Source organism: Glycine max, chromosome 6 (assembly GCF_000004515.6).
Source record: "Glycine max cultivar Williams 82 chromosome 6, Glycine_max_v4.0, whole genome shotgun sequence".
NCBI lineage: Eukaryota > Viridiplantae > Streptophyta > Magnoliopsida > Fabales > Fabaceae > Glycine > Glycine max.
In genome coordinates, this window is record NC_038242.2 from 9,352,433 (window position 1) to 9,492,186 (window position 139,754).

Below are 139,754 nucleotides of genomic sequence, written 5' to 3' on the forward strand. Positions count from 1 at the left end.
TCCAAAGACTCAGATTCAAGAAGAATATAATGAAACTGAGACACAATACACAGATACTGTAATTCGGTGACTACTAGCCTGAATATTAGTTGTTCAGTGACTACTGGCAACGACAAAAGCCTTATCCCACTAGGTAAGGTTGGCTACATGCACCAACAAGAAGCAAAAAAGAATGTGTTTGATCACTACAAATAAAACAAAAGAGATAATGTAATTTAAAGTGAGTGAAGATCTACTAATTCCAAGAGTAAGTCATACCACCATTTATTAACATTTTTATGGATGATGAATTTCATCAATTCAACTATTGGATTAAAAGTTCCCATTAAGTATATTAAGCCTGCAAAACTCCATAAAATATAAAAGCTAGCTTATAATTCATCTTTCAAATTTACTTTAGCATATAATATATTTTTGAAATATAAGTAAATGTTAACTATGAGATACTTACTCATGAATGTCCAAGTTATCTAAAATTTGGTATGATTAGTCATCAAAATAATATCACATGATTTAGTAATTAGATTTGTTAAATTTGTTTTCTAGAAAAGGTTATCAAATGATATCAGTGTCTAATGCTTCTACAAGAGGTGAATTCCTTCCCATGTAAGATAATCAATCCTGACCCTAATTACACCATATGAGAATTAGAATAAATCCATGAAACCAAAATATAATTATAATTGATCTTTGTGTTACATCACTTTGAAATGTGCTCTAGGCTCTTAAAAGTGGGGGAAGATCATGACCGGAACAGTTCTTGAGTGAAAAGTTGAAAATAAAAACATGAGAGTTTTGTATCCTGTGAAATTAGCTTGCATGTAGAGAAAGAGAAGAGAAAGTATGCAATTTGTTGGATTTTGCATCCTTTTATAATTCTTTATTCGTATTTTTTTGAAACTAATCTTTACTGTCAGTAAGAATTGGACTTTCCTTTTGCACTATGCTTATGTTGATCTACGCGTGGTATAGGTTAAGGGGAACAACAACAGGGGCTAACAATCGGATGGATTTGATCTCACTTGTCACTAGTGGTGTAAACAGTAGTGAGGCAAGTGCACCCGAGGAGGACATTCTTGGAGTTGTTGAAGGATGGCAGGATGATGAAACACACAACCCAGATGTACCAGCTGTCTCACATAAGAGGGGCATGACTCCCTTTGTCTTTGTTCCATTTGAAGAGGTACATTTTTTCTCACATTATTAGCCTTTTTCTATTAGCCTTCAGGCTCCAGCAACTAAATTGAGCAATTAACCTTTTAATCGGCCCCTGGTTTCAATAAAATTACATCTTGGTTTTTGTTTTTGTCTAATATTGTCTTAAACGTTGTATAGTAAAAAAATTCCCAAAATTCTAGGTTAGGTTATGCTATATTTTTAATAAAGGGATAAAGGTCATATATATAAAGTCCATTAACTCTTTAGTATTTTGGTCAATTTTGTACGTTGTGTTTTGAAATTACTAAAATTGAAGTTACGTTGCCCAACGTGTTTTAAAAAATTAAAATGTTGTAAGAGCATCCATTAGTTACTGGCATATATCTAGGTGACATTGGATGACATTAATCTTAGTCGTACATGTTTCTCATATTTTTTAAATTACTTTTATCTCTTGTTTATTGAGGAGCATGTTGACACTTTTAACACAAGTGATAATACAACAGGAAAGGCTAACAACTATTTATTTAAAAGAAGAGATTCTTTGTTTTAATGTTTCCCATTGTGGCTCTAATCACACCTCTTTCTGAAATCTGAATACTCCTTAAACTTTTGCCCTTCAGGTGGAGACATCTGTTCTGAATCTTCCGGTGGAGAAGATGGATTATTTTGTACCTGGTTGAATTATTATGATGCCTCAGAATAGAATTGGTCCATTGTAAATAATCCATAACTTAAGGTCGTAGTCGTAGAATTTGTAAATTTATTTATTTGTATGTTTATGTGTAAGTATGGCGTGATGAGATTGATTTGGTTCGAGTTGCGGAATTATCCCTTTATTCTGCTTTATGCATCTGGATAACGGGAATAATCGTAATTTTTGTTTTGCAAATCATGGATTCGTTTGTTGAGGACATGTAGTAATAAAACTATATAAGAATTGTGTAAGATGTGTATAACGTCTTTATATACGAATTGGGTGATAAATTAGAAATGTGAAGTCACCTCAATGCTGTTTGTCTGGGTTTGGGGAGACATGCTGCCAACCAAACATCTTGGATAGGAAACCATTCTATGGGTACGTGTAGCGCAAATGAAATACACGCGACAGTGAGACTGAAGAAGCTGAACATTCGTGTCATATGAAAACATTTACACCACAAATAACGAAAATTAAATTTCTCAAACAGATATGAAGCTAGCTATCTCAAGGCATTTTACATTCAAATCCAAATCACTCAAAAGGGGACTGAATGTATGCCTTCACATGCATTTGATGAAACAAAATTGGTCTTCTATGACTCTATTTGGATAATAAACAAAAAAAAATGTGCTTATTTTAGTAAAAAATGTTAAATAAACTCAATTGTTGTAATTTATAATGCTTAATATGAAAAGTTATTTGGATAAATGCTTGATCAGAAAATGTTTAAATAATTTATTAAGGCTGATATAATAGAGGGGCAATTCATCCATAATTTTTTTATTTATAGATTATAAATTCAGTTTATCAAAGAAGAGCTAAGTTCTCATCGCTCCAACCTTTTTATTTTTTTACAATGGAAAGGTGAAACAAGCATGCAAGCAAAGGCATCTCGTTAGCGGTTAGACAAAGGTCACGTGTCCAATTAGTTGAGATCTGACTGACGCAGACCAAGAATGGTAATGTAAAAGCTAAAAAGAGTCACAAATAATCTTCAAATAATGCTTTAAATAGTATTAAAATTAAATTAACCCTTGAATTGTTGGGCATAGAAATAGAAGTGTAATTAATTGATAGCGGTGGGTGCATTCGGGCATATTGGCCTTTTCTAAAGGCAGCGCTATCTGCTTCAGTCTTCACTTTTAATAAAGAAAAAAAAAAAGGAGAGAAAGAAAGATGCTTTAATGCTAAACGCCATTAACCTTGCTTACAAAGTAAGCATCCACAAATTTTCTTTCGATATATCACGGTTGTTAAGAAGAGAAATACAACGCACTCTTTATAAATATATATTTTTAATAAATTTTTCTATTGAATAAACTTTACGTAAGTTTTATCAAACACTCTGAGTTTATTCTTTATTTAATGAAACTTATATATAATTAATTAAATAATAAAATGTGTTAAAATAATGTTCCTGAATTTTCTTTATGGCCAACTGGAGTATTCGCGTATGATATTTAACAAGCATCAACAAATCAAATCTACTTTTCAGTATTCAAAAAAGAAAAGATTGTTTGGCACTCTTTTACGGTATGTATATTTCATCAAGAAAGAGAGAGAGAGAAAATGAGAGATATAATGAGAAAGAAAGAAAAAGATTTAAAGAGTAGCTTAATGTAAGAAAAAAGAGGTATAAGAGTATCTGAATTATTGCAATAATTTTATTTTCTTTTGTAACAATTATTCAAATAATTTTAGGAGATGGTTGAAAACTCCCTCAATATTTAAAAATATTACATAAAAAATCCCTTATAATATATTACCCTGTACACCTCCAACAAAAGAAAGTTACTATAATGGTTAAAGAAGCCAAGGAAACTCATCAAGGATAATTAATATGATGTACTCTAATAAGAATGATTCCAAAACCATTCTCTCTCGATAATAATTATAAAATTAATATTAAGAATAAGATATTGATTTTGATTGAAATATACAAAATTATATTATTCATATTACTTTTTATAAGTTCTCTTGTAATCTTTATAATAAATACTTGTTTAACAACCTCCTTCTTTATAATTTATAATGAAAACTTTCTATTTAAAATTGTTAAACCGTTGCTAAGCATATTCTTACTTTTTTCTATAATGAGTTAGTAGATGTTACAGGAGAATTTATAATTGTTTTTCTTACGTATATATGAGATAGGTTGGGAAGTCAAAATGGTTTATACAGAATACAGATTGACAGAGTCCAACGTTGCATTGCAGAGGTTTGGTGTTTGTCATGTCATAAGGCATGGGCGATAGGGTGGAAACGCTTGCCAGATTAGCCCAGTGGAAAATCGACAACTTCGGACTTTGTTCCTACAAAAAATCTGACCCCTTCAAGGTCGGAATCTGGAACTGGTGCGTACTGTGTGTGTGTGTGTTTGTGTTTGTGTATTTGAATTGAATGATCTTCATTCACTTTAAAAAACTTGAGCAGGTACTTTTCAATAGTGAGGAATAGGTACCTCTACATACATCTTTTTCCAGAACCTTCGCAGGTTTTGAAGGATAACCCACCCTTTGCTCGATTCATTCTTCGAGTCTCCAATGCCGGATCATCCCGCAGCTTTCATATTTCCCCTGGTAGGTACCGTACAATACTATACTATGCATCAACCTTCTTCTTTCTTATTAATTAATTGCCTCTTATCAAACCTTAGTTATTTGTTATCATCTTTTTATATTATGTTTTCTTTATGTAGCTCATGTGTTTGTTATGTTCATTTTATTTGTAAAACATGGGAGAAAAGGATTAACTTTTTTTAAGCACAGTGGTAAAGTTCTATTCCTTTTTTTTTTTTAAGTCAAATTATGTGTTTTTCCTGTGGGGGGGGGGGGGAATGGTTTGGTCATTGGTGAAGGATTGGCTATTGCATGAAATTAGGGAAATCACTTTCATTCACTGCTGTGTGATTGGCTGACTGCTATTGGGGAATGCATCCCAAAAATTGAAGGGTGAGTCAGAATTAGTGGTAAATGGGTAAATAGTCCTCTGGTTACTTCTAAGAAAGATAAATTGCTTAAGTTATTCGACAAATTATGATTTAGCCATCAGGGCCAGATTAGTTCAGTAAGGAAGGCTAATTATGATTTTACCATCAGTACCAACACCATTGACTTGGGACTTCAAAATTATGGTTACCAATTATCATAAGTTGCAGGATCTGCAGAATATAGTTACAAATTGATTTTACAAATTTGAGAAGTTTCAACCTAACTATGCAGGTTTTTTTTCACACATTTAACAAATCTACTGAAAATTTTACGCCAATCTTGCCTGGCCCCTTAATTCGAGTCAACCCGTATTTCCGAATCTGTTTATTTGATCAATAAGGCCTTTTTTTTTTCATTTACACCTGAAGTTCTGAGCCCGACGATAGGTCTTCCTTGTCTTCACCTCCTTGTTTGCCAAGAAGAAATAGGGATAATTGCATATTGCAATTTGCATTTTGCAACACAAATTGGAAAAAAAGGAGTTTGAAATTGCAATTACCTATAGGTATAGCAGTTTCAAGATTATATAGTGGAATGTTGACCCAGGTAGCAACTTCATTTCCTTTTGCTTGTAATTCTGCAGTTCAAGAAAAGCTGCTTAGGACACATGACGACTTTGTCTGGCCTGTGGATACAACTTTTGTTGGTCGCTTCATCATTGATGTTGAGTTTCTAGACCTAAAGATATGCCCTCCTAATGTGAGTTCCTATACATGATTTTATTTTATTATTATATTATATTGATGTGCTAAATGGTTATATATTTTCTCGAGCAATATACTAGTTTTCCTCTAACCATATAACTGTTTATCAGCACACTTTTTAACACATTCTTTTAAGCACACTCTTTCATTAAATCACTTTTTACTTTTTAATTTTTAACAAATTTTAATTAATAATTGATATTGTATTAAAAGAAATGTATTAGAAGGTTTGTTGTTAGCACTCCTCTATAAGTATAAACTATGGTGATTATTATTGCAGATGATACCAACCCATGAAGTTGGTTCGAGTTACTTGCTTAGCGTATTGCACTATCCATAGACTGAATCATCCCCAGACCTCTAAACTAGTTTCAGATTTTTGCTGCTTAACCTATGATCTTTTTCTTTTGAACTCAGGGTGGAGAAACTAGTCCTGTATGGCCATCTGATGGAAATTCTCAATCCATTGCATTTCAAAGTAGCATTCTTCGTTGCCTCTCTCGTATGCTTGATGAGGCTATACATGCTGACCTAACTATCATGACAGCCGATGGAAGCACGTTGAGAGCTCATAAGGCAGTTCTCTCAGCAAGTTCCCCAGTGTTCCAGAGCATGTTTCATCACAACCTGAAGGAAAAAGAGTCCTCCACGATCCATATAGAAGACATGTCACTCGAGTCCTGCACGGCTCTTCTAAGTTACTTGTATGGAGCAATCAAGCAAGAAGATTTCTGGAAACACCGGCTTGCATTGCTTGGAGCTGCTAATAAATATGACATTGGAAGTCTCAAAGACATCTGTGAGGAAAGCCTCCTGGAAGATCTCAGCACAGGAAATGTTCTTGAGATGCTAAATGAGGCTTGGCTTTATCAATTGCACAAGTTAAAGAAAGGATGTTTGGTGTTCTTATTTCAATTTGGTAAGATACATGATATTAAAGATGAAATAAATAATTTTTTCCAGCATGCAGATAGGGAGCTAATGCTGGAGATGTTTCAGGAGGTGCTTTCAATTTCGAACCCGATATAGGTTAACTCATGGATCCTGTATATGATATATCGATGTGTATAATAAAGTTTGTTGTTTCTACTTTTTTATTGTACAGTGTAACTTTTCATAATACTTAAGTGTCCTCTGCCTGAAGGCCTGGAGGTTAAAAGGGTAAATGAAAGTGCATTTGAGTGAGCATTTACTACAGGGTATAAGGAAAAAAAATTTATTCATGCTAACCCGAAAGTTAATTAATTACATTTAGTTACATCAATTTCTTTTAAAAATTAATTATTTTTTAAATTTGTTCATTGAAACTTGATATAAGAAATAAAAAGAAATTATTGAAATTAAAACCTCAATTAAATAAAGATATTTTAGAAATAATAACATTAAATGAAATAAAATTAGTTGAAATTTTCTTATATTTAAAATAATAAAAAATGTATTTTTTTTCTTTTTCTATATGAGACCAGAGAAAGTGTGAATTAGGATGAGTATTTATTATCTTAATTTTGGACGATTTCAGTTTTGTAAATATATTTTAATTAAAATTAAGTTAATGGAAATGTTTGAAAAATATTTATTATTATAAATAAATATTACAAATTTTTTTTGGACAAATTTAAAATATTTGTTTGACTACTGTATCAACCTATAAACTTGAGTTTTTTATTTAAGATTTAGAAGAAATGATAAACACTCTCTCACTCACAAAAGACTCTTTCAATAAAAAGATCTTGCTTTTAACAACAACAACAAAAAAAACATATTTTTTAGTTTTATTTTAAATTTTTTTAACACTCACATTGTTACTTTCAATTTTATGGCTTTCTCTCTCGTTTCTATTTACTATAAATCAATTTCTGTAAATTGTTTTATAAAATATTTTTTAAAACAAAAAGTAAAAACCTAATCAAATTAAAATTAAAGAGCACATCATACAAGATACTAAAATTAAAGAAACGTTCCTTTTATTTGTTCTCTTTTTCATTTTTCCTCAAATCAAACGCAATGTGCATTAGAGTAGAGTAACTTCCTCGGTGTAGAAAACCAATGAAAATGGAATAATACAACTGGTTTTTGTAGTTCAGAAAAACACTACAACAAAGATTTTGCCCTTTAATGCAAGGCAACAGAAAAAGAAATGGCATTTTCGTAAAGCCAGAGAGAACCCAAGATATGAAATTCTTGTGGGGATCAAATATATATGCAGTGCTCGCAATCGCTATTTTGTCACGTGACAGTTGTCACCATTTCCCACTATCTAGCTTCATGCGAATCTACCTATAGCTTTTAACGTTGCAGCATCTTTTTTTATCCTTTCTTTCATCTGTTGAATATTATTATTGTGTTGCTGCTGCATAGAATAGGTGCAGTATTGGTTCTTCTAAAAAAAAAGGGGGCAGTATTGGTGTGCATTTGGTGATCTAATTCATCATTCAATTAAACAACACCTTCGATCTAAAATTAAACCAACAATTGAGATCGATCTCAATTGGTATGTATTGTTAAAGAGTGCAACTATTTGGTATGTATTGTTTTGGGTATATAAATAGTAATGAAAATGCAAGAGTTAATTAGGGACTTGATGACTATGAGTGGGTGAAAATATGTAAAATGATTGGATGAAAATTTGGATAAGTAATTAATTTTCGTGTTACTTTTGTATAACTTTTTTCATACTAAGAAATATTTTCCATTTTAAAACCATCACACAGGTATTAAAAAAGGAAATTAATATTTGCACGCTAATCCCTAGCTAGCTAACTCCTCAAAAACTATCTTTCAAACTATTTATGCAGCGGATAATACATTTGTCCCATCATATATAACTTTTTTGGTTGAGTGAGATAATGATACTTAGTTTAAAAGAATATACTCATTAAAATTGTTATAAAAGCAAACGAGCTTATAATTCAAAACAACTAATTTTAAGGTTGGACATCTGATTATCAAGTCTACTTATTAGTCGTGTTGTACCACTAGTGTACAAAGAACAGTTATTATGACAACTCATTCTCATTTCTTCCCTCAACAATCAACGTGACATAATGCAATCCGTTTTTCTTTTTTTCCGAGTTCATAATGCAATGTTATTCCCCTACTATATAAAATAAGAAAAAAAAAGGGTTAAAATGTTAATAATTGATTAGTAATTATTGCCTCTTTTTTTTTTTTTTTTACAAAGGTCCTACTTTATTGATCCCTTTCTATATATTCATATTTCAAAATCCCATTCTTTCACCAATTAACTTTTATATATCAAGATTCATACAATATTAATTTATTCATCCATAATGAGTTTGATACTGTTTTTTTGTCTTGAAAGAAATAAGTTGAGGAAGATTTCATACAATATTAAGTTATAAGCTGAATTTCTTTTATGGTCCGTTTGGTTGCTTGGAAAAAAATGAAAGAAAAGAAAATTTTATTTTTAAAAGTTAAATTTTTTCTTCAATCAAACAAAAAAGTATTTTATAAATAATATTTATTTTTTCTCTCACTTTCTCCCTTGCCAAACGATAAAATGAATCACGGTTTTAGATACCTATGGCCTTGCTTTTTTCTGACGCAATTAATATAGAAAATATAAACATAGTGGCACTAAAAATGAAGTTACTTATCCAGGATAACTAACAACTTTTTCTGACTCTTTCGGTTACTAAAGCAGCCAAGCTACAACAACCATTTTTTCATAAAAATGCATTATGATTGATCACCTTCCTTTCTGTTAACAGGAAAGATAATTACTCTGCGAAAATCAACTACTAACAATAAAAATTTCATTTTATTTTAAGAATTTTTAAAAATATTGCATACGAAAAAAGATATATATATCTTATATATATATATATATATATATATATATATATATATCATTTAATTCCCTTGCAATTTGTATATAGATAGTTACTATTTTAATTCCATATAATTTATATGAATCACTTTCACTTGTAGCTACTCGCCTAACCTAGTCATTAGTCAATATAAATATAGAGACCACTATTACAATTCCAAAAACACACATATATATATATATATATTAAAGAGTCTGAAAGGAAGCTATAGTCTCCATACGATAGAAACGCACCCGCTTCCAAAAAGTTAAAACTGCAGGGAGGTGAAATGGTGATGAAAGTGTGGTGGTGTTTTTCCTTTGCTTTCATTTCAACGGTGTTTATTGGTACCACCGTCTATGGTGGCAATGTCACCTACGACGGAAGATCTTTAATCATTGATGGCCAACATAAAATTCTTTTCTCCGGTTCAATTCATTATCCTCGTAGCACACCTCAGGTACCCTTACTTTTTGTTCTTTTCTTTTCTTGATCTTATATAATTTATGTCTTTGCCATAAGTTCACACTTATTTGTTAATTATGATTTTCCTTTTTTTGGCTACTAAAGTTCATATTGTATATATGTTTCTGGGGTTGAGGACAAAAAGATGATAAATGTTAGAAACATATAAACAGACGAGGGAGTCATTTGGTTTTCGTTGTCTTTGTTAGGTAAGAAATATCAAACAGTGCTCCATTATTCGGAATACTCTTGCAGCAGCTATGGTTGTTCACGTTGTTTTTGTTTTACACTTTTTTACCCTCCTTATAGAATTTCAAATAATTTCATGGGTGGAGAGAGAAAAGAGGAGTAATAAAAAGTTATTAATGGCTATACAAAATTAACAAAAATTAACCTAATTTGTTATTTGACATCCCAACAAGTTATTCAACAGCCGTCAAGAGAGGAAAATAAAATAAAAATATAGATATAAATACGATAAGTTATATATAATGTGATAGAGTGAAAATAGAAAAAGAAAAACTATGGATATCAGTTACGTGTATAAATGATAGAGTGTGCAAATATCATTCTTCAAAAATAGATGTAAAAGAATCAAGATTGACATGATCTAGCAAGACAAGCTGTTTCTGTTTAGTGTTATAAATTATAAATAATACAAGCAACTTGCACGGTCTTCTAATTCTATTTTATGAACCATGGACATGAATTCTTCGTGCTTTGTTTAACTACGTAATCATTTTTTGTACTTTTAATGGCATCAGTTTATGTTATGTGTAGCAGTGTAGGTATCAGTTCACATGGGGATTAATTAGGGAGACCCTTGACTCCTTGAGAGATAGATCGTTCTCGCTTTAGTTTGTTCTTTTTAATGATATATAGTTTGACTATTATGTGTTTTGGGACTTACACAATTTCTTTAAGAAACTCCGATCTTTCACTCCATTCTTGAGGTTTGACTCGATCTCCTTTAGTTTTTTATTCAAGGATCGGATCTCATTGGAGTCAAGCCGGTAGGATTGGGCTTTTTTTTCACACTGAATCTAACTTAGTTGTCCTCTAGACTCCTTTGGAGTCAATTATATATACTTTTTGTTTAGTGGGCTAAAGCACTCGGGGCAAAACTCTCTAATTAGAGGAATTGAACCAAAGAGTAGTACTCTTCTAGACTCGAATGTAAGCACAATAAAATACACAAATTTGATTGATCTTCCTGCTAATATAACATTATTAATGACATTTATTTTATAAATATCTTTAAGTTAAAATTTGAGTATTATCCCTCATAAATATAAAAAATCCAACAAGATTTTGTGGAATAAACACTTCCTGAATTTCAATAATGATTAAGAATTTTAGTAAATTCATTTTTTTATCTCATATAAATCAAATCTATACACCTTACATGTCATAATAATTATCATGTAAAAAAACAATAAGTTTCAAAATAATTATTATTTTAATTTTTTAATATAATATTAATTATTTTTTCACTTTTATCTCTTATAATATAATAACAAACAATAAAATCTATAATTTATAAATAAATTAATGATAAAAATGTTAAATTTATAAAATTATTATTTTATTTTATCGATATTAAAATAACCTATGACTGGTATGGACATGTATTAAAGCAACTCACATATTATCGTCGAAGGTTAACTTTTAGAAAATCACAACTATGCAGCGAGTATTTCTTCAAACCTAACGAAATAAATATTCAAAGTTGAAGAATGTCTTAACTCTCACATAATGTTGAAAGGGAAACTAAGACGGGATATGATAGCTAGTTTGTGTGGCAATCAGTGCTTGGCTGATTGGCAATTGCACTGTCTTACAGTTGTGTGACACTTCTTGTGATACAGATTGCATTAATTAAAAATATTTTGCCTATAAAAAAATGATAGTTTGGGATAATGCCTAGCTGTTAGAGATAATAATATATACTTTTTATAATATTAAATAATTCACATATTTATTATGCTTGATGGATTGATAATAAGGTTCAAAACTTAGGTAAGTCACGTTACAAGGACTTGTGTTAGAGTTGTAGTTTTAAAATATAAAAAAAACGAATCATTTGTGTCCTCGATAAACAATTAAGCTTATGAAATTATTGGTTCATAGTAAAATTTTAGAACTTTCATGATCAAATAATCTAGAGTTAGATCATTATTAACTGTCTCTTTATTTTTAGGGGCAAAAACTTGAATTTAAGTTTTGGATAAGTGATTTTGTGTATTATCCGTGTTTTAAACTAAAAGAACTCTTGTGTGGAAAAGCATATTATATAGAGTTAAACTTAATAAAAAATACATGCTTAATTTTTTTTAGTTTGTTAATTCGTGACACCTAATTTGTAGCAAACTTTTATGGTAGTTTAGGATGGTGCCTACTGCTAAGATGTTAAAGATAATAATGATATATAACTTTTAAAATATTAAAATAATTCACATATTTATTATGCTTAATGGATCAGAGGAGGTTCAAAACTTAGGTAAATCACGTTACAAGAACTCGTGTTAGAAACGTAATTTTTTTTAAAAATGAAATCATTTGTGTCCTCTATAAACAATTTAAGTTTTTAAAATTATTGGTTCATAGCATAATGTTAGAAATTTTTATGATAAAATAATATAGAGTTAGATCATTATTAATTGTCTCATTATTTTTAGGGAAAAAGTTGAAATTAAGTTTAAGATAAGTGATCTTTGTGTATTATCCGTGCTTTAAACTAAAAGAACTTTTACGAGGAAAAGCATATTATATAGTGATATAATTAAAAAAAATACGTGCTTAAATTTTTAAGTTTGTTAATTCTTGACACCTAATGTGTAGCAAACTTGTATGCAGATTCTCAAATTCTCTTATTGGGTCCAATACTAATACCAACGAAATTATTATTATAAAAATGAGAATACTATGTAGAATCTCGTTATATTTTATATTTTATATTTTATTATATATTGATTATTATAAATATAAATTCATAAAATCAAATAATTAGCTTTTCTTGGAATTCACTAAAAAAAAAAATTCTTTTCTTGGGTCGACCATAGCTAGCTTATAATGTTGTTCTAACATACTCGTTAATTTTCACGTGAAAAAAATAATTGTTCATTAATTGAGCCATTATATTCATTCATGTATACTTTGTAACCAAATTTTACGAATTAGCTTTATTTATTGACACCCGGGGGGCAATCATTTAATGCAAGTTGAATTAAATTATCAAAGAGTATAGTACTAAACACACAAATGTGTTAAAAAGGTTAAACAATGACATTTGAGTACAAAACATCAAATAGTTAACAGCTCAAGTATGAATCTATTAGGAATGATGAGAACATAAACGACATTAATTATAACTTTTTTTAATGAACGGAATAAAAGTGTCTACATTTGAACATTAAAAAACATTATATTAATATTAATGTATAATACAGAAGCTCACATAGTAATTTAGTCAAATTTAAAACCAACTAGATTCAAATGAAGCCAGGAATGTTGGTATTGAGCAGTTGTGTGCTTGAAGGGGTAAGCAAGAGCAATATGAAGAAAGACACATCTCTAAATAGTGAATTGCAATTTGTTCTTAATTAACAGATGTGGCCTAATTTAATTGCCAAAGCTAAGGAAGGTGGATTAGATGTCATACAAACTTATGTATTTTGGAACCTTCACGAACCTCAACAAGGCCAGGTGATCAAACTCAAACTCGTCTACATTAATCTTCAAGTTGTCATTTCCCCTGTATTTTCTTTTTAAGCTCATTGCTTGCAAGCTGAATAATGTTGGTGATTTTTTTTACTTGGTTTGTAGTATGACTTTAGAGGAATGCGTAATATAGTGAGATTCATTAAGGAAATTCAAGCACAAGGTTTATATGTAACCCTCCGAATTGGACCATACATTGAGAGTGAATGCACTTATGGGTAAGTCCCCCTTTCCTGCTATTGTTACTTATGCTAACGAATTTTCCAACACAAAGGAATTGCTATCATGCTATGAATTAAAACATATTCATATTTTGCTTTCATTTAAGTTGCTTTTGGGAACTTTGATGATACTAAATAATATGATAATTGGTTACGTAATAGAAGAAACTGACTCGCGGTTTTTGTTGGTGCAGGGGTCTACCGTTATGGTTACATGATATTCCGGGTATTGTATTCAGATCTGACAATGAGCAATTCAAGGTATCAACTCTAGTTTTTGTGACCCTTCTATCGCTGTAATTTGAACTACGTAAGCGTGGTAGTTCATCTGTCTCTAGTTGCTTTATCCAACTTGCTCTAAAAATTATTAAGTATTTGGGTCATGTCTCCTTAGAACTTAACACAATTTACTCTCAGCTATACTTTTCACTCAAATTTGGTATTAACGGATTATTCATTAATGGCAGTTTCACATGCAAAAGTTCTCTGCAAAAATAGTCAACTTGATGAAATCAGCCAATCTTTTTGCTTCACAAGGAGGACCAATCATACTATCGCAGGTTTAAACTTCAAACCAACAACAAAGACTTGTCAATTATATATCACTCAGTTTTTTTTTATTTGTATTTATAAATTATAAATGTTTTATGGTCAATGTAGATTGAGAACGAATATGGGAACGTTGAAGGGGCGTTTCACGAGAAAGGATTGTCCTATATTCGTTGGGCTGCCCAAATGGCCGTGGGACTCCAAACTGGTGTGCCTTGGGTAATGTGCAAGCAAGATAATGCTCCTGATCCGGTGGTTAGTCTCTAAGAATTATTTTACTTTCCATGGATTAGTTATTATATTAGGGAAATACTTAATAGTACGAACAACTTCCGCACGAATGTGACGAAAACGGTTTATGATAAGTTGATAACTTATCATGTGAATTCCGTCAAATTTACCTTTAATTTCTCATTTTTTTGAACTTCAATTTATCCAATAAAATGTGAACACATCATTTCGTGCCTTGTTCATGCTTAATAATTTCGTAAGCAGCGCTCATTATATTATGACATCTCTAAATGAAGTCATGTAATCTGCAGATCAACACATGCAATGGCATGCAGTGCGGAAAAACTTTCAAGGGGCCTAACTCGCCTAACAAGCCTTCACTATGGACAGAGAATTGGACAAGTTTGTACGTTCTTGTGAAATTCTGCATTACAATTTACAAACCATTTTTCTTAAAAGTGTGGTAATCAAAGCGTTTCAGAAGACTAATGCCATTCCTTTCACCTTAAAAATTGTAGTTACCAAGTCTTTGGTGAAGTGCCGTACATAAGATCTGCTGAAGACATTGCATATAATGTTGCCTTGTTCATTGCAAAGAGAGGAAGCTATGTCAATTACTATATGGTATCATCACTGCCCACCACCTTTCTGTAACCGTTTCTCTTGTCTTTTCCTTCTCTTTATTCCCAGCATTTAAGACATTATTGTCTTTTAAGTATCATGATGGATTTGTTGCAGTACCATGGAGGAACCAATTTTGACAGAATAGCCTCTGCTTTCGTAATAACGGCATATTATGACGAAGCTCCACTGGATGAATATGGTACGTTCCTTTCCTTTCTCCATGTAAGTAAAATTGTAGATATTGAATCACTACGTGATTGACTATGCTAAGTTAAGCAGGTTTGGTTAGGGAACCAAAATGGGGCCATCTTAAGGAGCTTCATGCAGCAATCAAGTCATGTTCAAATTCTATACTTCATGGAACTCAAACTAGCTTCAGCTTGGGCACACAACAAAACGTAAGAAAACTAAACAGAACGTCTAGTTATTTTCCTCAATTGTTATCTTCTTTTTAACTGGCATAAAAAAGGGAATCGAGCACTAGGTGAATAACCGTGCAGTCCGTACTAGTATTTGAATCGCAAACTACAAATTTATAAAACACTCCAAAAGATGGATCTTCTAAACAAAATCCATCACTCTTTCTCAGGCTTATGTTTTCAAAAGGAGCTCAATAGAATGTGCTGCCTTCCTGGAAAATACTGAAGATCAGAGTGTCACAATCCAATTTCAAAATATTCCATATCAATTACCTCCCAATTCAATCAGTATTCTACCAGACTGCAAGAATGTAGCCTTCAACACAGCCAAGGTAAAAATCAAACGCTCAATATATATACTGTCATTTATTTTAAGACAACATCTACTGGGCAGTTTCTTCTTTTTGCTATCATCCTTTGATCATTATTCTTTGTATTAACGTTATATAAATAAAATGGTGCTAGTAAAAGGCAATTCATATTTTATGCACTTTGTAGGTAAGCATTCAAAATGCCAGAGCAATGAAATCGCAGTTAGAGTTCAATTCAGCTGAAACATGGAAAGTGTACAAAGAAGCCATCCCCAGCTTTGGCGATACTTCATTAAGAGCAAATACACTATTAGATCAAATCAGCACAACAAAAGATACATCTGACTATTTGTGGTACACATTCAGGTAAAATGGCAACATACATACTTATGCCAGCTGCATTTAAAGATGCTTGCTATACCATCATTACTCTTTACTGAGATTCTTGTTGACATCTTGTTCATGCAGGCTTTATGACAACTCTCCCAATGCTCAATCCATTCTTAGTGCATACAGCCACGGACATGTTTTGCATGCATTCGTCAATGGAAATTTAGTAGGCAAGCTCTAAACCTCAACCCTGAGGATCCCATGTTTTAGGATAGAAGGAAAACATCTTTTTTGGATAGAAGTAACTGTATCCATATGGTTATAGACATGATTATTACCCAAATATCTCTTTATAATGCACATTTTTTTCTTTTATCTTCAATGCATTAATACAAGTTGAGATGCTAACTTTAGGTTCTATACATGGAAGTCACAAAAATTTATCCTTTGTCATGGAGAACAAACTCAATCTTATAAACGGGATGAACAATATTTCTTTCCTTAGTGCAACAGTTGGATTGCCGGTAATTGTCTCAATTGTTATGACTTCTTTTTTATTCATCATCAAGTAAATGAAACCGCTTAAAAATAACATATTGAAATAATCTTCATGTATATTTATTTCTGCATGAAGAACTCGGGAGCATATCTAGAGCGCAGAGTTGCTGGTTTGCGTAGTCTGAAAGTTCAAGGCAGAGATTTCACTAATCAAGCATGGGGATACCAGGTGATTATCTCTAAATACTGAAATGCTGACTTAGTAGACTGCAATGAGACCTCAATTATTAATCATGTTTCTTCTATCATAAATTTTATTGACATAAATGTAGTTCTCAGGATTTAGTTAACATACATTGCTTTTCCTACAATGTTCACTCTTCTGAACAAATTTCTATTCAATCTACCCCTATATACTATCATTACCAACTGCTTAAAATTTCAAATTATAAGAAATGTGTGCTTGAACCATCAACTCTGATTGATAACCATTTAAAATAAACTTTGTATATTGCATGCTAATGTTGAATTTTTGCATGAAGATTGGGTTGTTAGGAGAAAAATTGCAAATCTACACAGCTAGTGGATCAAGTAAAGTTCAGTGGGAAAGTTTCCAAAGCTCCACTAAGCCACTCACATGGTATAAGGTATATATATTATCAATTATCATCTTTTAAATTTGTTGTTCCATTTTTTCCTCAACCGAACATGGATATTGAGGGAAATCCAACCAAACTTGTTGAAAGGCCTTTATGCTCGAGTTTGTCACTACCCTTTATTATGGATTGAAATCACTTTACCCTCACAACTGCTCACCATTTATATACAATATTGTTTTAACGGTGCACTAATATTTTACCTAAACTTATTGACAGACCACATTTGATGCACCAGTGGGCAACGATCCTGTAGTGCTTAACCTTGGTTCTATGGGAAAGGGATATACTTGGATTAATGGTCAAGGTATCGGTCGATATTGGGTATCTTTCCACACACCACAGGGAACTCCATCACAGAAATGGTATTTGCCTCTACCATATTCAATTAAATAGAAAAATAAACACACTTTTTATATAATTGTGTAGCCACTTTCATAATGGGAAACCATATTTGTGAAAAATAAAAGATAATTTCTTTTGCTAAACATTCTTTTAATTTTTTATTTTTCAAACAAAAGTAATAGATATTTTCTTCTGGCTTAGAAATTCAGATTTTACACTGCTTATTTACCCGACAATTGTTTCCTGTCTGCATGTCAAGCATTTATTTACTTACAATTGAACATTTTTATTCAGGTATCACATACCCCGCTCCCTCCTAAAATCTACTGGGAACCTACTAGTTCTACTAGAAGAAGAAACTGGGAACCCATTAGGGATCACTCTAGACACAGTTTACATCACATCGCAGTGAAAGATCACACATCATGAGTAAACAATAATGCTCTATCTTATTACGTGGATGCAGAGATCCCAGATGTATAGCTAAAGGAGAAATACGTTAGCATGGCCCTGTATCTCATTCTCCTTCCCCTAGATACATATTTAGACATCTCCAAAATTGTGAGGAATTTTCAATATCTTCATTGATTGTCCTTGTCAACAAGAATCCATTCTCTTGGCAGATGATACTTGTCATCATTAAACTGGTAATACAAATTACACAATATAAACAAGAACAAACAAATAGAACTTGAGGCTTTCTGTAACTTTTAGGCGTCCTAAACGATCATTTCCTTATAGTACAAAACTTTTTCAAACTAAAATAACAGACTTGTGTTTGAATACTTAATTCTTTATTTTCTTCATACCTTCAAATTCTGATTTACACTGCCAACGTACCTAATAATTTAATTACTCTCCTACATGCACATGAAGAATTTTTTCTTACAACAGAACATATTTATTCAAGTAACATACCCCAGTTCCTAAAACCTACTTGGAACCTTATAATAATATATAGCATTTGATCGTACAACAACGACAAACCTTATCTTACTAGGTGAGGTTTCATATATGGGTCACACAATGCCATTCAACACAGTTAAAAACTAAAGCTTCACGAATATTATTTAGCATGAAGTGCATGGGAGAAAGTCACTCAATTAGGATTCCAATTATGAAGGAGGAAAGACAGGATTTGACAGTAATATTTGAAGGAGTGTAAGTTATGAGGGGACAATAAATAAACACCAACAAAGTCTTATCCCACTAGGTGAAGTCGGCTACATGGATTACATAACGCCATTCCTAGATGTTGGGGTTTTACATAAGATTCCTATGTTAGTATTAGATCATCAGGCAAATATAATCAATTAGAAGTGCACAGGAGAAAGTTCATTTATCCAGGATTTCAATTATGAAAGTAGAAGCACTAGTGGCAACAGTACAATTCAAAGGAGCGCAAGTTATGAGCTAAAGGAAAAAAAGTAACACAAAGTAATAGTATATACACAAAGAAAGTTGCAATGAAGAACTCAACAAATCATATTAATTTTCAATACCAATGCCCGTGTGAATATTACCCCTTCACAAAGTAACTTCCGGCATAGCTCTTAAAAACTAACAAAAAAAATAGGTTGCTACCATTTAATACCATGCATGCAACAATTTATAGTAAAAGCATTAAGGGAAGTGTCAAAAACTCAAAATTACCATTTCACTTGAGGAAGTGCATATTTACACATCAATATTTCATTAAACAAAAAAAAAGAACATGTTCAAACAGATAATGTGATCATTACACATATAATAAGAACCAAATGAGCAAAAGATAAGTACTTTTATCAGCAGGAGCTAAAAAGTAAATAACAAATTAGGTGAAGTAATTATTTACAGGGAAAGTAAAACTCCAAGTCAAATAACATGGGGAAAAATACATCTTTCTTTTCTTTTTCTTTTCTAATGAAGAAGAAAGCTGTAAACTATTGGTTACAACTTACAATAGATTAATCAAAGCTAATAAAATGCAGAGAACAAAAATAAAAGCCAAATGAAGAGCAATCAACAGTGCGAGTAATAGAATAACCAGCGTGATATCACCATGTTCTACTTAATGAATTCTTGGCAACAGCATGTCACACCTACATCTTGTCCATTTATATCATGAGAACCACACCAACTGTAGATCTCAATCTAGTTGAAAAAAGAAAAGTTAGTAAATATCTGCCTGAAAGTTGCTCTAATCCGTAATTTATAATGTCAAGATCGAAAGATTGAAGTTGCTTTTCTTACCAACTTCTTCTTCGCTGCCTTCTATCTTTGCAGCATTGCGTTGTTTAACAGTCAACAAATGTGAAGGTAGGAGGGCTTTTTGTGAGGGTAATTCAGCTATGAACAATAGAGTCTGCGCCCAGCCAGCATATTTACCATATTTGGTTACAAACGCCTCTGCAACACGATCGCAGAGCTTGGGTGTCAACTGGGAACCTGCAAGCTCAGGTAAGAGATACTTGGTGGCAATCTTACCCAAGTTTAAAAAAGAAACATCCAAATTAACACTCAATCATAACATTCTACAATATGCAATAATCAATCAATCAGTAAAGAATAAATAACAACTTTTTGTAAGCTTACCCGCCACACGTGTGTGTCAACAGGAACAGCATGGTGCTGATCAAGCGAAAAGAGAGCAATGCAAGCAGCCACTTTAGGACCCACACCGGGTAACGTACAAAGTGCAGATATAACATCTCGAAGCTCCATCTTACGAAGAGAACGAAGCCATTCTTCGCCTCCACCGGGTTTTGATTTCAATGCATTAATCGTACCAATTATATATTTAGCCCTAGTAACAGACCAATCACAGTCACAATCACAAATTGAATAATCAAAACACACATCGTAGTAGTTATGTTTACCTCACCTGTAACCGAAACCGGCGTCTCTGAGTTGTTGCTCTGAGACGGAGGAAAGTTGTTCCAAAGAAGGGAAAGCGTGGAACTGAAACTCTCCAACGTCTCCCACGTGAGTTCCCAGGGAGGACACGTAATTCACCATTTTCGTGATTCTTCCGATGTTGTTATTAGAAGAGCACAGAAACTGAATCAAACACTCGAAAGGGTCTTGCCGGAGGACTCGGGCGCCGCTTAAGTGGTGCGCGAGCTCGGCGAACCTTGCGTCGGAAGCGGAAAACGTCTTCCATAAGTCGGCGAGCGAAACGGTGGCATTTAGGAAGTCAAGCAGGGCAGTTTCGGCGGTGTCGGAGTGGGAGGGGGAGTGGAGGCAGTAGGAAACGTCGCCGTTTTGGAGGTGCTTGAGGGAAATGAGGTGGGGCCCGACGACTCCGGTGTATTGTGAAGGGGCGGTGTTTTTCCAGAGGAAGGTTTGGCCCGTGGGGAAGGTGAGGGGTAAGGAGAGTTCGTGGCGGGTGAGGCTGAGAGGGGCCCAGGCCCGGGCTTTTGCGGTGTTGAGGGAGTGGCGGGCTTGGGTTTGTGGAGTTGGGGGTGTTGAGGGAGGAGGAGGTGGTGGGGTATGTTTCTGGGATCTTTTTCTCTTGTTCGTCATCGCCGGGAACTGGATGATGGTTCTCAAATGCAACGACTTCATTCATGTGGCCATATCAGGTCTGGAGGAAGGGACAGCGTAACGGGTCGGATCGGGGAATGATGAAACATTGTTTTTTTTATCAGTAGTTTAAATAAATAAATAAAAACCACTCTCCTTAGCTCATTTGTCAAGTAACTCTACGGATGATTCATTTATAATTCTCTCTCTTGTTTTCATCTATCCCACATCAAGGAATTTTTTATTATTATTTCTTTTTCTTTTCATTATTTTTATTTTCTACTTTTTTATTAACCAAGAAAAGGAAAAAACAAAATTATACAAGACAAAACATCATCATCAGTTTTAGCTTGACCAATCAATCACACATTAGTGAAAATTTAATTCTTTGCAAAAATATTAACACAAACATTTATTTTTTAGAAAATATAAATGATATGAATCTCATTGAATAATCAAAAGTAATTTAATAGATATAATCATCATCACAAATAAATGAATCAAAATGGACCCTTGTCAATATTTCACTTCAAAGAGAGGGATGTCATTGAATTTTTATTTTTTTTTACTAGAAGAAAATTATATCACTTAATTCATAATCAAAGGATAAATATATAATGAAATACAATCAAGGATTTAGATGCATAAACATAAAAATCTGATGCTCCAACTTTATTTTTATCTCGTGAGAATCAAAGATGATATTAAAATATTTATAATAATTCATCCATCCTAATTAACTTATAAATTATCTGAATTTACTACTGAGTTTAAAAAATTTACTTCTACATTTTGACAATAAAACTTGGAAATTTGATGAACAGCTGCACCGGTAGTTATAGTATCAACGACTAACTTGCAATCAACCTCAAATTTGATATTATGAATACCAAGATCAACTACCCAACATATTGCTTGATAAGCTTCAGCTTCTAAAGGATGTGGTATGCCTTGATGGGTGGAGTCCTCGCCTTGGTAATAAAATATTGACCTAATTAGTATTTTAGTTCCTGAATAATGATAGTGTTTTTTTTACATTGAGAAATGTACAACTTTTTTTTCTCATATCTTAAACTACATATTTTTTATTCTATTTAATGCACTATCTTTTATTTTTAATTCTAAGCTAAAGGTTATATTTTTCTTTAAAAATTATTAATAAGTAAAATAATATTATTACAAAAATTAAATTATTTGCCATAAATCTAAAATATAATGCAAACATTTTGTTGGTTAGTTTAAGTGAATCCATACTCAATCTTTTAATGTCTTAGGTTTGAAGTGATTGAGAAGAGAAACTTCATTATTAATTATCAACAAATATGATGAATTTTGCATTTATAATATGATAAAAAAATATTTATATATTTTAAAATATCAATTTATAATGAGTTTAACTATATGAAAATAAAAATTGATCTTATATAATATAGATGTTTTTTAATAATATTTTTTGTTTTCGTTTTTCGCAATAAGTACCAAAAGTAACAATGCTAGAGTTAAGTTGAGTTACAAAACCTCGCAAATTGATCCAAACGTATAAACTTTGAATATTGCTACATTTAATTGGATAAATAATTATTTTTGTCTCTAAATGTGTATTTTGCTGACAAATGCGTCCATGAAAAATAAAAATATAATTTTTAATCCCTGAAAGTGTAAAAAATACAACAAATATATTCGACCATTAACTTTCGCATGTCACCTTAATAAAATAGCATGTGTGATACAAATGGATGAATTTGTCTCTGAAATGATTGTCAACATGGTCATCTTTAATTGTCAACATAAATATATATTTGTCACATACTCTTTTCACAAACCCTTGTTTTCATGATTATCTTGTTCTCCCATCTCAAAATCGATCACCACTGGCGCCGTCAGTTGCATCGCCACTAATCACTACTTGTATAACTGTTAGTCGCCATCACTATCTTCCTCCAACTCTCAAGCCTCACTTCTCTCCTAGTCTCTCTTAAACTTGACCCTTAAACTCACTTGTGTGTTGTAGGTGAAGGGAATAGAAAAAAAAAGGATGAAAACAAAGAGGAGGAGACATATTTGTTATATAATATTTTATTAACTTTTCGTCTTATCACTCTCTAGGAATATGAATAAGGTAAATAGTCATTTTTTTCTATGAATGTGTAATTCGCTAACAAATTCATCCCTAAAAGATGAAAATATAATTATTGAAAATGTAAAAAGTGCAACAAATATATTTGATCGTTAACTTCCGTCCATCGCCGTTAATAAAATAACCAATATTCAAAGAAGTGAAATATGAGATATATTTATCTTTTATTTATAGTAGATTGTGATTAATTATTATAATTTGAAAAAATTGTAATGATTGATACATTGTTACGATATTTATTTTGGTAAATTGATACAATGTTTATTTTGGATAACTTTTATTGTGACAGATAAATTATGGTTGATAATCAATATTATTATCATTATTATTATATTTGTTTTAAATTATGTTTGCCAATATATTTTTTTAAGTGATTATTGTAATGTTATGTTTGTAACGATAAAAATGATAAAGATTTATCATAAAATTATATTTTATCCTTAAATGAAACAAAATTTTGGATTTAACAAATTAGTTTAACAAAGAATGATTGACATTTTGATCCAAATAATGTTGACATTTTGGTTCAATATAACGTATTGACATTTAAGTAAAAAAAATATTGACATTTTTTTCCAATAAAAATTGATTGACATATAGGTTCAAAAATGATATTTTTGTCAAATTTAATTAATATGGTTATGTTGATAATCATTTTAGTGATAAATTTATTCCTGTGTCTCACATAAATCATTATTAACTGTTATGGATGAAAGTCAATAAAATATATTTATCGTACTTTTTATCTTTTTGAATGATTAAATTTTATATTTTTATATTTGAGAGATCCTTTGAGTGATTAAATTTTATGTTCCGGACACATATTTATTAGTGAATTATCCATTAAACAACAAAATTGATTATTAGTAGAATAAGTAAAACATTAAAAAGCGACGGAGATACTAAAAGCAAACGCAAATACAGCATCTCCACCCATTCGTGCGCAGCACCGCCTAATAAGAAATGCACGTTAAGACCACGCGCGAAGGAAGTAAACCCCCCAGAATTCTACCCTACAGCTCCCATTCTGATTCCGGCAACAGCCACAAAAACGCACATCAACACTGTTTTGCCCCAAACGCCAACCATTTTTGCCTCACTCACCCATCACACATCACACATCCAGCTGAGAAAGAGAGAGAGAGATCGATCCTCAAATCAAACTCAAAAATATTTCTGCCAACAACAATCCCAACCCTTTGCGCCAATCAACGACCCCACACTCAAATTTCTCTCTCTCTCTCTCTCACACTCCCTTAAACCCACCCCTCTCCTCTTGCCATGCCAGCTTCTCCTTCAGGTAGTCTTTCACTTCCTCTCTAAAACCCTCACTCCCCCAATGCCAACCCTACGCTTGATTTCTCGTGTCGTCTCGTCACAAATATTCTCTCAATTTCTCTTTTCGTTTTTTTTCGCAGAGAACCGAACCAGATGGAGGAAGCGAAAGAGAGATTCGCAAATCAGCCGGCGCCACCAGAAGCACGAGGAGGAGGAGGACGACGACGAAGAAAACCCCAATGCGGCGGAGGAAGACCACGCCGAACGCGACTACGATTCGGAGGATCAGACGCACCACAACCACCCTAATTCGCAACCGCACGTGGAGGCCGAGGTTCTCTCTGACCACGGCGTTCAGATTTCGCAGTTCCCCGCGGTGATTAAGCGCTCCGTGAACCGCCCTCACTCCTCCGTCACCGCAATTGTTGCTCTGGAGCGAGCCCTCGAGTCCGGAGACAACAAGGCACAAAGCGCCCTCGATGCTCCGATTCTCGAGAACGTGTCTCACGGCCAGCTTCAAGCGCTATCGTCTGTTCCCTCTGATAACTTCGCTCTCGACTGTGATTCCTCTTTTGTCATCACTCCCCCTCCCATTTTGGAAGGTCGTGGCGTTGTTAAGCGCTTTGGAACTAAGGTTCTTGTAGTTCCAATGCATTCAGGTCAATTGAGTTTCGGTCTTGTGTTTGTTTGGCTTCATTTTTGTGGTTGAGGTTTGGACACTTTGAAATTGATGTTTGATTTTGGTTTGGGGTTTATGTGAGCAGATTGGTTTTCGCCTGCCACGGTGCACAGGTTGGAGAGGCAAGTGGTGCCACATTTCTTTTCAGGGAAATCGCCGGATCATACTCCGGAGAAGTACATGGAATGTAGGAACTGCATTGTTGCTTTGCACATGGAGGACCCTGGGATGAGGATTACGGTTTCTGATTGTCAGGGTTTGTTGGCTGGGGTTAATGTTGAAGATTTGACTCGGATTGTTAGGTTCCTTGATCATTGGGGAATTATTAATTACTGTGTTCGGATACCAAGTCATGAGTCTCCCAATGCTGTGTCTTGCCTGAGGGATGAGCTGAGTGGAGAGGTCCGTGTGCCGTCGGAGGCTTTGAAATCCATAGACAGTTTGATCAAATTTGACAAGCCCAACTGTAAGCTGAAAGCAGACGAAATTTATTCGTCATTGACTGCACATAGTGCCGATGTCTTAGATCTGGAGGATAGAATAAGAGAGCATCTATCGGAGAATCATTGCAATTATTGTTCTTGTCCTCTTCCTGTTGTATACTATCAGTCTCAAAAGGAGGTACACTGGTTTTTTTGTTTCTAATATAATACTATTATATCATGGTCCAATGGCTGTCTATTGCTTTCATCATATGGATAATGATGGTCTGGATGAAAGTATGAATATGAAGGGCTTCAGTTATTGAATAACATCATATGACCACCTTGCATGAGTATGGAGAGCTACCCTCATTTAGCATTCAATGCATATAGTTGTTGGAGACGATGAACTTCTTCAGTTGAAAGATTATTTATGGCACCGAAGTCTAGTTTCTCCATTTCTAGAAATATATATCCCCTCCACTGCCCTTAAAACTGATTACTATAATAAAAAATAAAAATCCCAAAAATGTGTTATGAATGCATGACAGTGCATGACTATTTCTTTAAATGTTGCATTTCACCTGACATTCTGAATAATTTCTCCCTTCACTCAGGCTCATTACACAAACAAAGCAAAAGATAAAACAAAAAACAAGTGAAATTTTGTTTGTCATCTGTGAATGCATCTACTGCTGTATTGCGAGGATGCCATGTATAGGGAAACATACTACACTGATGATTTGTTACTACCTCTTGAATCTGTTTGTTTGTTTGTCATGCTTGCTTAGTATTATGAAAGGGACCTCTAAGTAGTCAGTAGGCAAATTCTAAATTGGTTAGATTGTTGTCATTGTAATTATGTGGAAGTTTATTAATAAATTTACAGGGAAAATCACTGATGTAAACTATTTTTGGTGATAGGATAAATGCATCATGCAGACTTATTGGAATACTAGAGTTTTTATTGTCTTAGGAGTCTTATTAATTATTATGTTAGTAGTATATTGGGTTATCTGGTGGAGCTTGTACTAATTATACTACTACATTAGTACTTGACCTAGATTGGTAATATAAAAGTATTTGGTTGTTGTTCTTGAAATGCCTTCTACATTATGTGGTTTACATGTACCTCTATATTTGTTAAGTGTGCTTATTTGTAACAAGTTGATGCTTACTAGCCAAATATCAACTAGTGTTAAAATATTAATATTCACACTATTCAAATAAAGGGCCATTACCCAACTCCAATCAGACCTAAAATGGGATTATACATACATAAATAACAAACAACATAAAAAACTGCTTCACCAACTTTTTCCTAGGCTTCCTGTTCTGTTTTGGGTGAGATTTATTAAAAGATATATGTTGAGCTTTTATTGATATTTCATGTTTGTAGAAACAAAGATTTAAGGATGTTACTCAAGAAATATTTGTATCCCTTTACACTGGTTGGCAGCCAGCTTCAAGATTAATTGTTGGAGAATTCTATTTTCATTCTTTCTTTGGAATTCACTTCTGGATAGACGTAGTGTACTAGGGCCCTAAAAGAGATTAGGAGTTGGACAGACAAAATGTAAATAGACAATGAGAAAGAAAGACAATATAGTGGCCAGTGATGAGAAATATCATTTTGAATGTGTCAGAGAGAAATTATATCTAATCTATAACTACTTTAACTGCTTTGCCTCAACTTCTCTCATTCTTGTATCTTGGGACCCTTCATACACTATTACATTTGTTGCTGTTGTCTCTTGAAATTAAGTTGTATTGAGACTGGAATGGAGCATCTGTCTTTTAGCCATTAAAATGAGTGATCTGACAGCTGAGAAATGTTTACTGTTTTGAGTGTGTGACAGTCTGTGTGCTTGATTAAAGCTGACTATTTAAAGTTTTAAGCAAAACTAATGTTATATGTTAAGTGCTTCTTTACCTGATTTGCTGTACTAAATTTGTAAACCATGGGCCCATTATATGACCCTAGTCTCAACTAAGTAGGCTGCTGATTAATTTTGAACACCCCTTTCATCATGTGTAATTAGCATCTCTTGTTACAGGTTGATATTTTACTCTGCACTGATTGCTTTCATGACGGGAGATTTGTCATTGGTCATTCAAGTATAGATTTTGTAAGGGTGGATTCGACAAGGGATTATGGTGAACTAGATGGGGATAATTGGACTGATCAAGAAACTTTGCTGCTTCTTGAAGCAATGGAGATTTACAATGAGAATTGGAATGAAATAGCTGAGCATGTTGGTACCAAGTCAAAAGCACAATGCATTCTTCATTTTCTCCGTCTACCCATGGAAGATGGAAAATTTGAAAATATTAACGTTCCAAGTTTGTCTTTGTCATCCAATGCAATAAATAGAGATGATAGTGGAAGACTGCATTGCTACTCAAATGGAGTTACTGCAGGTATATCTTATGCTTTTAAATCAACTTGCTGTTATATGATTTTGATTTGGTATCTATGCTGTAACAGGACCTGTCTATCAAACCAGAGATTCTGACCACCGGCTTCCTTTTGCAAATTCTGGAAATCCTGTTATGGCTTTGGTGGGTGACTGCTAATGATATGCCTAAGTTATTTTAAAATCATGACATGCAATTGAAATTTAGAAACATGTGTCAGCCCAGGATGTGGTTATAGTACTGCACCTAACATTGTGTCAGCCCAGGATGTGGTTATAGTACTGCACCTAACATTGTGTCCTTAACTAATTTATTCATGTTTATTTATAAAAAAAATATAAAAAAAAAACTTGTTTCTACAAGTTACATTGCTTCTCTTTGACGGAGCCAGTTTATTGATTGCCACACTTTCCTAACAAAAGCATAAAAGGGTGATGTGCTGACCAAGAGATTGTATCTAGATACCGTATCAGTTTCACAACAAATTAAACTCTCTTTTATATATTCTGCAGTTCTTTTGATGAAATTCTTACACATTTGGTTTTCGTTGGTGCATTCCAAAGGTTGCCTTTTTAGCCTCTGCGGTTGGACCAAGAGTAGCTGCTTCTTGTGCCCATGCAGCGTTAGCAGTATTGTCAGAGGATAATTCTGGCAGCACGTCACAGTTGGAAGCACCAGGACATGATAATAGGTGAGTATGCCTGTCATAGCACTTGTAGTTTTATTTGATGAAGATTGAAGTGATTTCTCTGTGGTTGTTCCTCATTGTTTTTGTACATTCTATCTTCTGCTTGTGCTCCTTTTTTTAATTTGTTCTTTTATTTAAAAAAAAAACTTCGTACCCCATTGCCCAGAGGCTCTTCGCTATGCGAAGGTATGGGGGAGGGATGTTGTACGCAGCCTTACCTTTGCATATGCAAAGAGGCTGTTTCCGGATTCGAACCCATGACCAACAAGTCACCAAGGCACAACTTTACCGCTGCACCAGGGCTCGTAGCCTTACCCTTGTTCTTTTATTTATTAAAAAAAAATCTTATACAGTGGAACTGAACCTTACATGAAACTCCCACAAAAGAAAAAAAAAGAGAAGGAAAGAGAACATTAGTTTGTGTCTTTATCCTGTTCCTATAATAGAATGGATTGGGGGATAGAGTGGGAAAGTTAATCTCAACTTTAGCTGTCGTTTTTTTATAGTTGCTAGTTTATGAATTTTGTACTAAAAATTAATATTTTTCACATATGTAGGACAAATTCAGAAAGCATACATTATCGAGATGGTGGCCCTCATCAAGAAACAGCAGTTTCAAATCATAATGGTCAGTTTCTAATTGTATCAAATAATATTTTTATTATTTTTTTTTCTTCTTCATCTTCATATATGGTTGCTGCTTTTTTATGTTGCTGATATACAACCTTACCCCAGCCTCTAATAAAAAATGCTTGTTTTGATTTCAGAGGATAAGGCAAAGGTACATGGTTCATGGGGTATATATGAGGGTAGGACAACCCCACTCTCTGCTGAGAAAGTTAAAGATGCGGCTAAAGCTGGCCTTTCTGCTGCAGCCATGAAAGCAAAATTATTTTCCGATCACGAAGAACGAGAAATTCAGAGGTTATGTGCTAATATAGTTAATCATCAGGTATCACTGTTGTTTTTTGACATCAATTCCAGTTAATTAAACTAAAATATCAAATATAGTTTATTTCTTGTGTCCATTTCTATCTGGATGGTATGCATTTATTTGTAAAAACAAAGTTAAACATTTTTCTACAGAATAAAATAAATTAAGCAATTGGAGATTACTCAAAATCAGGTGCAGAGCTAGTATTTTGATGTGTTTAACTTGTGTTAGTGGCTTGCTGTTATTGACAGCTGAAAAGATTGGAATTGAAGCTGAAACAGTTTGCAGAAATTGAAACATTGTTGATGAAAGAATGTGAACAACTGGAGAGAACAAAACAAAGGATAGCTGCTGATCGGTCCCGCATGATGTCAGCACGTCTTGGAACTGTGGGAGCCACACCCACAATGAATGCATCGGGTGTTGGTACTTCAATGGCTAGTAATGGCAACAATAGGCAACAAATAATCTCTGCTTCTTCCTCACAACCCAGCATTTCAGGCTATGGCAACAACCAACCAGTTCATCCACATATGTCCTTTGCCCCACGACCTTCAATGTTTGGGTTGGGGCAAAGATTGCCCCTATCTATGATACAACAATCACAATCAGCTTCTTCAACTGCCATGTTCAATGCCCCTAGTAATGTGCAGCCCACTACCAATCATCCATTGTTGAGGCCTGTATCGGGAACTAACTCTGGTTTAGGTTAAATAGAGGAGTAGATTTAAGTTTTGGAACTTAAAAGCTGTAATCAGAAGTGAAGAGGAAGTTAGGTGGATGTGCCAAGAAAGTTATTTAGCCTGTAGAGCCTGTAATTGGTTGCAGTTGATTGTGAAACTGTTGCTTAAAGGAAATAAGTAGCATTTGATATTCCATAGTTCTTTCTTCTTTCTTTCTTGTGGTCTTTAGGTATCTTGTAAATAGATTAAGGCACAAATCTTGTTTGGTTAGATTGCACTAAAACTACTTGGATGAATAAGGACCACGCTATGGTGACTTTTGTCTTGGAGGCTGTATTCTGGATTTGGTTAGTATCCAGCGTTTAAAAATCGAAAAAATGTTTCACTTGGAATAAAATAATGAAGCTCCACGTAGGGGGACAAAATTTAGATGAAAGTAGCATAGTTCTATCGAAAAAATGGTTGCAAAACAACGAGTACAGAAACAGAATGCAACTTTTTTATAAGTTGTACCTTCGAAGTTAATGTGGATGAATTGACACAACTACTTAAAGGCCTTATTATTAAAAAAAATTCAAGACCATTTGCCAGTGTGGCGTAAGCTGAACTCCTTCCTTACTTGGGCAGTTTTTTAGAAACAACAAAAGGTACACACTTGTGCACATGGGGCACTACTCAAGCAAGTAAACACTACAAGCTCCCAAAATTACTATCGTCTTCAACCAATAATTGAGAATCAGCTATCATCTCTCGAAAATGACTTAAAAAAGCAAATTTGAAAGTTTGCGGTTTATGGATAAAATAAAACATATTCATGGTGGCAATTTTTTTCCATAAATAGTCAGCTGCAGTCATGGTCTCGTGGAAGAGGAGTACATCCCAACTATGTTGGCATCCACTACTTCTACCATTCTCAGCTGGCTAAGATTATATTAGTGAACCAAAAAGATGAAACAAGAAAATGGGGGACTGTACCAAAATTCATGGAAAAAGCTGATATCGACAAAATCTATAGCTAGGACAACCTAGTCTGTTGTACATATAGTCAACTATACAAAAGGGAGATGGAATCCCACCAAGTGAAAGAGTTAAGTGCGAGACCATGAATCCATGATTGACAAGTTTATCTGCGCACGAATTTACTCATGGTGACAATTGCTTCCTGCATCCCATAGAAAACTCAAATGGTCAAAAATATCCTTAGCTTCTTTTTTTTGGATCTAATTATTATTTCAGATTAGAGAATCTGAAATAGACAAAAAAATTAAGCACTTTTGAATTATATATTTAGGAATTATATATGCATAATTTAAGGATAAAGTCTATGGTACCTATTAACAAGAGAGATAAAGTTTAAAGATTAATCGGAATAAAAGTAAAGTTTAAAATGCCTATTTGTAAAAAGGATAAAGTTGAAGAGAGTGACAACATGTTTGGTTAAGATTTAGTTCTAACATAATTGATTATGGTAGGAGTGAAACAACAAATAGTTGTTTCAATTTTTTCATGGTGTCACCATGATTTTATGAACTAGAATCAATTTTTACTTTTTTTTATTGCAGAATCAACTCTCATTTGCTATCCAAACATACTATTGAATACTTTTTTCTTATGTTTTCTTAGAGTTTGAATCAGAGGAAAGATGTATGTTTGAATTACTTTTTTATCACTATGTTTTCTTAGAGTTTGAATTATGCTTTCCTAACGTTGAATTTTATTACTTATAATTAATTTAGTTATATGTAGTTATTTCTGTAAAAAAAACTTAATTTAGTTATATACTTACATTTTAAAGTTTATTAATCACAATTTTATAGTTTCATCTGTACATACAAAAAAATCTCACTTTTATCTGTCACTATGACAGCTTATTTAGTTTGACTACTTTTTATTTTTATTTTCAAAACTAAAAATATATTTGATTGAGTTTAAATTTTTTCTTTATTTTTTTTATAAAGTAGGCCCATATTTTTAGCAACCAGAAGACCCCCATTTGCATTTTGTCCCATTTCTTCGTGTTCTTCTCTCCTTCCCAACACGCGCCTTCTCCACAACAAGAAACAGATTCCCGCCAAAGAAGCACTTTTCAAATCGATGAATACAGATAGCAGCACTTCACAATTCCCTGTGTCGCAACTCAATTTCTCTCGCCAAATCAAGGCAAGGTATTCGTGTCCTTTTTCTTTCTTTATGCTGCTCTTAGTTATCAGATGAAATTTTAATTACTTTTTCCTCGATTGACTTTGAGGCACTGCCTCTTCCGCTGAGAATTGCTCTATATTTTTAATTTTCCCCTACCCTCTCCTAAGAGATGAAATGCAGTACACTACACTTCAATCTATTTTTATTTAAATGTTGATAAATTGATTACTTGTCAGGGAAATGAAACAGAGATAATCATTTCGAGATACGAAGATCATTTTATGGTGAGTGCACTGCTGTGGAGCTGTGATCTATGTTTTTCATGGTGACATCACTTAATTTTCTGACTACTTATCAGGTTATTGCCACTCAAATAGGAACCCTGGGGACAATAATGTATGCTAGGTCTGCATCTGACTTCTGTGCAATATCATTGATTTCATTTATATTTATATTTCTTGACAAATGAAATTTTGAGAGAACAAATAGTACTACTGAAGATAATTCCACTTCTAACACCTTATGCATAGCTTTATGAGATATTATTATTGCCTTTGTTAGCCATTCACTCAGTTTACCTTTGATTGGAAAAGCCATCCCCTAATGGGCAATGGACAATGGTAGCAATCTCTAGTTAGCTTTTATGTCACCTGTGGCTTCTAACCATGCCACCCCTAAAATTGGATCCACTCCTCCTAACTTGAATAAGTCAAAATTTCCTCTAATATCATTTAAAGATACCATTCACTTCAAATTTTGGCATCGCCCATGGGAAACATTTGATGTCTATCCCCTAAACTAACTCCAAATGGAGTGGTTGGGGATACATTTCATCCCAATTGCTTTATGAACTTCCAAGCAATGAAATTATGACTTGTCTCACTATCAATCATGATAAGTACAAGGGACTTACCCACTAGATGAAGCTTCATAGTTCTCAGTTGTGAAATTCTCCCTATAGAAAAGAGAGATAAGTCTAGTGTCTAACATATAAATTCAATCAGTCCCGCAAGCCACAGTGTTCACAATCAGCAATTCCCTTCAGTCCTTCATCCACCCAAGAAATATCTTAGTTTTTCCTCTGTTAGTGGTAAGAAGAGAGAGAAAGAGAAGAACAATTAAGAAATGGAGAAGATAGAAAGAGAAGGAGCTATTTTGTAAGGGTTTATTGAATCACAAACAATGATCAAAGGAGAGAATTATCTTCCCAACTCCCTTGGGATTCCCCTTCAACAAAGGGTTTTACCTTTTACAACCAAGTCTCTTGCTTGGTACCCCAAACTTTACAATCTGAATGAACCCCTCTCCTATTATTCAGGACCATGCTCTTGTTAAATTTAGCTGCCTAACTGATTCTGGAATTGTTCTAACTGATTTTCCTTGTCTGCTCTTTTCTACTTTGGATACACATACATCTTCCATGTTCTTTTCATTCTTCTGAATCCCATCAAACCCACCCACCATTTGTGTTCGTGAGTTGACCCAACTCATTGGACACCCCTACAACAAACAAACTAAACATGGAAAAGTTCTTATGAGAACTAGGACTTAGAGAATCCTTGATTTATTCGTCAGCTTAAAATTCTGGATCGTCATGCACTTTCAAAATAGCAATATGCTTCGACAAGAAAGGGTTGCTCACTCAGTTGCATATATGTCTTTACAATGCCAGAAAGGAAGAAGGGGTGTCAATTAATCCAACATTCAACGTTTCTGTTATATTTGGCAAACGGGATGAGGTATGCTTGACTATGTATGAAAATATTTGTTCTTCTTGATCTTTTATATGAAATTGTGCTTCTTGTTCACTGAATGCATTGATGCAGCCAATGTTAGTAGCATGTGCACGCCAGATGATTGAGCACATGAGGTAAGTATTCTTTTCTTAAGAGAAAATCTACTTTTTTGAGTTTTATTACTCATCTTCTGGAGTGTTCAACTTTTTCTCAAAATTAGTAAGGGTTTCAAATATCCCTTAAAAGAGATATTTTAAAAAAGTTGTTAATATATGACCCTTGTACATGTATAAATATAATTTGATAATTCGTTTTGGAAATCATGTTGAGTGTTGACTCTCTAATTCTTGATTTGCAGTTTGTCTGGCTCCTCCAGGCCATTGGTGCTCTCACTTGGTCTTAAAGACCATTCTGTGGTATGTTTTAGTGCTTTGCTCTTCCTCATGGGAAAGTAAAAGAAACAATAAATAAATAACCACACACATTTCAATGTTATATGCAGGAGACATTGAAAGGCATTGTTTCTGCTGTGATGGACAATAACATGTGGTAAGAAAGTGCTTATGAAATATCAAATTTTAGTATGTAGAACTGCCGTATAGCTCAACCTTGTGGAGTTGCAGTGATTTTTAATTAGTGTATGCTGACTATTTTTCTACTTTATTTTTTTCCAAAGTAAATTCAACAGTGTATTACTGACGTTTGCACTTCAGATTATAGTAAGCGATTGACATTTATTACTGCAAGATAATCATATTTTCAGCTGATAGGTGTGACGGGTTGAAGTATTCAATTATTCTTATTATGGTATGCAAACTTGGGTTAATATTGTTTCTAATGAGTCGTTAATTTACTGTAATTACATTCGACCACTCAAAGCAGTGATTGGATTTTAATGTCAAATTTTCAAATTATAATAATTTTGTAATATGAATGTTGCGAATACTAAATTTGTGGAGGAAAGTGAAGAGGATAGAGAATGTTTAAACAAAGAGCTAGTAGGAAAGTGGAGAGAAACAAAAAATTCAACTTAAATAGTTTGTTGCGTTAATATGAGTGAAAATGATTTATTTAATGAGAAAATTAATGTTCGATTTTTACCGTGTGTAAAATATTTCTATCGTGAAATTAATAAATAAAAAATTACATGTCATTGTTTAGTTGGATTTAATGGGAGGAATATAAAAATGTTGATTTAAGTTGTGTATTTTGTTGAATCAAAAGGAAGAAAACATAGGGAGTTAGTGAGAGAAATTCAAATATTATTGCTCAGCAAGTTTGCAAGATTTTTTTAATTAATTTAGCAAGTACTTATTAAAAATGATTCAATTATGGTTGAACCAATGAATTTTGAACTAGTATTTTAGTCGATTTAATGATCTGTCTGCTTTTTGAACTAGTATCTTGATTGATTTAATGATCTGTCTGATTTTAAAAGCAATATAAATAAGAAAAAAAATTAAAATTAAAAAAATACTTATAAAGAAAAATATATAAGAAAAATTTATTTTTGAATTGATATATGCTTAATTTTCTTTTAATAATAGATCATATGTTTTAGTTTTACACATAAAATTAATAATAAATATTTTCGTTAAATTTATTATTTATTAAATAATTATTTATTAAAATTTAAATATTTAAATAATCGTGTAAAAAGAATTTTGATCCCCTTCAATACACTTATGGAATGTTTCCACCTCCTTCAAAACCCACTTTTTCTTAATTGCGCTGCCACAAGTAAGGCATCAAGGGTTAGTCAAAGTAATGTAAGTAACAAAATTAATATTCACCCCAATTGTTTTACAGTGAAATTTGAGATTTTATTTTCTGATTCATGCATATTCTCTTTGAACTTAAATATAAGGAAAAAAAATATCTTGTTTAAAAGACTTAAATATAAATAAATTTAATTAATTTTATCCTATTTAATGATACTATTTCAAAACTTCATTCATTTAATTGTGATTCTATTTTTAATAATTCTTTATTCATATATCAAATTCTATGAAGGAACATCTTAAGAAAAAATATTTTTATTTAAGATTAATAAAATTAAATTATCTCAACTAACTTTGTTAGTGAAATTATATCAACATAATTTTGCTCGTTGTTGTGATATGTATCAGGGAATCAGTAACTCTAGTTGGGGTTGGGGATAATTAGGGGAGTAGATATAAGTTTTGGAACTTCAATGGTGCAATTTTGTATGGTCATAATGGTCATTGACTTCAGAAATGAAGAGGAAATTAGTTGAATTCGTCGTGTAAATTATTATAGAGCCAGTAATTGGTTGCAGTTGAATTTGCACTGTTGCTTGAAGGAAACAAGTGGCATTTAATGTTCCATTGTTCTATTTTCTTTCCAATGGACTTTAGATACCAAGAAAATTTATTTTCTTCAGAAATCCCTTTAAGTTAGATTAGCATTTACCACACAGGGTAACTTGTATCTTCAATACCTATGCTGCTGTGCAATCTGTTCTTATTAATTGGTCTGGTCATTTCTCTAGGGTGAAATTTTGTTTAGTGGATGTCCAAAGTTTGCCTAAAAACATAAAACTCCAGGTGAGGGATTAAAAACAGAAGAGAGGAACACAATTCATTTACTCAGACAAAATGGATGTAATACAACAAGTACAGACTGTAAGATCTTATCTTCAGTCATGCCTTCATTTACAACGTAGAAAATGACAAAACTACTTACTATTGGGGTTTTATTATTCAAAATTTTTCAAGACCAGTAAACTATGGGGTTTACACTGAAATGGTTCTTATAAATTTTGCTATAACATAATAACCATAAAACTTATATAGTAGTTATGTATGTAGTACGCACAACAAACACATGGGTGACAACTCGAGAGGAGAATTCTCAAGGTCCTAATATTACATTCACTTTTAGAATGACTTGAAAGAAAAACCCCTTTTGGTGATGCATTTAATTTATAGACCAGCTGGTACCCTATTGTGGTAGTGGGATATCAGCCAAATCTTCTCTGTAGGGAACTTGACTCAACTCTAATTGACCATTAGCCATAAACCCCTTTTCCATGTGGGTTTGCATTGCTGGTTCATTCTTTGTCTCAATATATGTCTTAACAGTGTCTTTTCTGAAGGTTAGGTAGATTACTGCAGCAACATATAGTGCCATTAGAGGAAACACTATGATCCCTATGAACACATTTGCCACCTTTGGTAGACTGCTATGAATTAGCCAACCCACGAAGGCGGTGGAGAGGTAGTACACGTTGATACCAATGATCCCCAAGCCTAGGATCCAAGAGATGACAATGATCTGCACCAAAATCATGTCACTTTTATTTTCAACCTTTAATTAAGAATATATCTAAGCTTGTTCTAAGATAATGGCTAGTGGCTACTATTATGTAATGCGATAAAAATACTTATATATAGATGAGGGAAAAATACAACTCACAATTATAGAATTCTTGTGAGGTCCCATCTTGGTACTGCTGCTGCTGAACTTAAGGAGTGGAATTAATGCGAATGGGAGCTCGAATGAAAGTATCATCTGAAACAAGTTACAATGTATTCTATCATGATTTGTAGAATATACAACACTTATTAGCAGGGCTAATGAAAACAAGAAAAAAAATGAAGACGACAAGTTCTAGAATATACAAACCGATGCGATGATGATAAGCCGACCAGCCCCTTGAGAACCACCAATGATGGAAACAATAAGACTAGGTGCTATGGCAATGCACCTAGTCACAAAATTTCTAATCCATCTTTTCATCCTCATGTCCAAGAAACCCTATAGCTCCAAACCAACAACTTGAATTCAGTAAATCCTTCATCCAAATATTAAGAAAAAGAGTGTTTAATGACATTCATAAATAACCTGCATGATGTATTGCCCTGCATAGGTTCCAGTGATAGCCGAACTTTGTCCTGAGGCGAGCAGTGCTATGGCATAAATGGTTGAGCTCGACCGTCCCAAAACATTCTACAAGCAATAAACCTAGGATTAAACTTAATATTTTGATTTTACTATGGCAACTTATGTAGTGAATTAAATTAAGAACCTTGAGAAGGAAGGAAGCAGAGTTAAGGGTAAGATCGCTGCATTGATCAGCATTTTCTGCAGAAAGATTGTCGGCAGAGCAAACAGTTCCAGCCACAGAAATCATTGCAACATTGATCAGAAATGCCACAAACAGTGCGAATCCACTTTCCATGAGAAAGTATCTACATGCATCCTGCGTATTCAAGCAAATACATCATCATATTGAGTTTATTTTATACTTTGTCACTCATTATAGCTTTCTTTATCTTCCGAGTGGCTTACATTGATGCCACGCACGGAACTGGGTACTTTTCTAGACAGCACCAGAGCAGAATGGAGGAAAAGATTGTGCCTGCATTTTCATCAACAGCAAAACTTCAGGCAGTGAATATTTTAAGAGATTATTATGTGAACTTAATTTACTTGGGTGCATTATGGTAATAAAATTATAACATGTTAACATTTTGCTAGTCAACAATATTTAGCAATTTAGCTTAAAAATTAATAATGTATCAGTACCTTAAAGAAAGACAGAAAAGTAATTAAGTTAAAGGGTGTGTCACATTTAAGTGATTTTTTAGGGGAGAAAATGAGAATAAATAAATAGACAGAAAAGTAACAAGTTAAAGAAGAGTACGGCATGACAAGTGCACCCAAAAGGGCAATAGCATCGCCTGTGGCTCCTTGACCACTGAGTTTAGGCACAAACATTCCTTTCAATACACCAGATGCAGGAGGTTTTACATAGCTCATTTCCCCAAAGAAACATCCAGCCATTACAAAAACTAGGATTGATATCAACAGCTCTAACTTCCTTACCTGTCCAAACAATAACATCCAAAAAAATTGTAAATAACTGATCTTAATTAAAGGCAAAGAGAAACAAATTTGAGTATAAGACAAATTTGGATTCTCCTTTGTTAATCTTTAATTGTTGCAAACTAACAAACATATCTTACCATAAAAAGAAAATTGAAAGGAGATAAATGATTCAAAGAAAATGAAAACATTATTATGAGATTAAAATATCTTAAATGAGATATATTATATGTTCATAATTCTTAATTATTACAAAAAGCTAAATTACCCCAAATCTCTGCAGACCAAGAAATAAGAGGGTGCTGCAGCCAGTTATTAGAACTCCTGCCCATACAGGGATGTGGAAGAGTATGTTCAAAGCAAAGGCCGTGCCAATCACTGTCACAATCAAGTTTAGATAAAATTAATGAGCATCAAAGTATATAGTCTGGTTCAACTTATATATATATATATATATATATATATATATAATTGTCAACTTTATGAAAAAGCTTTTAACAAAAAACGTAATTATTATTTTTTTAAAACAAGAAAGCAATTCCAAAGCTGCTAAGAATAGTATCTTGTTATTTACTTATGAATAATATTACTTTTAATCATAACTGTTAAGATATTCTTTTTCTTGTCTTTATCTCCTCAATTATCTTATACCTACCTCATTTTATTTTTTTTCCTCCTGGAAATCTCTCTCTTTATTTTAAAATTGCTATGAAAAGCTATTGTAGGACATTATTCTTATAAGATTTTGATTGAAAGGGAAAGAAAACAAGGTGATGGAACAATAGAAAAACAAATTAGAACCTTCAGGTATGTCTGCAGCTATGACAGCCAGCTCAGCTAATAACCATAAGCAGTACTTGACCAATAATGGGTATTCAGCTTTACATAATTCTGAAAGGTGTTTGCCTGAAAAATTCAAATCACAATAATTATGCCTCATTGAGAAAGTATATATCTCAATATCTCATAATCTTCACATATGTTTTATACAACTATCGACTTCTCTCATTTTTTCCACTCGTGTCAATGGCTCATATGTTTCCTCTAGTGAGGTTTTATTTTTAGATTGGTTACATATCACAAGTACAATCGCAATTATCAAACTAGGTGAGAACTTGCAAAACAGTATATATAAATTCAATTATAGTAATATATAATTAATTATCAATCTGTGCTATGGCCATTTAAGTTCTCAAAGAAGCACGCAATTACTCATGCTTTTTGTAGTGTTCATTTTCAATCTTACCAGTGGTTACGCCGAGATTCGCAGCCAATGATTGAATTATAAGCGCAAACACCAGTCCAATAAGTATTACCCACAGCAGCTGAATACAACACAACATAAAATTTGAATTTTATAGCTTATATATTTTATTTAAGCTAACAAAAACTTATATCAATACATCTTTAATTATGTGCATGTAGATGTTATGGTTTCTACATTCATATTTCCTGTAATTTGGTTTGTATTCTTAGTTCGTTGCTTAATTTTTATACCTCATATTTGTGGTCAGCTCCAGCTTGAAGATCAGTTTCCACTGCGTAAATGACAAATAACCAATAAGCACACAAATACACTTATATGTCATAAAGAAAGACACATATACATTATAGAGTGAGAGTTACTGTTTCCAGGATCAAGGTAAGCCAAGGAGACCAGAAAGCCAGGACCTACATATGACAGGAACTTTTTCCACCCAGGTTTCTGTGTCATGTTAATGCATCGATGTTAAAAATGTATATATCAAATGGATAAAGCTAATTAAAACTCACCCATACATAAGTGCACCAAAAAATGTGACTTGAGAACTTATATGTAAAAACAGACACAACTTAAATGCACTTCTTTAGATATTTTTTATTCTCTTATTAAAGTTAGAGTTTTATCTAATGTATGAAAACTTTTACCGCACATTTTTATTATGCAAAGCAAAAGTAAAATACATGAAGAACTGTCTCTCAGTTTTGTAAAAGAAAAAAAAATCTTAAAAATAAAGGCATAAATAAAGAGAAAGAAGGAGAAGGACCTGATGATTTGAGGAGGCATCATGATGAGATGGTGTAGAAAGGTTATTAGAAGGTGTGACATTGACGGCTGCTATGCGGCTGCTACCTCCATTAACCCCCTTTGGTTGATGCTGTGTCAGGCTAGCCATCCTTGATCCTTCTATCAGTGTTGTGTGTGCAGTGCAAAGGTGATTGAATGAATAAAAGTATGCTTATAAGTTTACATATTTATAGTCAAAAGAGATGATCCTTACTACTTCTTTGGCTTTCAAACAAGTCAGTGTTCCATCTTCATGCCTCTTACAAAGAGCCAGCTAACAGCCACGTCCCTGTCTTCAATGCAAGCATGAGTCAGAGGGCATTTTAATCTTCTTCACCTTAATTAATAGTTCTGTTCATTATTTAAAGAAAATAATCGTGAAAAAAGTAATGTAATGCTTAGAACACTTATTAATCTGTTATTCTTTTTTTCTTTTCGTGTAGAATCAGGTACTTAGATATTAGATTAAATATTTAATTAATCCAAGTTCAGATGGACAAAACCACAGTGAACAAACAAAATTTGCTATTCTTTTTTATTGGCCCATTAAACTGAATAAAAGAATTTGATAAAAAAAAAATTGAGCATTTAATTTTAATAAAAGGACCAAGATGAATTGAAACTATAAAAGAGAAAAATCAAATAGTAGTTGATTCAGCATCAGTCAAACTCCAGCGAAAAAGTATAATGCTAAAAACATTCTTCTTCTTGTGTAGCGGTTGATATGCTTAAAAGTAAAAAATAACAACTACAAAATTAATCATTACATGCTTATTACAAAAATTAAAAAGAAAAAAAAATAATTAACTTGCAAAATCAAGAGAAAACTTTTTATTCACTGCATAATACATAATAAAAGGTCAAATTTATTTTTATTAAATTTTTCTCTCTTTTGGCACATTTTTACTCCACACATGTCTCATTACTCTCTTTAGCACGTATCATCTTTTCACCTAATTGTTTTTTTTTCAAAATTATTGCATATCTTAATTATTATATTTTAAGATGATAAATAATAAAATTGAGGAATAACTTTTCTAGAATTATTTTTGGAGTAACTTGATGTTTTTTTTTATATTTGATATTTTGTTTTTTATGACATTATTTATGTTTTTTTTTATCGTTGATACCATTTATCTTATTTTATATTTCTTTTTCTTTTTTTTTTCTCTTGATTGTGAGAAAAATGTGGCGAGGGTAGAATTTTTTTAATTTAACAAAAATAGCTTGAATCATGTCTGAGAATGTTATATATATATATATATATATATATATATATATATATATATATATATATATATATATATATATATATATATATATATATAATGTCACCTGATATGTTATAATGACAACTTTTATTAAACAACACGATCTTATTTTTGAGCAACTCGTATAAATAACTGCATTGTAAATTCATGATTATTTCTTAGTCGAGGAATTTAATTCCTATATGAAAAAAATTTCAAATGGGAAAAGAGAAAATTATGTAACTTGATAAATTCGAGACTATATTTAGAATTTCTTATTAACTTTGTTAGGATTCTCATTATGCTTAAGTATACTAATAATAGAATATTCAGAAGAAGAAAAATATCACTAATAAAATTCACACATTAATTAAGTTCATATTGTATTTTTTTAGTAGTCCGCCAAACTCACTTGATTAAATCGCTTAAAATACAATATTAAATATAAATAAAAAATATAACTATTATTAAATATGAGCTCATACCTTCTTTAAAAAAAATATGAGCTCATATCAAATGAATGCATTACTCGTATCTCACATGAAATAAAGAGTAATTATCAATAATATTTTTAAATTATATTAAGTTAAATAGACTAAACAATGTTTTTAATATAAGAGGAAAACACAATGTAATATTCGTATCAACATGAGTGTAATGTACTCTAAAAAAAATGATCATTTTGATATTGAATGTATAAATTAGTAATAATTTAGTCCCTAAAAAATAAAAATTCTAATTTAGTCTGTAAATGTATAAAAATTGTAACAATTATATCTTGTTGTTAGTTTCATGAGACCGTTTTGTCATTAATTTGTAATGTTTAATGACTAATTTAATATTATATTATATTTTTTATGATAAATTTATGATTAAGTCATAATTTTTTGTTCTTTCAATAACTAAATTGTCATCGGTTTACAAATTTAGGAATTGAAATGGTCATTTACCCAATAAAAATATAATTTTTTGGAAATTTATGATGAAAGATGGATATGACTCAATGGGCGTAACTTAATTGGGAACAGATGCTAAGTTTACTAGAAGGTATGGACTCGATTTCTACATATACATTCTTGAAAAGAAATGAAGAGTTTTAAGTAACTTTGTTTCACATTAAGCCTTGAACCGAGGATTAATCCTATAATCGATCCAAAGGATGAAAACTATGATACCTCAAGATTCCACCAAGCCCTAATTGTAGTGGTTAAAAGAAAAAGATGGATATTACAATATTTACATACCTTTATATTGTAGTCCCTTTTATGCAATTTTATAAATTAATATAGAAATATTTTACCATTGTTTTTAAGTTGTGCACTGTAAACACTTATTTGTTATTTTTTTTATGGACAATTATTAATTATTAATTGTTAGTATTTTTTTAGTGGAAATGTTACGTACTATGTGGTATTTAACAGAATTTAATCTTGTCTTGTAAGGTAAGGAAAGTTGGTTCAGATAGAGCTTAGTTTGTGATAACATGAAGGTTGGTTTGGCGATGAGAGAAAGGAAGGGGAAGATATTGTGGGTTAGTCAACATAAATACCAATAATTCGAAGGTATAATACTTGAATAAATAACACCGTGTATATTAATTAAAACGAAAATCTTATCAACACAAGGTCATGTGGATAGTAAATGGTTTCTTTGACAAGCTAATAATGTTCTCTAACGATAATTTGCAGCCGTGTTGCATGCCCCCGGCTTGCATCATATTTTTATTTTAGATAATACGTCTTATGAAAGGCTTCACAAACTTGTCTCATGATTTCGCAGTTATTCCATTATTAAGTTTTATATGTAATTGTGTAAAAAAAAATTCAATATGTAATTAATTTTAAATTTAATATTTGATATATCTTTTTTATCAACAAATTATTAAAATATTAGTTTTGTTTGCAGAGATAATCGAATCTATGATATTTTTTTCTTCTTTTCTTTCTTAATCATTTAACTCATCTTATATTTTCATATTTGATATATTCTCAGTGTATATAAAATAATATTGTGCTATCAATAATGTATTATTGTATTATTTAATGAGTTTAATATCTCGTGTAGTTTTTTTTACGGAATATCTCGTGTAGTTGTTAATCATAGTAAATTCATTAAATATATTAATACCACCAGATTCAATGGTAATATAAAAACTTTATACATACAAGTTAGTACAATACATCAAATTAAAGATATTAATTAATATTATAATTTCATTGTGGGAGAAAGTAGGTGTTAAGTTACAACGATATGATATGTAGATATTTTCTACGTGTGGTATTATTATGAGTTTAAAGTTTAAACATGAAGTAATATAAATATAACGTACTATTATCTAATAATGTTTTGACACGAAATTAAAAATAGACTTATTTTAATAATTTGTTAATAATGTAGTAAGATAAAATATTAATTAAATACCCCCAGTCCTTTATATATGTATATATATATATATATATATATATATATATATATTGACAAAAGATTTTGCTTAAAAGAGATAAATTACAGAAGATGAAAATTGAGCAGCAATTAAAATGACCATCGACATAAAGAAGAATATAAGATAAAGTTACAGTGATTAGTATAAAACTTGATGTAATCCTTTAGGACGAATTAGGGGTCATGAGCAGTTGAGCGCTATAGAAAGTTTATTGATAGGCAACTGTTCTTATTAGTTGTCTTGAATTGGAAATTTGTTTATTAATTAGCAAAAATCAATTTGTCTTTTTCAAATCGGTAAGGAATTACTCCAATTGTGCATCAGATTGTTAATTGGTAGGGTCATAGACAATTTCAATATGTTATGTGGAACAATAGTTCTATGTCTTGAAGACTGAGTCCTTTTCATGAACAAAACAAAACGATAAATTGATTCTATTCCTTCCCCTATTGCAAAGTCGGTTTTATATAATATATTAATTAATTAGCATGACCTATGATTCATCATATTGTTTAATAAATTCACCCATTTGTCCGGAATAGATGAATTGATTAGCCTATATGAAAGCAAAAGAAGACAATAGGAATGAGAGGAATTAGTTAGGTTGAAAACTCTAACATGTACTGTTTAATTTGGCAATAAATTAATTTCTGGTTTAAAATAAAATTTATGAGTGGCCTGCAAAATGCATGTTTACTAGTTAGCAATATGGCCGCTAATTTGCAACTTGCAGCACATGACATGTTCTTTAACATTTTGCAGAGGACACGGTAGCACAACACAGAATATAGTGTGAAATGTTTGATATTTTCTGATCCTCTTGTGTGCATCGATAATATGTTGCATGATTCATTCAGATTTTTAAAAATATAATATATAAAAATGACGTCTCATTACAATTTTCATTTTAAATGATAGGTGTGAAAGGAATCCAAGCATTAAGTTATGGCGTGGCTATAGCAATATGGTTTCTTCTTCTGGAGCCATAAACAATGGTTAATGTTGCTGTAGCTACCATCATACACAGACATCAACAACATCAATATGTGCTATCTTCTGGCGCATGCTTGTTTGGTTGGACTTGTTTACTTTTACGAAGTTAGATTCGGCTACTACAAAAACAAAAACTGGTTATGGTTTGGTTGGATAATTGGTCCTGCCAAGTTGACTTCTTAATAAACAGATAAATGGATAAGGGAACAGTCATTGTCCCACCGTTTAAAACCATCTATTAAAATTGTTGTCGATTACAGACAATACAAAAAACAAATTTTGGAGTATAAATTGATACAAATTGTATTAACATAAGATAATAGGTGTTTTTATATGCATACAAGGACCTGTCACTGCTCTACAACATCTCCACAATTTCAGGAGATTCAAATAACACTAGCTTACACCCTTATTATATACATCAAATCACAACAGATTCATTTCAACAAGCACAGCAACCAAGGGCATGCCATTGTGTATGTAAACACTACAAAAAGGGAGATGAACATTCAATTTAACATTAAAACTAGTAATCAGTTTTTATCTTTTTGTTTATGTTTTGCTTATATCTTCTTTGAAACCCGATTCTATCTGATATGGCAAACGCTCTAGAGTAACATAAATATAAGCCTAATTCAATGTTATATAACTTGATTTTGATTGGTTTACATGGAGCTGGGATGAAAGTTAATCATATGTAAATTGGTTACATATTAAGCAAGAAACTAGCGTGCCTTTATAGAAAATCTTTTGCATCCCATCGAGGAAATATTAAAATGACAACATAAAGGAGCAGAGAATGTTTATCTTGAAGGCGTATATCAATGCAAACATTCAATAATCATAACTTGTGCATTTGTGCTAAGGCACGTGTTCTGACATTGTGGCAATTCGAGGATACGGTCCCTTCAATATTGTTCTTCACGAGGCAGGTTTGTATTCCAAACAGTAACATCAGTTGTATTTTGCTGAATTAGCTGGAAAACTACTGAAAATGGAGCATGAGAGCTTGCAACGACCAGAAACCAATAAAAACAAAAATTATGTTATTTGCAAAATGAGAAACAATGGCCAATGCATGGGGCAGATTCCTGATCTAGCCTATAGGCAGTGAAATTTGTGGATTTTAGAGAAAATATGAATGAGAAAAATTCAAAGATCTCATATTTTTATTCATAAATCATAATTGTGTTTTATTATTAAGCTTTAAGTTTAGAATTAGTAGAAAAAATGGGCCAGAGTAGGTAAACTATATAGTCAGATTCTTCACAGGTGCAACTCCTTATAGCCCAAAATTTCACTGTTTCTTCACTCTTTCGGACCAGCCTAAGAACAAAGGCCCAGTGGTGACTTGGGCCAACATTGGTTTGAGTTGGCCTGTTCCGAACCGAGTCCACTTCAAGTCACGTTTTTCATACCCAATTCTAGATTATTTCAGTTTTTCCTCCTAAAAGGTTTGCGTCCAAAGATCCCCCGTTGCGAGGATATTTGAGATATATGTCACTATTGGAAAAAACTAAAGTTTCACCTTGACAAGACATAGGATCAAAGTTTATCTTGTTCTTTGATGCATTATAGTATTATGTAATAAGTGGTGACACTCCTCCTCTCCAATAATTTTTTATTACATTAAAATTTAGATGAGTTGGGTCTAAAAAAATCACTATAATCACTTCTATCATACTTAAAAATTTATTTAGACTATCAAACTAGTGAAGATTTTTGTTATATTAAAAAATTTAGAAGGATATAATGAAATTTAAGATAAAGAAAGCATTCAAACCTCATAGCACTTAAAAAAAAATCATTTACAATATCTCGAAGATATGAGTGAGAGATGGAACATATAACTAATATTTATTTATTCAAGAGATTTTTTTAAAATTAACTTTATTTAGTCAAAATACTAATTTAAAGTTGAAATATTCAGTTGATCGGAATTACTATTATTATTAAATTAAAGAAATATCATATGATAGTTTTATAACACTAAAAGTAGTGTATCAAATATTAATATTATATTAACAATTTAAACTATAGTAGATAAAAGTTATACTAAGTACTAACAAAAACAATACTAACACTAGATTATTTTTTTCATCCATTAATAAATGAGAATTGTTTTATTATGTATTTTAATCAAAGTTCATTCTTTAATCATGACGTTGCACTTCCAAATGCAAAATCAAACACAAAATCTGATCATTTTAAAGTATCAGTTTTTTATAGAAGTTTTGTTTTGTTTTATTTGTCAATAAAAAAATGTAAAATTTTTAATTATTTTTTTATTGTATTGGTAATTATTTTCCTATATTTTACACGATAAATGTTTTTTATTTTTAATTCATTATTCATTAACTAATATCATAAAGAAAGGTATCTAAAGAGAAGTCAAACCGTATTATCATTTATCAGAAAGGTGAAACATGTATTTTTTTATAAAAAAAAACTGGTGATGCTCTTTCTATTTATTTAGAATTTATAATTCATATTTACACGACCTCGCATAACCTTTTTTTCATTGAGATTAAAAAAAAAAGGAAAGAAAAAAAAAGTAGAAGAAAAAGAAAAATCTTTGCAATTCCGATTCCGCAGACACGCCCACCCATGACCCAGTAAGTAACTGCTCTACTCGTTCAGAAAAGCCCAAACCCGGCCCATTCGGCATCGCTAACGGGCCGGGGCGATGACGCCACAGAAGACGACGTCGTCGAGGCCCGGAACGGCGAGAGCGACTTCGTCGACGACAAAGACCACCGACCTAGCGTCTCAAGCTCCGGCCTATAGTCCTCTTCAAATACTCGCTTCGGAACCTTCTTCCTCCGTTGCAGCCTCCTCAAAAACGGCGAAAAGAAACAACCAGACGACACGCTCTCGGCTTGGGCCAGAAGAGGCCGCTTGAACCGCCACCGATCAGACCGGTCCCTCGGAGTGGACCGGAAGGACCGGGACCGAGGCTCCGCCGGAGAAAGCAGGTAGGCACCCACCGGCGGCGGCGGCCTCAGCTTCAGCGACGGCGATTCCAGCTTCTGGTGGTGGAGCTTCTGTTGCACTATAGGGAGTCCTGGTTTTACCTCCCACTTAAAAGGAACTGCACCTGCCTTCTTAAATGAATCACCATCATCATCATCCACTCTTACTACACTCACTGCACCCATTCTTTTCAATGTTATTACTATTATTATTATTCTAATCTTTTTTCAAAACTAGGCAATGGTTTGTTTTGTGTGTGTGTTTCTTGTGAGAACTTTGGTGTATTTAAATGGTGATGTGATGAGCGGTGATTATGTCCTGTGCCGGCGAAATCAAAGGCATGGATTAGTGGGGACTCAGTGGGACTTACGTATTCATTTTGACATGAGTAACTGACTTTGCTCCTGTCTTGAGTGGCTCCATTGGAGAAAAGTGAGACACATACCATGTGACTAAGCCTTGTGTACTGGACTTTTTGGTGTCAATTTTTTAAAAATTGAAACGTATTTTGAGAATTCTGATCATGGCCCTACATTTTGTGCTACATTTCTTCTCAGGATTTGAAAATGACTAGTGACCTTTCCTGTTTCAACGGACGTAAATTTCTCCAATTTTTGGTTATTGCTTTTGTCTTTTGTTTGCTCTAAGTCCCACCCAGTGCAACAATTGAACGTTCAAGGTTATGATTCTCGTTCTAGCTGCCTCGGTGAGTGGTAGTCAATTACTAATTGAAAGTTTGTTATTATTGTTGTATAACCAACAGGGTTGAGAGTAGTAGAAAGGTTATTCTTCTACAACGCGATGAATCAAAGTTGAAATCCCCATTGTAGAATGAGGATTGCCTAAATTTAGTATAGGAGTGTGTCAAGATTATATTCCAAAAGAGGATAGTTGTAGGGGGGGAAATATCAAAATAGAAAAATAATAATAATTTGCGTAAAATAAGATTCAAATTAGTAGACAATAAGGGTGCATTTTCATTGAGACAACTCAGACAAGTTGGACCATGTATAATCATTTTGATGTAGGCACCACTCACATTTGAAAGGGAAAAGGAAGTTGTATTTGGCGCCAATTGAGACCAGCTGAGTAAGACAAGGTCAGGTGGTAGGCCAACGATGTCCTTAATTGTAGGTTATGAGTACTAGTCTACTAGAAGAGGTAGAGGCTTAATGACTCATAATAACATTAATAAATACTTTTCTTCATGTGGTAAAATAACATTGTACTAATGTATGTCGCTTTGAGCAATTACTGCTTCCAGAGCATAATAATATTCAGCGTGCTGACCCTGCAATTAATTAGTAGCTTCACAAGTTTCTTTGTTTCTTATTCAGTCAACTTATTTTGATGTCAATGTCCTTTAATGCTTTTCATTATTATTCCTCCTCTTTGGTTTGTCTCCTCTACGTGCCAAACAGCATTTTGTGTCCGTGTATGAATTGTGAAGGGTGAGACTTGGGAGGTTACAAGCAATTGTTAAGAGGACTTTAGTTTATACACCCTCTGTGCTGTCATGCATTGCTCCGTGTTTTTTTTCTCATGATCTGGATGAGTTCCGAATTTCAAATTATATACTATATAAATTGGGGGTGCATGTACTGTCACTACTGTGCACTCATGGCTGCAACATTATCTCTGATACTTGATATTTTCTGGTCATGGCTGCAACATTATCTTTGACTTGTGAAAGTGGAATGTGGCAAATATTTTAAACTCATAGTCATATACTATGTTTGTTGTCCTTCATTATGTGCAGAGGCAGGGAAGGAGCACCCAGATGTGTGTGTCACACATTATAACTGACTCCTCACCTTGAACTGCATGAGTTACTTGTCTGAATTCTATTAATTTGTCTTATTTATATTAACTACCTTGTGTTTGTGGGAGCACTCACTGAATTCTGTTATGTTTCCAAATTTGAAGTTTTTATTTTTATCATGGTTAACAACTTTGAACTTGTTAGTCATCTATATCTATATTAAAACTGTCCAGAAATTTGGACACATGTCATCATTTTATGCCAACTTTTTCATTTTGCATTTTGCAATTATTTATTAAAAATTGAGTTACTTGTTCATGACCTGCTTTGCACAGGTTACTTGTTCATGTATTGGAAAGGTTTTAAATTCAAGTAACCTATTACGAACCAGTTGGAGCATGTTTACTGCTAAAAAGGTTCTTTCTGAGTAGTCTCTGACTCTGAAAGTGAATATGAGATATGGCAATGCTCGCTCCTTAGGCATCTGGTTTGTTTCCTTAAGGAAGCAAACATGGGTATACTTTCAGGGATAAGCCATGAGCCCATGACTATTTTTAACGTGGCATTTATTTTAAATCCAACGGCAAAGTTGTCTATATCTCAATTGAATGAATATCCCATCGATCTTGTTTTTGCAAAGCAGTAGCTCTAGCAGGGGTTCATATAGTTTCACCACGGGAAGCTTTTCATGCTGCTTGTTGTCTGTTACAATTTCCATTCTCTCTTTTTTCAGTACGAGCTGTGATAAGTGATGGATCTATTTTGCATTCAATCTATTATTTTGAACTTGCAGAATCTTGAGCTGCTTTGGATGTTGTGAATAATAACATCAAGCAATACTTAAACCATGTAGCTGGAGATGCAGATCAGTCTTCAGTTTGTGCTAGTTAGGACGGCAAAATGCAGGTTCTATTAGTTTATGAAACTAAATTGTTGCTAGGCTATTTAGTTATTTACTTATTTTCGTAGACCTCATTGAGTTTTCAGAGTTCTCAACACTCTTTAACTTGCATCAACTTCTAGTGTAATGCAAAGTGTTTTGTGAAGGAAAAAAAAAAAGTTGATGAAAAAAGGTCACCAGATATTTGAACTACAGTAAAACTAAATGCAACAGGTATACAAAGAGCTCAAACAAGTAACGATACAAATGGTACATCGGGATTTTAATTAATTCCATTGCCATTAGTTAGAAAAACAATTATTATATAATAGAATTATTACTAATGGACATTTCCTGTCAATAACATGATAATAAAAAAGCATTACTAATGGACACGGTTACAGGAAAAGAAAAGGTTTAAAGAAATTATGAGAAAAAAGGTGACTAATAAACGTTAAAAAAGAACAGCAGTTATTCAATTGTAGAAAGAATAATTTCAACTAGGAACTTTGGAGTTCAGAGTATTGGAAGTTATTATTGAATTTTTTAAATAAAAGGAGTAGAATAGTATTGATAATGATATTGAGTAGTTTTTGCACCAAATATTTTTTAGCATCCTATAATCAGCTGTCATGATTATTCCTGTCACAAATTTTATATTCTCTATTAACTAGACGTGATAAGATGAACACATACTATTTTTTATTTACACCAAATTTAGATTAAAAACCAAACGAAATGAATTGCAGCTGAATTTAGATTAAAAAGTTGCATTGAATTCGTTCGGGATGAAACAACGGAATTGAGATGAAAGGAGTGCTTAACTGCTTTATATATGAGTGCAAAAACAGTAAAATTGTTCGTTCCGTTATATACTCTTCACTTAATCCGAAGAAGCGTCAATTTTGTACGCAGGAATGTCCTATGCCAGTTATCCCATTGCTTGTTACGAGGCCATTTACTTGAGTACAATTACCCAAGCTGGATGAATCCTTCAAAATCCACTTCTACATAAAGCAAGTTAAAAACGTAATCAAATCTGATTTTGTGATACCGAATTACACGTGATTCTTTTTCTTTACATTTATCCAATATCTAACATTCGTAAGCAAATGCTTCTGGCAAGCTGTTAAAAGCTTTAATCGTATTGCTGACCACATCAAGAAGTTGCAAGTATTCATCAGCACCGTCAACTAAGCACTGCAACCCCATAAGGAATAAGTGAGAATTGTACCCGAAATAGGCAAATGCATTTCAGTAATTTTTGAAGCTCCAACTAGTTAAAATACCAGAAGAAACAAATGGGTGTGTGTGTGTGTTGGGGGGGGTTAAGAGCACCTTATCAGCTTCACCCAGCTTCTTTGATATTCTTGCTTTCTGTTCATCAGATAAGTCATTTTCTTCAACAATGGCCTCAAATAACTAGAAAAAAATAAAGAAAATCTCAAAACAGTAATATAGTTGAAGTCTTAATGAAACAGGTCCAGTAAAACAAAATCAAGACCTGAGTAAGCATCTGAGAAGCTGGATATCCCTCTGCAATGAAATTGTTGACTTCCTTGTTTGCCAAATCAAAATTACCACTTTTGCAAGCTTTAAGAAGTGCCTCCACAACCTTTGCCGGAACAACCTGATAGATAATTTGAGATTTTAGAGTGTCAGGAGAAACAGGAATGGAGAAAAGGAAGAGGTCCTCTATTACAGAATTACCAGCAATGATGTTACAAAAAAACATAACCAACTGGATTGAAAATTAGTTAATGTTGAAAAAACAAGTGGCACACAGCTTGGATAGAAGACCCCACAAAGGAGGCCACTTGAAGGAATAGATGCAGCGTTAACTTCGGATGATTCACAAAATGGCAAATAGACTGCAATTTTGTGAACTTATATCAAGGCACCACACTATTAGGACCAGAAAAAAACTTCTGATCCATATAATTAAAAAAGACAGAGTGAAAATCACTTATGATAAGAATAAAGCCAAAACTGCAATTCAAAGTCTTTGTCCTTCAGCTAATAATTATGTCAATCCTCAAGTACAATGTGAATCATCAGACATGCAAACATCATACAGAATAAAGTTATAAAGAACTTTAAATCTATCATTGTTTTCTTTGAAAATAGAAATAGAGCAAGCCACAGGAAATTAGTGCCGCAACCTACCCCTGACACAGAAATCAGATTCTCTGAAGAAATTGAAGATCCAAATAAGCGAGCTGCAGACTGCAATGTTAACACCAAGTTAGTTAAAAAAATAAATAGGATATACATACAATCCCTTTATTTTCAGTATGGCTGCCATGATTTAGGAAATAAATAAACATTTCCTGGTCATAGTGTGATTTGTATTAAATTATAGCACACAAGATAATTCCATTTTATAATTTATGCTAATAAATTAGTTATGCATAAAAGGTGAGTAAAATCTAAATGGAAACTGACAGAAAGGCAAGTCCTATAAAAATATTTTTAAAGGATAGAACAGGTTGCAATTAAGTAGCCTCGACCACAACACACTATGCTCTACTAAGTTTCAACAGAAAGCATGATTCTTAAGGCAACAAAATCTTTGGTGTTACACAACTTCCATTTAAACTAGAGGCTCTCCACTCCTATCAGCGTGGTATTTGTGGACTCTCCACTGCATCTTTCATTGAATTTTATTCTTAAGCATAAACGATGAAAGCTTACATTCCTACAAACTACAATCAAACAACTTCCATTTAAAGTAGAGGCTCTCCTCTCCTATCAGCAAGGAACTTGTGACCTCACCACTGCATCATCTTTCAATATGCATAAAAAATGAAAGCATGAATTCCCAAAACATAACAGGAAATGTTTCTCACCTGCAAGTATGTGATTGCCCGGCGAAGATCTCCATGAGAAATAAAACTCAGGGTTGAAAGAGCCTGTGGAAGCAAAGGCACTTAAATAATCCATTATGATGTCAACAAAACCTCTACAGACAAAGGATTTAAACCATTAAGAATAACACTACATTGTATAACCACCAAGGTTCCCACCTCAGCATCAAGACAGAGTCCCTCTTCTTGGGAGATGTATAATATCCGGCTGCTCATGATTTCTTCTGATAATGGTTTGAACCTGAATTTTGCACACCTTGAAGCAAGTGGTTCTATAATCCTGTGAAAAAATTGACAACCATATAATGTATAAAATCAATGTGTCACCTTTCCTTGGAAAGCATTGACAAAAACAAAGGGAAAAAAGACTAAATTGATATAATATTCTCTGTCATTTTCTGCAAACATTGCATGAACCTTACAAAGTTACCACCACAGTTTTATCAATATACTACATTAACTTTACATGCCAAATTTGATGAAACTCGGGTTTATTATGCAGAGCAATTACTATTAGTTGAAAACAATAGCACCATTAAAGCAGCGTCACGTTGTGAAGCAGTTTTTTGTCATGGCAGCTTATGGAGCAAAACATGGTGACTATAATTCTCATTAGCTCCTAAAAGATACAAGTAAAACATTAAAAACAGTAAAATACCAAAAGTAAAAGCATGGAAAAGAAGGTACCTGCTAACATAGTTGCATATAAAAAAGAACCTTGTAACTTTAGAGTAAGTTTCCATTGTACGCCTCAGGGCATTCTGTACAGCAATTGTAGGTTGTTTGAAACCATAAAACTTTATGAGACAAGCAATGTTAGGAATGAAAAACATAGCAAACATGCCTGAGCATCTTCAGTCATTGAATCTGCCTCGTCTAGAACAATAATCTTAAATGGTGGACAAGGATAACCACTGAAATATCAAAACACCAAAAGGAAGAGGAAGTTATACAAATCTTATAGGCAGAAAAAGAAGAGGGGGGAGGAGGGGGGGGGGTCTCAAAAGAGGATTAGATTTCACACACTTTTTACACTGATTAGTACCAACAGCAACAGCAGCAAAATCTTTTATCTTTGTTCGAACAACATTAATCCCTCTATCGTCACTTGCATTCAACTCCAGCACCCTAGACTTATATAGCTCAGGACTGTAATATATGGTTATACAAATTATCAGCAACAGCATGGCAGTACAGGTAGGAGATGAATTAAAAGTGCTTGTATACACTTAGAAGCCCATGTGCCATTCTGCCTTTTAGCACACAAGGTTAGGTTATGGAAGAAAGCAGCAGCAATTTTCACAACATATGAATCCCAAGTCATAAAACAAACAATTGACATTTGATAAATTAAGTTTTCAAAATGATCCTCTAATGCATAACTATAGGTCTTTAATTCCTACCATTTGATCAAATAAATTTTGTGGTAAATTTATTACCATGAGTTGCTATCCAAGTGATGCACAAACTTCTATAGTCCATGGATCTCTCTTACTCAACATTTCAAGAATTCAAAGGTAAATTACACAACATATAACATTCAGAAACTTGGTCATATAACTTTTGTGACAATATTTGAGGCTTAGCATTCCTTAAAGCATATTTGCTTTCCTTTTTTTACTCACTAAATGGTTTCGTTATCTAATTGTACTGACAAAAGCTTTATAGAAATGTATTGAAGAGTGAAACAGACCATATATTAAAGTGAAAGTTTTAACAGATAGTTCATAGGGCTTCCATTATGTAAGTTGGAAATCCTGGATTCTTGGTTAGTTTTTATTCAGCAGCTTTGTGTATTTGCTTTGCAGAGCAGCCAAAGCTGGTATCTGTTAGAGCTGCTTAAGGTCTCAGAAGTCACACGACAGACTTCAGAAATTGACATGACAGCTAGAAACACACAAGCTCTCTGCTAATTGTGAAAATATACAAAAAAGGCATACCCAAAAAGCTGATGGGCGATAGCAAGGGCAGTAGTTGTTTTTCCCGTGCCAGGAGGACCATAGAAGAGCATGTGGGGGCACTGTAATACAAGATCGACATGATTCAATGAAGAAGAAGAAGACAAGGAGAAGGAGGAGGGATTTAGAAAGGGGAATTACACTTCCAGTTTCAAGGGTGTTTGTTAGTACTCGAACAACTTCATCTTGGTGGGCAACATCTTTCACTTGCTTTGGCCGGCTGGGTTAGAACAGACAAATTAGATTTGCAAAATATAAGATATAGAAGAAAAAAAATGAAAATTGAAAGCAAAAATATGTTACTATTTCTCGACCCATGGCTGAGAGCTCTGCAGGATTGGCGCCATCAATTCTCATGCACTATGAAAAAAAAGAAATAAAAAGTTTAAAACAGCATATATCAAGGCAGTAACATATCAGGCAATGATGCATAAAAATAGTAACATAAATAGCTACTAGGAGGATGCATATCATAATATATGAAGATGAGGAATGCTAATGCTAGATTCATAACAGTTAAAATCTTCATTTGGTGAGAACTTAAACCAGACCCAGTTCTAAGGAACCTGTTGCTAAGCCTACCCAATAGTAAACTTGTAAGTTGTTTGTAAACTGTAACCAAAATGGAAGCAGTAGAATATGGATACAGAAGATAGAGCAAATTGAATGTGACTTCTATTGATTCTTAAAATATCAAGAAAACATCTTATAAAATTTTGTGTAACTGATGTATTGAGAGTGCAATCATGCAAGCAGCAACCATAAACAGGTGGAGTCTAAAAATTCTAAACTATTTAAAGAAAAACAAGGTGCAAATAGCAGGAAGAAAGCAAGCATGAAGGAAACAGGAGTAGCCACAACAAACCCATGACCTTGCATTGCACATTCTGAAATAGATGTCCAAACAAACACACCAACATATAGAGGAACAACTGTGCAGAAACATCAGTGAGCACTGCATACCAACCTCAAACAAAAACAATTGGGTCAAAAAACTAAGCAGACCCTTGATTCAAGTCTTCTTGCAGCAAAACAAATGATGAAATTGTAGTAAAACCATGAAAGCAAAACAAATCAGTCCAAAACACTTCAGATTGAAAATAATCCCAGGACAAAACACCAGCACGAAAAACCCTTCCTTGTTCAGACAGACCAATGTATGAAATTTTTTTATACCCAAATCCAGCGCAAATAAATAGATATTACTGCATAATGTTATATTATTTATTAAGCAGGTCTTCATATTTCCTTTTCCTTCGTGTTTGTAGCTAGCTAACTTCAACTTCAATTCCACACCACTACCACACCAGTGAAAGAAAAGTTACTAATTAGTAATTAGTGTCAATGGTATCAATATATCACATACCCAAACAAGTATATAAAACATGCCACGACTATTTAACCTTGCAAAGTGCAAGCATTTACATCTTTCAGGCAAAATCATTACTTATACAGTTATACTCTTCATCAGTATCGCATGTTAAATGTGTGTAGGAATATTTGACAAAATTGTACGTCATGTGTCAATTCACAAAACAGCTATGAAAACAAGCACGAAGATAATGAATGAAAAGTAAGAAATAAATACTAATAATAGCATTCGAATCGGAAGATTAAGAGAATGAGAGAAGAAAGAAATACAGGTTGTATGACTGAAACGGAACTCTTCACTGGAACGACGAGAACAGCCGAACGAGCACGCAACGAATGAATGAGAACCAAGGAATCGCTATGGCAAATCCCGAATGAAGAGTCTGAAATCGAACGGCAGAAGAAATTGGGAATTTGGAAGAAGGGGGTTTAGGGTGGGTGAGGGTTTTCAGTTCTTATTTGAAATTAGGATCTGGAATGGGTTTGGGTAAAGAGCATGCCAAATTGCCAATACCATTTCCGAGAGTATTTTTCCCGCCGAAATTTCCATGTTATTTTACCAAAATGATTAAAATTTTTTTTTTTTAGTTTCTAAACTTTTTATAATTTTTTTTTTGAATTTTTTTATTCATGTTTTACTCACTTAATTTTTTTTGTTTTTAGTCCCTATTAAAGAACTAAAAGTGAGGATGAAAAAAAAAATAAGACACTAAAAATAAACACGAAAAAAAAGTTGAAAATTTAAAAATAAATAAAATATTTTTTGTTCATTTCTTTTGTCTGAATAAATTTAGATAAATTTTTTTAGCATTATCAAACTTTTAAGAGTTATATTAGCCTCTTGATTTAGTGTTTGGTAGAATTACTTTTAATAAAAAAAATGGGTTTGTCTATTACTTTTAATAAAAATAATTTAAATAATTAAATACAATTGGAATACACGTTTAAATCAACCTGGATCATATGTTTGTATTAAGAAACATGTTTTTTAATTTTAAAACAAACGGAGTCATGTACTTTTATTCAAATAATTTATTTTTTATGCTTTGTTTATTGTGTGTGAAAAATATATTTTGACCATTAATTGTCTAAAAATTGGAAATAATAAAGACCTTTTGCATTAGGGAATAGAAAACAAAAGGATAACAAAGTAAAGGCACAAGGCCTAAACACAAATCAAAAGAGTGTTTGTTTCAACATATAATATATCATTATTGGAAATTACATTTACAATAATATTTTTTTCATAATCATGTTTGGTTGACATTTATTAATTTTAGGGGAAAATATTTATTTTAATTAAAAACGAAAAAAGAAATGTGAAATAATAAAGAGGGAAGAGATAGTTAATTTAGAAAATAACTTTTCATAGAAATATAGGATACCAATCTTTCACCATGGAAATATAAGATAAATATGAAGATTTATATTCTTAGAAAATATTTTAAAAAAATCAGACTGATTGACTCAATTAGAATGAGTCACTAGGTCATGAATAAAAAAACAGATAACAAAGTAATATAATTTTTAGTTTCTACTTTAATGTATGACTCTAATTAACTGATAAATAGAATACGGAACTTTGAGAAAGTTGTTCTATATGTTTAATTGAGAAAAGCTATCTAAATTTAACATACACATTACACAGCCTTAGCATTTTTTCCCCCAAGAGAATATAATAAATGCTAGATTTTAAGATATTGACGTCATTGAGATTATAATTCCCTGATATAAGAGAAATGCCTATCCAGGACTAGTGGCTGCATCTTAAGCAAAGAAATATAAGTGAAATATACACAACATTACTATACGTAGATCTCAAAAACACAACCATCAACTTAGAGCTAGCTTCCTCAAATTTCAATAACAAAGACTTTTGCTAATAAGTCAACACAATTTGCAGCCACAGGAGTGGGATTGAACCACGGATCTGCAAAAGCTCAACAAAAATGCCTCTAATATGAAATGAAATACATGTTTATTTGACACAATATTGGTATTAGCATTTATCCCACAAAACTAAAGCAAGCATCCTAGCTCCCGTTGCTTTGCTTTTATAAAACAATCATGTACTTCTGGATCCCATCTATAATCTTAGATAGTTTACATCCAACATTCCAACTATCACAATCACTGCATTCAAAGTAAGTGTCCAACTCAACTTAACTTTTTTTTAAGATAACCGTACCAGGTACAAATATACAATTTATAATTAAAATTGGACACTCTTCACAATTGATTTGATGCTAGAACACTAAATAATATAAGTCTCTAGATTCAGATATTCATTTATATGAATCTTCAAAAATCTATATGCCATTTAGGCCATTTGTTCAATTGCCGTAATCATATTCAATCTATTGATTCATATCTGCATCTCTGGATTTTTTTTAGTTGCCTTCTTTTCTTAAAAAGATATTTATGAATGAAGTTTGGAGTGACAGCTCCAATAGCTAGAATTCTACACTAAAGAGCATTACACATGTTACCAAGCATATGTCAGAATTGCCTGAATGCGTCAAGGGATTGCATTGGTTATGCTGTGATGGCTGTCATAACCTACTTACCATAAGGGAGAATGATAGAAAGCTATTTTCGATCTACTACAAATTAACCTTAAAAGACTGATAAAAGCTATAAAGGAGTAAAGAGAATAAGATAAAACTTGAGATATTTCCTTGACTGTTTTACCCATAAGAGAGATACATTTATGTGCAGTTCCAATTGATCCTAATTAATGTATATTATTTATTTGAGTTAACATCTCGATATTTTAAAATAAAAATTATAAAATACATATTTAATTCCAATTAATAAAATCTTTAAATTATTTAATCTTTTTTCTCTTTGACCTCATTGGGCGCATTTTTGTTGAGAATAAATTTATATACTCACGATTCAAGTCACAAGTCAGAATGTAATTCATTTTAGTTTTAATAATAAAGTATTATTTTATTTTCATTGTCATATTTTATTATTTGATTAAATAGTTTTGATAATGTCTTTGATTAAAATTAAAAATTTATTATCATAATGAAAGTTATTATAATGAGAAACAATTTTTTCTAACTTTAATTTAAATTATTCTTGATTATAGGATTATTTTAAATATGACACCAATAATATGGATAGATTAATATATATGTGATAATATTTATTGAATAAATATTTATAGATTTCATTTATTAATTTGCATATATAGATGAGTCATATATGAATGTTATCATTGAACTGACTCAATTAAAATTTTCTAATGGTTAAATTTATCATAATCTGTCAATAGAAATTTATCAAAAAAAGGTTTAATAGTTTTCTTTGGCCCAAGATTGTCATAGTAATTAACTAGTTATTTGTTATGTTTTAATTTTGGACACTTAATGATTTAGAACACTTGTTAAATGAATATTAGACATGATTAAATACATGTAGAATTAATGATAAATCAAAAAGGAATCCATTAACTCTTGATAATGATTTTGGACTCTATGAATAAAATTATATTCTGATCAAGAAAATTAGATGAAAGAAGAAATAATTTTCTTAAGTAATTGTAAGTTAACTCGACAATACTTTAGAGTTAACCTAGAGCGTATGGAATAAATTATTATACTATTCTTCTAATGTTTATTGAAAATAAAACAGTACTTCATATTAGTTGGGTGTTAAGGAGTATTACTCGATGTCTATCTCGATTAGTATATTGATTAATATATTGTCGACTTAGTATTTAATATATATGATCACACTTAAACGAATGTTCTGATATCTATTAAAAAAATTATTTTAATATTTGATGATTAATTAAATTAGATAATTTAATATAGTCAAATGATTACTTAATTTCCTAAGTGAAATATCATTATATTATTTGTCAACACTAAAAATATAAAATAATATAAAAACTTCCTTAGTGGATCTTAGGTTTGAAAAAGTTGTTACACACAAACATATTTAACTAAGTTGACATTACAACAAACCTATGTTTATTGTGATTCCAACTAAGTTGACATTACAACAAATAACATCCAAGAGCAACAAATGCCAAATTCCTTAAATTATAAAAGAAAAAAGATACAAGAGGATCATGGGGGGACAAAAAAACAAATCCATGAGATAGCAAAAAATCAACTTAATTATGGGATAATTTTTCACAAATAAAAGTTATGTACTGTGATCTATAAGAGATTAATCTATCTAGGCACGTGTTTTCCTTACTAAAAATATGAAATTTGCATGAGAGGATTCATATTTTTAATATTTGTCTTTAATTTTTATAGATAAAAAATAAATAAACAAACTCTCTTAGTGTAAATTTGAAATGTACCCAAATTAATTGATATTTTTTTCAAGAGGTATCGATAGATTAGCATGTGCAAGCTGGATTTCAAAAGCAAACTTCCAAATCATGAACATGTCCTTAGTTTATTATTCGAGCATCTCTAAAAACAACAAAGGTTTAAACTTAGGCATCCTCTCAAGTATAAATTTAAGATGTGTCTCAATAAATTTGATCTTTTTTCAAACACAAGTTTCTGGTTTAACGATTGTTTGTTGTGTCATAATATTTTTCAAGTGCAAAAAATATCAATTGGTAAATACTCTCTTCTCTTGAAATGCGTGATTTTTTTATATTATCAATTAATAGTAAATATTAATAAACTTATTCTACATGTTTATTCGTTAATTAGATAACAATATAAAATTAAAATTATTTACGCTGTTGTTATATCGCATTTAAAGACGGATAACTTTTTGAAGCACACATTTAAAAGTTGCCGAATTAAATTAACAATTTTTTCGAGAGCATATGTTTGATTTTTTTCAAACACAATCCTCAAAATCATGAACATTGTCATCAATTTTCTTGTTTGCTTGTGGTTAAGTCACCAAAAATGCTGAGCAACAACTTTGTGCTGTGAACTTGTGATACACTAAAATTTTCATGTGCAAAAAATAAAACAATACAAATTGGGAATTTACACAATTAAACTAACATTTTTTTCAAGAGGCATCCAAGTTGATTTTCTCACACAATCCTCCAAATCATGAACATCAGTACTCGCATTTGAAAATTGTTTAACTAGTCTTATTGTTTCGAAATAATGAACATCCAATTTGAAATTTGTTGTACTCCCATCGTTACATTAACAAATTCAATAGCTGTCCGCGTTGTGATTTACTAACCTTTTTTACGTAGAAAAGATACTAGTTACTATTATGTTCAATATTTCCTTCCATTAAACAAGGGAAGTTTTAAATCTCCCAGCCTGTTGAAGCACAAATTTGAAATGTGCAGAATTGGAAATATTTTCAATTGCCATCCCATCGGGGATATTAACAACAATTGGCACGATCATGGTTGGGAATTGGGACTCGTTTAGCTCCGCAAGCAGCAAACGACAGATCCAAGTGACCGTTTGAATTCAAATTCAAACAATCAAAACCCAAAAGCTTCGAATTCCCTGCTGACGTGGTCGCAGCAGCCAATCAGATCCCTCAAGCGCAGGGGCGCTGTTAAAACCAATTTTGAAAACATAGGCAGCAGTGGGGCCCACACGTGCGTCCCCCGCTCCTTACCCAAGCCCAATCCTACGGCCCAGATATGCTCCCTTCCCCCATTTCAAACCTTTCCTTTTCCCCGCCTCATTATTTAATTATATATATTAAACTCAGTTTATTACACTCGCATTCATTTCTCTCTCTCCCAAAGAAGTGTCGAAAACAAAGAAGCAAACGAAACTAAAGCACTAAAGACAGTAACGCTGTCTTCCTTGCTTCGTTCTTGAATAAGAGAGAATTCAAAATGTCGACCCAGAATCGTCGTTCGTCGTTTTCGTCCTCAACGACGTCGTCCTTGGCCAAACGCCATGTATCCGCCTCAACGACGTCGTCGTCTTTGGCCGCTCCTGCAAACATGGCCAAGAAGCGTCCTCCTCTCTCCAACCTCACCAACACCGTTGCTCACCGCAACTCTTCCTCTTTGGTATTAATTCATTCACCCTTTTAATTGCGATTTCACAAAATGCATAACAAAGAAAAATCTCAAAATCAGTAACTAATTGTTCTTGCGAATTTTGCATTGCTAGGTTCCATGCGCAGCTAAATTTGCCAAGACCAAGAAAGAGGTTGTTCCGGCGTGTTCAGGGAACAAAAGACCAACATTGGCGAATGTTAAACCCACTAGCGCAGCTATTTTTCCGAAGGCTAATTCTTTCCCTGTAAGGGATGAAGCTCCTCCTCCGGTTGCCACCGTTACTGTTCCGGCTCCGGTGGTGGATGTTTCACCTAGTAAATCAGATGCAATGTCGGTTTCTATGGATGAGTCAATGTCTTCTTGTGACTCCTTCAAGAGCCCTGACATTGAATATGTGGACAACATCGATGTTGCAGCCGTTGATTCAATTGAGAGGAAAACATTCAGCAATCTCAACATCTCTGATTCTACAGAAGGTTTCTTTTTTTCCCCCACATTTGCTAGAAAATAATAATTATTTGGTCATATCTATAAAATAAATTAATGTCTTCTAATGTAGTGATATTGATTGATATGTTTGCAGGGAACATTTGTAGTAGAGACATACTTGTTGAGTTGGAGAAGGGAGAAAATTTTGTCAATGTTGATAATAATTACGCGGATCCTCAGCTCTGTGCAACCTTTGCTTGTGATATCTACAAGCACCTTCGTGCATCTGAGGTAAAGCTAAGCTACATTTGAACTATTAAAGTGTTATCTGTTGTTATAATTTTTTCATGACCAGAAAACATGCCAAACGTAGCTATTAGTATTAGTATAATTATTGTTTTAAGTAGTCTTATCGTTTCCAATTTTTGAAATCTTAGGCCAAGAAAAGGCCTTCCACAGACTTCATGGAGAGAATTCAGAAGGAGATAAACCCCAGCATGCGTGCTATATTGATTGACTGGCTTGTGGAGGTAACTAATGTTTGTTGATAGCTAACACATGTTAAATTCAGAAGTGTTAACATTATTATATTGCAAATGGGGACATCCAAGTAATATTTTATTGTTGGGAACATCATTGTTCAAATTATAGTTCAGTATTACACCTCATTGTGTGTATATGGCTATATGCTAATCTCAATTTCTAATTGCAGGTGGCTGAAGAGTATAGACTAGTACCTGATACATTGTATTTGACAGTAAACTACATTGATCGGTATCTTTCAGGGAATGTGATGAACAGACAGAGGTTACAATTACTTGGTGTTGCCTCCATGATGATTGCCTCGTAAGGAAGCTAACAAGCCCCTCTTGATTTTTCTAATTGATGGGTTTTTTACCATTTTTCTTTCTAGCATTGATTTATAAATGCATGAATGCAGTAACGATATTTGGTTTTATGTTCTTGTTGGCAGTAAATACGAGGAAATTTGTGCGCCTCAGGTGGAGGAATTTTGTTACATAACTGATAACACATACTTCAAAGAAGAGGTTTGGGTTGAATTCTCTTGCGGCTTCAAGTTATATTTGTTTATGTATGTATTTGAGGTGCACATATCTCAAGCAAAATCATTCGATGCAGGTTTTGCAGATGGAATCTGCTGTCTTGAATTTTCTCAAGTTTGAAATGACAGCCCCAACAGTAAAATGTTTCTTGAGGTAGTAGTTAACAAATAACTATGAGATTGACCGTCTGAAGTTCTTTGAAACAATTCTAATGCAAAACTTTTTTCTTTGTTGATACGCTTTACAGAAGATTTGTACGTGCAGCTCAAGGAGTCGATGAGGTATAATCCTCTCTTCAGTTGGATTTTTATGCATCTGTGTAATAGGAAATGTTCAAACAATGTTGGACCATTTTGTCCAAACACGTATATTGACCATTTTGTTGTTTGTTCTTGTACTGCATTTATTTATATTGTGACTGCACATAATTATTATTACTAAGAATTCCATTTCTGAAGTATTGCCCCATTTTTTCCGTGGTTTTTCAGGTCCCTTCCCTACAACTAGAGTGCTTGACAAACTATATTGCCGAATTGTCTCTCATGGAGTACAGTATGCTTGGTTATGCTCCATCACTTATAGCCGCTTCTGCAATTTTCCTGGCCAAATTCATACTTTTCCCTTCAAAGAAACCATGGGTATGTTGCTAATAACAAAGAATTATGTGGCACCAACTTGTTGGTATTTTATGTTTCGGTAAACTTGACTTGAGTATTTTTATTTTTTGCAACAGACTTCCACATTACAGCATTACACGTTGTACAAGCCTTCTGATCTGTGTGTTTGCGTGAGGGATCTTCACCGTCTTTGTTGTAACAGCCCCAATTCTAATTTGCCTGCAATTAGGGAGAAATACAGTCAGCACAAGGTAAACACTTGCCCTCATTGCCTCTTATACAAGAGGGGACTCTACCTTTACTCCTCCTCCCGTAATTGCCAATATTTGTTTCTCATATAATTTATTTGTGTTTCAGTACAAATATGTGGCCAAGAAGTACTGCCCTCCTTCAATACCCCCAGAATTTTTCCAGAATTGAGCAGAGATGACAGTCTAATTTTTGGTTGGGATAGGCTTAGATTGATATAACTTCTTGTCTCCAGAGAAGATGCTTCTCTTACACTGTACAATGTAGTAGCCAACCAACCCTTCCATCTCAATTAGAATTCTTGTATCTGCTTTTATTGACGTGCATACTCTTATGCCCACAAATTCACAAAAAAATAACGCTTCAAGAAGCAACTTGTATTATTAGCTAAGCTACTGCTTCAGTAGCATCATTAATGGCTAAAAGGAGCCAACGCCTAATTTTTTTTTCCAATTTATCTACTCCAGCAATAGTTTCTTGGTGTATTACCCTAGTATGCATTTTGGGTGGTTCTCCACTTATAATCATCACCAACCTTATTAACACAAATTATGAGGCAAACCTTGATTGGAAATTGGAAAATAATATTAAAAGCGCCTCTGTAATCATCACCAACCTTTATTTGACATGGGAGTGCTTTGTTAAAGTTTGGTCCAATTGATAAGAAAAGGCAAGCCTTGTATTTTATATGGATGTGGGTTCAAACTCAATCACTGATGTGTGGACTTTATTGGTAAGAAATTTGTAATTATCAAACTTACTTTCCTTTGCCCCAATGAGTTTCCTAAACTCTCTCCCATCAAACAAAGCATTTAATAACACGCCTTATCAAATTTTTGTACATAAAGTGAGTGGCATATGGTATTTTGGGCTGGTGCAATGGTAAGCATGGTATTCTGGGCTAGTGAATATGTTTGAATTATGTAATATAATTAGCAGCACTGCTTACCTTAAAACCCACCTAAGCAAATTCTACTTCTCCCTGAGTAATCCAAGATATGAATATATAATCTATAATTTAAGCCCGCTCAAGCCATGCAGTGCAATAAGGCTAAGGTAAAGGCTTACAAGAGCAGATGTTTATTGGCTTCCTAGATAATACAAAATAAATGATGCAAATTGCAAAGTCCCGTTACAGAGAACACTGAGCCTTGTTGGACACACTGACACGTGTGGCATTGAGCATTTCGTTGAGATAAAAACAATCATCAAAAGAGCAATAGGGTCCACCATTGGGCCTTTGAACACGGGTGGTTTGCCCTTCCACCCGACTCGTTTCCAAACAGCTTCCTCAACCCGGTTTCGTTCGGGTGGATCAAGTACAAATCAAAGTTTGCAGTGCACGGGTCATGCCGGTTCGACGAAAAAACAATCCAGTATGCATCCGGTGACCAGTTGCACATGGCGTCGTTCCGCGGTCAACCTCTTCACACTGTTTTCCTCATCGTCGACGTTGATGTACACGATACCAACCTGTGAAGCACCGGTAGCAAATGATTCCCCCATGGCAGTGTATATGACTTCGGGTCGAACTGGGTCCTAAACGGTCGAGAATGCCTCTTCGCAATGGAAACCTTTCGCAGGTTCAAACCGTCCCGGTTCACCACGAGACTTACGGCATGTCGTTGTACGCGAATCGATCCCCTGAGGGGGAGAAAGCTGGGAACTCACCGACGAACCGGAATAGCGATAGACCGGGGACGAGGCTCTTAACACTCTCGAGTAAAAGCTGAGGGCTACTGTGAAACCAACCGAGTCAGCTCGGTGAATCAATCCGGGTGGATACGTATATTAAATATTCTCCATCGGGGGTGACATTGGGCTTGCCTTTGATGGAAACTTGACTAGTACTAGTAGTGTCGCTGAGGAGAGGGATTTGGATTCTGTTTGCGGTAACGGATTCCAAAACCGATCTTTTTCTCCTTGTGGTGGTGGAAGTATAAACGACGTCATTTCTCTCGGTGACGTGAACGAGTTGGAGAGGAGGGGAGTGTGTGGGGGGAAGTTGGAGAGGAAGTGGCCGTTGAAATTTACGAAGTGGCCATCGGTGAGTCGAAGTTCTCGGTCAGGGGTGGGTGGTTGTTGAATTGGGAGGGAATAAATATCGAAGGCGTAATGAGCTCTGCCAACTGTGTTGAAGATGATGCTAGTGGTGGAAGTTGAAGCCTCCTTCTCCTCTGCTGCACTACAACGAAGGGTTACAGTAACATTACTACTATTACTACCCACAGAAAAGGTAAGTGGCCTCGTGTCTTCATATTGTTTGGATGTGAGCCATAGGGAGGGAAGGAAAGGAAGAGGATATAAATGTGGCTAGGCTAACCAATTAAAGTTTCTTCGTTGTACTTAATTAGCTCTTTTGTTAATTTATCATATTAATTTTATCAACTTATAATATGTGACAAACTATTAGCACATCCATTAAAATTAACACTCTTAATGCGAAGATTTTTTTTTAATCTAAACAGTGATATTGCAAGAACCCAATTAAAGTAAAACTTCTTCTTTTTTTGACAAAATTAAAGTAACCAAAATTCTATTTTAACGTGGTGGATAAGCTTAAAATTAGGAAGACTTCACACTTGGGTTTTCCTTTACACTAATCAATAGAGAATTAAAGCTATAGCAAAGCTATCAATGTGTCTCTTCCTGTATTAATTGAGGAAAGTTTGTTCGAATGTGATAGATGAGAGATGAAATATCAGCTTAGAAAGCCATTCGCAAGTCTTTTTTATTTTCCAAGGGAAGTCACCCATCCCAGCTGTTTTTGAGTAAAACATGAAACATGCACGGTATAACTAAGTTGTGCAAAAAGGAATCAAAAGTTTGAAGAAACAAAAACGAAATCAAGATGGGAAAAGAAATAAAAGCACAGTTTTCTGTAATTGAAACAAGCCTATTCACAAAAATCCCGTTACAGAATTCTCAACCAAGAGGAAAATTAAACCATGGAAATCCCATTATAACTTATCACAAAAATCTAATTTGCATGCAATACTGTATTTGAATAAGATGTTAGTTAATTCACATTTCTTTCATTCATTCAATCCATCATTATAACTGTTCGGTTAAGGAGATGGATCTAGTTCAGGGAAGATCCTGATCTAGATCCGAAAGGTCAGCGATTCACAGTGGCAGAGCATGGTGGTGCCGAGCGATTCACACAGTGACGTTGGAATGCCTATATACACTCCGACGCTGAAGTGTTAATTTTAGGTGAAGTGAAGGAAAATGAATCAAGTTACTCAGCACACCAGTAGTTGACGTGTTTTATACCATGCCTGTGGCGGGAAAAGCATTTATCCAGCTGTCATGCATCACATGGTATCCAATTGTCATTGCATGAGGTGCACACTTTTGAACAAGATACCTAGCAACATGGTCTTTCTCGTGATTATCAAGCAGATTATTATCCTAAACTCGATTTACCCATTCTTTCTCGGTGAGAGCTCATAATGGAAGTCGGTAATCTGGCTCTGGGCTAGCCGAGCCCGATTGGATGTTGCTAGATATACCTTCCGGAATAGTTGCCCCTAAGTCGGTTGTTTCTTTGTAGAAGCTACCAACTTAAGATACTTTACCTCAGTAACTCACTTTATCCGATGATAAAGGAAGTTGGAATCCGGCATTGAGTTAGCTGAGTCAAGTTGGATGTTGTCGGATATACCTTCCATAACAATAACTTTTGGCAATAAAGAAAGAAAGCTTAAATATGTTTTTTATATATGAAAAATAGGTTGTTTTCAGATTATTATCTTAAATTTACTTTTGATAAATTACATACCTAAATTATTTTTATATTTTAATGTAGTACCTGCTGTTAGTCTCATTCTGTCAATTAATGATGTGACAGACGAGTATCACATCATCAAATCTAATTATTAACACATCAATGTCACCACTTTTTATTATTTAAAAAAATTTAATTATCCTTTTTTTCCTTCTCCAACTGAAAACAATCCCATGCCACCACTGTCATCCAACCCCGCACCACCACTGTCATCCAACCCTCATGCCAAGGTAGCTACTCACCAGTGTCTTGATCGTCGAGAAATCACACACCGAAAAGTGAATGTGCACAGCAACCCGACTCGGTTGCAATAGGTTCGGGTTCACGCACTCCTTGTTGTTCATCGTGAACACCATCACCCTCTCCTCTCTGCAACACGCGCTAATGATCCCGTCCATGAAGCTTTGGATTCCCAACGCGGTAACCGTTGTTGTTGCTCCCGACTCTGGTTCCATAAACTGATCTAGATCCTCCACCAGGATTACCGACTTTGCCATCGTTTTCATCAACAAAAACTTCAGATCTAAAGGGGAAGAAGGAGAAAGGGAGGTCGAGGCTGAGTTCAACGCTAAGGGCAGAGTCGATGGCGCAGTCAGTGGTGGCAGCGTGGGATTGTTTTCTCTTAGAGAAGGGAAAGAAGGATAATTGAATTTTTTAAATAATTTAGATAATAAAAAATGATGTGACATATGTTAGTTATTAGGCTTGATAATGTGACACTCTGATTGTTAAGTCATCAATCAATAAAATGAGACGAACAACATATACTACGTTGAAACATAAAAATTTTCAAGGTACGTAATTAACCAAAAATGAATTTGAGATGATAATATAAAAATAACCTATTTTTTAAACATGAAAAACATATTTAAGCTACAAAATAAACTCTAGTTTAGAGAGCTGTCACTAGTTTCCTGCAATGGAAACCAATGCTGCTGGAGCAACTAGCAATAGTTTTTGGGGGATGGCTTACAGCAAAATGGCTTACAAAGGAAGGATAAGAGTCTTTTGATGAGTTTTTCGACATTGCTCCTCATTTGTTGTCTCACCCTTCTTCTTAACAGCATCTTCCTTATCAATTATCAATGGTATTGTGTTTATTAAATTTCAGTGAATCAATTATGATTTTTCACTTAAGAGCATGCATGGTCTACCTCTTATCACCCACTGGATTAGGTACCTTCTTTGGTAGTGTACATCTCTCTTTTACTTAGTCTCAAAAGTATCTTTGCCTTCCCTGTTTCTTGACATTTTCACGGCTGTATTTCATTCTTAGATTGTGTGGGCCGTTGGACTTGGGGTTTTTATTTATTTATATTTCTTAGGTTTCTTCTTAGTCGTTACCCTTGATGTTTGCATACTGTGATTAAGTCTCTTATTGGACATTTGAACTCACCCTTTTATTTATATATTGCCTTACATAATATTGTAAGTCAATCAAATTCTGAACCTATGTCCTCTGTCTCTGGAGACCTATTAAACACACATTTAGCGACGTAGTATCATAGAAAATGATTACAGAGCAGCACACTGAGGCTTAGCCTTAGACACACCGAAAGCAGTAGAAATGGGCATATTGTTGAGCCAATGACAATCATCAAAAGAGCAATAGGGTCCTCCCTTTGGCACATTCACCGGCGGCATATACTTGGGGGACCAAGCAGGTGTTCCATCCTCATACGAGTTATGAGTCAACCTCTTGATCCCGGAACCATCCAATCTAACGGTGAATATTTCACCATACGGCTGGTAGTGGTGCGGGTTCGAGATTGGCTCAGCCGAAATTCCCGCATAATCCGAAGTGAACGTTAAGCTCTTCCCATCGGGGCTGAAATACGGGTGGTTTGTTCTTCCACCCGACCCGCTTTGAATCAGTTTCCTCAACCCGGTTCCGTTCGGGTGGATCAGGTAGATCTCGAAGCTCCCACTACCCGGGTCATGCCGGTCCGACGCAAAAGCGATCCATTCTCCATCCGGTGACCAGTTGCACATGGTATCAGTCCACGGACCCTCCGTTAATCTTCGAAGCTCCTTCTTCTCACCATCAACTGCGTCCATTATGTAAAGGTTCTTATGCCCCGATCGACCCGACCGAAACACGATCCATTTACCGTCTGGCGAGGGTGACGGAAACGCGTTGTTTTTTCCGTCCAGGGTCAACCTCTTCACACTGTTTTCATGGTCAACGTCGATGGACACGATGTCAACCTGCGAGCTCTCCGGAGCAAATGTTTCTCCAATTGCGGTGTAGATGACACCGGGTCGAACCCGGTCCCAAGCGGTTGAAAACGCCATCGCGTTGGAAACCTTACGCAGGTTCGAACCGTCCCGGTTCACGACATAAACTCCGGGCATCTCGACGTACGCGATTCGGTCGCCGGAGGGGGAGAAAACCGGGAAAGAACCGACGAAGCGGAAGAGAGTTAGACCGGGGACGGGGCTCCGAACATTCTCGAGGAAAAACTGTGGGGTACTGTGAGCGTTGGGTTCTCCTCTGCATTTATGGTAACCGACCCGGGTTGAATCGGGCGAGATGAACGGGTTGAGGTGGTGAGAATTAGGCGAGACCAACCGAGTCAGCTCAGTGAATTCGTTACTAGCGAGGTCGAATAGCTCGATGTGACGAAAATTGGAGCCTGGCCTTCTGGTTGCGACGGCGATGAAGTTGTTGTTGCCGGGGGAAGTGGCGGGTGTGAACGCGTGGAGACCCGGTGGGGTGACTCGTTCGACGAAGACCGAGTCAACTGAAAAAGGAGCGTTGGAGGGGAGAATGGCTCGGTAAATACTCCACCAGTGGTCTTGGCCTCGACGGTGGAAGTAAAGAGTGCGATCATCGACCCAGGTGGGCCAGCCACCGTGCTCAACGATTTTGAATCGGTGAGTTCCGTCGTGAGTGAGGAAGACGTAGATGTCAGTGGTGAGATCTTCTACTTCACCGGCCCAACCGTGAGGCCCGTAGGAAGCGACAGCGGTCCAGAGACCAGAGGGAGAGAGGGATGGGCTGAAATCAGCGACACCGTAAGGGGTGAGTCTTTGGGTGAGGCCTGACTCGAGCTGAGTGGAGTAAACCGCGGTCCAACTGGCCCGTGGAACGCCCGGGTTCTCGTGGCTGGACACGTATAGTAAATATTGTCCATCGGGGGTGACGCTGGGCTTGTCTTTGATGGAAGCGTCGCTGAGGTGGTTGGATAAGAGAGGGATTTGGATTCTGTTTGAGACCATAGAAGAACTATAAATGGCGTCGTAGAATATGGTGGGGTAGCCGTTTCTCTCGGTGACGTAAACGAGTTGGAGAGGAGGGGAGTGTTTGGGTAGTTGAATAGCGGAACTATTGGAAAGGAAGTGGCCGTTGAAATTAACGGAGTGGCCATCGGTGAGTAGAAGTTCTTGGCTTGGGGAGAGAGGTTGTTGTTGTTGTTGCTGAACTGGGACTGGGAGGGAATAGATGTCGAAGGCGTAGGAGGCTCTGCCGAGTGTGGTGAAGATGATGCTGGCGGTGGAAGTGGAATCCTCCTCCGCTGCACAACCTAGGGCTAACACTAGCACTACTAGACACAGATCATTAAGTAAGTGGCGTGTCTTCATCCTTGCTGGGGCTGAGTGAGCAAGTGTTTCTCTGCAACTATCTGGAAAAATAGCAAGAAGAAGGGCATCGTCTGCTGAATGGTTATTAGACAACCAGGGCATCTTGGTGCTTTTTTCAAGATGATAGAAGTGGGCCCATCCTATATCCTTTTGCAATTTTTGCTCATCACAAAAAAATCGTATTATTTATTAATCCAGGATGCTCTAGTATGTTGTTAATTGTTAAGTATAGCAGTTGTGAGCATATTTCAAGGACGAGTCCTTTTCTTTTCTTCTATCAATCAAGATTTGTCTATTTATTGATGTTATTTGTTAAGCTACTATTTTTTCTCAATTAGTTTTCGTGTGCAGTGACGTCAGCTGAAGATATTTAATAAAGTAAGATGGAATAAATTAATAATTACTACGTAATACTATTAATTATTGACTTTTTATTTATTTATTTAGGATGGAGATTAATTACTTTATTATCTTATAAAGTGAAAAGAGAGAATCTTTCTTTCAAGTGTTTTTTCTCTAGTGCTGTTAAAAATAAGGAGAATCTAACACTCTCAGTAAGTACTTTAGGGTATTTGGTTCCTGTTAGATAAATAACATAATAAGAGTTACACATGTTAGGATAGAAGCTGTGTATTATAGTATCTAGGTAAATTCAGAAATTGATGGAGTGCGTGTTTAGATTATCGATGACAACTTTCATTTGTGTGGCAGTAACTTTGTCGGCAATTCAAACACACTTATAAAAATACTCACAAACTCACGTGTGAAATGTGCTACCAAAAACATTTTGATGGACAATACTCTCCGCGGGGTAGTATTCTAGGTTTTTTTTTACCGTATTACACCTTCTCTCTAAAATATGTTTGATATATGAGAATTAATTTCCAAATTATACCACTTTCATGCTTTTTACGGAAGTCGAGTTTTGGCACCCAAATTTTCCTTCTTCTTTTTTTTTTAATAAATAAATTTATATATTGTTAAAATTAAATATTATATTATATAAAATAATTTTTAATTGATTTTTAAATAAATTATTTATTTATTAAATTAATTTATGTAATATTATTTTATAATTTTTTTGGAGAGAGAAGATGTAGTACAGTAAAAAAAAAAAACCTAGTATTCTACATGCATTCAACGACAAATGCTTTCCAACAATTCACTATTATCCTCTCATTTCATGCCAATCTCCTCCTTCCGTTTCAATCCCGTCAATCTCCAGGAATTAATGTATTAGAATCAAGATTGATTAAAAAATTTAATTTCCTTGAATAAGTATGTATACTCTCAAGATGTATCAAATTAATAATAATTCAGCCAGTTTTCCCACTATGATATCGGAGCTGAAAGTGTGATTGTGTGAACTCAACACCAATGTGAAGCGAGGAGGTCTAACTCTGGCATTTTCTGTGTATATGCTCTTGATCCACATTTTATGGTACAAACATTTTCAGCTTCATTATCATGCTATTAAGCCTATTTCACCAAACAAAAAAAATGTTATTACGCCTTGTAGGTTGCTGGTCCTTGTTAATTAGTTGGGTTGTGATAGTACATGACTTCGGCTGTAAGATTTTAACTAGCTCAATAATAAGACTCTTACTATTTACACATCCCATTTTTGCTAAGTAAACCCTCAACTCCCCCCTTCAACCTCCCAACTACCCATTACACCCTTTTCCCTTAAATATTCACACCCCTTTTGCTTTCTGGAAATGTATTTCCACAATTAAATATACATATTCCAGAAATATATATTTGAAACTATAATTTATAATTTTGGAGATACACTTCTAAAATGGTGTATGTTTTTCCAAAATGATATTTCAATAATAATAAATCATACCTCAATCAAAGTATTTTAAAGTAGTTGGGGTTGAGGTCTAAATCATTAACATAGACTTGGATTAGAAAATGAATGAACTCACTTAAAGGGAAAAAAAACATCGTCAAAAGTTTTGCTTTACAATTAAGGTGTATAATAGATGAAGTTAGTCATGAACATACTTGAAACATAATGTCACATGAAGGAAAACACAAAATATTGTATGTTATTGATGAAAAAACAATATTATATGATGAATATATGATGAGAATGGTTTAAAATTAGGGTTTAAAGAATAATAAAGATAAAATAAAATAAGATTTTAGATAGAATTTAAAGAATTTCAATAATATGATAAAAATAAAACTAACAAACACACGTGTAAAATAAGTGTTTATCTTGTCAATGATTTTTTTTTTGTATGATCTTAATTGCTATATGATATTTTATTAAAAAAAACATATATCTATTTTAGAAGTATATCTTCCGAATTATAAATTATAATTTTGGAGATATATTTCTAGAATAGGTATATTTAATTCCAGAAATACATTTTCAGAAAGCAAAAGGGGTTTGCATTTTAAGGGGAAAATGATATAATGGGTAGTTGGGAGGTAGAAAGGGGGTATGGGGATGTACTTAGCCAAAAGGGGTGCAAATAGCAAGAGCCAATAATAATGACAACCGCAAGAGTCAAATGCAACTAGATTACTGACTAAAAACCAAAATGCAACTGTATCCTGCCCAAATGTTCAACTACATGCAGAGAGAAACTTCATTTTTTTAATAAAGGTAACGACAGTATCTGTTTTTAGTTAATATATTTTAATAAAATGTTAGAAAGATTACTCAGTAGCAATGCACCTGATTACAGTGCAAAGGATACACAGTTGCACACACACATAATTATATATAATTACATGCTAGGAATTTCAGTCTTACAAGATTATTCTTATTTATTTATCGTGACCAAACCAAAGATGTTGTTCTAATTTTTTTTTCCTCTATGAAAATGTTGAAAATTGAATTATTTACTTCCTCTTTTTCTGTTAAAAAAAGGAAAACATGTTTGTTTTGGACCTTTTTGGTATTACATAATCCGTTTTTGCGTTGAAAGTGCATTTGTATTTTGACGTTTGACTGGCATAACGATAGAGGAAAAACATTAGTAGTATTGGCCTTGCTTGCAAGAAAGCGCGTGGGCTAGCTAGCTTGTCGTGGAAACTTACTCCCTAAGTTTCAACTGTTCCACCATTTATATATCTCTTTCTCTCTCTCACTCTAAAGACACAAGCTGGGGAGTTCTTCCACGGAGATCATCATCTTCACTTCAATTCAGTTTACTCATCGTGTGATTTCATCCAAAGGTGAAAACTCATTTCACACTCTGCACCTCTTTGAATTGAATCCAAGTTTTGACTTTTGAGTTTTAGTTTAATTGAAGCATGAGTTGAATTTCTCTTCATTTATTATTTTCCTGGAATAATATGTGTGCAGTTAGCAACATGAGCTTCTTGAGGCCTTCTGCGTTGTACAACTTTCTGATCAGTTATCCTGCGCTGCGATGGCTGCCATGTCAGAGTTGGGGCTTCCTTCGATGGCCCGGCCTTGATGGGTTCTTCAGGCTTTTCGTGGTTGTGCTTCTGTGGTCTACACTATCCGAGCTTCGCTTCATACCCTCATCTTCTATGTACCCCACCCTTCGTGTTGGCGACCGAATTATTGTCGAAAAGGTGCACAATATTCTGCTTTTCTGTGTCTTTCCTTGGCTCGCGATCTACCTTTATGCTTGATGTCACGTAGGAATAGCATTTGGAATGAATGCTATCCTGGTTTTGGTTGTTCTTTGAAATTAGAACTAGAACAATTTGATGTGCCAACTGCCAAGTTGAATTTACAATTGCATCCAGATTCCCATCTAATAGGAAGATGCAAGATGGAATTATCTAAGGGGAATACCTTTGTTGCTACTTTTGTCTTTTGCTTCTCTGCCTCTTCCTTCCTTTATGTTACTGTCGCTATATTTCTAGAATTAAATCCAATATTGCTTCCCTTTATATCTTTTTTGGTTGTTTTAGCCCTAATTTAATGTATGAATTTTTTTAAATTACCCTTTATTTAAGTGTTAGTTTTCGTGTATATATTGATATCTATATCTATTATCGCAATCATTCCAATTTCCAAGGCACTGTATACCCTAAAATAAATTGTGCTCTTTAGCTTGCATATGGAGGAAATTCTCTTTTCTTATGAAGCCTGAGAGTAATTAATATACACTCTGATGGAACAAGTCATATGAAGTCGTGCTTTATCTGTGCATAGAGATGTTGAAATAATGAAATGTTCTCTTTCTGATTGGAATATAATAAACTGCAGCCAATGAGTTGATGCGAGAACCAGAAGAGCCAGATGTTTGCTCCATTAAGATTGTATGTTTTGAAGTGATACAACTATGGTCGAATATCTTAAAACAGTTAAATGGATTGTTTTTCCTTAGTTTGATGTTTAAAATGACTAGCACTTGTAATATTATTGAGGCTTTCAATGTTATTTTGGCAGTTGATACTATCATATTGAAAGGTAAAGCCTTCAAGATATTTTACATTAAGTGTCATAGTGAGTTGATCTTTTCATTATCCATTTGTTCAACATTTTAAGTTTGCACAGAGGTCTCTGGAATAAGTGATTGACCCCATCTTAGCTAGCCTTGTCCTTACTTGTTTTTCTTTCTAACCTCATTCTTGAGTTTTAATTAAGTAGTGCACAGGATAAAGAAAACTGCTTGAAATTGACTCAGTCACGTTTCATCAAATAGAGATGTTTTGAGCAACAAACTTTCTCAAAAATATTTTAGTCGCTAAACTTTAAGAAATTAGATCAATGGATATCTTCTGGTCTTATCTCTATTTTTCTACTTCTTTCCTCATTTTTTAATATTTGAATTTTAATTATCTTTTCTGGGAATTTTTACCAGGCTTCATATTACATCAGGAGTCCAGCTATACATGATATTGTAACATTTAAGGATCCAACACAGGTATGCTGCAATGGTATATATAGATACTTGCAGATCTCCAGTTCAGTTATTTGATTGGTTTTCTATGTAGTCCTCTGGGGAAAACACAGATGCTGTTTTTATCAAGAGAATTGTTGCAAAAGCAGGAGACACTGTTGAGGTATAAATGTCTCTAATACTCCCTTTCATTTGGCATTATATGTTATGTATCTACTCGGGAATTTGATAAAGCCAAAATTGCACACGAATATGTCCACAAGATTCAGGGGCATGAAATAATTCCTAAATATATGTTAGCTTCTTGGCAAGCATACCAAGTCTCACAAATAATATAAAATGAAAGTTCGGGTATTATATTTATAGGGACTCGCATAATAAAACAAAGATAATAATATAAAACGAGAACATGAATAAATTGAAAATTAAAGAGCAAAATAACAAGAAATTTTTTTGGTTAATTTTTACATAAAAGTGTTGGGGTTGACTTTACCAAATCATCCCCTCATGCACACAAAGGTTCAATTATTATCATCAACATAAAATTACTCAAACCCCAATTCCTTGGATAGAAAGAGCCTAAGGCCCTTAACTAAACTAACAATTCCTTGCCTAGCCTAGCCAAGTGACTTGTTTTAGGAACAAGAGTTAAAAGATGACTAACAAACCTTGTTCTACTCTAGCAACAAAACCCATTAGGTATTCTTCCCTATTTCTAGATTCAAATATATTTTCCAATCATATTCAAACCACAAAATCTTGCAATGGGTGATCAAGCCAAGGCAAGCATTAAGAGTAGAAGAGAATACTTAATGAAAAATAAATATAGATTAATAATTATAATGTCTACATAAAGATGGGTTCAGTTACATCAATCCCCAAAACAAAGAGTAAACCTAACTACATAACTACAACAAGAAGAAGATGTGCTTCCATTTTAATTGAGAAATCCCAATATAAGTGAGAGCTTCCTGGCCCCTCACACTGCCCTAGATAGTTTCCCAAACCAAAACTATCGAAATCCCTTTCAATTGGGCCTTTTATCCTTTGTTTCAGCCTCATTTAAGTCACATCAGCACTCACATGCCTAGTTTCAGCTTTCTTGCGCCCGGCCTCAAGTGGACAGCAAGCAAATGTGCTTTTCTAACACTCTCGGGCCAGTCTCAAATCTTTCAATCCCGGCCTCAGCTAGCAAAGAAGAAAATGATGGCTTTAGGCCTTCAAAATGTGCTTCCAAAGATGTGTGATTTGAACTTCCAAAGCTATTTTTCCAAAATCTTCAATTCTTCTTCTTTTCCTACAGTAAAACATCAAAAGCTAATAATACTTCTTAAAAGTTAAAGACACTATACTTTCTCCTAATTAATAGTAATGTTAGCATAAAAAGTGATTAAAACAAAGTTCTGAGTGATGACAAATGTAAGATAAACGCTAAAATATGTAAGCATATAAAGCATTTATCAATATAATATCTTTGAAACTGAGGCAATGTTTTTATCCTTATTCTTTGTTTTAGTGATTTAGTCAACCTTACAGACTAGTCACTGTTTCATGTGCTACGATGACAAGCACGGGTAATAAATTAATTCAAATGATTTGTTGTCATGTCCTGACAATGAGTAATAATTTGTTTGATGGCATAGGCAAATACCACATGCATCTGGTTTTTCTCACTTGAATTTTCCAATGCAGGTTAATCATGGGGCACTCTACATCAATGGTGTTGCTCAGCAGGAAGATTTCATAGCCGAGCCACCAGCATACGCAATGCAATTAACTGTGAGATTCTTGTTAATTGTTATTGTCCTTTTTCATTTTACTTGTCATTCAATAATTATGATGTGATCACGGATCACATTAATGAACATGATGGGGATAGAAATTGCCAATAGGGACTGCAACGAGTTAAGTTATTGGTTAATTATTCTAGCTCGACAAACAAAAATTTGATAAAAAAAGAAAATAATTGATCCATATGAGTCAAGCTCAAGCTTCATATTTTTTAAGCAAGGAAAGCTCAAGCTTTAAATTTGGTTCATTTAAACAAGGGAGCCAATCTTGAACATCTTTCTTTTAGGAGTCAAGCTTGAACTTCAAGTGTTTGGCTTGTCTGAATTCGTATACTGCCCTAGTTGCCAGGATAAATGGCTTTGCTTAATAGCCAACTGTGCTCCTTTCCCTTTGTGCACTATTCCAATAGATAATGTGGTATACACTGTTGTCAGCATGAAGGCTTTCCAGTTTAACTGAAAAAGCTCCATGATATCTGATTAAGGATGGTCGCCCCTTTACCTTCACCCTTTCTGTCCATCTCTTTTATGTTCTTCGAATTCAAATGAATTATTTAATTCTTTGCTTATTTGTTTATTGATTCATAATTTTCTATTCCTCATATTACTCGTGTCCTTGCAGCATGTGCCCAATGGTCATGTTTATGTGTTGGGGGATAATCGTAACAATAGTTATGACTCCCATGTGTGGTAAGTAACTACTGCTACCTACATGTTACTGAATAATGACTTCCATTTTTCTTTTCCCATTAATTTTAACCTTCTGGGAGAGGGGTGATTTTCTGAGTGTTTTGATGTATAATATGTTGATCTGTTTTCTAGATGAATTTTTACATCAGTGACTCTGTTTAGTTTTGAGGAACTACGAGTTTTTTATAAAGTGAAATAAGAGAATATGGTTTTATAGAAGCATTTTTTGTAATGTGAAGCATTAATCTCTATCCTGTGTGCTTATCTTAATTAAAACTTAGTATTATTATCTTTTACCTCTTGCTCATCTTTAACCTTACTGTCTCTGATGATGAATAGGGGACCGCTTCCTGTGAAGAACATAGTTGGAAGATATGTCACGTGCTATCATAGACCAAGAAACATTTGACAGAGATATCATTGAGATGTATTGAAGGAACTGGTGTTCTTTTACTATGGTCTGACCAGTGGGACGGCATACTAGGCCATGTCATGTGATTTCCATGAAGAGTTCCCTCCAGCTGTTCCATAAATGATGCACATCATTTAGCCATTCTTTATGGGATTGGATTCTCATATGCATGTAGTGAGGTTTCCCTCGTTCAGAGCATGAAATGAATCTACTGAAAAAATGTCATGTGATTTCTGAAGGGTTCACTGTTAGTTGAGTAACGATGCTTGCCCTTTGCCAATAAATATTCGTGTAGGTATCCAAGTTTCTTTAGCAGTATTGAAATAACATTGCTTTCATTGAGAGTTGAACTCAAGACCTCCCGCTTACTAAACGGGTGCTCTGAAAGCTTTGCTTCTTTGTTAAATTTTGTGTTCTTTTTTGTTGCATGAATTTGCTACCAAAAACTAGAGGGCAACTTTAAATGAAAAGTATTAGGGAGTTGACCACTCAAAAAATAAAAATTGAAGGGTTAAAAGTAGAAATCTTAAAAAAATTAGGGTAGTAAATCCATTTTTTTTATTATGACAATGCATAGATATTAAATCAATAATTTTATATTTAAATTATTTTTATGTCCAGGTGAGAATTTTCATAAAAGCAAATACTATTCTCGATCTCATGCATGATTCTGAGCTGTGAAAATCCGATAAGTTGCTAGAATGGATTTAACAAAAATAATAAATTAAATACTTGCCAAAATATTTTTTACAAGTAATTGATTCACAAAGTGTTCGGGTTGGAAAGTATTTATCCTAGGAATCTGACAGTTTTTGCAACATCAAGACTAAAAACTCACACACTCTGCTATTTCCATTGAATTCATTTGGAGCATAAAACAAAGACAAGGCCAATCTGTCAGCAACATTCTTTCTTAAATCTTGAGGAATGACTTACGAGTGAAGGTGGCTTTAACAGTTAACATGACAGGGTCACAAGACGCACAGCCATCCAACCTATGCAAGGTGCTATCTTAAAGACAGTACGTATATTGCTGGAAAATGCGAATAGAATACTAGTACGTATGTTTCTCGCAAAACTCTCATAATCCACGTGCTTAAGGTACCGTCCGTAACAGCGATAAACATAGTTGACTGCTGTCTCAATAATCTCATTTCTATTATATACTTCTTTGGTTAGTGGCAGTGTTCCTGTGGTTTTACATGCAACAACAAGTACTCCGTTTTTGTTTTTTTTTTTTTTTAATTCATACTATTTTTCAGCCAATAGTTAAAGACTATTCTTTCTCGATATTAAGAGTGAGAGCCCTCCATTAGTCTATTATTCCCTCCAAGCACTCACCCTTCCTCCGCTCATTGTTTGAATGGATGAAAACTGAAAGGAAAATACTTGAGAAGAGATTGCCGACAGAAAATGTGGAGAGGAAAAAAAAATTATGGTGGGACCATAAAAGTTTTCCTCCATTATGTGAAAGATACGGTATGAGAAGATCAGAAGAGTAAACAACCACTTTACTGCTTAAAAAAAAACCACTTTAGTCTTTGAAATTAGAATTAACATGTTAGTCTTAGAAACAAACCACATATCAAATAAGTTTCTAAAGTGTCAGTTAAGTTTTTAAACCTAATTATTTACTGTTATTTTAGTCATTAAACATATGCTAATAATATCATTTAAGTGATTATTTTTTTCAATTTTTTTTGGACAGTGTGATTGTTGATTTGCATTTTCAGGATTTTCTTTTTTTCTTTTTTAATTTCCTGTGATTCAAACACTAATGTGATAATGCTTTTCAGTTTTAAGAATTAGAGTGACTATTTACTCATAATAAAAGGGAGGAAAAGTTTTTTTTTTTTGTTTTTTTATAGATCATGTGTATCCTCCACAAGAAATCATTCTACTTTAAATATGCTTAGTTAGTTTTGTTTTATTTTTATTTTTTTAAAGGTGAAGAAGTATATTATTGCTACCAAAGTTAGCATGAGGCATGTCCAAGTTGGTAATAAGGAAATATCCAAATTACAAAGAGAAAAGAAGTACTCTGTCCCCCTAAAATAGAGAGGAAGGGGCAGAGCATGATATCAACTCCTAGTAAAAAAAAAAAGTCAAATACTCCTACCCCTTTGATCCGCCTATGACCCTACCCCACATAAATCTGATGTTATTTCTACAAGAGTCAAAATCCTATATATCCCAAATCAACAAAAATCAAGCAGCTTATTACTTGGAATAGAAGACATGCCTCTGTAGTAATGCACCATAGTGACATAGTGCAGGCCGAAATGAGTTAAAGTCTATAAATCTTCTCTGGTTTCTATATCTAACATGGACCACACCAGGGGAATAGATTGTATTAATATTGTTCTTATACATCACCATTGATTACATTGTTCCTCTGGAATGGCTAGCGTGATTTGTTAAATTTAGGTAATGAAATTGCAAAGTGTATCGCATAGTCATGGTGCAATATCATAGCATCGGACGATGGCCTCATTCTTGGTTACCTGTACATCTAAATTAGCACGCCTCCAGCGGAAGTGAAAACCATCGACATAGTAATAAAAGTCCATCAGCAAAAAATAATTGAAATTACTAGTAATTCAGAAGAAGAAAAAGTAGTAATGCAAGTTGGTTAATTAGAACCAGTGATGATTCACTTGGAAAAAATGACCCAATCACAACGAGTCAAACTAATTCTATATTATTTCCAGTCTAAGTTCAAATCAATTATCAGATGTAAATCTGAACAATTTCTTTTACCACTCACTTCATTAGTCATCATTGGAGCTGTGAAAGATGTTCATTGTTCAATGCCAAATGGAATAATACTAGATGTTCCGTCAGAGAATTATTCTACTGGGATTGGGGAGTTGGGTGGTCAATATTATTTTAAGAAGCACAACAATTATTACTTTTATCACCATTTTCATTTGTAAAGAAGTGTTAAAATAATCCTTTTAATTTTTCACAAATTATCGCTGTTATTTATTTTTCCAGTAAATTAACATGTTGTCTAGCATACTATAAAGGAGATTATATTTCTTTTTGTCTCTTATTTATAAAAATATATTTTATATGACTTTTATTTTCGTAAACAAACGATAAAAAGAAACAATTTTATGTAAAGGACAATAACTGTATGTCATACATTTTTATAAATAATGAATCAAAATGAGAATTTATTTGTGACGATTCAAAAATAAAAATTATTTTATTTATAAAGACTAAAACATATACTTATTCATAATATAAAAAAAGTGTTTTATCTTCGGTTATTGTGATAATTTTATATTTTCAAAAATATATTTTAAATAATTTTTTATAAACCCTCTTTAATAACCTTTTCTGTATATTAAACTTGACTAATTTAGTTGTTATTGGGTGTCTCTCTCTTACTTTCTTTACCTTTTTTTACACGAAAATTAAGAATTATCAATACCTGAATTAAAGAGAGAGAAGTTATCTTTTAGTAAGAAAGAATCCCCCTCTTTATTTTATAACTTATATAATCCCTTTTTAATTTCCTTTTCTGTTATCATTAATAAAGTCAGAAGAGAATAACTACATATTTTCATTAATATCATTCCATAATTACAACGAGTCACTCTTGAATTAAAATAATCTAACATCAAACACCAATTATTACATGTTATAATAAGATTATTATTTTTTATTATGAGTCTTTTCTAAAAATGATTTTTTTCTGACTCTATTTTTCCTTTCCGCCAAAGGATAAGTTCAAATTCCTTTTAGTTTGCATTGATAATAGTAAAATTTGAATTAATTTGATAGTCAATTTTAGTTAAGAATGATTACAATTTCTTTACTTTATTATTTTTTTTAATGAAATAATAAAGAAATTAATATCTTTACAGTTTTGATTAACAGAAGTTAAAAGAAGAAAATTTCAGATACTTTGGAGAAAAATTGATACAAAAATTGGAAAAAAAAACCTTGAAGAAAAATTGGAAGAATTGAATAGTATTCTTAGTGCGCAATCCAGGCTTAGCACGCACCCTCACTAAGCGGGAAAGCTTAGATTTAGCACGAAGAAGACCCACCACGAGAAAGCCTAAATGCACGCTTAGCGCGGAAGCCCGCGCTCAGCGCGAGATCGCGTGAAAATTAAGCTACCTTATGCCTATAAAAGGAGTAGGAAGCAAAGGAGAAAAATATATCGGGATACCAATCCCTAAATCACCCCGAAGACTCAGAGCTCTCTAATGAATACATCTTAAGCCTGAGTATTTCTAATAAAGGGAACCCTCTATTTATGTCCATTATTCTCTTATCCTCCTCTATCCATCCCTCTTCTTCTATCTACATCAACCTCTAAATTGTAAAGTCTCTCATGACAATGAGATGCTAAACCCCATTAGTTAGGGTCTGACAAGGTAATTTCTAATAGAACTCAAAGGAAATGATATCTTAATAAAATAATTGCTAGACATAAAGTGATTGCATTATGTCCATGCATCAAAGCAAACATCTAAAATTAGAACTTTGTTTTATCTATTGAGTCTTTGCAAAAACATTTGAGAGATAGATAAGATAGGCTTGTCATCGTGAGAATCAGGAGCAAGTATTCTAGTAGACGTGGAAAGGACAAATTGACCTAATTGATAGAAAAAAAATATAAAATAATACATCTTAAGAAAATAAGGCATGATAGGTCCCAACATTATCACATTATGAATTCACTCTTTTATCACTCTCTTTATCTTTTACTTTTCTTATCTTATCTATTTTATCTTCTAAGTTTCTTATCTTTTATTTTAATATTTTATCTCTTTAATTTTTATCTTATCTCCTAATCTTTTATTTTAAATTTCTTATCTTTTCTCTCTTACTTTCTTTAAATTTTACATTTAAATTTCTTCTCTTTTGCTAGTAAATTGGATTTGCATCAATCTAAGTATAAAGTTCATGTGAATTCGACACTCAGACTTTCGACTACTTAACAATTTGGTGTACTTACCAATGAGTTAACGCACATCAATTTTATTCCTCAGCTTAGTGGCTCCAACACTTTTATTTGAATTATGGAATATGGCGGGAGGCTCCACCCAATTCAACCCTAAATAATATCAATAATGTTAGTATAACATTATCAAATAAAAAAAAACCAATAATGACCAAACTTAATTGCATTGGCCTTATGCATCTTATAATTCTTTCTCCCTAATTTTACTTTTGACCAAAAAAATCTTCAATATTAATTAAGGTTAGTTTTCTCCGTCACAATAATATCACATGGTACTTAAAGAATAGACAAATGCAGAAATAAATTTCACATGACCTCTTCTTACCTTTTATGCTATTGACAAAGAAGGATAAAGTTCAAACTCTAAACATCACAAAATGGTGGGAACTAGTCCCTTACATATATATGAGTTTTTGATAATATACTACCAATAAAGTGCAAAATGCATGCAGAGAAAAAAAGAAAAAAGAAGAGTTTGATAATTGTAATTATCACTATGTTTGAAAAAAAAACCCAACACTTTTACATTGGTATAAACTATACAGAAATTAAGATGTATACACTATATTTTAGAGAGTTAATTTATTTAAATTTAAGATTATTTTTTATTCATTATATTTTTAAATGATTTTATTTTAATACATTAAATTTTAAAATTTTTACTTTAATCCTTTTTTAAATTTTTAAAATGTCTCATTTGATTCTTTTCTTCTAATTTTCGTCATAAAAATGTTATTGTTAATTTTAAAATTTTGAAATAATTAATTTGATAGAATGATTCTTAAAAATTGTCAATATCTTTATTTTATTTTAAAATAATAAAAAACTAAATGTCCCTCAAGTGCTTTGCTCCCTTCCTTCTCTCTCCCCCACTCTCACCTGGAGGCACAACCACCAACCCCCTTGACCGTGTTGCCGCACTTCAGCTACCCCAACCCCCTCGACCAAGCTTCGCCTTATGTGCAGCTACGACAACCACATCGTCCCTTGTCCGCACTATAGTTTCCTCTGCTACGCCAGCACAATGTACTCCGACATAGCAGAGGGACTTGTCTTGGGGACGTGGGATGATGTGGTCATTGTAGCTGCACATGAGACAAAGCTTGGTCGATGTCGATGCGAAGAGCTCATCCTAAGAGTCGATGTTGCGGGAGCACAACAAGGATTCTGGGGAGTTGGGGTAGGTGAGGTGCGGTGGCGCGGTTGAGGGGCTTGGTGGTTGCGCCTTCATGGTGAGAGTGAGGGAGAGAGAGAAGGAAGGGAGCAAGGCGCTTGAATGAGATTTGTTTTTTTTTAATAGTAGTGGGTTTTAGTCCCCATTATATTATAAAGATAAATAGTTACTTTCGTCTATGAATGAATTTGTCGTATTTTTTCACCTTTGAATATTAAAATTTGAATTTTTATCTTTCGGAAACGAATTTGTTAGCGTTGTACATATTTAAGGATAAAAATGACTATTCATCCTTAAATCAATTATTTCAAAATTTTAAAATTAATAAAATGTTTATGATTATGACGGAAACTGAAAAAAAAAAAACAAAATGATACATTTTAAAAACTTAAAAGATGATAATAAAAATTTTAAAATTTAATATATTAAAGTGAAATAATTATAAAATATAATAAATCAAAAGTGATATTAAATCCAAATTTAAAAAAACCAAATAATTAAAATGCTAAAACTTGCTATGAATACACTATATTCTAGAGAGTTATTTTATAATTATTTTATTTTATTTAAATTTAAAAATATACAAATAATTAAAATACTTAAACTTGCTAGTATAACCCACCTATATAATTTGACATATGATATGTTATCTTACAAAAGAACATCTTAGATGCTTTATAGTGCGTTTCGGCCCCGAGTATGCTTGATTGTTGAGGGCGGCTATATCTGTGTCCTTCCAAGTTTTGAAAGGTTTGTGATCCTATTTGAAGTTATATATCTACTACTCTGACTACTTATAAGTAGTATTATTTTTGTTCTTATATATTTTTACTCAGAATCAAATTAAAAGTATTAATTTTTTTATTATAAAACTCAAATTAATTACTTTTCTCAGTCCTAATAAATTGGGTAATATTTTTCTATAGTAATAACAATATTTAAAAATTTAAAGTTACTCTCATCAAAATTTAATTCCATTAAACTTTAAATTAGAAAAGACAGCATGCGTTGATTACACTTCATTGACGTGAGAAACCTGCGAACATAACTAAAGTAAAAACACTAATAATACAAATGGGATTTTTGTTCTTGTATGTAAAAAGTAAAAACAGTAAACCACCGAACTGCGTCTTATCAGTTTTTAATTATATATATAGCTGACTTAATTATAAATTTTATCACTCAATTTTTATTATTTTACAAAATTTAACATCCAATTCTTTTGCTTTTTTTTATAAATTTTGTCACTCAAATATTTAAATTTTGCACATTTTATCATGTTGACAAACTTTTTTTTTATTTTAAAATTGGGTGATTTTATAAAACTGCATACTAAATTATTCAGTTTCAAAAACTATTTATTAAAAATAAATAATTTTAACTTTTGGTGTCAATTATAATTACAATTGAAGTAAAACGATATACAAAAATCTAGAAAAATTATTTTTACTTCCTTTTGTTATCAATATAATAATAAAATATACAAAAATTAAAAATTGAATAATAAAATTTATAAAATATTAAAAGTTAGATGATAAAGTTGGTAAAAAAATAATAATAAAATTTGTGAAATTATTAAAGTTGGATGATAAAATTTATGGAAAAAAACAATTGATAAAATTTATAAAATAACAAAAATTTGATGATAAAACTTGTAATTAATAACTAAAAGTAGTGAAACCGATGTTCTTCCCCAAATCAATGGCTTTAGTTGGCAGAAATTTCATTGTAAAATGCTGTCTTTCGAATCGAACCGTTTTCCTTCTTTAATTGTAAAACGCAGAAACTTTATGATATTGGAGATAATTTGTTGGGCTTGGGAATACAAACTGACTTGTTGACAGGGTTCCACTTACATATATACCATCATAACTATAAGTCTTTCTTCATCTTTTGTAACCGCAATAATTAATAAAGCAAAACCAAAATTGACTTAGGCACTTTGCCCAGGTATGCTAGATTCTACGCATAACTTCTTACAAAAATGATTCTACACCATGAAAACAAGGCCAAAACTTCATTAATTTATTGCAGTTAATTGTTTCCCAGTCATTGCGCCTGAGAAGATTTGTTTCTCTTCTTTTCGTAACGACAGATCTTCTTTTAATTATTTAAATTATATTTTTTTAATCCTGCAATTTATATAAGATGTATGAGGATGATTGTTCGTAGTTTTTTTTTATCTGTAAAAATAAAAAATAAATATCAGGAATTTATCGTAATCATGCAACTTGTTTAACTACCTCTCCTCTACCCGTCGTTTAAAAACAAATGTAACAATTATATATAGCCCTTAAAAATAATTTCTCTTATGATAAAACATTGAAAAAAATAAAACTCGAGCATTTTTTTTCGTATTATTAATGGTAAATGTCAGGGGATCCAATTCCGTTGAAGAGTCGCGAAGAGAATGTGGCGAATGACCTTTATATCATTTTCTTGTTTATTATCAGGGACACCAAAATCTAAGAAAAATAATTAAGATGCAACTTGTCTTTTGGAATTAGTTTATTGGAGAGTCTCATGCCAAAAATGCTTTTAGTGTGACATTTTGGCTATTATTATAATTATTAATAATACAGGGAACCTAATTCTGTTTCAATACGGGTGGATGAGAGGAGGCACTGAATAGTAGATTTTTTTTTTGGTTCTAGGGTGCTCCTTTAAAGAGATAGATTAAGATTATGATATTGCACGAAATGAAACTCTGAGTATGAGTTCCCCTATATATATAATGTGGACCTATTAATTCAAGCGAGGCACAACAGCTACTCCAGCTCTTTTGCATTGCTTGTAGCAGAAGCTGCTGCTGCAGCTTATTAAAGAAAGAAAGCCTCCAAGACAAGGTAAAAAGTGAAAGTTTCAATTAGTTTGTTTCTAATTAGGTAATGGCTTGCACTAACTGTTCCATTGTCTTCTTTGCGTTAGGAAGAAGTTTTTGGTTGACAACATCTTTAATTTTAACATAAATAGATCATTAAAGATAAGCTTAATTATATTTTCAGTCTCACTATTTATTTGTTCCCAATGGTCATGTATATTTTGTTCAATTTTTGTTACACTATTCAGATTGTTTTTAAAAGAGTTTTAATCAGTCCTTTCCGTATAATTTTACCGTAACGTAATTAAGAGAAAATGAGAGAAAAATAATGTTACTAAAAATAGCATAAAAAATATATACTCCTATTCCTATTGATTTAGAAAGGAACAGGGTATATTAATCTAGCAGATGAAAATGAAAGCAAAACAGAGGAGTTGGGTTGGCTGTCATAAATGTTGAAGAATCTAAATGAATCATATAGATTCCATATTCATATTTGCCCACTGTCTTGGAAAAATCAGCCACGTTTAGCTGGGAAAGATGATTAAAAAATAGCGAGTCAATGAGCGACCAAAAAAATAAATTGTGAAGGAAACGAGAGTATTTGAGTGGGAAAATAAGTTAGTGACCAAAAAATTACCTGTGGGGTTAGAGTGGAGGGTTCGAGTCAAAGCAGTCTAAAACTGCAGAAGCTGCTAACACAGACATGATTGCGTGGTGTAGGGTCGTTGACATCCTATCATTCTTTCAACTTCATAACTCTCTTCTACATCCATTGCCAAAAGAATTATGATGTTGATATAACAATTTATACAATATTTTATATCACAACATTTTATGTTTTTTTTTTCTTTCAAATATATTATTTATTATGTTTATACTTATTTCTCTCTTATTTATGCAATTTATTACATTAATTTTGTACACATAACATTTTTCTTACAAAAATGCCAAAACCATTATTCTAGTAGTGTGATAAACTCCTTGAATCTCAATATCTCATCACTTTGCATCAAGTAAATGTTAATTCTAGCACCATCCTCACACTCCCATCAGTTATGTATCCCCCACACCATCTTTCTTGGTTGCATAAACATACACTCTTCAAATCAAATCTTCTGAATTGGAAGAGTGTCCTTCCGACTCCAACGCATAAGCACACACCCTCTTTGTCTCTCTTCCTCACTCTTAGACTCCCAAGATCACCATTTTTGCCTGAACCTCCTAACTCTAATTGGGAGGTGTATTGAACTCACTCAGATTGTGGGGGCATTGGAGTTAAACATAGTTTCTTACGTATCATTCCACTAGCTCACATATAATATAGCCAACCACCGACCCGTCTTTCTTTACCACAACTTCAAAACCTTTCATTTTATAAACTGTTTGTCAATTTGAGTCTTGAATATATACTCTGCAGTGTGCACAAAATTTGACATTTTGCACATCATTATTAGAATCTTAACATTTACTCCTTGGCTTGTTGTCCTTTGTCATAACAAAGATGGTTGAGAAGGATGGCGTTGGCAGCAAGTATCTTCAACAAACACTTAACGTCTCCATCGACATGCATCAACACGGAATCTCTAAGTGTTTCGACGACGATGGTCGCCCGAAAAGAACCGGTATTAAAAGCAAGCTTCATATTTTTTTTGGCCTTTATGTTGTGTTTATAATTCCTCTCATGTATGGTGTGTTTGACATGCACAGGGACGGTGTGGACTTCAAGTGCACACATAATAACTGCAGTGATTGGGTCTGGGGTGCTATCTCTGGCTTGGGCTATAGCTCAGCTTGGATGGATTGCTGGTCCTATTGTCATGGTTATCTTTTCTGCCATCACTTACTACACTTCCACTCTTCTCGCTGATTGTTACCGCACCGGTGATCCTGTAACTGGCAAGAGAAACTACACTTACATGGACGCTATTCAGTCTAACTTTGGTAAAATTCACCCACCTAACTCACTCAATTAAATTCTTTTTTTAGTGGTTGGGGAATACTGAAGGGAGAAGGGAAAGGGGACAACTAACATTTTTAACAAAATTAACATTTGCCCGATAATAAAAAAAAAAATTCTTTCTTGCAGAATTTTTAATCTTGGTTATGTGGTTGTGGTTGTTCAGGTGGAAATGGCTTTAAGGTCAAGCTGTGCGGGCTAGTTCAGTATGTTAACCTTTTCGGAGTGGCCATTGGTTACACTATAGCGGCTTCCACTAGCATGATGTAAGTTTCAGATTGTAGTGATATTGAAATGTCTAGTTAATTACTATCCAAGGAAAATAAATTAAATAGCATAATTGGGCTGTTTTTGGCTTGTGTATCAAACAGGGCAATTGAAAGATCTAATTGTTTCCACAAGAGTGGAGGGAAAGATCCGTGCCACATTAACAGCAACATGTACATGATTTCATTTGGTATAGTGGAAATTCTTTTCTCACAAATTCCGGGCTTCGATCAACTGTGGTGGCTCTCCATTGTAGCTGCTGTCATGTCCTTCACATACTCCACTATTGGGCTAGGCCTTGGTATTGGGAAAGTTATTGGTATGAATTGATTCTATTCACATATCCATCGTGATGATTTGTTCATCTTTAAACACTGGTCAGAAATCTGACTTGGATTGACCATGTAACAGAAAATGGAGGAGTTGGAGGAAGCCTAACCGGGATAACAATTGGTACCGTGACCCAAACTGATAAAGTTTGGAGAACCATGCAAGCTCTTGGTGACATAGCCTTTGCTTATTCATACTCCCTCATCCTTATAGAAATTCAGGTATAATTTATTTTGCTAAATTATATGAGACTCAGGTTTAATAACACTCCTGAAACTCTTGTTTTTAACTGTGTCAATGATACCGTGTGATGTATGTAGCCAACCTCACCTAGTTGAATAAGACTTTGTTGTTTTGTATGAGACTCAGACTTTACTTTATTTTATTAAAAAATGAAAAATAAATTGAGGTATGAAATAATGTAAAATGTGATGAAACAGGACACAGTGAAATCCCCTCCATCAGAGTCAAAAACAATGAAGAAGGCTAGTTTCATCAGTGTTGCAGTAACTAGCATTTTCTACATGCTTTGTGGTTGCTTTGGTTATGCTGCTTTTGGAGATGCAAGCCCTGGAAACCTTCTCACTGGTTTTGGCTTCTACAACCCATACTGGCTCCTTGACATAGCTAATGCTGCCATAGTGATCCACCTTGTTGGTTCATACCAAGTTTACTGCCAGCCCCTCTTCGCCTTCGTCGAGAAACACGCGGCGCAAATGTTCCCAGATAGTGATTTTCTGAACAAAGAAATTGAAATTCCAATCCCTGGTTTCCATCCCTACAGGCTCAACCTCTTCAGGTTGGTTTGGAGGACAATATATGTAATGTTGAGCACTGTAATATCAATGCTCCTCCCATTCTTCAATGACATAGGTGGACTTCTTGGAGCATTTGGATTTTGGCCCCTTACAGTGTATTTCCCAGTGGAGATGTACATTATTCAAAAGAGAATACCAAAGTGGAGCACAAAGTGGATCTGCCTCCAAATACTTAGCATGACTTGCCTTTTGATGACTATAGGAGCTGCAGCTGGCTCTATTGCTGGGATTGCCATTGATCTTCGAACTTACAAGCCATTCAAGACCAACTATTGATTAAACTATGATTGCCATTGATAGAGATTTCAGAAACCAAATTTCATTTCTTGGTCATATTCTTATGAAGCCAAGGATATATGGTGATCTTGTTTGTTTATGGCCTAGCAGCCCTGTGTGTTCCACTTCTTTCTACTGTGTATCTGTTACTCTCTAGCTCGTTCTGCAACCTAATTCAAAATGGAAGAAATGAAGTAAAAGCATATAAATCTAGTGTAATTATAATCATATTTTCATTTTTTCCCTTCTGTTTTACTTTTATTTAAGAATAAAATATGTTTTTTTTATACCAATATAGGTCTAGTTGGTAAGGAACAAATTCATGTTCCAAAATTATGAGTTTGGTTCCCACTATCCATGTAGGAATCTTATTAGGAGTCATTTGTGTTCTTTGAATGAAATCTGTCCTGAGGTAGTACATTCTCGACATTTAATTCACCTATTTTTTTTTTTATTTTTTTATAAAAAACTATATTTTTTATTTTTAATAAATATTCAATTTTTATATTTTCTGCCTAATAATTTTTTTAAAGTTAAAATTTAATAAAATAATAATTTTAATTTTAGTCTATTTTAATATTTAATAAATTAACAAATATTAATTTTAATTTCTAATAAATTTTGTATTAGTCCCTTTCAAGTAAAATTCACTCAGATTGTGGGGGCATTGGAGTTAAGTTTTGTTACATGTCATGTCATCACTATCTCATATATAACGAACACCCATCTTCTCTCTTTCCAAATTAATTGAATTAGATTACTTCATAAATTATTTTTAGTTAAATTATTTTTATTTTATGAAAGAAGTTTATTTTATTTTATTTTTCTTACTTTTTCTTTTATAAATTCTTATGAAAAAAATTATTCTAACAGGACCTAAATCCTATTTTATCTTAAGTTTAACAAATTAAATGATTAAAATATTATATATATATATATATATATATATATATATATATATATATATATATATATATATATATATATGATGACAATTTATGATATAATGTAAAAAAATCTGCCGTGAAGCAGTGAAAATGCAAAGTGGAACACTACCGCTAACCGCATCATTGATCATATAAAATAAAGAGAATGTGGTTCATTATTCTCGACCATCCATTGCACAGCGCTGATTCGCTGAACCGCTTTCACTACGTTATGATCAACTTGAAAGTGATGGATCATTAATCACTAATACAGTGATCTGAAACTAGGTAGGAGAGAGGAGTGATGGGTGATAACTGATACTGATTAGCTACTATGGTATAATCATACGTGCATTGCATTCCGGTCATGACTAGTGCCTTTATTTTCCATGCAGAATCCAACTTGTATGAACTAGTGTTTTAAAAGCAATAAAGTGGCTCATGTTAAGCAATTTTGTTATCTGACCATGGAGTTTGAACTTTGGGCCATATGTTCATTAAATTCTGTAGCCCCACCACCTGTTAAAGTTGAGTCTAGAGTAACCATTCAATTCAATTCAATTCAATGTGTAATTGCCTAACTAGAATGCATGTAAATAAATAACGCTGCCTATTTACAATTTTGCGCAAACATGTATATTCATTTCTTGAGAAAAATTTTCAGTACTCCTCTGTACTCTAATCCTTTTAAAGCAAAGCATTTAATATGTACTATTGAAAACATTTAATATGGTCATAACTTACTTTTAAAAACTCTAATAGAAATTGAATATCTTCCTATAAGAAAATGAACTGACAATTGAGCATTAATACATTATAAACCTATTGACATTATCTTTGACATTATCGTTGATTTTCACGGATAAAAAAGAAAAATAACAGTTGCCCCTACAAGCAGATCAATGTTCAGGAAGTCAATGCGCTTTTGTGTGTTACATACGCCAGCAGGTTTAGGTTTATTATTGTGTGATAGATATCACATAATATCATCCAAGAAGATACTACCTTACAAACCATTACTGTACACAAGTAAATTTTTAGCTACAAAGGTAAAAAACAGATTTTCTCTCATTTATAACAGAAATGGAAGATGTTTCATCTGAGTGAAAAAAAGTTATAAAAAAATCATCTAAGAGCATATTTAATGCTGGATTTTGGGGATAGATCTCAATCTGAAGATCTGATCTTCCTCAGATCCAACAATAAAGTATCCCTCAAGGTTTTCATGTTAGAGATCCAATTCTTGGGAAAGAATTCTGAAGATTCGCACATTTTTAAAAAGCTATTGCTCAAGCTGTCACAGTAAAACACAGGGAGGAAAATGAGAGAAAAAACAGTTGGAATGCATAAATGAAGGGGATGAAGAACAAAAAAACAAACCAACAAAAGATCCATGAAAAAAAAACACCAGATCTTCTTTGATCTTCTTTGCAACAGAAAGAATCACAGAACAAAAATAAATAAAAAAATATATCACAGAGAAAGTGAAGGGGGGAATATCGGGGAAGGAGGGAAGAAGAAGGGGGGCGCGGAGGAGGAGAAGGAGGGAAACAGGGGGCGGTGGAAGGGAAGGGGGGAAGAAGAAAAGTGGGGAAAATGAGGAGTGGGTGGTGGGTGGGTGAGATGATATGACAAGAGAGAGATTTGGTGAGGGAAAAAAAAAAAGAAAGCTGGCTACAAAATTAATTATATTTAATTTAATAAATATTTAAATAAAATATTTAAAAGTAAAATTCACTTATGATTTATTAAAAATTATGTAAGATTTTAAAATGAGGTTCATCAAAAAATGATCTAAAATTTTAATTTGAGATTTTCCACTAATTAAAGATTATAAGTTCAAAGAAAGTATATATAGTGGGAGCCACATTGATTTACCTTTAATCTTACCATCCACACGTATGCTTATATTGTTGAGAGACCAGTCCATTTTTCAAACAAGGTACTCAATGTTTTATTTTATGTTTTTTTCTTTAAGTTCTATTTGTGTGTGAGCTTAATTATGAAAAACTCCACATTTAAAAAGAAACATTAACATATAAGTGTTTCTATTTGATTTGATGGAAAAAAAATGGTCAAAGGTAACGACTAACAAGTGGAAAGAAAATATATTTAGTGGAAGTTACATTTGGTTTATCTTTAATTTTATCATCCACATGCATGTTCAGTTGAGAGACTTGTTTATTTTTCAAATAAGATACTTAAGATTTTATTTTATGTTTTCTTCGTTAAGCTCTATCTACATGAGCTTAATTATGAAAAACTCCACATTTAAAAAACAACATTAACATATAAGTGGTTCTATTTTATTTGATGGGAAAAAATGGTCAAAGGTAACAACTAACAAGTAGAAATGTAGAAATAATACTAGTAATTTATAAGTTTTTTTTCCCCTTCAGATGTGATCTTGTTTGATGTGTCATAAAGATACTGAACAAGAAACGGAGATATGTTTGATTTAAGAAAAGAAAACATCCCATTTTTATTTGTTGTGTTCACTGATAATTAAATAAACACCGTCTTTTTTCTTTTAAGAAAAAGATTGTCTTAATTTTTTGGGGCATCAGCACTGCGAGCACAATACATTAGCCGCTGAAGTCTGAAACAAATGGGTTTCACCGTTTCAAGTAGCATATGCAATTGCGAAAGACATCTTCACTTTCACTCCCTTTTCCGTAGGAATGGATCCTCTCAACTCTCAAGTAACACTAGCACTGGATTAAATTTTAGTCCTTCAAATTTTATTAATATAATATAATATATAATTTTATTATAAAGTAGAAGTTTAAAAAATTAACGGTAAAATCTCAATATTTAAGAATTTCAATTTCTTTTTTCACTTGAAAAGATATTTCCCCTTTCCTACCTTCATCATGGCTCCATCCTCTCCCCTCGCACAAAAAAGGGACTAACTCAAACTCCAAAATAAATTTAATTTATTCCTTTCTTTTATGAGTAATCAATAGGTATTTAGAATTTTTTGTTTGACATCTAATTAATCTCACTCCCACAAAGTAAGTCCATTTTGTGATAAAATGATACTATTGCGACTTCATATTCAAATCAGAGATCAAATCCTATACCCTGATTAGAAAACTTAAGTGTCAAACCACTTGTATCAACAACTTTTGATTAATTTGTTTTTTCCAATATATCTTTTTTTCTTAATTTTACTAATGTTTATTAGGATGATGAATAATTTTGCATCAAGAATGAAGTGAAACAAAAGGAAAGTATCTATTTTTTTTATTCATAAATAAAATTCAAGTATTAAAAAATTGACAACAATTCACACATTATTTAATCAACTAAGCTAGATTCTCTTGTTAAAAGAGTGTTTACTATTATATAAGTATGAAGTATGGTAACCTTATTACGAAAATAAATTACAGGTCCAAATGTTATAATCATTTTTGTTTATAATTACCATAAAAAATCATTATGAAAACTTGGAATAAATAGTGTAAAAATCATTTATGCTTTCATGTGAGTTCTACTTTGATGGTTAATAAGCAAAGCTTTCGGAAAGAATTCTACACTAAAACAAACAAGGTATGAAAATAAAGATATACTCCCTCTTAATTATCATTAATAAAGTCTTATCTCATTAAAAGTGGATTAAATGAATCCTTCTTTTTAATCAATGTCCCAAAAAGTTTGGCATTACCTTAATTTTCATTTTGATGGTGACGAGGTTACCCGCGTTTGGCCAAATCCCAAACGTACAAAACATTTTCAGCACCCCAATATTAAATATGAAACTATGAAAGTATAAAACATTGTTAGAAATGATGGTTATCAAGATATATCTTAACATATGACATCGCAATATTTTAATCAAGATATTTGATTACAAATATAAATACAAAAAACTATTATTTACCAAGACATATTACAGGCTTGATAATTCTCTGTATTAGTTGATATTCTCGTAAGAACTAGTATTAATCATAAAAAGAATAACCTCAATGATGTACTAACGCATCGGATTGATATAACTATTAACATTTCAATCAATTTGGGGGGGGGGGGGGGGGGGGGGGTTAACTTGCTAGAAATGAAATATAAATATGAAAGAAATCAAAATCACAAACAATCTCCTTGATTCAAATGAAAAAAATCAATCGAAACATTTCTATTCGTACAAAAGCCTAGTTACAAGTATAAAATTACCACTCATTCCCACAAAATATATTATGCGTGCAATTGTGCATATCTAATAAGATAAACCCTTGTCTGATCTTAGGGAATCATGAACATTTAAAATTTGTACATTGACCTGAATCAATCAACATAATTACTTACAAAGATATGTTATAACTCGGTAACTCACCGTAGAGCGTTCAACGTTATAGGGAAAAAGAATCTGCTGCCAAACGATGCCACGAAACATTTATGCAGTTATCTTCAACGGCACAAAAACAAATATGAGGCACCAGCTAGGCAAGCAAACAGGCCGATGCCGAAACCGTGCAAGTGCTAATAGATCTATTGATTTTGCAAAGGCATTAGCAGTGGGATCTAAGAAAGCTCTTCCGCATTGAATTTGGTGTAAGCTTCCTGTTTTTAAGGTCAGAAGAATAAATATAAGTGTAGTAGTTTAACCTTCATATAGTATAAAACCATTTACACCGTCAAGCAATTAAAGATCACATTGAAATGACTTAAAGTAATTATTACAAAGTTAACAATAATTTGTTATTGGATGACAATGATGATGTCTATACTCTATACATTCTAATTAAATTCTAAAAATAATTAGTGTCAACAAATTTGGTTGGATATGTATTAAAAAATTATGGATATGTTAATGTTTTCAGCATTTCTTGTTGGGCGTGGGAATTTTCCAAAATAAATATCTATTATCCGGCACTTGAATTCTATAGAGAAGTAAAAGGGAAGATATATATGTTCAGCTTAATGGTGTGATTAAAGCAAATCCAGCTAGCAGTAGCTCAATAAAATTAAGTAGACTTATATCTGGTAAAAGTAAAATATAATCGTGACATTTAACCAAAGGGATAAAAATGGGTTTATACTTTTATGTAAAGTAGTATATTATTTCTACATGACTATTAATAAGGTACCTTAAGAATGTCAAAAACCTTCTCCGCTGTGTATTTCTGTTCAAGAGTAGCACCTTTCTGTTGAACTTTATCTGGGTGAATACATAAATTTGCTTTTCTATACACTTTTTTTAACTGCAGAAGAGGTAATCATATCTGTCAGAGACACTGGCTGCCAACCACATTCTGGCCAAAGAACCTGCATATAAACTCAATGGTAAGACAGAGTCATGGAATAAAACAAATTGTAGTAAGATGGGATAAAAGGTAAAAGCTTAATTTATTAACTATCATATTATTTTACCACCAAAAGGAAATAAAAGACACGAGAAAAGTCCATCATCTTCCTGTTAAATAAGATCCTGGAGATGACTGAGGAGAGTTTTGGCAGAGCCTTCACTTAACCAAAGGCATATATACTACACAAATAGTGAAATAGCCCAATCAATGGTACCTTTAATTTCAAATAGTTATTTATATATATCGTGTGTCTGAGTTTAATTTCAAATAGACTAAGTTTCTATCCTCCTTACCAAAAGAAACTTACATAATGTTTGGTAAACAGGCTAGAATGAAAAAGAACACAAGTTCTGCTATGTTAGTTCATTTTTAAAAATACAAAAGAATTGAAAATGAGGTTAGAAAATAAGTACAATTTTGTTCCACCAATGGAATACTTTGAGCAATTCTATTTTATCTGCAATTCTGCAAGCCAAATGCTACTTTATAGGCAAATCTTAACCTTTATGTATGGACTTTCAGTCAACAACTCAAAATATTCCATTTGGACCACCATGTTGTCATGTTGGTTTACGCAAAATTACAAACAATTTAAACACAAAAAAAAGGCAGAACATTTGATATGACAAGAGTCGCAATACGCCATGATTTAAAAATAAAGTTCTAAATTATTTCATCTACATATAGTATACTATTTCTTTGTTTTCCCCATATTAGTCGATTGTGTGCAATGACAGAATGGTAGTGCCATTACTGCATGTCATGGGAAGACCCCGCTCCCCAGAATGCCGAAGAAAAATAACAGTCAACCCACTATCTATTATCCTGCCATAGCATTTTTGGAGTCGGCCACTCCATGCCACTATTTGTCATTGACAACTATGGTTTTTACATTTTTTAATACTGTTTACTGGCTGGATTTAATCATTCTGTTCAAGATAATTGTTAAGAATGTTAATCAATTACAGGGCAAAAGAGGTATATTCAAATGCCCTAAAGTGAAATGAACTGTTATCAATTGATAGTAATTATTGTAAAAGAGCATTACATATTGTAATGTTGATAGCAATGCCCGCATATTGCCTTCTTTCCCTGCAGCCCAGCGCTTTATCTGAACATCCGCAGTATCAGCAATTTTCTGCCAAATTAAAACAAAAAGTCATGCAAAGAAAATTTGACAAATATATAAAATAAAATCAAAATAATTATGGATAATTATACAATGATTATCCTTGGGAATAAATCACAATCTAAACAAAAACAATATAAATGCCTACCCTCCTCTCTTCTTGCTCCATCTTAGTTTGAAGGTCACGCTGGTTCATATCATTCACTGCTTTTAACTGAAAATATCAAAGTCATAAAAGTGAAAAAACTATCCCATGAGAGTTTATTTCTCAATAAAACTGGTAATGTTAATGTCTAGAATGAGCTAGAAAGACACCATATGTGCTTTTAAAGAAGTATATGCAGAAATATCATATACAGGGTCACTGTAGAGATCATTAAGCTAAAGACTTGATGTTGAAACTTGAAACCATTTAGAAAATACAATATCACACAATATTAAGAAAGAAGATATAAAAAGATGACGTATAATTTGCATTGATTAGCTCCCTTCTCCTTATTAAAAGAAATAGAGACAACATAATAATACACACCGCTCGCTCTTGTGCTCTCTGATGACGTCCTAATCTTGCTTTTCGTCTTTCTTCAGTTTCCCCTTCAACCTCCTGGAATTCAGATGACGGGGAACCTTTTGCAACACAAAGAATAAATGATTTGTCAACCACAAAACCACTTCACTGTAATAGAAATTGATAAATTTAAAAAACTTACCCCCAAACATCAGAGACAGGTCATCAAGAGATGTCATCACTGGAGATTTATTCACATTTGCTGAGGATCTAGATGGCACTCTTGGTGACACCTCAGGTTTCCCTTTGTTCTTCATTTGGTTATCATACATACGATCCTAAGTAACATATCGGCCAAAAAAAAACTGAATATAGTTTCTCAGCATTGCGAAATCATTCAAGCTCTCATTATATATTAATAACATTTAAGATTTACCATAGTTGGAGTCCTTGACTTTGGCACACTGCTTGATCGAGAGCCCATGCTGAAAAAGGATTCAAGATCATCCACACCGTTTGCCTGATTCACTTTTGCAGCTGGAACTCTTTTACCATTGTTCATCCTAGCCGCCAAGTTTTGTTTAGTCTCAGCAGCTTTAACATTGGCCTTTCTACTACTAGCATTAGTCTGTGTCCCACCCATGGCAAAGTCCTCAAGCTCATCGATTGTTGATACACTCAGACTATTAACTGCATTAAAAACCACCCAATTCAGCCAATTACACATAACAAAAATGAGGCCATTCTTGTAATGAAGCTCAAGCATTTAGAACAACCTTTACTCATTGGCTTGGGTGGAGACTTCAATGATGGGGAACCTCCTTTTGTCCCTTTAGAATTATTCAACTTACTAATCTGCTCCAGCGCGTCCAGGAAAGATTCTGAAGACGGCGAGCTTGAAGCAGTTTCAAATATCAAAAACGGATCATCATGAGACGCCGCCGCTGCTGCAGCAGGTTTGTTTGGAGTAACACTTGGATTGTTCATCCCAACACTAAAGAATACAACAATTGGCACATTAAAAGACTAACATAAAAATAGAACAATTGATACCAACCAATTCAAAATATGCACGTATAGCGAGGTATTAAACTAATAATGCAAGCAAGTTTAGAAGGAATTAAAGACAGAGTTCGGTTACCCATTATTGGAAACACCAAAGCCAGGGATCAAATCATCAAAAGCGGGTGATTTTGCGTTTGGACTTTTAGCGTTTGTATTTAAGCCACCAATCTTATCAAGCAGATCATCAACACCGACACTCTTCCCATGTATTCCACCGAATATGTCATCCACATAAGATGACGTGGAAACTGGTGTGTTCGATCCGGCGAATATGGAATCGTAATCGAACGAAGCGCCGTTGGATTTGGCGTTTCCGCCAAAGATGTCGTCGAAACGCTGCGTTTTGTTGTCGGTGTTGCTGTTGCTGAAAACTCCGTAATCGAAATCGAAGGTGGAATTTTGGTGAGACGGGGATCCGTTAAGGGGGAATTTGGGATTGGGGCGTGTTTGGGAATCAGCGACATTCGGAGGTCGCTTTGCCCTTGCCATTGGAGCGGATTTTCCTTGCGGTTTGAGACCGAACTTTTCGGTCAAAACGCCGAACTCGTCCATTGCTGAATAATTTGAAGGAAACGGATCAATGCAGTGATGGAATTGGATTTGGTTTGGGGTGAGCTAAGAAGAGCTGAAACAAAATCGTTATGGTTTATTTTCTCTGAAGGAAGGAAAAAAACGATGGAAGAATTTAAAAAAAAAAATTAAAAAAATGAAAGGAAAAAAAAGGTTGTGGGAAAATTGTGAAGGGAGAATGGAAAAGAAAGAGAGGGAAGAAATGTAGGGAAATGGGATGTAAGGTTGAGGATGTCGGTTGGCTCCTTGTATTTCTGCGTCTGAGAGACTTCAATTCAATAATCGACAGTGATGACCAAAGCGCAATTCCACGCGCTTATTGCTCTCTCTGTCATTTTCTATCTTTTGCTTATTATTGCATTCTTAATGATGGGTCCACTTCTGTAAAGCACATGTTAATTTTTTTTTATTCTAAAAGCAGATGATATTTGGTTAAATTAATAGTATCTCTAATTATTTTGAATTTTTTAATAAGGTCTTTAAATGAAAAGGTTTATAATTGAGCCCTTGATATGTTAAAAAAATGAGCATAGTTTTGTTTTGTATAGGTTAAAGGAGCATATACAGTTTTTAAACTATCATAAATTGCATTTGAAAATTTCAATTAAAAGTCTAGTATCGAACAAGTTGATCTTCTGACGTGATATTATTTAAATTTAATTAGATATCTCAAATTTAAAAATATGTAACTGTATTCTTGATAAAAAAAAAAAAGTCTCAATTATAATTTTTTAATTTAAAAATTCTCAAATTATCCAGAAAATTACTTATTAATTAACCCTAATATTTTTTTACTCGAAACATTTTTTTTTACCGGAACATAAATATTTTTTCGGCAAATAGTTTTTTAGTCAAAAATACTAAAATAGTTACAGTAAGACGAGATTAATTTTCTTTGATAATTTTTTACATACAAAAATTAAATTCTAAAGCTTTAATTGAGTTAAAATAATGTCTTATGACAAATTTTCAAGCTTCATGGTTTGGAGTAAGTGAATCCTCAACTTTTTTTCGTAATCAAATCACTAATAAAATCTTATTTAAGATAATAGAATTAAGTATTATTTATTGACATTGAGCAGACAATTTAAAATTCAAATAGTGAACGATGATAAAAAGAAAAGTTTAAATATGAAATTATATTTTATAATGTATAATGATTGATTGATATTATAATCATTGGATGATATTTTTAAAAGTATTAGATTTATAATTAAATATATTTATATTTAAAAATGTAAAAGCATTTTGTGTTTTTAATAAGTAAATTTGATTAAAAATATATTATAGGAAAAAATTAAATTATTTTCATATAATATTATTTTACCATATAACTTTTTTTATATATTTTATACGTTGCATTTTTTTCTTCTGAATTACATTATATGAAACTACTTTTCACAAGTAAAGATATATTTTAATTTTTCTTCATGTACATAATATCAAAATCTAATTTATCAGAAATCCTCAAAATAAAAATTTAAATATTATTATTAAATGAAAATATAGAAAAATCCGAGTAATTTAATTTATAGTGAGATTTCAAAAAAAAATTAAGAGAAAAATAATTAAAACCAAAACTATCAGCATTAGTACAACTGTACAGGGTTACAACACACTCAGCTTGCAATTACAATTCACAAGAGCAAGATATACATTTGTTTAAATTAATAAGTTTTTTTTTTTTCTTTCTCGGGAATAAACAATTCGGTACTTGTTTTTAGTTTTAGATTCTGAAGTCTGAACGTTGAACACAACCGCGGCGTCACCTCTACCCAGCCAGCAGCCACCATCAAACCACCGCGAACCGAACCGCTTTTGGTCTGAACCGAACCTCCATACACAGAAATACAGTAGTAGAAGATAAAAAAAATAGGCTTTTGCTTCTACGAACTTGAGCCATCGCCTTCATCACGTTAGGGTTTGCAGCCTCGCAATTTTGGAGCTTGCTTCAGGTGAATAATTTGCGACTCTTGCTTTGTCCACGCAATGATTAAGCTCTGTTCCCATAGAAGTAAAATATTTTCCAAATGGGTGGTGTTTACGAAAATGCACAGCGCAAGCGAGGCGATGATTCAGGATGTTGGAGAAGCAAGTGAAAGAGTGTGCAAGGTTATGATGACGTGTCCTACCCTCGGACTTGACACTGCTCTTAATCAAACCGGTGTTAGAGTTTCCCCTGATTTAGTTGAGAACGTTCTCAAGAGGTTCGAGAATGCGGGCATGCCAGCATTTCGGTTCTTTGAGTGGGCAGAGAAGCAGAGAGGTTACTCACATAGCATTAGGGCATACCACTTGATGATTGAATCTTTGGCCAAGATTAGACAGTACCAGATCGTGTGGGACCTTGTTAGTGCAATGAGGAAAAAGGGTATGCTAAATGTTGAAACTTTTTGCATCATGATGAGAAAGTATGCTAGGGCTAACAAGGTTGATGAGGCTGTTTACACCTTTAATGTTATGGATAAGTATGACGTGGTTCCGAATCTTGCTGCATTTAATGGTTTGCTGAGTGCTTTGTGCAAGTCCAACAATGTAAGGAAGGCTCAGGAGATTTTTGATGCTATGAAGGGTCAGTTTGTGCCGGACGAAAAAAGTTACAGCATTTTGCTTGAGGGGTGGGGAAAGGCTCCCAATCTTCCCCGGGCTAGGGAGGTTTTTAGAGAGATGGTTGAGGCGGGGTGCGACCCTGATGTCGTTACTTATGGTATCATGGTTGATGTTCTTTGCAAAGCGGGGAGGGTTGATGAAGCTGTTGAGGTTGTGAAGGAAATGGATGTGGGCAATTGCAGGCCAACGTCGTTCATTTATAGTGTCTTGGTTCATACTTATGGAGTGGAGCACCGGATTGAAGATGCTATTGATACGTTCCTTGAGATGGCGAAGAAGGGAATCAAGGCTGATGTTGTGGCATATAATGCCTTGATTGGTGCATTTTGTAAAGTAAATAAGTTTAAAAATGTGCATAGGGTCTTGAAGGAGATGGAGAGCAATGGTGTCGCTCCTAATTCAAGGACCTGCAATGTTATTATAAGCAGTATGATTGGCCAAGGACAGACTGATAGAGCTTTCCGAGTCTTCTGCCGGATGATCAAGTTGTGTGAACCGGATGCTGACACATATACAATGATGATTAAAATGTTCTGTGAGAAAAATGAACTGGAGATGGCTCTGAAAATATGGAAGTATATGAAATCAAAACAGTTTGTTCCAAGCATGCACACCTTTTCTGCCCTTATCAAGGGGTTGTGTGAAAAGGACAATGCTGCAAAGGCTTGTGTTGTGATGGAAGAGATGATAGAGAAGGGAATTCGACCATCACGTATTACATTTGGGAGGTTAAGACAGTTGCTTATAAAGGAAGGGAGAGAGGATGTGCTCAAATTTCTTCACGAGAAAATGAATCTTCTCGTCAAGGAGCCTTTATATGATTAAAAAGCATGGAATACAACGGGCAACTAGAAACATATAACAAGCTTTGAATACTGATTTTGTTGTCAAAACAGTTTTGTGGCCACAGTTTTATATATTCGGGATCTGCCTATTTTGTAATATAAAAATCAGAGCATTTACTCACTGGTAAACTTTTTCATTTACTTTTCACACTGACTTCTGTTATTTCATTTTTATGTTGCTCCTTTTGTTAAGATTTTCCTTTTGCTTTAAAACTTACAAGTTTTTTGTTATAATCCTCTGATGATGATGCTACTGCCACGTCCTTCCTAAATATCAAATGCATTGATGATCAAACGTTATATCGCAGGTTATTGCTGATGAGATTATGAGACCATTATCCAGTGCCATGATGATGTGTAGAATGTGTTTAGTTGTTTTGTGGTACATGTTACAGGAAAAAGTTCCTCTAAAGTGAGAATATCTATAAATAAGCAGGGGAGCATTCACCCTCGAATTTTAGTGATTTAAGATTTGATGCTTCATGATTATTGAAGTTCTATTGGAAATGAGTGGTAGTAAAAAGGAAATTGTTTTGGATTTTGTCCTTGGTGTAGTGAAAACTATCCTGATTATCTTTTAGTGAAGAAAAATCTAACAGCACTGGCTCTGTCTATAACAACTAGGAACTGCTTATCAACCTCTGATAAATATCAGTGATGTCAACTGTTATGCTTCCCCCTGGTAAAGCTCCCTTTAACTTACTTTTTTATTGATTGAAGTCTTAGAATGCTATGCTTAGATTTCCAGTATGTTGTTTCTTTTGGCCTAAATTTTCAGCTGTTAAAAAAAAATATCCATATCCACTTGGGATCTTGAGAAGTGGCTCTGTTGTGAGATCTGGGTAAGTCCCGGGTTAACAGTGAAGGTAAAAGTAGGGATCAATTAGAATTTAGAACCATTAAAATGTTGATTGAACCAAAATAACTTGCCTGGAGTTACTCTATTTTTTTCTCACAACTTTTGCAGGAAGCTAACTTCTAAGGGCTATTTCAATATGACTTGCTGTAATTAACCACTGTGCAATGTGCATCAGCTACAGCTGCTACTGGTTTAAACCTTAGGTCTTATTCTTTTTGGAAAAGCAGCCATGTGCTATCTTAAAAGCTGTTGCAAATCTTGGGGCTAATTTGTGTCTTGTGGCTGCACCGGCTTGGGGGCTGTGCAGGTTTTCTTTGTGGATAGGCGAGACATTGTAAATGATAATGTTGCGATTCCATAGATAGGGACATAGGAGAGGTTGGTAAACAAGAGGCCTAGAATGTCAATATTCACTTACTCATTAGAAAAAACAAAAGACAATATCTTGCCCTAAGAACTTCGGCTGTGTAAATGGTCCTTAGGATTGCTATTTTTGGGGATAGTATAGAGTTTAAATTCTGTCAACCTATTGTGCTTAGCGAAGTTTCTTTTATATATTTTGTGGCTAAAACTTGCTTTGTTCTTGTTAAAGGGGTATTTTGGTAGAGGCTCGAATCCATGTAAAAGCCACAATTCCCATTTCCAAGTATTTGATATCTTTTAATTTTACGTAGATTTTTCTAAATTTTAATTATTTCATTCAAGTTCAATTATTCCATTCAGTTTTACATTTATACATTCAAGGGGGAAAAAACATGAGTTTTATTATGTTTTACAAATTTCGTAATGAAAACTCCAATTTTCCTGATAAATATCCAAACTGGAAATTTTACGGACGGATTTTAAATTTTTGAATTTCATTACGCTTTAACTTTCCTTGAATCCTGATATTTAATGAAATGAATTGTATCGAGCACGAGTTGTATGCTAATCTAGGTTAAGCCACAACAAACGATGTGGGAAGTTCTTTTTTCACTCGTGAGTTACCAAATGCGTGAACTCATACGGCTAAAGGTAATCTCAGACAACAGACGGACAATGTAGCCATCTATTACAAATTTCTGTTCAGAGTTCTAAGATCCGTGCAACAGTTAACGGAGCTCTATGCCACAATGGTGTCAATGGCTTACTTTAGCAGTGAACAAAATCCAGAACCATTCAATATATTTAAGTTGGATCCATCAAAAGTTTAGATCCCTCGTAACTCGTTTTTGCATTATTTTTGATTAAGCAGAGAGGGCCACCTGTGAGAAAAAAAAATGACTGACTGATTTTTCGTTAGACGCACCTCTTTCAAAATTCAAATCATATCATTGAAATTGTACAAAGTCAGACAAACTTAAAACACTCTTCTTAGAAGTTATGATGCTAGAGTTATAAAACTAATGCTCCTGGGAAAATTTTCTAAAGAGGCCTTTATAGTAAAAGCATACAAAGGCTTAAGCTCTTCCACTTTGCTTTTTAATCCTGGAGTCACTTGTTGAAAGCGCTGACCCAGAGATCTTGTTAACTTCATACAGCAATGCAGCCGAGAACAGGAAACTACATTTATGCAACAAATATTAGAACATCAACAATGAGTTAATATGAAAATTAAAAAAAAAAGATATTTTTATGTTTTTTAAATACTGAAAGATGCACAGCAAGCCATCGTGTTGCTGTGCTAGGATATGATTTCTCATCTTTATAAGCCAGACCACGATAATGTCAATACTTTGGTACACTAGGCCATCACTGCTAATATATTCTTCACAAAGATCCTTTTTATTTCATTAAAATAACTATACCCTCCGAAATGGAAGCATCCTTCTGACTTTTGCAAGCATATTAAGCTGCTAAAACCTATGAAGCAGACTCTGACAGAGACATGAACTAATATAAACTCTCCAATTCAGCTAATGTAATAATATAGGGCACACACACACATATATACAAGAAGTCTATCAAGTGAGAACAGGACAGGCCACAGGTAAAATAACTAAAGTTTTTCTATTAATTTTTATAGAGCAAATAAGTTTTAGGCCTCACTCACGTTGAGCCAGCCCTAAGTGAAAACTCTTTATTTTGAGAAATAAGAACAATAAATATGCTACTATTAAACCTTATTTATTTTGAGACCAGAGGTGTCATTGGCTTTTGAGATGTGTTTTTTCTTCTCCCTCTCTCTTCTTTTTTGAATATTTCAGATACTACACTTCTCACTGAGTTTCTTATTCATTCATAAGGCAAAAGAGGGTTGGGGGGAGCATACCATGTAGTGATGCAAACTCGGTGGACAGTGCTTGCAGCAATCAGAGCAACTGCTTCTGCAACTATGACTGCAAAATAAAAATTTACTATCTTCATTTTCCATAAGCATAAAACACAATACTAGATGTTCTTCAAATGTAACAACTCCTTTTAAAGAGTGAGTGACCTAGACAATAAAATTCAGCATCTCTTCAGCTGCATGTGCCACTTGAATTGTTATTGCTAATGCTAATGACATAATATGAATGAAAAAAAATCCAGTAATTATACAGTTTCTTCTGTTACATACGTGTTTACTCATTCAAATAATGTTCTCTCACTTTCTGATCAGTCTAACTTACTATACTAATTTATGCGCCTATATTGCAGAAGTTTAGAAAAGGGATATCACAATCCTCTTTGACAAAACTGTCTTCTTTTTACTTCTTTATGAAGAATTAATATCTATCATTTTGCCTCTCTAAATAGACATGAAGAAATACAAACCCTCTGTACAATGCTGCATAATCTTGTTTACCTTCTATACATATTGCAGAACGATATAGTCTGCAGTTGTAAAACTCTGACATGCAGAAAGCTCTCCACAAAATAACAAGCTTGGACTATTTTTACAATGAGAGGTTAAACTTATAATGACAACTAGACACAGGAAAGCATATTCATAACTGCCTAAAAACACAGGCCCAATGCTGGTAAACAAGCATAAAAAACTTGTCGAAACTTATGGTACTGATGCACAAAGGACAGTACAGTAAAGTCACTAACAACTAATTGCCTTAACCTTAAGTAGTATGTTTCAAAGTTTAACATCACAAAATTGGAAAGTTACAAACAATACTCATTCTGTTAAACTTGTTTTTAAATTCCCTAAATATAAAACAATACAGTTTGTCATCAACATTCAAAATCAATGTGTACTTACCAGCTCCCCAACCAGTTCTTGCACCAATTGTTTCCTGCAAATTTCCAATGAACTGCAGACACATGTAAATACCTTAAATTACCTTGAAAGATTTAGCTTTTATAGAATTCTTGGAAGAATTATATGAGTAAAAGATAATTAAAAGAAGACTACATAGATAAGTACAAGAATTCACATATATCTCGTTAAAATAAGTCACCACAGTCCATCTAGCACTAGTTTGAACAAAAGATTCTTTGCTTTTCTCAAGGTAGAAGGATCGTATAAATGAGTGACCAAGGAATCAATATATTTGAACATTAACCAACAACTACAAAGTGATAAAAATAGGGATTTTCTAAGTCTTCCGAAAATCGTCTGGCTTCATTTTACAGAAATGGCACTTCTCATTAGAATTACAAAGAATCATGCAGTGCACAATTTGATGCCTTCTAGAGACAAACCTTTATACAAATATGTTTATAGACTATAATACAAGTACAAATAACCAAACACTAGTATCAAAACGGCTGTAATGACAAAGGAAAAGTGATAGTCATTCTTCATTTTCTGATGTCATAACAAATATTTTTTCCTTCCTTCCTTCTATTCTATCATTGATCTTATTACTCAGAAAAGAACATAATATTATCAGCATATAAAACTTCAAAGCTGAGAAAGAAGTCAAGAGGTGGATTCAAAACTCACGGTTAGGAGCACAAGAAATAGGATAGAGCTAACAAACCCTCCAAGTATAGTGTATAATTCTGATGATGCTAGTTTCCCTCGGTACATTTCTTGAAGTGAGAGAATGACTGTGAAGAGAAGAAAGGAATACAGCATGGAACTCCCAGACCCAGCCATGGCCTTCTCATTGCAAGTTCAGCAATTGTGAACACAGAAACAATTGTGAGAATAACAGGAAAAAAATCACCATCACCCATCACTGAGTTGCAAGCAGAAACAGCACAAAAGTATAAAGCACATTATACCAAAATTACAACATATGCTTGCCATGAATCCAAACAGCCACGTATCTGTAGTGGCCACAAGTATAATCCACTTAAATGTTTTTATCCATGACATGAAAACGCTCTTTACAGTGTATATGGCAAGCTTCTCTTCACGAAAAACAGGAATAGCAAGTAAGTCGGGCTTGATAAGTTTCAAACTAGTAAACAACCAACTTTATTCTTGCATTATTACTCACTCTATCAAGTGGTCCTTACAGTATAAAAATTACTTAAATAGTTCTAAAACTATGAGAAATCATGCCAAGTACTAAGTGCATGTTTGGTTTGCAATTAAAATTGTTGCAGCACACGTTCCAATGTAGATCTAATGGACAAAAACAAAAGCAAGGGTCTTGATCCTTTGGCACAATGACTTTTGCCTCAAAAAGTCATTTTGCATCAGATTTTCAAACATTCACTAAGCAGTCCCCTAAATATTAAAAACCCTTCAAATTGGTTCCTAAACTTTACTGAAACACATCAACTAGACTAAAGTGACGGATATTCAATACTTCAGAGATGATTTAAATAGTTTTATTACTTTAGGAGCGACTTAAGGGAGGGGATAATAGCTCGGCGACGAAATTGATGGTTTATTCAATTTCAAACATGCAGAATAAGCACACACTCTTCGGCAAAAGGAAACAAGGAAGCCACCCCGTGCAAGAAAACATCGATAATGCTACTAATTTAACCGCTCAAACACAAAGGCATGAACGGCAGATTTAGCTTATAAGTAGCTGAAGCTATGAAGTTCACGAAAAACAAAAAGTCAACAACTAAAGCTCAACGAATCCAACAATGTTCTCAAGGTACACCGATCCCAAGCGTAAATATAATATCTGACCAAAAACCCTAACTCCAAGCTACGCAAGCCGAGTTTCATAAAAAACAAACAACAATTCGCCGTCCAAACAAGCAGAAAAGAAGCATCGGGGGATTCGAGATCAAATCCATCAATTTAATTCCCTATAACTCTAGCATTTTCACAGAAAACAAGCAAAGAATAAGAGAAGTGAAGAAATAGAGAAACAAAGGAGCTTACCTCAGATCGGAGCAGCGGTTTCAGTTCAGATCTCGACCAAACGCACGAGTCAAATACCCGAGGGCAATTTGATAAATCTTCACTCTTCAGTAGTATTTTTCAACAAAAAATATTTTAGGAATTTTTTAAAATAAGAATATTTTTAAAAATTACTGAACACTTAATTTTATTCAATATTTTTTAAAATATATTTTTAATTTTAATTCTAAAGCTAACTTAATTTAATAATCCCTCCATATCTATACATACAAAGTATAAATGTGTATCATTGATCTGAAACTGAATAATTTATATCTCAAAAGATATTTATTTATTAAGTGTTAGAGATTACATATTTTAATTATAATATAATTTATATATTTGGAAGTATTTATTTATTATAAATTATAATTATACTACTAAATATTCCTGCTAAAATATAATATCAAGGCTACGAAAAAAGTAATCTGCTTAATAAACGACGCCGTTTGAGAGTCATTTGTTTGGGGTGTTGCCTCGACCTTAGTTACTTGCTCTGGTTATCACCGCCGGCGATGGAGCCGCCGGAGTGCCCGGTATGTCTTCAATCCTTCGACGAGCGCGACGCAATTCCTCGTGTCTTATCATGTGGACACTCCGTCTGCGAAGCTTGCCTCGCGGAGCTTCCGCAGCGGTACCAGGACACTATTCGGTGCCCCGCCTGCACCCAACTCGTGAAGTACCCTTCTCAACAAGGCCCTTCCTCTCTCCCCAAAAACATTGACCTCCTCAGACTCTCCCTCCAACACTCCCCTTCCCCTTCCTCTTCCTCTTCCTCTGATCATTCCCAGATACCGAATCAACGCTCCACAACCAATTCTTGTTACTATCACCCTCCCTTCTCGTCCCATGAGCTTTATGTTACATGGAAGGATTGGATTCTCCCGCACGACGCCGTTTTAACGGACGATCATTGTATTGGCTGGTTCAGTTCGACCAAGGGTAGGGGTTGCTTCGGAGTTAACCGTAGTGTAAGTCTTGCTCCCATTGTTTGTTTCCCTCCTCGGGATCGTTCCAAGTTTAGGTTTAGTTATGTCGCATGGGTGATTAAGTGTTTGGAGGGGATGAACGAGGGTGCGAAGGAGGAGTTGGCGTTGATTCTAGAAGCTTCCGTGAGGCAGGGGAGGATGTGTAGGGTTTATGGTTTGTGGAGTGAAGGGGTGGAAGGGCCTCTGTATATGGTGTGTGAGAGGCAAAGATGTAATTTATTGGACAAGTTTGGTGAATTGGGAAATGGGTTTCTTGCTGTGAGTGAGGGTGGTTTGGAGTTGGATAAAGGTGGGATTTTTAGTTTTTTAATGATTGGGAAGGGTATATGTGAAGCTGTGCTTGCTTTGCATTTGGAAGGGTTGGTTGCTGGCTGTTTGGGGCTTTCTTGTTTCTCTTTTGATGAGCTTGGTGGGATTTGTGTTGATTTGAATGAGGCATTGATGCTGGCAAGGAAGTTTGTGAATGCTGTTTCCGTTGAACACAAAGAAGAAGCAATGTGTAAGGGTTGCTTGGAAAATGAGGTTTTTGCAAGCCCTGAGGTTTTGTATGAGTTGTTGCACAAGAGGGGCACTGCTCCCGATAGTGGGCATTCGAGATATCCAATTGGGTATGGCTCGGATGTATGGTCATTGGCTTGTGTACTGCTGCGGCTTCTTATTGGAAATGTGCTGGCTTGGAATACCTTGGAAATGAAGGAAGAGAATGACGGTGATAGCTCTGCTAGTTATGCATGCTGGGTGGAGAAAGTTAGTTCTGTTTTGGAAGACAAACTAGGCTCTGAATATCTGTCACTGAGGCAGATTCTTTGTAAATGTTTGGATGTCAATCCAGGAAACCGGCCAGATGTGGTGGATGTAAGGAAATGCATTCAGAATATGTTAGTCAAACCGCAATTTGATTTTCTGGGCAACTTGGAGGTCACGATAAGTAGGGACTACACAGGAATCTGCTTGGTTCTAGGGGAGTTGTGTTTGTTGCCTAAGCAAAGTTCTAATGAACTGATTGAACATGAGTTGTGGGAGAAAGAAATTGGTGGTCAACCAAATGTTGTTCAAGATGGCAAAGGCAAATCTGATGAGGACTTTGCTGCTGGCTTACCTAAGGGAATGACTGAACTCAAAGATCTGCAGGGCCATCTTGATTGTATCAGTGGATTGGCTGTTGGGGGTGTGAATTCTAAATTTATATTCAATTATTACTATTTTTACCAATCATATTTCATGATACCTATTTTTGAATGTTTGGGTGACAAGATACTTAGGACTATTGTTTTGGGGCATAAAAATAAATCCTATTTCCATTTTGCTATTGAAAGTGGGTGGAAGTTTGCTTAAGGCCTTCAAACAAATGATAAATAAGTTATCCAATAATTGAGACATGTCATGGGTTTGAATGCCAGGTGAATGTGAGGCTTTTGAATTGATATAGTCACAGTTGCTCACAACTATGCATTGCATTAAAATAGTTTGAAACCACATGATTTAACGAAATTTATAAGCTATGTTCGTATTCAGTATCTGCATTTGGGCTGATTTATCTGTACAATTATACATGGTTGGATCATTAGAGTTTCCCTTTTACCATTCTGATCTGTTAGAAGATATGTTGATTATGCAGTGCTGAATTTATATTTCATTCTAAAAAGTATTTTTTTGGTTCTGCAGGGAGGTATCTATTGAGCTCCTCATTTGATAAAACTGTTCATGTATGGTCTTTGCAGGTAACACTTAAAACACGACAACATGACAATATTCTATTGGGTGCATTCAAATAGCATAATCTCATTCATAATCTTGGCATGACGATGCTATCATTATTGTTTCAGTCAATGCAGCAGATTTAGAAGAAAAAAAATCTTTTATAATTTCCAATAAATAGTTCTTCAGTTTTTTTCCCTACTGACACCAGTTAGCAAATACCTTCTGATTAATATTTAATGACAATAGCCAAATAAATAAAAGAAGAGAGAGAAATGCTGGCTTCCCTTTTTCCTCTAAAAATTAAAACTAAGACTTGCTTTAAAAGTCTAATTTCAGTTGAATTGCAGTTGATTTTCCAAAATTAGAATTCTAATTTTTAAGACAAATTGAATCAGGCATATTTCCTTCAGATGCTCACTTACTCTTCCTACCTTGTTCTATGTAGAAATATTGCATTCATTGTTTTACATGGATAAATGGAAAATACCATATTGAATGCTATATTATTATGTAACATCAAAGAATGATTTATGATAATGACACATTTGGAAGGGCTATGGTCTTTTACAATAAATTAGTGTGGCTGTTATTGTACAAGCTGTTTCTCAGGCTCTCAGCTATTCTATTGATGAGTTTCATCAATGTAAATTTTATGTAGGACTTTTCTCATTTACACACATTTAGAGGTCATGAGAATAAAGTCATGGCTCTAGTTTATGTAGATGAAGAAGAACCATTGTGCATAAGTGGTGACAGTGGAGGGGGCATATTTATCTGGGGAATTGCTGCCCCTCTTAGGCAAGATCCCTTAAGGAAATGGTATGAGAAGAAGGATTGGCGTTTTAGTGGTATCCACTCCTTGGTTGTTTCCAAAAATCATTCTCTCTACACTGGAAGTGGAGATAGAACAATAAAAGCTTGGTCATTAAAGGTGAGTTTGCCATTTTCTTTTTTTAACTTATTTGCTGCCTAAAATAAAAGCTTCATTGGGCAATGAATTCTTTGGGTTTCTTTACCTTTTCCCAGGATGAAACTTTGATATGCACAATGACTGGCCATAGATCTGTAGTTTCCACACTTGCTGTATGCGATGAGGTTCTTTACAGCGGTAGTTGGGATGGTACAGTTCGGTTGTGGAGTCTTAATGACCACAGTCCACTGACAGTTTTGGGGGAAGATCCGCCTGCAGAGATGAAGTCTATCTTGGCTATTACTGTAGATAGGCATTTGCTTGTTGCTGCACATGAGAATGGATGCATAAAGGTTTCTTACTTTTCCATAATTTTGAGCCTTTTGAAGATTAATAATGAATTTTGTAGCCCACTTGAAATGAAATATGGACTTGATCGAGACAATCAACTCCTGCCATTATTGTGTAACATCTCTTTTATCATTTGCTTGTTTAGGTCTGGAGAAACGATGTGTTCATGAATTCCAAAACATTGCATAAAGGGGCCATTTTTGCTATGAGTATGCAGGGAAAATGCCTTTATACAGGAGGTTGGGACAAAAATGTTAATATACAGGTAGATATGCAAACTCTTGTGCTCTGTTTTGGAAATTACAAGGCAATTTGCTCAACTTATGATATTTTGTTTAATATTGTTTATTCAATTAGCATAGAAATTCTTTAAAAAAGTTATTGAACTGTAGGAATTATCTGGAGATGAGTTTGAACTGGATGTCAAAGCATATGGATCCATTCCTTGCAGTGCTGTTGCAACAGCTATATTATGCAGCCAAGGAAAACTGTACGTTGGATATGCTGACAAGTCTATCAAGGTATTCATTCACTTCATCCAATTATTTTAATTTTTAAATTCAGGCCTCAGCATGTATTTTCATTTCTCAATGTTAGAGAGCTAGTTTAAGTGTTGCTTTAATAGAATAATGATATAAAAGAAATCACAACTCACATGCTTGATGTAAATTTTGTTCATTTACATAACATTTCCCCTTGTACTTGTTTATGTGTCTCCATAAATGGAAAATGAAAATACTTCAACTTAGAGCCATTTAGATATTTCCTTTTTCTCCCCCAACCGTAAGAAAAATCTTTGGAAGTGTATGTTGAGCTGTTTGAGGATACCACAGAAACTGTTTCATTCCACCATAACTTCTGTTGTAATATATTGCTAGAGCCTAGATTCTTTAGGTGCACAAGCAAATTTTAAATCTACATACCTTGACAGACTTTTGATAGCATATAAGATAATTTAGAATTTGAAGTTTATAACATGACTTTTTATCACTGAATTTCTGTCTTTTTATTCATGCTTGTGAAATCCTTAACACTCAACAGTTATTATTGATTTGATTCCTCCAGGTTTATCTGTAAACAGTAAGAGTTTATCAGGTGCATCTGTTCAACTCATGGTTTGATTGCTCAAGTTGCAGCCATTTTGATTTTTCTCAAATTATGCATCATCCATGTGATGCTCGGTTCTGGAGTGCTTGTTAATTCACATTTTCGACACAAATGCAGATGATATGATATGATTCAAGTGATACTTAAAAGGTGTTATGCACATATTTTAAACTATTTATTTTTGGGTTTTGATTCTTTAGGTTTGTATATAACTTGAAACTATTGCAGTGAGCTTAATGTAATCTATACCATAGTCTATATCATAGTAAATCTGTTCAGATTCAGGACACATGTCAAGTTTTAGTGCAAAATTTCCCGCCAGTTCTACTTTCTCTCTTTCTATTTTTGCTACATTATCACGATTCCGTTGTGTTGGTTTATATCCAGTGGTTTACTACCCCCGTGCTTTGCAAGGGGTTGTGCTCTAGTTAGATTATAATATGGCTTGTGGTGCCAGGTTTATCATATATCTAAAATATATTATAGCTTAATTCGTTTTTAGAGTTTTGGACATTTTGGGAGAGCTTATTTTCATCTTGTCTGGTCCTAGATTCACACCTTCAAAATTTACATTACCCCTCTTTCCCCCAAATACTTATAAGTTATAACCATTCAATTTGCTATCTTCCTACACTTGATTGATCCAAGAAAACCTTTAACCTAACGTATTAAAATCAAAAGCCTTCGACTATCCTAAAAAACTTTGCAGCAGTCTCCACGTAAGGAGGCTGAGACCTGTCAAGTACAATTTAAATATCATGTCAAACAATTTAACAATTGATTAGCGGCCTTTTTGTATTGGTTTGATCTCACAGCAAACAAACAGAAAGGAGGACTTACTCTTTGTTTGGTTGTGAGGAGAGAAAATGAGAGAACGGAAGAAAATAAAAATAAGAGAAACACATAGGTAAGAAATGAGGTGAGTATTGTAGAAATTAAAAAGAAATAGTCATCTCAGCCACTCATCTTATCTAAATGTGTGTATCTATCTACAACAAGTAATAACAAAAAACTAAAACACACAATAGAAACAGTGATTTCCATGCAAATTTGTTCATTTCGGAGATTAAATGACAATACTAATATTTCTTCACATTTAAGTGCAATCAATCTGCACATGCATCCCAATATTCATTCAATTCTTTGCTCTTTCATCCTTCCCCTCTCAATTTTGATGCAACCAAACCACCGCTAGGGTTTGTGTGAAATAACTTATTTACAACTTATATAAAGTTATTCTATGGTATAAGCATTTGTACAAATGTTTGGAAGAGCTTTAAAAAATAGGTTATACATGGACCATGAGTTATTTTTAACCTATTTCAATCAGTTTTCCAATATATCTTATGAAGATAGCTTACAACTTATATAGAAACAAGTTAACTAGATTTTTTCTTTAATTGTAGAAACAACTTATACATAAATAATTATATAATCGGTACTTATCCAATAAGTCCTTAATTAAGTTGTTTATCCAAATGTTATTTATAGATAAATAAAAAATCATTTTACTTCTTTAAAAAAATATTTTAACTTATATGTAGTAAGTTAAGTTAGCTTACAAGATAAGCTTTCTTTTTTCTAACCTATCAGTATTTTTAGAGTAACTTATCCAAGTCTAAGAAAATATTAATCAAATGTACCTTAAGATGTTTGGTGCCAACTCCATTAGGCCATAGACCATGTTTCAAGCATGCATTTATGCATTGTTTATCATTTGCCTTTAAATATGACATTATTTGCTAAATAAAATATTTAATAACACTATGACATACCTATTAACAGTAAATGGTCATAGCTTACTAACATGACTTGATTGGTAGATAACCTTATCCCTTAAGCATGTAATTATAGATTTGATCTTTGACTCGTGCATATGAAAAAATATTTATTGAAAGAGATCAACCACTTAAATGAATCTTAGTACATCAGGGGATTAGTTATTGTTTTTAGGTCGAAGATTACCTTAATTCACACCAAAAAAGGATCCTAGCTCATCTTTGAAGTTGCATTGTTTTGATACACTTCTTTGAGTGTAACTGTAAAATAATTTTGCTGGAATAATTTTCTCTATAAACATTAAGATGAATGGCTTTATGCATCCTTTAAATAGATAAAATATTTTCTTCCTTTTAGAGAAATAAAAAAGTCTTAAAAAAGTTTCAATATAATTTTGTTATTATATTATTGGTATAAAATATTTATTGACTTTGCCGATAATTAATATCTGTCCGGGCCTAAATGACTAGATTTAATGAGATTTTCTTCTTTCAATTATGATTTTTTTTTTACCTACAAAATTTAAATTAGAAATTTTATTTAAAGAAATCAAGTGAAATATTAATTGTACGAACATATATTTAAACCAAGTAAAATACATTAAAATTAAACTGGTTTCTAACTCTATAATTCAAATGCCAAACCGTTTGCTTCTTGGAGAGTGGAAGAATCTCGGGCACGGGCAGCAACTTCACTCAAACCATCTTATGCTAAGCTCTGTATTGCATGTGCGCTAACCCGCTGAAGTTGGAAGCACAAACACACACCTTTATGGCTGCGCTCTCATATTCACCTTTCTTCGCCCTTCACAGAATCACTTCCACTTCCACTTCCGCCTGCGCCAACGCCAACGCCTTCTTCATTCGGCCTCGTCCTTCTGTTCCTCCTCGACCTCGCCTGCGACGACGTCGTTGCGCACCCGTTCTCGTCGCTGCAGCGTCTGTTAAGGTGCGTTTGCGCTCCGCGCCCGTTACCTGTTCGACGAAATGCCTTAATTACATCTCACCTCACTTTCTCACTTATAGGAAAATCTCGGCCGCGTTCAGAAGAGTTTAGCCGACTTCACGAGCTTAAACTACTGGGTTGTTCGCGACTACTACCGTCTCGTGAACTCCGTCAATGCCTTCGAGCCGCAAATTCAGACGCTCTCCGATGAACAGCTGGCCGCGAAAACCGCCGAATTTCGCCGCCGGCTCGCGCGAGGGGCCACCATTGCCGATATTCAAGCTGGTTCGCTACTCTTTTACGTTGTTGCGCCATTGCTCGATTGGTCTCTGAATTGTGTTTGTGATTGAATTGTAATTTATTAATGTTTCAGAGGCGTTCGCTGTTGTTCGTGAAGCTGCATGGAGAAAGCTTGGAATGCGCCATTTCGATGTTCAGGTCTCATTCTATCATATCACTGTCTGCGTGTTTGGTTTATTTAGACTCATTAAGTTATTGAGTGATGAAAATTTTGGTTTTGTTAGATTATTGGTGGAGCAGTGTTGCATGATGGTTCCATCGCTGAGATGAAAACGGGGGAAGGTAAAACCTTGGTTTCCACGCTAGCGGCTTATCTTAATGCCCTGACCTCTGAGGGTGTTCATGGTATGTGACCGTGTGTTATTGCTAACACTCTAAAAGCTTTGGATATGCCGGAGAATTTTTTCGATACCAGCTCTTGGCTTTATGAAAAATAAACTTATCTGATCCGTGATTTCTTCGCAGTGGTAACTGTCAATGATTATTTAGCTCAACGTGATGCTGAATGGATGGGACGTGTTCATCGTTTCTTAGGTCTATCTGTTGGCCTTATTCAGGTAATTTTTCTCTGGTGGTGGTAAAATTTGTGTTAATCTACTGTGTTTGGTGGTGGGAAAGATTAGATTTAGAGCACATGTTTTAATGATGTGATGTACAAATGAGCTGGGTCTGGTATTGAAGTTTTTTATTAATTAATTTTTGAAAACGTACTGCATGACCTATTGTTAACTTTATTATCTCATGTTTGCATGCACAGAGAGGAATGAATTCTGAAGAACGGAGACTCAACTACGGACGTGATATAACATATACCAATAATTCGGTAATTAAAATTGTCAGTTACTTATTTTGTTTCTTTTTAGTTGTATATTTATTTATTTACTTTGATTTTCGTTTGCTCCTTTTTGTCCCTTTCTTACCTTAGGAGCTTGGCTTTGATTACTTGCGAGATAATCTTGCTGGAAATAGTGAACAGCTTGTAATGAGATGGTAGTGTATTACCTGGACAGAACTAAGTTGTTTTCTTCTTTTTTATTTTGGTTTGGAATATGTTTGGTTACTTATGACTACTCTACATGAAAGCAGGCCAAAGCCCTTTCATTTTGCAATTGTTGATGAAGTGGATTCTGTCCTGATAGATGAAGGAAGAAATCCTTTGCTAATCAGTGGTGAGGTAAGCTTAAGATTCCTTTTATTGTTGCTTCTTGTGGTCCCCTGCATCATCACCATCCTCTTCTTACATATCCAGGTTGACAGTATTAAAAAAATCATTTCAACTGATCAAGCTCAATGATATATGATTCTTGCTTCTCCTTTATCACAGGCTAGTAAAGATGCCGCACGATTCCCTGTTGCTGCAAAAGTAGCTGAACTGCTTATACAGGGCATTGTGAGTACATTCTCTTCCATTCTGAAAACTCTAGTTTATGCAGATAATTGAGAAACACAGTTCTATACACTGATTTTATTTTATTAACAGCATTACAAAGTGGAGCTTAAAGATAATTCTGTGGAGTTGACTGAGGAAGGAATTGATCTTGCTGAAATGGCTCTAGAAACTAATGACCTTTGGGATGAAAATGATCCCTGGGCCAGGTGAACATTCTTATACTTTAATAATTTTTTGAATTAAACAATATTCATTTCACTTTGGTTGGTGCTTACTTGTTAGTAATGCCCAATGGTTGCTTGGCGAAATGTAGGTTGGCATTAATGTCAGCATATCTTTATTGATTTTTTCCATCATGCTCTCTGTTTTTTATGAATGGTATTAACATTAACATCGTAATGACCTGCTAAAGAATAAAGTGCTTGATTACATTTTTCCTTTTCCTTTTTAATGATAAAATATTTAATTTATTAAGTCAAAGATAATATCATCATACTTAATTTTACTAAAAATATTAAAACTTATAGTCCTTTTTTATTTTAATTATGTATTAAAATATACATTTAAAAATTTACATATTAATAAAATATATATTAACATTACAAATTTTTAATATTGCATATCAATCTGAATAATAACCAAATGCTAATTCTCTGTGCATTGCATGGGCTCACATACTAGTAATATTACAAATGGAAAGGAGGATAAGATGCCTTCCTTAAAAAATTGAAAAGAAAAAGAAAACAAAACAACAAGAAAAATTAGGCATTAATATAGTAAAGCCATGTGATCCCTCAAGGCCTCAGTGTACACATAAATGACACCCCTGTAAAAGACCACGTGCTTTATGTTTTCCTCTATTTTACAACCTACATTTGTAATCATGATTTTTTTGGGTGCATAATATGCTAGAGATTTACACTAATTTATCATAATAATCATGGTTATATGTGTTGAATAATGGCTGCTTCATGTGAAGTTTCTGGCTAACATGTTGGAATTGGAATATTCCTGCCCAATCAGTTACATATGAGTAGTAAGAGTTGAGTTACTGCAGATTTGTGATGAATGCTATAAAAGCTAAAGAATTCTATCGCCGAGATGTGCAATACATGGTTAGAGATGGGAAGGCTTTGATTATCAATGAGGTAACATTTTCAAGGCATCTTTATGCTTTCAATATTATGCACTTTTTTTCTTTTACCTATGAAAGCAAAGACCAGCAACATAGAGACACCAAATCCAAAAAAATGTAGGATACAGTACATACACATGGCATGAGTAACATGCCTTCTTGATGGGCATGGACATACTGGTTGTCAATGGGGGAAATGAAGTTACTTTTTCCTTGGTTCTGAATCTAGTAGATATTTAAATTTTAAAGCTGGATATTTAACATCACACAAGAACACACCAAATCCAAAAAAATGTAGGACACAGCACATACACAAGGCATGAATAACATGCCTTTCTGATGGGCATACTGGTTATCCATGCAAGGTAAATGGGGAAATGAAGTTACTTTTCCTCCTTGGTTTTGAATCTAGTAGATATTTAAATTTTAAAACTGGATATTTTCGGACATACATCAGTTGTGAGTTGTGACTCTTGGCCACATATTAGATCTTTTGCTTTTAAAGATTCAGAGAGGGGGTTGGATGACAGCAACCAATTAGTTGAGAAGTAGAGAAAAATGTACCGATTGACATCCTAGATGATATTTTAAAAAAAATTGAGCTAAAAATATGCATACAATTCAGTGTTGTTTTGTTTTATAAGCTTGTACTCTGAAATTTGACTTGCTACCTGTAGTTCAGTTTTTGTTCTCTTGAAATTTACATGTAGTATATGCCTTTGATTTTACAAATTATGCATTGTCTACAGAATTGTGAAAAGATTTGATGCTCTAGCATTTATTCTTGATATGTATTTACTTTGTATAAGATATGTTGATTAGCAAATGCAGTGGAAACTAGTCTAATCAAATGGTCTTCTAGAATGGTAACAGACTCCTCCACTCCCCTCCTTCCCCCAAGCACACACACATATAAAATTTGTAGATGTTGATGCAACTTGAATAAATGATATGATTGCCTAGATGTAGCCATGTGGCAGTACTAACTGATGTTCAGTACTTATAATTTAATTTTCACTATGAAAATATATTATCCCCATCGGTTATGCTAGGAAACATGATCTATAACCCCTGATTGGAGGTGACATTGAGCTTCTGGTTCATGAAATTGTTTGGCTTGATGTTTGAATTTTATTTATTACATGCCTCAGCTTTCTTACTGTTATGTGATTTAGGACAGTTGAAGGTTTATAATATAAATATGCTAGTTTTTTTTTGGGATGAACCAAGGGTAGTGTCAGAGATCCCACACCAACTAGTGATATAGCAAAAAATTATGTATATAAGTTGGGAGAATTCTCACCTAATGATCTAGCTTTTGGGGTTGAGTTAGGTTTAAAACCAAATTCTAAGAGGGTATTAAAGCCTATCCTAGTATTTTTTTTTTTGTTGGTTCTATTGGACTACCTGCTATTTGGTCGTTAATGGACCACTCATAGATGTCCAATATTGTAAACTTCACACTCGAGATGTTTAGTCCTTGACGTGAAGGGTGTGTTTTGGAGATCCCACATCAATTAGTGATATGGCCAAATATATTAATGGGGGACAAGCCTCACTTTTCATGAGCTAGTTTTTGGGATTTAGTTAGGCCCAAACCCAAATTTCACAAAGTAGAAAGATTGAAAAAGGAATGGTTATTGTGGGTGCTTGAGGGCTAAGGGGGTCACTTTGGAAGGCAATAGAAATATAGAATGGGTTTAAGGAGGCTATTTTGATGCTGAGAATGGTACCTGCAATTTGGGGTTTGTGGTTTAAAGGCTTCAAGGGTGGATATAAGAATCTATTTGTGATTGAATAAATTTCTGATACTGTTAGCTATCTTCAGATCTGGGCAGACTAGAAAATTAGAGTAGAGATTAAAGTAAATAATACAATTAATAATTAGCAACCTTGGCATCACACAATGAAGAAGTGAGTAATCTCGTTGACATAATCTTAGATATTATAAATTTTAGGGTAAAATATGTTTTTAGTCTCTATAAATATGGCTAAATTTGGTTTTAGAACTTCAATTTTTTTTTTTTGGTTTTAGTTCTTATAAACTTTTTGAAGATGGTCCCTAATCCCTATCAATACTAATTATTGATATGACATACCACCCTGAGTGTTTGTTGATGTGGCATGTCTAGATGCTTGTCATGTTACTACTAAATATCCGTATCTCTAACAGTATTATTTCCTGTATTTTTGGCAGCAGTGTATGACTTTCATTTCCATTTAATAGTTAAACAGATACTTTTTAATTTTTGTTTTGTTTGCTGATACTTTTCTTAAGAATCTGATGATATAATGAACAAAATTTTGAAAATTTCTCAGCTGACTGGAAGAGTTGAAGAGAAAAGGAGATGGTCTGAGGGGATTCACCAGGCTGTGGAGGCAAAGGAAGGTTTGAAGATTCAGGTATATATGAGGGCTCTTTGGTTTTGTTATTTTGAATCTTGAAAATAGTTCAAACATAGTTAATTGGTTCTACATTACAATGTCTTAAACCTGCACAGGCAGATTCTGTTGTAGTGGCACAGATCACATACCAGTCATTATTCAAGCTCTATCCAAAGTTGTCAGGAATGACTGGGACTGCCAAAACAGAAGTAAAGATTTATATAGTTTTGACATTTCATTTGAGTTGTCATTACTATTACAATTTGTGCTATTATGAGTTCTTGATGACCATATATATCATTGCAGGAGAAAGAGTTCTTAAAAATGTTCCAGATGCCAGTCATTGAAGTGCCCACAAATCTTCCTAATATTCGAAAAGATTTGCCTATTCAAGCTTTTGCTGTAGGACATTTAATATTCGTTACTGTTGCTTCTTAAGTATCTTTAGTTTCAATACAATTATTTTTCAATGCCTAATCATTATTTTATTTAAGTGTATATTTTTCTATTAATATATTATTCAAGACTGCTCGTGGGAAATGGGAGCAAGTTCGCCGAGAAGTTGAATATATGTTTAGACAAGGTCGTCCTGTCTTAGTTGGAACAACTAGGTAATTATTTTGGATGTTGTCTATCACTGAGTCATGTTTTGCTTTCTTTCCAGAACAAATGATCATTACAAAATACTTCTTTCTGAGTCTAAAGCTCTGAAACACATGATAGGTTCTATTTAATAAGGAAGAACTTACATATATGCTTGCCATTTCTTCATGGGAATCTTGTCAACAGATATGCTCAAGGATTAGAGAGCTACATATTTTGTGAACTTGCTTGTTTTGTCCTTTTGTACCATTTAAAATGGATATTTTGTTGTACTTCAAATTTATGCTTCCTTGCTGTCATGATTTTGCTTTTATAAACAAATAATTAAGAGTTACAATCTGTTTAGTGTTGACTGTTACATATTGTACATTAACTTTATGTTTTTAGTGTCCATATTGTTAAGACATTGGAAAAAACCTTGAATGCTTTGTTCACTGAGAAGTTTGGTTTTTATTATAGCTCAATGTCGATGATTAATCCATGTTGCCAATCTGATCTACTGGGATAAATCTTGGTTGTTATTGTTATAGTGTGTCCATACGTTATTATTTGTTGATCAATATTGAGCAGGCTAAAATTTATATTTCTATGATCTTGAATTTTGAGTTCAAAATCAATCAATTGAAAGAAAATTGATTTTTTAAATTATTTATGACGGCACAGTTTTTGCAAGAAATTATCAGTGTCATTGTTAGAGATATAAACCATTATTAGGTCTATTGCTAACAGCTTAAGCTTTTAGTGGGTGTCAGCAGACAACTTAAGCTTCATCCTTGTTTCAAGCCCAACAGAGCTTTTACTAGAGGTGGCAAGCCAGAGAGGGATGCGTTCATGTTTCTAGTGTTTCTAGACAAAACACAAACTTTTGGGGGATTTGGTTCTGAACAACCATCTTCTCTTTTTGTTACATTAGTTTATGTCTTTTCAGTGGGTCTAGTTTTAAATCTTGCTCTGTTTTCTTTACATATCTTTGTTGACATTAAGCCACCTGTTCCCTCATCATCATCATACTTATTTGTTGTATCTTGTTATAATCAAATATTTACCTTGGATTCTTTACTTGTGCGGGCTATATATTGCATATGTTTGCACGTAAGCTTTTCAGTTATCTACAGTTGAGGCTATGTAGAATGATTATTTTCCATTCTTTTTCCATATGCAGTGTAGAAAATTCAGAACTTTTGTCTGGTCTGCTTAGGGAATGGAATATTCCTCATAATGTTCTAAATGCTAGACCCAAGGTTTGTGAAAGCATAAAGTGTTGGTAACTTGGTATCTTCAGAAGCATATGCTCTGTCTTTTCCTTTCATACGACTAAGATTGTGTTTCATTTTTTAAGTTTTGCCAGTCTCACTGAGCCCCTCCTCCTCATTTAATTCAGTATGCAGCAAAAGAAGCTGAAATTGTTGCTCAAGCAGGACGGAAACATGCCATTACCCTCTCTACAAATATGGCAGGCAGGGGCACAGATATAATCCTTGGCGGAAATCCAAAAGTATGTGTGCCACTAATATTTGCTATTTGTGCCTAGTGTTCTGTCAGAACAATATGAATCCTAGGGTACTGTCTTGCCTAAATATCTAGAAAAAATCAAATCAATTTGTATCACTTTTTGTTAGTAGATTTTTTTTGGCTTAATTACATTTATGATTCCTTTATTTTGGTTTGTGTTTGACTTTTGTCCTCCTAGTTTTTTTCTCTCAAGCCAATTAAGTCTCTTAAAAATTTAGCAAATTTGGTCCCCTTGTCAATTTTTTTCTATCCGAAACCCTTGATTCTCATTTTCTGCCCAAAATATTTTCAAATTGAATCAATTGGATTGTCTTTGTTCAAAACTTACCAACCAAAATATCAAATTTCACCCAAAATAAAAGTATCCTAAAATTTCCCCTCTTCAAACCCTATCTCACATCTTATTAAGTGCTTCAAATTTTATCAAGTTTCCACTCGATTTCTTACACTTAAACTTTCAAAATAATTTCATATCCCAATTTCATCATAAACATCCAAATATATTAGATAGAAGAAGCTGGCATTTTAAAATTTCAAGTAGAAGAAAATTGATTTTTGGGTAGGTGAGTCGGGGTGGATTTGCCTAATTTTAAATAAAGGGACGTAATTAGCTATAAAAATTGGGTGACCAAAATTGCACACTTTAAACTATAAAGTGCCATTGAGCTTCCCCCCCAACCTCCATTTGACATGTCACATTGGCATGAGTTGGATCATGGAAGTGACTTCATACATTTTCTTCCTGGTATATATAGATGCTTGCCAGAGAAATTATAGAGGATAGCTTACTTTCATTTTTGACACGAGAGGATCCAAATGTTGAACTTGCAGATGAGGCTATTTCACAGAAGGTAATCCTGTCTGTTACTTATTGTATTTTAATTTTCCTTACTTAAACATTCAGTTTTTAATGAATCTTTTGATGTAGGTGCTTCCAAAGGTAAAGGTTGGATCATCATCAATGGCCTTACTGGCTAAGACAACCTTAATGGGTCTGTGCCTCTGTGGTTCTAGTTGAGAAATGAAATTCTGTTCATTTTAATCATAATTACATGCTTTTAACTTGAAAGTGTTATATTCTTTGCAACATGAATTCAGCTAAATATGTATCCAAAAGTGAGGGTAAAAGTTGGACATATCAGAAGGCTAAATCTTTTATCTTGGAGGCTGTTGAAATGAGCCTTTCATATAGTTTGGAGGGGCTGGAGAAGCTTGCTAATGAAGAATCTGAGATCTACCCTCTTGGTCCAACTGTAGCCCTTGCCTATCTGTCAGTTTTGAAGGATTGTGAAGAACACTGTTTGCATGAAGGTTCTGAGGTAAAAAGGCTTGGGGGTCTTCATGTGATTGGTACATCTTTACATGAGTCCCGGAGAATAGATAACCAGGTGGGTACTTAAGCGTGATAAAAGTCTAAGATTTTGCAATTTGTTTTGCTGTATTGTTCCCCTTGGATTATTAAAACAATTTCCTTGACTGATTTGGCTATCCATATGCAAGGAATATTTTTATTTTTATATTCAGTTACTGTTTTGAATTATGAATAATGTTAACTTGATATCGAAATGTTATTTACTTGTATGTACAAAAACATATAGGGTAGGCATAATTCAAGCATTTGATAGATATTAGTACTCATGCCTCCAATAAGATGTTCTTGGGGCTTCTTTAGAGTTTGGGACATAATATACTGAAGTTATACTTAACCATTTTAACTTTCTACTCAATGATGGAAAGCTTATCCTCTTTTCCATTTGTTAATAACAATATATTATTATTATTATTATTAATTTATTATTATCCTTGGTACATTTTTCCTCACATTTTGTTACTCAACATGTAATAATCTTTTCTCTAGCTACGTGGCAGAGCAGGAAGACAGGGGGATCCAGGATCAACACGATTTATGGTCAGGTAGTAATAGTAGACTACTCACTACTGCTACTGCTGTTACTGCTAAATAGTTTTTATATACATACAAGTCTAAAGAGGACTTGTCATCATATATAGACCAAAAAGGACTGTTCCTCAGTCTTACTCAGACAAACTATTGTTTTGATTATAGGGTGCTATAAGTTTACCAATATTGAAAACTTTTAGGTCGACATAGGCTCAAAGGAATTGGAAGGTCAAATTAGAATTGAAGTTTCCTTATGTGCATTTGAAGTTTCTTTCAAAATACAAAAGAATGTTACAACAAACAAAAAGCTATTGTTATTGTGATTAATATACTTTGTCTTTTGTTGAGAACTATTGAAGTATAAATTTGGATTAGTGCCTTGCTTTTTTTTTTTTCTTAAAATGTAAGAACCTCGACTTTTATAGCTGAACTGTTGAATACTATTTGCTTCGTACTTTTGTATTTTCTGAGGGAGCAGGATGACTGGGTGTGTGTGGTTTATGAATTCAGGGCTGTCAGCCAGTTCTCACACTATCTCATCATGTTATAGTTTGCAGGATGAGATGTTTCAGAAATTCAATTTTGATACTGAATGGGCAGTGAGACTTATCTCAAAGATTACAAATGACGAGGATCTGCCAATTGAGGGTGATGCAATTGTAAAGCAGGTTATTATCTATTTATTTACATTATGATTGATTAGTAAATATTTGATTTAAGAAGAATGTCTTAGGGTGTGTAATGTGTATTTGATCATGTTCTTGTTTTTTAGTTTTTAAAAGGAGAAAAAAAGGCTATGCACTGATTGTGTACAATAGTTTTACATTATTATCCAATCACAGATCACCATGTATGGTAAGTTTGTTGACTTTTACAATAACTACTTAAAAAGTCATGCCAACCATGATTTGTGATTGAATGATAGCGTAAAACTGTTTTACACTACCAGTGCATGACTATTAAACTCTTAAAACTATTTTATAATACAGTTTTCAAAAACTAGTTTTTGACAAGTGCAAAGAAGTACACGAGCAACAGAAAACTGAAAAAGAAGTATTACTTTGAAAACAACTTTCAAAAACTATTTTTATCAAACAATTTTTTTTTCTTGTTCTGAAAAACAGAAATTGGTTATCAAGAATAGGAAACAAATAGTTCCTTAACTCTGCTTTTCTTCCCTTTTCTTTCTCTTCTTCGTTACAAAAGTTCTTCTTTGATAACTAATACAGTAAAATAATTTTACATACTTGCTTTTCCCAATTTTTATTTATTCATATGTTTGTCATATGCTGTGCTTGATGAATGCCATCTTCCCAATACTAACTGGGACCATCACATATTTATAGCTTTTGGCACTGCAAATCAATGCAGAAAAGTTCTTCTTTGGCATAAGAAAGAACCTTGTTGAGTTTGATGAAGTATTGGAGGTATGTTTCTATCATGAAGAGATATTTCAAAAATACACACTCCATCGAGGTTATGTAATTAGTTAGATGTTGTCTACTGTCTAATAAGTAATAACTTCTATTTGTTTTCATATTCTAGATTGATTCAACTACGTAAAACTCAATTTGTGAATACTTTTCTATAATGAAAAGTTTATAGACTTTTTATTCCATAGCGAACTTTGTTCAATTATTAAAAATAACTTGTAGAGCTGTTGCGGTGCATTTTGCGGCCAATATTGAGCAGAACATGGAGTTTGGGCACCAATGGAATAAAAGCTATACACACACACACACACAAACACATACTATTTTCTAAAAGGAAAACAGATACAAAGTTGGAACATTTTCCTTGGCACTCTTTGCCACTTGATTTCATTTTCCTTCTTCCCAAACTCCTGAAAATGAATCTATAGAAACTTATCAAATGAGCTAGGACAAAACCAGTACTCTCTGAAAATACCAAAAATAGTTTATTCCAAAGAAATCACATAGCTTGGCAGTGGAGAAATAATCGAGGCACAGTTTCAGACTCAGATCTACATGACATCAGCAGGGAGAGAGAGCTATATGAAGGCATCTAACCTGTAACATGTTATTAGTGTCAAAAAAAGGCTTTGGCCTTTGGAGGAGCTTTACAATTCCAAATTGGCATATCCAAGGCAAACATCTACCTTGTGGGAGAACGTTTGAGAAACTGGAAGTAAGATCTGCAAGAAAAAACACCAGTAGAATAAACAAATCTTTGATAGGAAAATTGTGAATAGTAATGGACAAAGAAAGCTTCTAAGAAAGGGACATCACCTTAAGTATTCTCCCAAAATCTGATTTTTGAGCTATCTACCATTTTAAAAGAAACCAGAATCATAAAATGAAAATATCGGTGAGAAATAAATTTTCAAGGACTCATGTGAATCACATTCATGAATGCTTAAGCCGTGGAGTAGAAACGGCTAACTTCATTTATATGTCTATCTAAAATCTTTTAAAATACTTGTTAGATTAAACTTTAAAGTAGTAGAGCATGCACTTTTTTCCTTGAGTAAAATTTCTAACTTCTTTCTTTAACAGTGGAATTTATCTTGAAGTCTGCAAAATCTTTATCAACTAATTTGCTTTTGTATTTATTATTTTATTATAAGGTGCAACGAAAGCATGTTTATGATCTAAGGCAATTAATCTTAACAGGAGATGATGAAAGCTGTTCCCAACATATATTCCAGTGAGTGCCTTTAAATTCTCAATCGTGCCTGTTAGATTTAGTAGTTTAAGTTATTACTGACTTGTAGGTGATTGTATAGTATTAATTAGCTCTAACTTAGGAGATTATTCTGTTAGTAATTAATACTGTACATAGCATAAAAATTTACGTGTGTGGACTGATTGTATCCACACTGTTCTATTGGAACCCTCGTCTAAATCTATAGTGCCTAATTGCCTACTTTCTGGTGCCTGTCTCATTTGATAATGTCTAAAATATCAGGGATGATGAATCATGTTCTGTTAAGGAGTTCCATTTAAGTTCTTGTGTTATTGATACTTTTCACAGTAGTATGAGGACTAGTCATTTCTGTCATTTTGATCTTTAGCTATTTTTCAGGTCCATTCATTTATACTTTAAATTTTAATTTTAATGGCCATCGTGTCTCATTCTATTTGTTCAAACCTTTGGGCATTTTCAGTCTTATTTTATTATTCAATATTAGGATGAAATTTATGTAAGAAATCATCAGACTTAATCTTCCCAGCTAAATATTATTCCAAGTCTTTACTATTTCTTGGAGCATGAACAATTTCAGTTCTTGATGAGACACTACCCTGGCCTGAATCAGTTCTCTTTTCTGTCCTTGTTTTTGGCACTATATTAATTCAAATTTCCTTTAATCATTAAAATCCCTGACTAAGTCCTAACCATACTTTATAAACACTATTGATAGTATGATATTTACCTTCCGAGTAATTGGGGCTAACAAGTTATAGAAAATGTGAATGAAAGTATCACTTAAAGCACCTCTGTGAGATGAGATACACAAGAATGACAGTCTTGGTCCTTCTCTTTCTGCTTATAACTTATGTCTTATAGTATCCTGATCTGTGGCAAGAAAAGTATGCTGAATTAGCTTTGGTTTTCCACTTACAAGGGTGTTGACTGTAAAGACTAGAATAGTCATTGGTTTTTGTTAATTTTTTGTGACTGAGGTTTATTCTTATATAGTTATATTTCCTCTTCTATTGCTCTTTCCTTCTTTCTTTCTTAGATTTGTGTGTACTGCTTATAGGTACATGCAAGCGGTGGTGGATGAGATTGTCTTCAGTAATATTGATCCACTGAAGGTGGTTCAGCTGTCTCTCTAACATGTTGTATATTTCTTTTCACAAATTCCTTTAATCTTTTGATTTGAATGGATTTTGTAGCATCCACGTAGCTGGGGTTTGAGTAAGCTCTTGAAAGAGTTTGTGACTGTTGGTGGAAAGTTGTTGCGTGGTATGCTTGTTTGCTACGACTATGGTCCTTAAATTTCATCTGCATAAATGTCTTGTCCTCTTCATTTGCTGTGTTTTGGCTCAATCAAATTTACTATTTTTATTGATATGCTCAAATGGGTTCTGGTAGAATCTTTAGGAGGAATTAGTGATGACACTTTGCTAAATTCACTTGGGCTAGTGAATGATTTGAGTTCAGTTGATATCGTCAACTTTTCCCTTCCGAATTTGCCAGCACCTCCAAATGCCTTCAGGGGAATTCGCAGGAAGAGTTCTTCATTAAGACGATGGCTTGCTATTTGCACTGATGATTTAATTGGGTAAGTTACTTGATTTGCTGTAGAATTGTGAAGTTAAATTTAGAGTTCTCATTTTCACTGACTGTAAGCCTAATGTAGGAATGGGAAGTACCAAACAACTTCTAATCTTCTGCGCAAGTATCTTGGAGATTTTCTAATTGCTTCATATTTAAATGTTGTTGAAGAGTCTGGTTATGATGAGAGACATGCAAAGGAAATTGAGGTAAAGATATTCTATTCAATTGTTTCTTCTTGCAATTGAAAATTTGGTTGCTATCTGTAAATCTACTAACGTAAGTAGTGTTAGTACGATACACTAATTATTTCATTTTACAGCATAATTGCATCCAAAATTTTTGAAATCAACCACAGACATCAAACCACACCATGTTGAATTATGTATTATTGCAATAAGGCAATGAAAATAGAGCCTAGAGAACCATATTTGCTATAATGACCTATGAAGGAAAATAAAATAGAGCCTAGAGAGTAGAGAACTATAGTTTAGCTTAAATTAAGAAGAAATGAAGTGTGTGCCTAAGGTTTTGCACCATCTGCTCATCAGTATTACCTACTGTTTTTTTAACCTTAAACATCCACACTCAAACAGAATGAAATTTTAATTGTTGACAATCACTTGGTGATATTAAACTAACGAAGTTATGATCCAAAATCCATACTGTGGGGAAATGATACTACGATAGTACTGCTACTGTCCTACACAGTCATTGCCCATGCTTAAAAGTAGAAAAGGAAAAATTGAGTCTTGCTACAGAACTAATGAATATAATTATCCCAATAGTTGCTTTTTGCAGTGATCAATGCCCGTCCCTTTCTATTGATTTAAGGGGATAGATACATGAACATGGTGCTCCTTCATTTGCTAATTTGGAGTACCTTTGATGTGTTTGACCAAATGATAATTTTTGCATTGAAACCAATTACCAAACATATGCATAAGGAGATTGTTGTTTTCTATTATCTGTTTTGGCTCACTGTATTCTAATTGCTTCTTGTTCACCCATTTCTCGGGAGTTTACAGTTTCTCTATCTTAAAAAATAGAATTCATTATATTTAATATTTTTTGAAATACAGAGAGCTGTTCTTTTGCAAACTCTTGATTGTTTCTGGAGAGATCATCTTGTAAACATGAATAGGCTCAGCTCTGCGGTAAATTTTCCTTTTGCTCCCATGTATCTTTTTGGTTCTCTTGACAACAAAAGGCTTATATCAGAGTTGTGGCAGGTGAACATTAGGAGCTTTGGCCATAGAAATCCTCTTGAAGAGTATAAAATTGATGGTTGTCGATTTTTTATCTCAATGCTGAGTGCAACTAGAAGGTTAACTGTAGAAGCACTGTTGCGGTATTGGACATCTCCAATGGAATCCCAAGAACTATTTTTATCATGAAAGTAGATAATTCAAGAAAATTCTGCAAGACCTATTTTTTTTTGCACAATGTTATTGGTGTTTCAACTAGTCAATTGGTTTGCATGGTGTAGATATAAACCAAAAAGCTACATGGCTTTAGGGGCTCAGGTTCCTTCATCTCCCAGTAGTGTTATCCTTTTTATACTGTTTGCTTTGATTGATGCCTGGAGAACAGTTTTAATTATAACTTTTTTGTCCTCCTCTTTTTGACAGGCAAAGCGATCAAAGGAGCTGCTCCTATTTATTTTAATGTTTTTGCTTAGATTAAAATGAGGTTTACATGGTGATGATGTCCGTTGTCGAGAAGGTTTGCAAGGGCTATGCCTAACACGATGGAAAAATGTGCCAAGGAGTTTAGGACTGCAACGGAAGTCAGAGTGGATCATATTTTTTTTCATGCTTGACTGTAATTTTATTGTCTTGTTAGTTTGTACAAAAAATACAGAATGTAAAATATGAAGGATGTATAATATATTATTATATATAATGAATTGCATTTACAATTTTGTTAATTTTTTCTCTTGAAATTTTTTTCTCTTCTGTGCTACCGCTGGAAGATCACTGTGACGGGAAAGACCACACTCTCCCCACCCCCACCCTTATCCGTTACATCTAAAACTTTGTTTCTTGGACGATGATAATTTTTTTATATAGGCAAATAAGTATGTATGTTGATATAAGAGCACCAGCAATGCCATAGTACAAGAAATTTAACAAGACAAAGACTATTCCCCAATAACATAAACAGATCCCACTGTTATGATGCCATACTACATCCACTATCCCACAAAAGATATCACGAGGATAGCTACCACACTCTAGGATCTAGATATATACAAGAGTAACTCAATGCATATACAAAGATACCAAAGTTCAGACTTGGAGTTAGCCTAAAAAGAATTTCACTGGTACCTGGCCGATTAAATAAATAGAAAACATGGAATCCAAGTGACCATGTAACTATCGAAGCACCGCAGCTTAATGCCAACTGCAGTGTTTGTTTGGATATACACATGACAGGTCTTCAACTAAATTCTAAGGATATACATTATTTTCTGCATTTCTCCCTTAACATTATTTATTTTTCTTTGTGCTTATTGCACTGGTAATCAATCAATTTTATTATGAAATTACTGCTATTGTTATTTTTGTTATTTAGTTTAAGAATTTATATTTTCTTCCCATTTATTTTTTTATTTTATTTTTCTAACACATGACAGGTCTTCAACTAAATTCTAAGGAAACTGATCTCCAGTTTATATGCTTTGATTATTGATTAGTTCCATCAGCTAAACAATTACAACAGCAGAAACCATAGGCGAGACCTAAACCCTAAAATCATTCAATTTTCTTATAATTAATAATAGAAAAAAAGGGGAAGCAAAAGAATGTAGTACATAACCGAAATTGCATAACCCTGCGTTTCTACGAAAGAAAGAAACCCTGAAATTCAGGGGACGGGTTTACGCTTTCTTGACGAGTGAGTGAGGGAAAGAAGAATCGAGGCATAAGAAATGAGAGAGAGAGAGAGAGAGAGAGAGAGAATGACTCACAAGCTTTCAAACGGTCAAAAAGATCCACTCATTTCTACCAGAAGAAGAGTGAGAACTTCTGATGACGAACGACGATTGCAGGATTCGGAGGCAGAGTCACAAAGAATGCAAGGAACGGGGCGCCAATAAACAGTGAGATCCCTGAGATGGGCAACATTTTGAATCTGATAAAAGAGCGTCTATTATATAAATCTTGTGTTATTTACTGAGTGATCCTGATCGGGGTCAATATATAAATAACAAATAATAGAAGGAGTAATATGTACTGAGTTGAAATAAAATGTATGTCCTATGGATTATGGATTTATTGAATCAAATCAATAATTATTATTAAATTAAAATTTTAATTAAATAGTTGATAAAACTTTAATTTTTTTTACATATAAAATAGATAGATAAGTTGTAAATTTAAGTATTAATGTATTTGATATCACACGAAGATAACACAAATAGATGAAGTTAATTAGCAATTTATTACACACCAGAATAAAACGATATAAAGCATAAAATATAGATTACATAATTAGATAATGAGAACATCTCAAACATTAATGTTTGTTGTTGCTGTTGATCAATATGTTGTTCGCAATCCCAATTAGATAATAGAAAGTCCATTCACCGAAGTTTATTCAAATGGGTTTGTTTGTTTGTTGGTGTAGAAGAGGATGTCATCTCCTAATAATTCAAATTAATTATTCTTTTAGGAGTTACAATATTTTTTACGATAATATTTTTAGGAGATTTTGAACGTAATCTGACTGTGAAGGGGGTGGGGTCGCACGCCGGATTGGGTGATGGGGTCGGTGGATACAGAGCCATGGGGATGGTTGTTGATGTTTGCAAAAGGAGAAAAGTTAGGAATTAAAGTGTTTTTAATGGTTATTATATTAAATTAATTGTTTTAATATTTAAAATATTAACAATGTTAAACATTTTAAATGAAAAACTAAAAAGTATCAAAATAGTAAAATAATATATTTTAAAAATATAAAAGATTAAGACAAACTTTTTTAACTTAACATATCACAACAAAACTAAAATATAACTTAATGGACCAAAAGTAATAATAAATCCATATTTTAAGATATAACATACCAGTAATAATAGAATATATAGTATTAAAAAATGTAATAATTGTAACTAAAAATATAATGAAAATGATTTATCTGCAAATAAAAAATTATAAGAAGTTATAATTAATTAAAAAAATAAAATTATAATACTTTAAAATATATTTTTATCCATAAAATAAAATTAAAATTTATATGAAATTATTATTATTTAATAATTTTATCAAATGTTTATTATTTAATAAATTTATAATTAATTTTATCCCACATAACTTTATTACATAACCAACCTCACATGGATAGACATGAAGAAAAACAATCAAAAAAATAGAATTCACAATGTTCCAAATAATTTAATTATTTGAACATTAAAAAATTAATAATGTACGTGATAACATATATAAGTTTAACTTACTTTTCAAAAATAAAAAACAATGTAATTTTACAACTATTACAAAAATAAATGAAAAACAATTTAATTTTACAACTATATTACAGTATAACTTAAAGTTGTTACTGTTTATGGTTAGCGAAAGTTTTAAAGCATGCTAAAAATTATTGCTAAGTAGCAATTTTTGTTAATTAACATGTAAATAGTACAACTGTGGGAAAAAAAACATGTATATAGTACTACTGGTTAAAAGCCGCATCTAATTAGTGACCATTTTTAAGCGACAATTTTAATCGTAAATAATACATTAAATTGACTCAATTTTAAAGATTATGAAACCTAATTGAATCTTAAATTAATAGGGAGATGAAATTAAATAAAATAAATAATAAAACAAAAAAGGTAATTAAACCCTTTTTTAAAAGATTAATGTATCCTAGCAAAACACAACTTGCACCCAAAATAATTACTTACTCCTAGATAGCTTCGGCTACACCATGTGGGGAGGTACACCTTATCACCTCCATTTAAGAGCACAAGTTAATTACAACAAACAAAATCTATTGCAAAGGAACTAAATCCACACCTTTTAGTTGAAATTCAACCAAACCAAGCCAAATTCACTTAAGATGCAACCAAGTGTGATGAATGCCTATAAACTCCAGACTTTTCCTAGCTTTGCTAACTATCAAAATTGTGTATGTCATGAGAATAAGTTATAGATGAATCACCACCCTAAAATTAAGAAGTAAAGACACGTATTCAAAGGACAAAAATGGCACAGCAAACATTCTAGTATTCTATACCTGTTTAAATTCCTATATTTGACCATCCTCCACCAAATTGGTCCAACTCTATTTGTAGCTTCACCATGTTCTATCTCCCAACATCCTCACTTTTGTTTACGTATAATTTGGTGAAGACCTTACTCTACAAAATTTCACACTAAAGCTACTTCTCACAAAGTTGAAGAAACAAAGGGTGTATGTTTGGTAGGGTGTCCGTAACCCTATCTCGTTTGCTTTTACTTGATCTTGTTTATTAATTTATTTTATTTAATCTATTTGTAAAATGGTTTCACAATCTAAATTTAATCATTTTAATTATTTTCTTGATTTCTATTATCTACTATTTACTCATATTATTTGCTTTATTATTACCAACCACTTAAAATTCTATTTGTTAAT

At 33.4% G+C, this 139,754-nt stretch overlaps 17 protein-coding genes and 1 long non-coding RNA gene across 30 annotated transcripts in view; 10 read left to right on the top strand and 8 right to left on the bottom strand.

Annotated features, from left to right (window-relative positions):
• The window catches only part of LOC100786704 (F-box protein 7-like), a 7,506-nt gene extending 5,358 nt beyond the window's left edge, over nt 1–2,148 (top strand). Inside the window, exons 9-10 of one of the 3 annotated variants that reach the window (NR_183068.1) lie at nt 973–1,183; nt 1,782–2,148. Coding sequence is in view for 2 of the 3 variants with exons in the window: in NM_001252784.3 (NP_001239713.1) it covers nt 973–1,183; nt 1,782–1,841 (271 nt within the window). In the remaining variant the exon portion in view is untranslated. The remainder of the gene's footprint in view (nt 1–972; nt 1,184–1,781) is intronic. The other 2 variants (NM_001252784.3, XM_006580930.4) reach the window with 2 other exon arrangements.
• Nucleotides 2,149–3,958: 1,810 nt separating this feature from the next.
• LOC100787262 (BTB/POZ domain-containing protein At1g21780) lies at nt 3,959–6,721 on the top strand. The gene is made up of 4 exons (XM_003526596.5): nt 3,959–4,215; nt 4,295–4,440; nt 5,435–5,550; nt 5,973–6,721. Exons 1-4 carry the CDS (start codon nt 4,106–4,108, stop codon nt 6,582–6,584), a joined length of 984 nt encoding a protein of 327 aa, XP_003526644.1. The 5' UTR covers nt 3,959–4,105; the 3' UTR covers nt 6,585–6,721.
• A 2,882-nt stretch (nt 6,722–9,603) lies between these two features.
• On the top strand, nt 9,604–18,469 carry LOC100789220 (beta-galactosidase 16). The gene is made up of 18 exons (XM_003527894.5): nt 9,604–9,845; nt 13,460–13,555; nt 13,676–13,788; nt 13,986–14,052; nt 14,259–14,351; nt 14,452–14,595; nt 14,883–14,977; nt 15,090–15,195; nt 15,310–15,394; nt 15,475–15,593; nt 15,785–15,946; nt 16,113–16,291; nt 16,394–16,485; nt 16,670–16,779; nt 16,890–16,982; nt 17,296–17,400; nt 17,629–17,774; nt 18,049–18,469. Exons 1-18 carry the CDS (start codon nt 9,675–9,677, stop codon nt 18,164–18,166), a joined length of 2,094 nt encoding a protein of 697 aa, XP_003527942.1. The 5' UTR covers nt 9,604–9,674; the 3' UTR covers nt 18,167–18,469.
• A 1,048-nt stretch (nt 18,470–19,517) lies between these two features.
• On the bottom strand, nt 19,518–21,430 carry LOC100789749 (N-glycosylase/DNA lyase OGG1). The gene is made up of 4 exons (XM_006581526.4): nt 20,618–21,430; nt 20,329–20,539; nt 19,987–20,215; nt 19,518–19,887 (listed from the first exon to the last, which is right to left on the bottom strand). The coding sequence occupies exons 1-4, from the start codon at nt 21,298–21,300 to the stop codon at nt 19,883–19,885; spliced, it is 1,128 nt and encodes a 375-aa protein (XP_006581589.1). The 5' UTR covers nt 21,301–21,430; the 3' UTR covers nt 19,518–19,882.
• A 3,021-nt stretch (nt 21,431–24,451) lies between these two features.
• LOC100790286 (SWI/SNF complex subunit SWI3C) lies at nt 24,452–30,694 on the top strand. Its single transcript, XM_003527896.5, has 9 exons — nt 24,452–24,695; nt 24,814–25,332; nt 25,438–25,973; nt 27,832–28,195; nt 28,263–28,336; nt 28,756–28,883; nt 29,438–29,508; nt 29,648–29,832; nt 30,066–30,694. Exons 1-9 carry the CDS (start codon nt 24,677–24,679, stop codon nt 30,525–30,527), a joined length of 2,358 nt encoding a protein of 785 aa, XP_003527944.1. The 5' UTR covers nt 24,452–24,676; the 3' UTR covers nt 30,528–30,694.
• Nucleotides 30,695–32,344: 1,650 nt separating this feature from the next.
• On the top strand, nt 32,345–35,129 carry LOC100790806 (uncharacterized). Its single transcript, XM_003527897.5, has 7 exons — nt 32,345–32,657; nt 32,876–32,923; nt 32,998–33,044; nt 34,312–34,378; nt 34,466–34,509; nt 34,734–34,791; nt 34,878–35,129. The coding sequence occupies exons 1-7, from the start codon at nt 32,592–32,594 to the stop codon at nt 34,926–34,928; spliced, it is 381 nt and encodes a 126-aa protein (XP_003527945.1). The 5' UTR covers nt 32,345–32,591; the 3' UTR covers nt 34,929–35,129.
• Nucleotides 35,130–36,950: 1,821 nt separating this feature from the next.
• Nucleotides 36,951–41,607, bottom strand: NRAMP7 (metal transporter Nramp7). Its single transcript, XM_003526597.4, has 14 exons — nt 41,488–41,607; nt 41,254–41,393; nt 40,853–40,931; nt 40,724–40,764; nt 40,473–40,551; nt 40,028–40,132; nt 39,495–39,604; nt 39,045–39,226; nt 38,690–38,759; nt 38,427–38,600; nt 38,243–38,347; nt 38,024–38,155; nt 37,814–37,909; nt 36,951–37,672 (listed from the first exon to the last, which is right to left on the bottom strand). Exons 2-14 carry the CDS (start codon nt 41,380–41,382, stop codon nt 37,340–37,342), a joined length of 1,635 nt encoding a protein of 544 aa, XP_003526645.1. The 5' UTR covers nt 41,383–41,393; nt 41,488–41,607; the 3' UTR covers nt 36,951–37,339.
• Nucleotides 41,608–48,398: 6,791 nt separating this feature from the next.
• On the bottom strand, nt 48,399–52,018 carry LOC102670503 (uncharacterized). 2 transcript variants are annotated; one of them, XM_041016404.1, is made up of 2 exons: nt 51,488–52,018; nt 48,399–49,047 (listed from the first exon to the last, which is right to left on the bottom strand). In XM_041016404.1, exons 1-2 carry the CDS (start codon nt 51,522–51,524, stop codon nt 48,596–48,598), a joined length of 489 nt encoding a protein of 162 aa, XP_040872338.1. In that variant the 5' UTR covers nt 51,525–52,018; the 3' UTR covers nt 48,399–48,595. The 2 variants fall into 2 exon arrangements, with proteins under 2 accessions (XP_040872338.1, XP_014631833.1); XM_014776347.3 differs by lacking the exon at nt 51,488–52,018 and having other exon boundaries at nt 48,399–49,848.
• Nucleotides 52,019–52,449: 431 nt separating this feature from the next.
• Nucleotides 52,450–58,279, bottom strand: LOC100788329 (replication factor C subunit 2). 2 transcript variants are annotated; one of them, XM_014776348.3, is made up of 13 exons: nt 58,041–58,279; nt 56,703–56,759; nt 56,541–56,619; nt 56,382–56,461; nt 55,468–55,590; nt 55,286–55,355; nt 55,129–55,202; nt 54,601–54,721; nt 54,424–54,486; nt 53,741–53,800; nt 53,079–53,204; nt 52,913–52,951; nt 52,450–52,774 (listed from the first exon to the last, which is right to left on the bottom strand). In XM_014776348.3, exons 2-13 carry the CDS (start codon nt 56,744–56,746, stop codon nt 52,670–52,672), a joined length of 984 nt encoding a protein of 327 aa, XP_014631834.1. In that variant the 5' UTR covers nt 56,747–56,759; nt 58,041–58,279; the 3' UTR covers nt 52,450–52,669. The 2 variants fall into 2 exon arrangements, with proteins under 2 accessions (XP_014631834.1, XP_003526646.1); XM_003526598.5 differs by having other exon boundaries at nt 52,913–52,996; nt 58,041–58,275.
• A 5,170-nt stretch (nt 58,280–63,449) lies between these two features.
• LOC100789565 (cyclin-A1-1) lies at nt 63,450–66,543 on the top strand. The gene is made up of 11 exons (XM_003526601.4): nt 63,450–63,753; nt 63,857–64,220; nt 64,328–64,464; nt 64,611–64,703; nt 64,886–65,019; nt 65,147–65,222; nt 65,314–65,390; nt 65,485–65,518; nt 65,726–65,875; nt 65,971–66,105; nt 66,212–66,543. The coding sequence occupies exons 1-11, from the start codon at nt 63,574–63,576 to the stop codon at nt 66,272–66,274; spliced, it is 1,443 nt and encodes a 480-aa protein (XP_003526649.1). The 5' UTR covers nt 63,450–63,573; the 3' UTR covers nt 66,275–66,543.
• A 4,728-nt stretch (nt 66,544–71,271) lies between these two features.
• LOC100791865 (uncharacterized) lies at nt 71,272–73,774 on the bottom strand. The gene has a single exon (XM_003527899.5). It carries the CDS (start codon nt 73,578–73,580, stop codon nt 71,409–71,411), a length of 2,172 nt encoding a protein of 723 aa, XP_003527947.1. The 5' UTR covers nt 73,581–73,774; the 3' UTR covers nt 71,272–71,408.
• A 2,737-nt stretch (nt 73,775–76,511) lies between these two features.
• Nucleotides 76,512–81,830, top strand: LOC100306121 (chloroplast processing peptidase-like). 2 transcript variants are annotated; one of them, NM_001250946.2, is made up of 7 exons: nt 76,596–76,673; nt 76,804–77,039; nt 78,281–78,343; nt 78,414–78,482; nt 80,012–80,098; nt 80,732–80,799; nt 81,139–81,830. In NM_001250946.2, the coding sequence occupies exons 2-7, from the start codon at nt 76,812–76,814 to the stop codon at nt 81,206–81,208; spliced, it is 585 nt and encodes a 194-aa protein (NP_001237875.2). In that variant the 5' UTR covers nt 76,596–76,673; nt 76,804–76,811; the 3' UTR covers nt 81,209–81,830. The 2 variants fall into 2 exon arrangements, with proteins under 2 accessions (XP_006580925.1, NP_001237875.2); XM_006580862.4 differs by lacking the exon at nt 80,732–80,799 and having other exon boundaries at nt 76,512–76,673; nt 81,139–81,617.
• Nucleotides 81,831–90,057: 8,227 nt separating this feature from the next.
• LOC100792389 (amino acid permease 3) lies at nt 90,058–94,054 on the top strand. The gene is made up of 7 exons (XM_003527900.5): nt 90,058–90,215; nt 91,695–91,815; nt 91,901–92,134; nt 92,317–92,416; nt 92,522–92,736; nt 92,829–92,968; nt 93,188–94,054. Exons 2-7 carry the CDS (start codon nt 91,695–91,697, stop codon nt 93,839–93,841), a joined length of 1,464 nt encoding a protein of 487 aa, XP_003527948.1. The 5' UTR covers nt 90,058–90,215; the 3' UTR covers nt 93,842–94,054.
• A 5,808-nt stretch (nt 94,055–99,862) lies between these two features.
• On the bottom strand, nt 99,863–103,667 carry LOC100792918 (auxilin-related protein 1). Its single transcript, XM_003527901.4, has 8 exons — nt 102,852–103,667; nt 102,487–102,704; nt 102,147–102,400; nt 101,913–102,048; nt 101,735–101,829; nt 101,351–101,416; nt 101,122–101,211; nt 99,863–100,032 (listed from the first exon to the last, which is right to left on the bottom strand). The coding sequence occupies exons 1-8, from the start codon at nt 103,325–103,327 to the stop codon at nt 99,952–99,954; spliced, it is 1,416 nt and encodes a 471-aa protein (XP_003527949.2). The 5' UTR covers nt 103,328–103,667; the 3' UTR covers nt 99,863–99,951.
• A 1,354-nt stretch (nt 103,668–105,021) lies between these two features.
• Nucleotides 105,022–108,332, top strand: LOC100790096 (pentatricopeptide repeat-containing protein At1g77360, mitochondrial). 7 transcript variants are annotated; one of them, XM_014776350.3, is made up of 4 exons: nt 105,022–106,924; nt 107,109–107,482; nt 107,579–107,666; nt 107,768–108,332. In XM_014776350.3, the coding sequence occupies exon 1, from the start codon at nt 105,335–105,337 to the stop codon at nt 106,778–106,780; it is 1,446 nt and encodes a 481-aa protein (XP_014631836.1). In that variant the 5' UTR covers nt 105,022–105,334; the 3' UTR covers nt 106,781–106,924; nt 107,109–107,482; nt 107,579–107,666; nt 107,768–108,332. The 7 variants fall into 7 exon arrangements, with proteins under 7 accessions (XP_014631836.1, XP_014631837.1, XP_006581593.1 ...); XM_014776351.3 differs by having other exon boundaries at nt 107,579–107,642; XM_006581530.4 differs by having other exon boundaries at nt 107,109–107,666.
• A 622-nt stretch (nt 108,333–108,954) lies between these two features.
• LOC100527147 (uncharacterized) lies at nt 108,955–112,912 on the bottom strand. Its single transcript, NM_001248655.2, is given in 5 exon segments — nt 108,955–109,201; nt 109,911–109,977; nt 110,832–110,883; nt 111,519–111,677; nt 112,869–112,912. Coding segments are annotated over 4 exon segments (378 nt in total). The 5' UTR covers nt 111,675–111,677; nt 112,869–112,912; the 3' UTR covers nt 108,955–109,098.
• A 404-nt stretch (nt 112,913–113,316) lies between these two features.
• LOC100793437 (protein translocase subunit SECA2, chloroplastic) lies at nt 113,317–136,035 on the top strand. Of its 2 annotated transcripts, XM_003527902.5 has the most exons (36): nt 113,317–115,043; nt 115,541–115,596; nt 116,235–116,507; nt 116,603–116,839; nt 116,983–117,102; nt 117,230–117,358; nt 120,749–120,953; nt 121,042–121,106; nt 121,193–121,313; nt 121,434–121,525; nt 121,726–121,791; nt 121,894–121,958; nt 122,055–122,142; nt 122,293–122,358; nt 122,449–122,564; nt 123,416–123,506; nt 125,813–125,896; nt 125,995–126,087; nt 126,185–126,280; nt 126,404–126,489; nt 127,644–127,722; nt 127,863–127,976; nt 128,749–128,844; nt 128,922–128,985; nt 129,092–129,381; nt 129,852–129,907; nt 130,444–130,561; nt 131,240–131,320; nt 132,481–132,560; nt 133,618–133,672; nt 133,754–133,823; nt 133,953–134,142; nt 134,221–134,344; nt 135,218–135,292; nt 135,368–135,661; nt 135,767–136,035. In XM_003527902.5, exons 1-35 carry the CDS (start codon nt 113,402–113,404, stop codon nt 135,530–135,532), a joined length of 5,448 nt encoding a protein of 1,815 aa, XP_003527950.1. In that variant the 5' UTR covers nt 113,317–113,401; the 3' UTR covers nt 135,533–135,661; nt 135,767–136,035. The 2 variants fall into 2 exon arrangements, with proteins under 2 accessions (XP_003527950.1, XP_006581596.1); XM_006581533.4 differs by lacking the exons at nt 113,317–115,043; nt 115,541–115,596; nt 116,235–116,507; ... (1 more) ...; nt 116,983–117,102; nt 117,230–117,358 and adding an exon at nt 120,328–120,671.
• LOC102660666 (uncharacterized) lies at nt 131,480–137,299 on the bottom strand. Its single transcript, XR_005891985.1, has 4 exons — nt 137,107–137,299; nt 132,143–132,178; nt 132,013–132,048; nt 131,480–131,923 (listed from the first exon to the last, which is right to left on the bottom strand). It is a non-coding gene; the product is annotated as an uncharacterized lncRNA (long non-coding RNA).
• Nucleotides 137,300–139,754: the final 2,455 nt, after the last annotated feature.

What these genes read in the sequence shown, in the direction of transcription:
- LOC100787262 (XM_003526596.5), top strand. Translation starts at nt 4,106, where the DNA reads ATGGGCGATAGGGTGGAAACGCTTGCCAGATTAGCCCAGTGGAAAATC. An exon ending in CAGCTTTCATATTTCCCCTG is followed by an intron (nt 4,441 to 5,434) that starts GTAGGTACCGTA and finishes GTAATTCTGCAG; the next exon opens with TTCAAGAAAAGCTGCTTAGG. An exon ending in TAAAGATATGCCCTCCTAAT is followed by an intron (nt 5,551 to 5,972) that starts GTGAGTTCCTAT and finishes TTTTGAACTCAG; the next exon opens with GGTGGAGAAACTAGTCCTGT.
- LOC100789220 (XM_003527894.5), top strand. Translation starts at nt 9,675, where the DNA reads ATGGTGATGAAAGTGTGGTGGTGTTTTTCCTTTGCTTTCATTTCAACG. An exon ending in ATCCTCGTAGCACACCTCAG is followed by an intron (nt 9,846 to 13,459) that starts GTACCCTTACTT and finishes CTTAATTAACAG; the next exon opens with ATGTGGCCTAATTTAATTGC. An exon ending in GAGAGTGAATGCACTTATGG is followed by an intron (nt 13,789 to 13,985) that starts GTAAGTCCCCCT and finishes TTGTTGGTGCAG; the next exon opens with GGGTCTACCGTTATGGTTAC.
- LOC100789749 (XM_006581526.4), bottom strand. Translation starts at nt 21,300, where the DNA reads ATGAAGTCGTTGCATTTGAGAACCATCATCCAGTTCCCGGCGATGACG. An exon ending in GACGCCGGTTTCGGTTACAG is followed by an intron (nt 20,540 to 20,617) that starts GTGAGGTAAACA and finishes GTCTGTTACTAG; the next exon opens with GGCTAAATATATAATTGGTA. An exon ending in TTGACACACACGTGTGGCGG is followed by an intron (nt 20,216 to 20,328) that starts GTAAGCTTACAA and finishes AACTTGGGTAAG; the next exon opens with ATTGCCACCAAGTATCTCTT.
- LOC100790286 (XM_003527896.5), top strand. An exon ending in ACTATCAGTCTCAAAAGGAG is followed by an intron (nt 25,974 to 27,831) that starts GTACACTGGTTT and finishes CTCTTGTTACAG; the next exon opens with GTTGATATTTTACTCTGCAC. An exon ending in AGCAGTTTCAAATCATAATG is followed by an intron (nt 29,509 to 29,647) that starts GTCAGTTTCTAA and finishes TTTTGATTTCAG; the next exon opens with AGGATAAGGCAAAGGTACAT.
- LOC100790806 (XM_003527897.5), top strand. Translation starts at nt 32,592, where the DNA reads ATGAATACAGATAGCAGCACTTCACAATTCCCTGTGTCGCAACTCAAT. An exon ending in TATTTGGCAAACGGGATGAG is followed by an intron (nt 34,379 to 34,465) that starts GTATGCTTGACT and finishes GCATTGATGCAG; the next exon opens with CCAATGTTAGTAGCATGTGC. An exon ending in CAGATGATTGAGCACATGAG is followed by an intron (nt 34,510 to 34,733) that starts GTAAGTATTCTT and finishes CTTGATTTGCAG; the next exon opens with TTTGTCTGGCTCCTCCAGGC.
- NRAMP7 (XM_003526597.4), bottom strand. Translation starts at nt 41,382, where the DNA reads ATGGCTAGCCTGACACAGCATCAACCAAAGGGGGTTAATGGAGGTAGC. An exon ending in TTACCTTGATCCTGGAAACA is followed by an intron (nt 40,765 to 40,852) that starts GTAACTCTCACT and finishes TCATTTACGCAG; the next exon opens with TGGAAACTGATCTTCAAGCT. An exon ending in GAGCTGACCACAAATATGAG is followed by an intron (nt 40,552 to 40,723) that starts GTATAAAAATTA and finishes TGTTGTATTCAG; the next exon opens with CTGCTGTGGGTAATACTTAT.
- LOC102670503 (XM_014776347.3), bottom strand. Translation starts at nt 49,117, where the DNA reads ATGGGTGCAGTGAGTGTAGTAAGAGTGGATGATGATGATGGTGATTCA.
- LOC100788329 (XM_003526598.5), bottom strand. Translation starts at nt 56,746, where the DNA reads ATGGCGCCAATCCTGCAGAGCTCTCAGCCATGGGTCGAGAAATA. An exon ending in CAATGACTGAAGATGCTCAG is followed by an intron (nt 55,203 to 55,285) that starts GCATGTTTGCTA and finishes ATTGCTGTACAG; the next exon opens with AATGCCCTGAGGCGTACAAT. An exon ending in AGCTGGGTGAAGCTGATAAG is followed by an intron (nt 52,775 to 52,912) that starts GTGCTCTTAACC and finishes ATGGGGTTGCAG; the next exon opens with TGCTTAGTTGACGGTGCTGA.
- LOC100789565 (XM_003526601.4), top strand. Translation starts at nt 63,574, where the DNA reads ATGTCGACCCAGAATCGTCGTTCGTCGTTTTCGTCCTCAACGACGTCG. An exon ending in ACCGCAACTCTTCCTCTTTG is followed by an intron (nt 63,754 to 63,856) that starts GTATTAATTCAT and finishes TTGCATTGCTAG; the next exon opens with GTTCCATGCGCAGCTAAATT. An exon ending in GCCTCCATGATGATTGCCTC is followed by an intron (nt 65,020 to 65,146) that starts GTAAGGAAGCTA and finishes TCTTGTTGGCAG; the next exon opens with TAAATACGAGGAAATTTGTG.
- LOC100791865 (XM_003527899.5), bottom strand. Translation starts at nt 73,580, where the DNA reads ATGCCCTGGTTGTCTAATAACCATTCAGCAGACGATGCCCTTCTTCTT.
- LOC100306121 (NM_001250946.2), top strand. Translation starts at nt 76,812, where the DNA reads ATGAGCTTCTTGAGGCCTTCTGCGTTGTACAACTTTCTGATCAGTTAT. An exon ending in ACCGAATTATTGTCGAAAAG is followed by an intron (nt 77,040 to 78,280) that starts GTGCACAATATT and finishes AATTTTTACCAG; the next exon opens with GCTTCATATTACATCAGGAG. An exon ending in AGTTATGACTCCCATGTGTG is followed by an intron (nt 80,800 to 81,138) that starts GTAAGTAACTAC and finishes GATGATGAATAG; the next exon opens with GGGACCGCTTCCTGTGAAGA.
- LOC100792389 (XM_003527900.5), top strand. Translation starts at nt 91,695, where the DNA reads ATGGTTGAGAAGGATGGCGTTGGCAGCAAGTATCTTCAACAAACACTT. An exon ending in TGGTCGCCCGAAAAGAACCG is followed by an intron (nt 91,816 to 91,900) that starts GTATTAAAAGCA and finishes TGACATGCACAG; the next exon opens with GGACGGTGTGGACTTCAAGT. An exon ending in TGGTATTGGGAAAGTTATTG is followed by an intron (nt 92,737 to 92,828) that starts GTATGAATTGAT and finishes ACCATGTAACAG; the next exon opens with AAAATGGAGGAGTTGGAGGA.
- LOC100792918 (XM_003527901.4), bottom strand. Translation starts at nt 103,327, where the DNA reads ATGGACGAGTTCGGCGTTTTGACCGAAAAGTTCGGTCTCAAACCGCAA. An exon ending in TTTGGTGTTTCCAATAATGG is followed by an intron (nt 102,705 to 102,851) that starts GTAACCGAACTC and finishes TGTATTCTTTAG; the next exon opens with TGTTGGGATGAACAATCCAA. An exon ending in CCTGTCTCTGATGTTTGGGG is followed by an intron (nt 101,830 to 101,912) that starts GTAAGTTTTTTA and finishes GTGTTGCAAAAG; the next exon opens with GTTCCCCGTCATCTGAATTC.
- LOC100790096 (XM_006581528.4), top strand. Translation starts at nt 105,335, where the DNA reads ATGATTAAGCTCTGTTCCCATAGAAGTAAAATATTTTCCAAATGGGTG.
- LOC100793437 (XM_003527902.5), top strand. Translation starts at nt 113,402, where the DNA reads ATGGAGCCGCCGGAGTGCCCGGTATGTCTTCAATCCTTCGACGAGCGC. An exon ending in CTTTGCTAATCAGTGGTGAG is followed by an intron (nt 122,143 to 122,292) that starts GTAAGCTTAAGA and finishes CCTTTATCACAG; the next exon opens with GCTAGTAAAGATGCCGCACG. An exon ending in GTGATGCAATTGTAAAGCAG is followed by an intron (nt 130,562 to 131,239) that starts GTTATTATCTAT and finishes ACATATTTATAG; the next exon opens with CTTTTGGCACTGCAAATCAA.